Source organism: Manis pentadactyla, chromosome Y, assembly GCF_030020395.1.
Source record: "Manis pentadactyla isolate mManPen7 chromosome Y, mManPen7.hap1, whole genome shotgun sequence".
In the NCBI taxonomy this organism is placed as follows: domain Eukaryota; kingdom Metazoa; phylum Chordata; class Mammalia; order Pholidota; family Manidae; genus Manis; species Manis pentadactyla.
In genome coordinates this window covers 35,176,544-35,320,722 of record NC_080039.1, presented here as the reverse complement: position 1 = coordinate 35,320,722, position 144,179 = coordinate 35,176,544, and the positions used below count along the sequence as shown (strand labels likewise).

At 46.6% G+C, this 144,179-nt stretch overlaps 1 protein-coding gene and 1 long non-coding RNA gene across 2 annotated transcripts; both read right to left on the bottom strand.

Annotated features, from left to right (window-relative positions):
* Positions 1-20,138: 20,138 nt before the first annotated feature.
* Positions 20,139-36,598, bottom strand: LOC130682139 (uncharacterized). Its single transcript, XR_008995415.1, has 3 exons — positions 36,298-36,598; positions 29,881-30,009; positions 20,139-20,279 (listed from the first exon to the last, which is right to left on the bottom strand). It is a non-coding gene; the product is annotated as an uncharacterized LOC130682139 (long non-coding RNA).
* Positions 36,599-57,251: 20,653 nt separating this feature from the next.
* Positions 57,252-115,676, bottom strand: LOC130682068 (cAMP-dependent protein kinase catalytic subunit PRKX). Its single transcript, XM_057496198.1, has 9 exons — positions 115,402-115,676; positions 94,646-94,814; positions 84,220-84,483; positions 77,191-77,310; positions 71,838-71,933; positions 68,029-68,086; positions 65,214-65,291; positions 63,043-63,191; positions 57,252-61,186 (listed from the first exon to the last, which is right to left on the bottom strand). Exons 1-8 carry the CDS (start codon positions 115,523-115,525, stop codon positions 63,066-63,068), a joined length of 1,035 nt encoding a protein of 344 aa, XP_057352181.1. The 5' UTR covers positions 115,526-115,676; the 3' UTR covers positions 57,252-61,186; positions 63,043-63,065.
* Between the last annotated feature and the right edge of the window lie 28,503 nt (positions 115,677-144,179).

Sequence of the window (144,179 nt, the reverse complement as noted above, 5' to 3'; positions counted from 1 at the left end):
GAGCTCAAAGGCAAGCCCCATGTCAACTCATTCAAATCCTTCAGTGCCTACTGACTGCAGAGAGGAAACCTCTGCATAGGCAAAGTTTATATTGACTCTCCATTAATGGCAATTCATAAATGAATCACCATTCATCAATGATCTGTAAGCTATTGACAATTTATCTCATGTGTAGATTAAAGAGGCCATTATGCTGAGTGACTTCCTTTTACATGACAAGGGGCAGAACACCTACTGACGCCACACACCTGGTAAGAAAAGCTTACATCGTGGTGAAGTACCATGCGGTTTTGTGGTTCCAACCATTCTTGGCCATGATGTAAGTCTTGGCTGGTTGCATTCAAGAGAAAGGTGTGGTGGTCACCTGTGAATTAGGTGACACTTAGGCTGATCCAGGAATCTTAAGACCCATCCTTTGAAGAGCTGGATTATCCCCACCCAGAGAAGTGCATGGAAAACACCTGGTAAAACAGGTTGGCAAGACAGTGGGATCCAAGAATGCATAGCCATGTAGTGTCTGAGAAGGAGACCCGATCTTATCCTAAATGTGATGAGAAGTCATGTGTGTGTGTGTGTGTGTGTGTGTGTGTGTGTGTAATTGAGTGTGGAATGCTCTGGTGTACATTCTTCAACATCCTGTGGCTGGTGAGGAGAGAGCATGTTATGGGTGTGATCATGGAAGCATAAACCCATCCAGGTGGCTATTGTATGGATGAGGTAAGCGATGGGGATGGATTGGATGAGTGGCTTTACTGGGGGTGAAGGACATGAGCAGGTTCAGAATGGCTTTTGGAGGCAGAGGTATTATTTAATGAATTGGAAGTTTCTCTGAGGATAATGGAAGGAAGAAGACAAATCAGGAACGGGTCTTGGGTTTTGCCCTTAAACAGTTGACTCAGTGGTCATGTCCTTTACTCAGAAATGCAAGATCAGGAAGGAGCAGGTGTAATAAATAGGACACAACGTTTCAGACATAAATGCTGTTGAGATCTGTGTCAGATATCCAAGCACGAAGAGGAGCAGGTATCAGAAGATGTTCCATACATGTGCCTTGGCCTCAGTGAGAAATACATGAACATCCAATATATGTACATCACACTCAGAAACCAGAATGGCTTCTAAATTCTGAGTACAATGACCATGATGACATCCTTAATGACATTTCCGTGCCTGAATATAGTAACTCTACAATTCTGCTGGTGTTTCAGCAGAAATTCAAAGATGGCCCTTCCAAGAGATTTCACTGTGCAGGCATAACATTTGCGAAGTCCTCTGCAGGATATACAGCCTTCTTCACACTCTGTACAAATACTTTCTGCCTATCAAGTGTTCATGTTTGTTGGACAGGGTGTGTGTCTCTGCCTCTTGGCTTTATAAGGTGGCCGGCATCGTTCATTGGGAACCATCTTATCTGCTCTGGATAGAGATCAAAAGATCTACGAATGTCTTGGGTATTCAGCATATCAGCTAGATATTCAGATCTAGATGTTCTGGGGTCTTGTGTTCTCTCTTGTCTCCCCACTTTTTAAAAAATTTGTGGGCAGCTAAGCTATGCTTAGATGCAATTGGGGGAAGTAAAGGCATTGTAGAACATCTTTATGCTTCAGCATCTACTACAAGAAATTAACATTAATATTAATATAGTGATACTCATTAATACACATGGATTAACGAGCTAGAACCTTCTTAAACCCTGGGGCCAATTCTTCAGGGCTGAGCTGCCTCTGAACAAGGTCATGTAGGCTGATAGGATCTAGCCCATAATTCTGTCTAGCAGTCAAGGAACAGTCCAAATTTTTTTTAAAATTCAACTCCAGTCTTGATTCTTCCATGACAAATTTTGAGTGCAACATTTTGTAAATGAAATTGAATGTCAGTTGCCCAACAGGGAAGTTGAGCAAGCCGTGTTGAGTCATTCTGCGGTGTATCTCACTACAGGGTTGTTTACAAGTATACCATTCCATGCGATCTAATTAGGTGTTTGTTACTGGGAAACAGGCATACTTAGGTTCTCCAGACATGCTCTGGTTTGAAATATTAGAGTCGTGGTGAGGCTTGTTTCTCATAAATATATACAGTTCTAAGGCATATTGTGGAGACTGTGTGTCTATAGCCTGCACAAAGATTCTTGCAACTTGTGCTTTTTGTCTTCATTGATCGTGAGCCCTATTTGTTCAATCTCCTGCAAATAAGATTATTTGGTTGTTCCTTGGACTTGATGCACACAGTTATAAACCCCCAGCATTCCAAGGGAAAAGAATCTGAAGCATCGTATGCATGGCATGTGTTTTCCGGTTGCAGTGGCTGCTTTGAGAAAGAGAATGAGAACACCTCCTGCCCTATCAATCAGTGGTAGCTGTCAGTTTTGTTTTTCACGCAGCCTACAGATTGTTTAAAGGGAACCATTCATTTCCGCCGTGGCTGCAGCCCCAGACATCGTGGTCATCACACAGTCACCAGACGGGCATCTTTTTCTGATCTTCCTCTCAACAGGACATTACAAATGTTGCTTCAGGATGACTGTAGAATATTATGACAATGCACATTTTGCAGCAAAATTTGCAGTGTCCTTTCTTGGGTGCTAGTCCAATGCTTCTTGCACACACACACACACACACACACACACACACACATGTAGACATCATCATGGTTCATTTTGTGGGTCAAATGGGCTGGGCCATGGGGTGCCCAGGAATTTAGTCAAACACGATTCTGGGTGTGTCTGTGAGGGTGAGGTTGAGCATCTGAACGGGTAGACTGAGTAAAGCGGATGGCACTCCCCAAGCTGGGTGGGCCACATCCAATCAGTTGAGGGGCTCCATGGACAAAAGGACCTGCCCTCCCACGAAGAACAAGGAGATCCTCTGTCTGCGTGTCTTGGAACAGGGCCAGCTGTCTTCCCCTGGCCTCAGACTCAGACTGGAGATCACACCACGGCTCTGCTGGGTCTCCGGCCTGCCGACTACAGGTGTGGGGCTTCTTGGCCTCCATAACCACAGGAGACAATTCCCTAAAGCAAATCTCTTTACAAATACATTACAATGCTCTGCATGTCTGTGATCCCCCAATGTCCACCTGTTGAAGAGCTAACCCCCGAAGGGACGGTATTAGCAGGTGGGGTCCTTGGGAGGGGAGTATGTGATGAGGGTGGGGCCCTCGTGAATGCAATTAGTGCCCTTATAAAGAGACCCCCCCAGAGCTCCCTCCCCACCTCCTCCACGTGAGGACACGGAGAAGTCGGCCATTCATGAACCAGGGAACAGGTTCTCAGCAGACACCCAATCTCCTGGCACCTTGATCTTGGACCCCCAGCCTCCAGAACTGAGAAAAATAAATGTCTGCTGTTTATAAGCCACCCAGTCTGTGGCATTTTCACAGCCCAAACAGACTAAGATAAACACACACATATATTATTACATAAGACAAACATATATATGGGTACATCTATATAATGATGTATATTATATATAATACATACATACATATAGACTCACATGATATTATGTGTGTAATATATACATGCATTGCATGTATCTTTTGCACAATATGTAACATGTCATCTTATGTACATCTTATATGTAATATAAAATATTGACTATTACATATTCTCCAGAGAATATATATATATTTACATATTCACACATATACACATAGACTCATCTATATATGTAATATGTATACTCACATGTATCTTTTGCATAACATAACACATTATCTTATGTATATCTTCTATCTAATATTAAATATTAGGTATTCTCTAGAGAATATGTATGTATTCACATATTCACACATACACACATATGTATGCAAACATATTCAGGCTTCCCTTTGAGCTGAGATATGATTGCCCAGAAACACAGGCAGGTTGAAGCCCCCCATGGGAGGGGGTGTCTGACCCTTGGCAGTCAGGTGTCAGCCAGCACATAATTTCTCCTCCTTTCTTCTGTGTGAAGGTTCATCTTGAGACTTAGCTCCTTCTGTGCCTGGGGAGGAGGTTTCAGAGACAGAGCAATGAGCCTCGCTTGCCCGATGGTGAGGACAGTCCTCACTCTCTCTGCCCCTCCTCTCCTTCTCATTCCCATTCCCTCCCTCCCTCAGGGCTGCACCCCCTCATTTGCTTTCTGCTTTCTGGGGACCCCACCTCAGCCATGGACCCTTGAGCTCACAGACACAACAGCATCCACAGCTCTTCATTGGGCTGTGCTTCTAATGCCTGGTACTGGGTAGCAAACACCCCACGGTATTCAGTGGGGGACACAGGCACATTTGGGGGCAGGACAGGGAAAAATGGAGAGACACCCCCTTCCCTCTCAGTTTGCATAGTGACTGCAGGATGAACAGAGGGACGAGGGACGCCAAACACTAAAAGGAAGGTCACACGCTGCAAACGGAGGGTCAAGGTTGAGTGACTCCTGTTGGGGGTACTCCAAGGACACTGTAGCAGAGAGGAAGCTCTGGGTGACTGCAAAAGCAGAGGCACGTGCGAAGCTGGTGAAGACTCCAGGTGAGCATTTCTGGTGCCGAGGGCCAGCAAAGGGATGTGCTCACTGAGATACAAGCGGGACAAGAGTTACGGTATGGACACGGCTGTAGGACGTAATTGGGGTCAGGTGTCTACTCCTTGAGCCATCAGCTTTGCAAAGGACGGTCACAGCACAAAACAGCCCTGGAGAACACACTCTTCAGTCAAAGGGATGGGAGCCTATTTCGGGGTGGGAAACCCCACAGGAGTGACTGAATGCATCTAAAACTAACTTGTTTCGTGTGTGAAACATTGCAGATCTTCAAAGGAAACATGCAAAGCTACGAAGGTAGGGGAAAAACCAAATATGAAACAGAGTAAGAAAATAAGCATGGATGCACCATCCACTTCAAGAACCTAGGCCATTTCTCCGCCCCTGGAGACTCAACAGTCTAAGACTCACCCATACGCTTGCATGTAGATGTGATTGATTCATGTCACTTTTGTACACAGTTCCATTGTGTGACTATTTCACACTTGACATATGCATTCTTCTGTCAACACACCTGTGGGGTGCGTGCAGGTTTTCACCATCACAGACAATACCTCTTTGAACCTGCTTCTCCTGGGACAGGTGTGCAAGTGTTTCTGTACAGTTCAAACCAGCGAGGGCCTATGGCTGGTGTTGAGTTTCACGAGATAGTGCCACACGGATTTCCAAAGGCACTGCACCAAGTTGCAGAGTCGGCAGCAGGGAATGACTGTTCTGATTGTCCGACAGACTATAGAGAGACAGTTTAGTCCATGGTTGAGGCTGCAAACGGATACAAAACCAATTTTCCTCTCTTTTCAGCTTGACTCCATTGCCCAGGTGGTCTTAACAGCTCAGTGTGTCTGTGCGGTTGGCTTCTGGCCGAAGCGATGGGAGTGGAAGGGTGTGCACCGTGGAGACCTCCTGAGAATGAGAATGCACAGGCCTTTTCACAGTCAGCGTCAGCATCACGGAATTCAAACAGCAACAATGGAAATACCAACAGCAAACAACCCGCGGTGGAAAAGAAGGGTCCCTCGGGAGGCAGGTGTTGGGGATGACAGAGCAGCCATTTGGAAGGATCCTGGGTCTCTCACTCACCACTTGGAAAGATCCCCTGCGAGGGACTAGTTATTTAATATAAATAAACTGTGATCATGTATTCAGCCATGGAGTAAGAAAATAAGAAAATAATGGGTAATGAAATTTTCAATGACAGTCTCTGCTTTGTCACCAGTTAGCATTATCTCAAGATACCCAGACTTCTTAATGTGATGATTTCATGCCTCGCAGATGACAGCAAATGTCGGTCACAACTTTATTTTTCTTCGGGTTTTTAAATGGAAGTATAGTTTACATACAGTGTTAGGTGGGTTTCAGGCATACAACATAGGGACTTAACAATTCTGTTAGGAAATGGTCACCATAAGTGTAGTTATCTTCTTTTCCATATACAAAGATATCATGATATTATTGAGCATATTCCCTAAGCTGTCCTTTTTATTTCCATGATGGTTTTATCAGCGGGAAGAGGGGAAGTGAATCCCTTTTGCCTGTTTACCTAACACCCTACCCTCTCCCCTCTGGCAAACAACAAGTTTGTCCTCCGTGCTTATGAGTCTATTTTGCTTTGTTTTTGTTTGATGGTTCATTTTGTTTTGCTTTTTAGATTTTGCATACAAGTGACATCACTACGTATTTGTCTTTGTCTGACTTATTTCACTTGGCACAATAGGCTTTAGGTCCATTCCTGTTGTCACAAGTGACAAGATCTCGTTCTTTTTTTATGGCTGAGTCACTTGCCATTTTGTGTGTGTGTGTGTGTGTGTGTGTGTGTGTGTGTGTGTGTGTGTGTGTATCTTCTTCACCCATTCATCTACTGATGGACAGTTAGGTTGCCCCCATTATCTCAGCGATGAAAAATAATAAATACATACATTTTAAATAATTTAAATGTATTAGCTGTAGGCGGCTGGTGGCGACTGTGTTAGGTAACACAGCTCTGGGACCTTCCCACTCAACCACACAGACCACCACCCTGAACATCAAGCATCATTTGGAAGCTCACTGCAAATGGATGTTATCGAGCCGTCTCCGGGGCTTAGAGTCGGAATCATTGAGAATCCAAGGGGGCATGCTAACATTTGAGAGCGGTGCTGGACAGATGTTTCATACAGGCATCCCATTTTCCTTCTGCTTCCTGGAGCTGCCCCGAGCAGGGCACCCTGGCATCCATCTATTATCCAGTGAAGAAAACTCTACACATGCCCCTGGTGTGCAGCTCACTGAAGCTCGAGAGAGACAGTTCATCCGGTTTCTAAAGCTAGAATGAAATGTGCTCTATAATCTGTGGTGTTGTGTATCACCGTGTGGTGCATGAACTAGAGTGGGGATTGTTTAACATTGTTTTTATAGAAAGATAAAGCAATGGACGTGAAGCCAGCTCCCATATGCTACAGACGGGGCGTGCAGCGCAGCGTTGCTGTTGAGGTGAATTCCTTCCAGGCGAACCATCCCCAGGACTTTTCCCATGGTGCCACGCATCTGATGCCCTCTTATGTAAATCCCACTCACCCACATCATCCCAGTTTTAAAAGCCACACACTGCGGTAACTGCAGGGCACCTTGAGATCCTCATTACACGCTGTTTGATGACGAGAATGCTCAGGTCACTTCTGAGGCAGCAGTAAAACCATTCAGACGGTAATCAACATTGGGCTAACAACTGAAGGATAAATGCATCCGGTAGTTAATTATTCTTAGAATAATAATGAGTAACAATTCCGAAGCACCTACTTTGTGCTGGCGGCTGATGAAGAGTTTGATAACATTAACCTCTTCAGCTTTAGTGCCGAGCAACGGCTGAGTGTAGGACAGAAAAAGGACCCACCAGGGACCTGTCAGAAGGAGACGCAGGCTATTTCGTCACGTGGAGGGAGAAATTCAAGCACTGCCACTGGCCAGGAGACGGGTTTGCTGGTGGACGCTACAGGATGTATCATTATTTGGATTGAGACTAAAAAAGGGAAGCAATCATTAATGACTTCCAGATTTTGCCTTGAGCAATTCTACATAGAAGAGGAAAATATTTGGAGGATTTTTTTTTCGTTTTAGGAAGGGGGATTAGGAATTGCAAGTCAAAGTTCTCAAAGTTCTGAAGCAAAGCATATCGCGGAGCTCGTCAAAATGGTCACAAGGTGGAAAATGTGGCCACTATGCTATGGGCCTGAGTAGGCATTTGTCTCTGCTGGAGGCCAACCATCATTTTTCGGTGTGCGTTTACCATCTGTGTCAACTGCTGGAGAAATTCTTCGTGCATTTCTTGGTGGTTCCCTGGGTCTCAGAGGAGCCCATCTATTCTCAGAAGACAGGTCGCATTCCACCGTGGCCAGAGCAAGTGCGGTCAACGGGGTGGCAGCAGGAGTCCTCAGCTCTTCCCGAAGACAGCGAGCGACGTCTGGCTCCACAGATTTGCTGACAAGTTCAGATTTGGCTTGTCATTATTCAACTCCAACCCAGACGTGCTTGCGGGCTCGTATTACAGGGAGATGTCTAAGAATCGGGCCACCCGCCACGTCGATGCCGAAGGCAGCAGACGGCTGAAAGTGTGGACTATCCCATATTCATACCCCAAGACCAAGTTACCTGCCATTCTGGGCCAAACCTCCCATTCCCCTAGAATCCGGGCCATATACAAAGACTCATAAGGATTCCCTCTCCACATGCTCCCAGCCTTCCTTCTCCATCACCTGGCTGGGCTGCTGCCCATCAACATCATTGAATGGCAGCTCATTATATGCAGCCATTCACCCAGAGCCCCGTGGAGCCCCGAGAAGCGACATCTGCCAGTGGCAGGGACCCAGGGTGGGATCATGGAAGAGATGACGGGATTTTGTGAGCTGAGTGTGGAAGAATGCGTGCTGGCGAGACACTTTTTAACATTTATAGAACATTTCCAAAACACTAAATTGGGTGAGTCCCCACGCCTATATATTTCACGAAGAGGCTAGACATTGAGAAATACCTGCAGTGTGACGTGGGAGGTTGTGGGTAATGGATACACTTAAATATTTGTGCATTTGTATTTCTGCCCGGCTACCACACGGGGAGAGTAGGACCGCTTAGAAACGTAAGCAGGCCAAGGAAGCAATTATTGGTTGATGATTCTGAGGAAAAGAAAAATGCCCATAGGGGATCGCAGAATGTTTATTTAGACATTCTACTATAAGTAGGCACATGCATGACTTTATCTTTTGCCGGAAGTGTAAAACTCTGGTGAGAGCTCCCATTTCAAAAGGACCCTGTAAAAGGAACGTTAAATTCAAATGACTAATGGAAAGAGGCCAGTCTGATAATGGGGGAGACTGTGTGTGTGCTGAGGGGGGCCATGGGCGTTGAGGAACGTCTACACTTTGCTCTTCATTATGCTGTCAACCTAAGACTCCTATAAAATATACATTTTTTTTTGTTAAAGTATGGCTAAGATCATCTTCGACTCTGGTATATCTTAAAGTTCTGGATGGAGCGAGAAGGGAGCAGGCCGATGTACCAGAAGGCAGTGTCCCCAACAAGGTGAGGCTCTTTGCGTGGCATCTAGCCACACAGCAGCTCGGGATGCCCCAGACAGTTTGCACCCCGTGTGGGTAATTTCGGACTGGGAGTCAGATGGGCAATACGCCTGCAAAGAAGGCTTGAGCACGGATGCACAGCGTAATGGAAACAAACACACATCCGCAGAGACACGGGCAAGTCTAGTTAATGTGGTGCTTTGTTTTCTTGGTTCACAGGCGAGGGGAAAATTACCAGGAAGGGACTACAAGACAATCGCGCTGGATGTAAAATACAACCGGGGGTCACAGCGCCTTCACTTCTGAGTTACCCGTGTGTAGGAGGAAGGCGGCAGATTGATGAAGTGTGTGGCTGTCCCGTCAGAGTGCCAGGCAATAAAAACAAAATGCACGCGAAGGTTGCTGAGTAGTGTAGACAGCCTGCCCACCCAACACACAGCTGCGTGCTGGAGCCGCTGACGTGCCCACGACAGCCCAGAGCAACCTTCCAGGTTCCTGGAAAATGCTTTAGGCAGAGCCGACCGGCTGGGAATTTCCGTTGTCCACACGGACACGCTAGCCTGGTAAAAGGAGGTGGCTTCCCTCACCGTCCAAAGGGCACCTGCTGAATAGCTGGAGCTGTAAGGTACGCAAAGCATTCTTGAGGCAGGGGAAATGCGACTTTAAAAACTGCATTTTGGCTGCAGGATTGTTTAGTCCCTGTGAACCTCAGGACACTCTTGACAGTGTGAGACCTGACGTAAGAGCCTGGAAATGCCACTTGGAGTCTGAGGTTTAGATTTCTTCATAAAAGCTGCTTATCTTGACCTCCTGGCTAACAGACCACAGGTATTTAGAATTATTGTGCAAGAAAGGCTGGTCAGAAATTCCATGCACGTGCGGAGGGGGCTCTGCTCAGATGCAGTAAAACCAAAGACCTGTCTAGACAAGGCACCAGGTGTTAATTGAAAGAGCTCGAATCTTTCACGGACGTCATGTGCATTAGCCCCACCCTGAACCCCACGGGTGCTGGCAGTTTGTCTTTTCTGGGGCTCCTGTTATTGTGTCTCCTTTGGGTTGTGTATTAGGGTATTCCAGAGAAAAAAGAAACACTAGGAGATGGAAACATAAATAGAGATGACAGAGGAGAGAGAGAGAGACACAGAGATAAAGACACACAGAGATATCTCTATCTGTATCTCTTTTGCTATCAGGGTCTACATTTATCATCTGTCTTTCATCTGTCATCTATTTTTCTTTCATCTATAATCTGTCATCTTTTTATCTTCCTGTTTAGCAATGATTTATGATCTATCATCTATCTATCTATCTATATCTACCCATCTATCCATCCATCCATCTATCATCTTTCTCTCTTTACCTGGTTAGCTATCATTTATCTATCTATCTATCTATCATCTATCTATCTATCTATCTATCTATCTATCTATCTATCTATCTATCTATCACCTATGTATCTATCATCTATCTATCTATCAATCATCTGTCTATCTATCTATCTATCTATCATCTATCAATCTATCATCTATCTATCATCTGTCTATCTATCTATCATCTATCTATCTATCTATCTATCTTCTATCATCTATCTATCTATCTATGTATCTATCCATCCATCTATCTGATCTATTTATCTAGTTGATTTGAGCAGGAAGGAAACATTATTTACTGTTATTTCCAACCATTGTGGAAAAGAAATGGGGTGGCTGCTCCCCTAGGGAGAGCTAGGAGGATTGGGACCGTGGAAGAGGGCATCTTCTGAACACAGACCCTATTAGAAGGGGATGCAGTGGCCCAGGAAAGAGGACCAGGTTGCATGGCTCACAGACAAGAATGATAGCCCCAGGGCCCATGGGGTAAAGAGGAACACTCACACCTCATGGGACCACTGAGCAGAAGCAGTACCACTCCTGACCGGCTCTGCAGCCCCGTGATGCCGGCACCAGATGGAGGGCTCTCCTGCGGCATCCGTAGGGGAACCAGATGCCTGCCCCGTGGTGCCAGCTAGATGGTGCGCTCCTGTCCTGTCCCTGGCATGCCCACAATAGCCCAGAGCAACCTCCCAGCTCCTGTGTAATGAGGGTAGATCTACCTGGAGAATTAGAGCCAGGTGCGAGTCCCAGGTGCCAAGTATCCTGGGCCAGAGAGCAGAGACTTTAAGTGCTCCTGTGCGGGCAGGTGCGCGGAAAGGAGGTTCTAGCTTGCAGACGGCAGACTGTGGCGTTTCTCAGCTTCCATAACCCCGTGAGCCACTTCCTCCTCTGACAGCTCTCTTCCTATATCAGCCCTACTTGTTCTGTTTCCCAGGAAAAACGCAATGCAGGTCATCGAGACCAGGAGTTGAGAAACGGTGGCCCACGGGCTACCTCTTGCAAGCTGCCTGTTTTTGTACATTAGTGAAGAATAATTGACACGTTTTTTTAAATGGCTGGAAAAAGTCAAAAGAATGATATTCTGTGACACCTGAAAATGATGTGACATTCAATTACGAAGGTCCATGAATGAAGTTTTATGGAACACAACCACGCCATTTGCCTAGATAGTCATCTACATCTGCTTACTGCTTCGAGTTGCAACAGAGACCATATGTATGGCCAAAAAGCCAAAAGAATTTACTCTGTGGCCTTTTACAGAAAATGTTCTTCCAAGACATGCTTTGCATCTTTGAGTAGAACTCAGGATGAAATGAAAAACCTTAAGCAATGGATGATGCTTATTTCTTCAGAGCCGTCCTGTAGGATTCTATGGGCATTATCTCTTTATGCTCTGCAAATTAGGGTCCCCCCTTCTTGAAAACCTCCTGTAAGAGGATTTCACCACTGACAGGCCCCAGCAATGGGTGTGGCCCTAGAGTTCCCATTTTTCCTCTAGCTAGCCCCAAGCAGCTTGCAACGGCATTCCCTGGTCTGAGTCATCATCCCCTTTTGGAAAACTCAGTCCATTACTTCTCCCTCTGGAAGGAGCCACACCATAGCTTCTCCCTGCCAAGCTCACACCAATGGAGAAAACCCAAATTGCTAAATGGATGAACCACAAATACTAATTTAGCAAGAATATAAACTATGAACCCAATGTGTGTTCCCCACAAGAGCCTCCTGTTTGGTTTATAGAGCCCTGAGGGGGTGATTGAGGTAGAAGTGCCCCATCCAGGTGCCCCTCTGAGAGGTGAGCTGAAACCACGTAGGCAAACTGTCATGCTGGCACAGAATGGGATCCCCTCCCAGAATCCCCAAAGGAAACAACACCCCCCTCACTGGTGAATCCAGCGACTGGCTCCAGGTATGACGGGGGAAAACAAGAAGTATTGACTTCCTCTGGTCCTGGGAGCATTTTACAAATATTTCAATAACAAGATGCATCTTTTTTTTTAAATTGCATCTTTCCCTTCTGGAAAATGCCACCAGGGATTAAGAAAAGGAACAAGTTCAGGTAAGGGGCCATTAACACCATAGCAAGATTGGACAATTGGATTCTTCAGCCAGCGATGGTCCTGGGCTGGTTCCCAAGGCTGGGACTTAAGTGTAAACACTGAGTAATATGGTTGAACAAGTTGAGGGAATGTGGAAAAAACATGAGTTTGTGTATTCATGCATGTGCATACCCCCAACACACAGTTTTTGCATGTACTGTACATACTGCTGAAGAAGATGCATAACAAAATAATATATAAGTAAACAACTGAATGCAATCATCTTATATCTGGGATTAGCTGCAGATTAGTTTGGGGATTGTAGGAAGGGAATGGGTATGGAGATAGATGAAGCAGGATTGCCCTTGGGCTGGTAATTATTCAGCATAATGGGTACACAGGGGATCCAGTATAATACTTTCCCTACTTTTGATTGTGTTTGCAATTCCTCAGAAACATTAAAAGGTCATTTCACCATAATGGAGAGTTTAGAAGGCAGAGTATTTAAACTTTTACTTTTCCACCCACCCTCTTCCCCTGTAATCTCTTAAAATAAATATGTCCCTGTCAAAGACAGTGATGAGATTTTAAAAAACAATTTACTTATGAGCTTCCTGGCAGCCAAAGGAAAAAGTGACATGTGTTCTGTTATGTGAGTAACCATTTCCCAACAGTTCTTCCTGGGAAGGAAAGTTATTCCAGTCATAAGCTCTGAGTCATTAAAACCAAAAATGTCCTGAAGAATACCCCGTCAGTGAAGATAGGAACACAATTGGTAAAATGCTCTCTGCTGCAAATATTTTCATTTTGACACCTAGTGCTTAATAACAAAGTGCTGCTCAAAAGTAGCAATTCTGTGGAGAATTTCAACAGATGTTGTCTAAGAATTCAGTTCGTAGATGGTCCAGGGTGAGATGAAAATAGAATCTACACTATGTAGGACCAATGGTCTTCCAAGCCATCCTCCCCAGGTAGTGTAACAGTATATCTCTCAGGTGGTTGCTTGACCCAAATGAATGGCATTGAAGGTCTCTCCTCCTCTCTGACTCAAACACACAGAGACACACGAGAGAGAGAAAGACAAGTCTCTGATCTTTTGCACCCTTGGGTATCACTTAAGACCATTCTAGTCAAGGAAATATCCCAATGTCAGCCTTAGAAGTCACTGACCCACAGAAATATTTCCATCAGTCTCCCAGACGATACCTGGATTGGAGCAAGCCGATCTCTTTGTGAAGTATCAGGAGATGTTTCATGCAAAAGATAACTTGATGTAATCAGAACCACTGTATGGAATTGCTGTGCACAATCCCTCCTGGTCTTGGTGACCATCTGCCAAAAATAATTCCATGCATTTTAGAAAATGTATCGTAGCTGCTGTTAGGATGACAGCAGCATTGAAGGAGCAATGGTCTGGTTACACCCCTTGATAATAGTAAATGAATATATTATCAAGATATATGTGTTGTTTTTATTACCCTTAGTATTGGGGAGGTGGAGCATTTTTTTACTTGCCAGGGAAACTGGGCTATTTGGCAAGGTGAACTCCATAGTTGTGTCTTCATTGCTCAAGAGTGGAAACATGACTGAGATGCTTAAAAACTACATCCACAGCGGGTAAAATAGCTTAAAATACATCAGATAGTTATCGGTTACTGTACCTGTAGTGAAATAAGACAAAATTAAGCCCTGACAGTGAAACCCAGGTGAGCCTCTAGAAGGTAAAAAATATAAGAAGATTTATATAGATGCATATAGGCTTGATGACAGGCCAATTCTAGAGTAAATTCCCACTTCCTGGAAAATCTGGTGTTTGAGAAGTTCACACACGTGCAATTTGCTTTCTGTCCTCTACCAGACAGAAGTATTTCACAAGCTCAGAAAAACTGGTCAACACATAAATTCAAAGGACGCTATGGAGCAATAATAAGGTTTAATAAAATTAAATACCCAATGGACATCTATCATGGCTTTGAAGTAGTGTGAGATATCTACAGAACAATATAGGCAGCTGGGCCGATGACAGATGTAGATAAGAAGTGATGGATCTTAGATAGAGAGAGAATGGATATGGACAGATGAGAGATTTATGTATTTGGTAGATAGAGAGGAAAGATGGATAGATTTGATAGGTAAGAGAGAGAGAGGATTGATTGCTATGAAACAGAGATCATATATCCCATATGCATTTCATATTCTATGAATTTATACAAATACCTACAAGCCATACAGCTAAGCCTCTGATGGAAAGTCACCCAACAATTAGCTGTTAGCGATTTCAATTGGTACCACAGTCATTGGTATATCTCAGTGTCATCTATCAAATTTTAAGAACCTAATTCTTTTAAATTTCTCAGTGACCCAGAATTCTTAGTTAAAAAGAAGCCAGTTCCCCCTAAATAGTCACGATGCGTTTGAAGGGAACCCATAGACCCTCTGAGCGGAGGAGGGCTGGACTTCTCCATTCTGTTCCGTTCGCCTAGAGCACGTAGGTGAGCAGGCTCCCGGGCTGGCTCATGGAGGGAAACATATCTAGGCAGTAAGCAAATGAATGCTAGGTTTGGACACGGAAAGCGTCTAGAGGCCCCATGCATTTGAAAGTCATTTTGCAAAGCTGACCTCACTCATCTTTAGCAAAGGTTCTTAGGTGCCTGTTAGACTCTCAAATAGATACACCAAATGGAGGGACATCTCAGGCAATCATATTGCTGCACGCTCAACGTGCATTTGAAAACGATTTCCCTCATCACGTTCTCTCTCCTTAGGATTTCACTCCCCCTCTTCAAACCTGGAATGGATGGATCTGCAGCAAGGCTGAGCTCCGACCAGGACAGCCTGCAAAGACCCTTTGAGCTCCGACCAGGACAGCCTGCAAAGACCCTTTCTCCAAATAAGGTCGCAGTCCCAGGTTCTAGAGATGGAGACCTGATATCTTTGGGGACATTTATTGTGGCTATTAGAGAAACATGTTGTCACAATTCTGAAAGGCTGTATTTTTAAAAATTATCCCAGCCCCATTACTCCCTGGGAAAGGGTGAGAATGCAGATAGAAAGCAACCACCCGTTTAATGCCATTCCTTTGCTGGAAAGACACAAGTGTTTCAGGACTCAAACGGACTTTGGAAATCTTCCCCATGGAGTTTTATAGATGTTTGGGAGTGGCTGCAAGAGCTTAGAAGGACCAAGCGGGGCCAGAGACCAGCCAGCAGTTTCCCCACGCATGCAGTCTCTCCAAGAAGGAGTTCTGTTGTCTTCGACAGCGACCGATCATCCTCAAGTTATCCTCGGCCCTGGCAGTTCTCACCTCTCCCGTTTCCATTCTGCTGTCTTCTCCCCTGGAAGACAATACGAGCCTTCACAGCTTTCCAGGTGGGCACTTTCTGGCCAGTCTGCGTCCTCAGGTGTGGCCTGCCCCTGGGCACTCCTGCATCGCGTGAGAACAGCCCCAGGGGGCCGGTGCACACCCAGCAGCCTTCAACGAGTCAGGGGTCCGAGGTGTTCGTGTGTCACGTCTGCTGTGCAAGGAAGGAGAGAATGCTCAACCGTGGAAACATGGAGAAGGAGACGCCCTTCCTCCTAACCAGCTTCTCCCAAACTGGTGAATAAATAGCCTCACTAAAGTAGGAAACATGCATAAACAGCCGAGGATTCTGATGAAACTGCAGGGGATGAGAACTTTTTTTTTACTTTTTGCATGTGGAGCTTCAAGATTCTATCAATTTGGCATATTTTTGAAATAACTGACACATATTCAGCCTTCCGTAGGAACTCAAGATGCTTTTATCAAGCACTCTTATAGCTTGACAAAATACATATGATAGAGGATGCAGCATTTGATATACACAGTAGAGAATCTTTTTCATTAACTTTCCTGTCTTTTCCTTTATCTCCAGATAACATTCCCCATGACATGGCTAACTTTTCTTTTTTTGAAGTAATAAAGAGTTTAGCTTACATAAACTCCTTTGCTGATGAGAAAGAAATTTTCCACCATTAATGAAAAGCATATGCTGAGGTTTCTATGACATCAGTCTGATTCCTGCAGAATGATGGGGCCTTGGGAGTTCTGTGAAGTGCAAAAAAGGAAAAAAAAAGATCCCTCCAGTTTACTCAGAGTGATAATTTACACCGAGGGGAACACATGCAGGAGGGCAAAACATGATTCATGACCATGTCGAGGGACACGAAGAGATGGTTCACAAGAATGAAGACACCTTATAAAGACGGAGTATTGCTAAGAAACATGACACAGAGAGACAAGTCCATCTGCGATGCAAACCTGGCATCTCATGCTGAGAAACTGAGTGTGCAATGTGAGCGTCCAGCCCTCCCTCTAGCCAGTCTCCCCGGCTGCCCTTGCATGAGTCACGTACTAACCACAGGCATCTCCTGACCCGCTGACAGTCTCGTCCGCCCACTCTGTGCTCACGGTGAGGCCTCTCGCATTTTCTCCCCTTTCTCAGCCCCCAGGGACTGCTCAGTCCACCCCCTTGTGCTGAGGCTGCCCCGGGGTACATGCCGTGATCTCATGTGCCTCCCAAAGACCTGCTTCCAAGAGCTTATCTCCTTTGAGCTGGTCACCCATCCCTTCCCGGAGCTCTGTTCTCCCTCCCGGCCTTCATCACCCTCCCCTGGTCTCTCTTCCTCCGTCAGCGATCATTTATCACATCTTCTCCCCCACATCCCCTTATCTGTAAGCGTTAGACTCAGCCAGTTTCTGTTTATGTAAGTGACCTCACCGACTTACGTGCCCTCACGTATTTCCAAATGCAAACGAGTCCCCCGTCTCTGGCCGTGCCGTGGGGACACTCGAATCCCAGCAGTCTGACAAGTCTGTCCACTCGGAGGACCCTGAGTCCCTAAAACTCACCATATCTGCAAACACACGTGTATGTTCATCCCCTCCCTCACTCCTAAATGTACTCCTTTGACACATCGGGTCCCCACGGGCCTTCCAGCTGCTCATCCAGACGAGGAGGCACAGCAACATGTTCCAGGTCCTACACCTTCCACCGGGTCCCTATCGGACTCGTGCCCAAGTCCCAGCCAACCTCACATCCCTTTGCCATCTGCCTCTTTCTCCTGACTGGCCCACCCTGAGGTTTTCCTGGTCACATCATCCTGGTGCTGAGGACTGTGATAGATACTGATAGCAGCACCCCCTCCATTCCCCGCCATGTCCCTTTTGTCCTAGAACACCTGCATGTTGGTAGGGCACATGACTGTCCTATAGGGGGGCCCTCCCTGGCCCCCTTGGAGATAGTGGCACCTGTGACTAAGCTGTAGCCATGCCCTGTGGGAGGAATGGGCTGGCTTTCCACTGGGTTTGTCATTCTCTTGAGGGCTAGGGGGCCATGCACACAGGGAATCCACTTTGCTTATATTTTTCTCTACTGCCTGATGTCCAGTCTTGAAAACCGTTCTCTCCTATACGTGAGGATTTATTGATTTATTCTCCAGTTGCTGTCACCCCATCTTAACTAGAAGCAGAGGACGGTAACTGATTCTGGGTTTTTGCTTTTTGTTTATTTTTTTTTTTGATGGTGTCTTTCCAAATTTTAGGACAGAAGGTCCACATCCTGGGATGTATTTTGGCGCTGAATCCCTCAGACCCTGAGAAGATTGGGGTGGTTGTTTCCATCCCCAGGGAAGCCGGGGTGACATTCCTGAGTTCTACTTGTTTGACCTGCCTTGTTTCTTATCACCAGGAGCAAGTTCCAAGCTGTGCGGATTCTCTGTTCAAGGCTTATATGATATTCACACTACGCGTCATGTCTGAGGGCTACATGTGTTCTCCGTGCGATGTGCACCCTTAAAGCATTTACAACTTTTTTTTTTGTGAACTAAAAGAAATGAGACTCTCCAAAGAGATGCGATCAAGTCCCAGACCGCTAAAAACCAAACAAGAAATAGCAAGCGTTGGAGAAGATGTGACTAAAAGTAGAAATATATGACCCAGTAATTCCACTTTCGGGAATGTACCCAAGGAAAAACAAAACCACTAACTGAAAACACATATGCGCCCCTATGTTTACGGCCACATTATATACAACAGACAAAATATGGAAGCAACCTACGTGTCCATCAGATGTGGTACATAGACACAACGGACTATTACTCAGCCATTAAAAAAAAGGGAATCTTGGCATTTGTCAGATGGACATAGAGGGTTTTATGGTAAGTGTTTTGCCAGGTGGAGAAAGACAAATACTGTATGATTTCAGTAAGTGTGTAGAACCTGAAAAACAAATAAATAAAACATGCCCCAAGATAAAACTGCCTTCAGAAGCAGAATGCATCCATGTTCAAAGATTTGATAGAAGGTGCCTCACAGCCAACTCCCTGGAGGTAAAATAGTGTCTCTACAGCCCTAGGGGCTTAAAAAATCCCACCCTGAAGGCATTCTCCTGCTAAGGCTTTTGAGGCTGCTGAAAAGTCCAGTGTTCTCTGCCTGCTGTGAGGAGTTAAGGTACAAGGAGCCCTTAGCTTATCCAGGATGGATAAGGACTTCATCAGAAGGTCATGCAACTCTAGAGGTGGCTGCCCGACTGGAACAGCTGGGACCCACTTCCAGGAGAGAAAGACCTAGCAGAGAGACCTCCTGCTTTGCCTAGATGTGGCTTACAATTCTATTCAGTGTTCAGTTTGGCCATCGGAGTCCCGGCTTCATACCCTATCATCCCACAGGAAGGTCAGGAGGGTCAGGGGTGTCGGTGTTCTTCAACGAGAGATCGAGAGGGGAAAAAAAAACCTAATAGAAAACTTGCCAAATGGTCCTTGTTGCCTGCACCTCTGTAACCGGGCTGAAGTTACAGGGCAGAAGGCACTCATCACAGCCACTCAAATAGGAAAGATCGTTTTCCTGTAATTCCAAGCCAGTGGGGAGGCAGCATGTGAATGGATGTAGACACCTGTAAGGGTGTTTCCTGCCAAAAAAATCACACTCTAAGCTGGACTGCTCGTCTTCACTGTAATCCTAAGAGGTTTCCCTAATGGGCTTGTGAGTTTTTCACAGCTCATTTTCTGACCCTCCATCAAAGGTGAAGGTCGGCAATCAAATAATTAATATCATAAAGCAGATGTCATGAGAGAAATCATCTGTCGTAGGAACAGACCAGGCACTTTATGCTCTTCCCGTTGTAGAAACTGTGCTAAACAAGCAAGGAGAACCAGAGAGGACGGCAAATTTATAGTCTTGATTGTGTTGGGGAAATGCTAATTTCTTCACACTCTTGGGGGCTGCATCCTTGTAGGGGGCCTCTCTTTCACTCCCCTCCCCAGCTCACCCCAAATGCGCACACACACAGAGTTTTGACCTTGACATAGTTGACTGTCATCTGCTCCCAATTTGACCAAAGGGAACAATAAACAAACAATTACATAATTCCATTCTGGGTTAAACTATAAAAATATTTTGGTTTCTTAAAATAATTACAGTTGGACCCTAGTAGATTGACACTGAGAGCAAATAAACTGGAGATATAGACTGAGTATGAAATCGAAATCACAGTTAAATAAGATGTTGATGAAGTTGGCAATCCTCTGGTGACAGCCACATGTTTCTGAAACATGCACCAGGTAGTTTTCCTTAAGAGAATTAATAGCAGAGAAGTGTCAGGCTCAGAGAGGACAAAAGTAAAAACAACAAACCTGAAAACAACAGACAATGTGTCATAAGGATCAGGGTCAGTGTGGTGGCTCCAAGATGCTCAGGAATCTAGACTCCTTTTCTCTCTCTGCTCTTCCATCCTTGTGGTTGCCTCGTGGCTCAATATGGATGCCGAAGCTCCAGCCATCACATCTACATCCCTGGAAGCAGGAATAAGGGAGCCAGTGAGGAACCAAAGGGCCTACCTTTCAATAGAGTTCATTCTTTTTTGGCAACCTACTGAACTTAGTGATGTGGTCACACGTAGCTGCATGAACATAATTCAGGAGCTATAGTTTGCTTATTAAGAGGTGCCGGTGGGGTGTCATATCAACCCATAGAAAACTTGAGTTCCATTGAGAAGAGACTTTGGTATCAACCAGAAGTTTCTGTTCAGGATGTCATGAAATAATCCAAGTTAGGGCAGGTGAGACATGGAGGCAACGGAGATGTGTGAACCAATGCTTGCTTCTGGAAGAGCTGGAACATTCCTTTCCCCTTGCTCCCAGACAAGTGAGTTGCTCACTCAGCACTTTGGGCCTTCTGTCCTCTGCTCCTTTCTCCTTACACACTGCCTCTTAGCCCTTCAGAAGAATACCTACAGGACAAATGAGCTGCATTTCACTTTAAAGAGAACATCTAGTAGGTAAGATTGATTTCTGAGGAAATGTATCCTGTGGAATAGAAGAAGTTGGGAAAGCGTGTTTATATGGAACATGTAAGGCTAACTCTTAGCATGTGGATAAAATTCAAGATAATAAACACAGAAAGTTGTCTCACTCATAATATACATTATGAGGTCAATACAGCTTCACAAATTCAGTTTTGCAAGATAACTCTCCAGAGAGCCCCCAGCCCCTTCCGCCGTGTCAGGGCACAGCACAAAGATACCATCCATGGACCACGAAGCGGGCTCTCACCAGACACCGAATCTGCCTGCACCTTGACCTCAGACTTCTACAGAACCGTGAGAAATAAATGTGTGTTGTTTACAAGCCCCCAGCCTATGAAGCGGCATCACAGCAGCCCCAGTGGTCTCAGGGGGTTGGATAGAGCAAGACGCAGGTGCATCTTAACCAAGGTTATTAAGTGTTGGGTTCCCATGAATTCTCACCAATGGCATTTCCTAAAGGCAGAAACGTTTGTGAACTCAAGACCAAGCCCCAGGGAACTCTGATATTGGATATCAGCAAGTGACACCTAGACTTTTCTCTACTGGTTTCTGACCAAATCTCACTTTCTTCCAGGAACAGGAAAATTGCATTGAAATAGAAGAGAAGAAAGAGAGAAAACATTGAATCTCCTCGATATTTTTAAGGCATTTCACTAAGCCATTCACACTCAGGACATCCCATAACCAAGTCATCTCCTGGGATGGCCACTGTGACCATCTTCATCTTATGCATAAAGGGAACAGAAGCCCCGAATGACTGGGGCCCTCGGCCAAGTTTCCATAGGTAGAAAGTGGAGACAGTATAAAAACTGGGCCTTTGTCACAGGACAAAGGGCATGTAACACACTGGCTCCCAGTTTACAATCCGCCAAATGGTAACAAAAAGTTATTTCTGTGTATCCTCTTACTACATGCATTCGCCAGCACACTGAAATCACAAGCAGAATCTCGACTGCACAGTGGTTATCTCCTACGAGCGTGAGCCATCGGTAACAGCAATCATATCCAAGAGCCAGATTGTTGCAATTGATGCTACGGAGTTCTCAGAAAGAAAACACTAGAAAGATGGTTGCTAACAAAAAGCATCGTCTTCCCATCTCAGCATATTCTGTTTTTCACTACTGTGCTTTTTGCAGTAATTGCAATATTCTAACGCACACATGGATGGTTGGCGCTTTCTTTCTCATATTTAACAAGATGGGACGAGGCATCTTGAGCTACTCAAGTTTAATCTACGTGCATGTGAATTTTAAAGACGCACCCACTTACTTATTTTACTGGCAAAACTTAGGTGTCAAGTCCCGGTAAGGTCGACATGTCTCAGCCAACACAAGCACGTCTCAGGTGTGAGAAGACCCAGGTGTGGCCAAATGCCTTTACACTCCCCAGACTGTGTACACTGGCTCGTTACAAAGGCAGACACGCCAATTCTGTGAAAGGCTCGTAAAGTGTCATTTAAAATAAGAACATTGAGAGTGTGTTTTCAACGTAGCAAAGGCAACAGAGAGAAATAAAAAATGGTCGTCAACTACCAGGAGAACGTGATGAAGACAGAAAGTCCACTTGGACACAATCACAGAGGAAAACATATAATATTTTTATTTCAATAGCCAGAACTGGGAAATGATCTGAAATCCTGGGACTGTGGCCTAAAATTTTCCACTTCCTTCAGCCAGACTAGAAACAGCACTGGATATAAAAAAATAGTGAAGATTATTGCACCAAGAAAAATTCATCTATAGTAGCATCTGGTGAACTAAAGGCAGAATGGAAAAATCAGAACCACGTCATTCTCCTAAGTCACCTTCCCAAATGCAAAGGAAATGGGGAGGGCAGTGTCTGAGATTTCCAAGGAGAGTCCACCTCTGATTCTCATTTGAGGTGGAATGGAGTGACTCTGCCTTGAATCTCTGCCATATTGTCCCCTTACAACTCAACAGCACCAGATTGAGGCTGAGTTAAGAAGACGCGAAGCAGTGTGATTTGTGGGATACCAAGAAGGTGCCTGTATGAGTTTCCGCCGTAACAAAAGACAAGGGGACTTAAACAAGCACATTATTGTCTCCCAGTCCTGGAGGCTGGAATCTGACATCCAGGTGTGAGCAGGGCTGGTTCCCCCTGGGGGTGTGGATGCCGTCTTCTCCCTGGACCTCACAAGGTCGTCCCTCTGTGTGTGTCCAAGTTCTTATCTCCTCCTTTTATAAGGACACCAGTCCTATGGGATCGGGGCTCACCCTGGTGACCTCGTTGCACCTTTATGCCCTCTTTCAAGACCTCCCAATGAAGTCCCATCCTGGGATACTGGGCAGGGAGGGCTCCAACATATTAGGGCTTAGGGCTACGTTTTGTGCTAAAACAGTCTGTGTACATCACTAGCTTCTACTCAGCCTGTCCCTATGGCAAAGGGGATACCTACAGAATTAGCTCTCACTGGAGAACATGGCAGAGAAAGGATCATTTCATGGGTAAGCTCAGGCCATGAAGAACTTCCTTCATGATGGCTTCAACACTGGTACACTGTCCTCTAAGTCAGAGGCCGGCAAACTATAGCCCACGGGCCCAATCTGGCCCACCCGCTGTTTTTTTGTCAATAAAGTTTTATTGGCACACAGTCACGTCCATTCACTGACATAGTTTCTGTGGCAGCTTTTGTGATTCAGGGCAGAGCTGAGCTGCTGTGGAAACCGGGTAACATGCAAAGCTAAAGATGATTTACTACCTGGCCAGGTTTTAAAAAAAAAAATGTACCAATTTCTGCTGTAAGTGATGGAGGGTGGCTGGAAAGGATTTGATTCAAGAGAATGATACACTGACATTTACAGTTGTACAACTGCCCAAGTGACCCCATGGCATTGGACCAGAGGCCATTAACAGATGGCATCATATCTCAAGGGAGATGGGGATGGAAATGAAGGGTTTGGGGACATGTGTGTCCGGGAATAGTAGCACGGGGTCCTGGTGGCTGCAAATCTGCACCATGACATCGATGTAAGTCTGTCTCTGGAGAAAGAAAAGGGTGAGATATGTGTTTGCAAAGATTTGCAGGACCCATGAGGACCGTGAAGACAAACGCTGTGCATGGACGTGGAGAGAGATGCCCAGGCAGGCTACAGACCTGGTAGGTGGGACACTGTTGATCCATAATAGGCAACAGTCTCCACAGGAATCTGAGCCCAGGTACAGCCCCCAGAAAAGGAGTTTTGGGGACTGATACCCCCTTGCAGGCTGTGGGCTGGTGATGTAGCATTGACGGAAGTGAGGATGTTGGTGGTGGGGGTGGGGGTTGAATGCTGGTCTGGGATGGAAATGGATGCAGAAGGAAACTGGAGCCCAGAGAGGGAGGTAAAGCTGTGGTGTCATGGTTGGAGGCTGATTGTCATGAAATATATGATTCTGAAGATGACGCAGCCATTTAGTGACAAGGAGGATCAGGATGAGGACTCGGCCACTGCGTGGTTTTCCCAATTTTTTTTGAGGGGGGTGCTGTGTGAGTGAGATTGCAAGATAGTCCCTGCAGGGGATGATTTCAGCTTTGCCACATGTATTCCCAGCTCCGAAGTGACTTTAGCATTCATCACACCTGGAGTCGAACTCAGAGACGGCTGCAGGTCCAGCCCGTGGAATGTGAGCCCTTCGCAGCCTCGGGAAGCAGGCTCCCAGGTCTTTGGTTAAGATGTGTGTCTAGGGAGTTTGTGTGAAGGAAGCATATGATATCTTGCTGCAGTCGTGCTCTGTCATTGCAGCCGTGGAAAGGGGGGAAGCCCTGACACGTGCACAGCGTGGTGGACGGAGCTGAGCCCACGGTGCTCAGGGAGAGACGCAGACACACAGGGACACACGGGGTGGGATCCGTTCACAGGAAACGCCCAGAACAGGCAGATGCACAGACAGATGTGGATTCGTGGCTGTCAGGGCCTGGGAGGGCTGGGGTGGCCTGCTTGTGGGAATGGGGTCTCCTTTGGGGGATGGAATGTTCCAGAACTAGATAGAGGAGTTGGTTGCAAAGCACTATTTATGTACTAAATGCCCCCTGAACTGTTTGCTCTGAAATGGTTAATCCTGTGTTATGTCAGTTTTATCTCAACAAATTATTTAAAAAATAATACAGTGGGAGTGGCGAGCTGACCCCAGCTAGAGCCGAGATAAACGACTACAACCCTTGCTGTCACCATTTAAACATGATCATTTTTATGTAGAGAACACAAAATGTATAGATAGATAATAGATACAGAAACAGATATAGGTATCTGTAGATTGATGATAGGATAGGATAGAGGTAGACAAATTGATCACTAGATAGATAGCAGACAGATGTTAGATAGATAGATGGTAGACACTCATGAGTTTTTGTGAAATAAGCCTGGTATAATTTATGCTAAAAAGGGGGAGGGGGCACAGTCAAAAATCCTTCCTAGTCAAACGCAGTAACCCTAATATAAAAGGGGCACGTGTGTTTGTTGAAGCAGTTGGCACCACCATGCACACACTGGCCGAGACAATGTTTTGAAGGATCATCACGTTGCGAGCCAGACTTTTGTTCAATTGGTAGATGCCCATTTGTATTACATTTGGGTTTCCAACTCTAATCGTTCCAGAAAGCTCTCAGGTTTATACTTAAGACTTTTATACTTTTGAGACATGTTATTTCGTGTTGGAGAATCGTTGCCGTCCTTAATTTCCTAAGTCACAGGGGAGGGAGTCCTTGTTGAAGGTTTTGCATGGAACAGGGTTCTTCGGGGGAAAACAAGGAGGTGCACGTTTGCAGCGGCCACATCCAATGGCCCTGAGGATTGTAAGAGGTTCGGCCACTTGCTGCCTCAGTGGTAAGTTCCCGTAGATACTGGTGCTGACTTCCGTGGGCCACGGAAATAGCCCTGAGCATAATGGCACATGAAGTATTTTTATTTCAGAGCTGATTCATCTGTGGCCCGACGTCACGGCTTGAAGAAGAATATACGAATCCAAACCAAACTGAACTTTATGAGGAGGCCCATCAGTGTTCACCGATGAGGTTCAGTCACACACTGAATGGTTACGACTGGCCAATGGGTCCCGTTGATGTGCCCGAATGGGACACAATCATCTTATACTCATTCCTGGACATCTGTCAAAGCAACACATGTCTGGGGATTAGAACAGGAGTGCCTGATATTTTTCCAAAGGCTAGTCAAGTGTGAAATGCTGAACACCTACCACCTTCCCGCCCTCATGGGGTGAATGCCTGGATCAGGGTACAGAATCCACTTAGTGAGTTTGGATCTCAGTGTGGACCGTGTTCTTTTGGAAGGTGACGAAGGTGGGGTTTGCTGAGATGCGCTTTACTCCTTCTAAGCCACTCAGCCCTCTGGGAGGGTTTTAGCTCCTGAAACTCTAAGAAGATGTGCTCGGCCATGACAATTCTCTGTCTGGGTGAAATTTGGGAGCATTGCGGAAGTGTAAAGTCAGAGGGAGGAAGAAAGAGAGTAACTCATGCCATCTTTAATAAATAATAACACTGCCATTTTCAGACCAAATGCAAGACCATCCAAAATGTAATTTTTGACAAGGGAGTCTGTCCAAGAGGAAAATAAGGGACTGAAAAAAAAAAAGAGAGAGAGACATAGACTTTTTGTCTAGTTACTTGTTTCCTGTTTGGTTTTATTCTGGAAGTCTGTCCTGAGCAAACCTCAGAAAGTGGTTGTTTATTTCAATAAAGAAGACTTTAATTTCCTATCTCTTCAGATGTTCTCTATATCTGAACTGGGTGTTTTATACAAATATTGCATTTAGATGTTGGGAAGCATTGGTTAAATGCCATTAAATTTCCAGGTTCCCTAGGGGGCTCTTGAGTTAGTGTAAACAAGAGTTTAAGGATAATCTAACAAATGCCCAAGGAACTTCAGAGAAAAACACGGGATATGTAGACATGCAGGCAGTGGCTGATAGGACCAGCCACACACTGTTTCCTGTCACCTCTGCAAGCGTCAACCAGAATGCTGAAGGACGGGTTTACCATTCACATCCTTGTTTGCATATTTCACCCCATCCATACTTATTTTTAAACAGTATCAACCTTCCCTGTACACACGTGAGACATCCTATAAATGTTTCTATAACCCTCTGCAACTTTGTTTCTTGCCAAAACAAATTTTCTGAGATTTTTCTTAAGGATACGTTAAGTCGCACTTCATTTATTGTCACTGTGTGTCCTAGCCCAGGATGTTGAATGGACATTGATTTGTTTCTAAGATTTTACCATTGCAAACAATGAATGGGAACCGTGCATGACTCCTGCTGTGCATGGCAGTACCTTGTTTCTGAGGATCCTACTAGCTCAGAAAATCCACGTGACTGAGATTATTTTTAAAATTCAGAAAATACGAGAAACTCCTAGCACCTTACCGACATATGCACTTTGCTCAGACCTAAATATTACCCAAGTCTGTTTATTTCACAACTTAAAACGTGGGACTGCTTGGAAATGTGAGGTTTTGCTTTATGACACAGGACAACGACTAGTCTGGAAGTAGTTGTGTTAATGCTCTGAGCTTAATTCATGTATTTTTAGAGAGTCCAGAAGAATCCTGAAGATCCCTTAGGAGTCCACCAAACTTCTTGGATGACCTGCTCCTGGGATATGTATGAAATAATCTAAGGAGCCATGGACCAGCCAGCACGGGTGGCTGAGAGTTCCCCAACTGGATGGGTGACCAAGCCATGAAGGCTGAAGTGGTGGCAGATAGGGAGAATCTTGAGAAAGATCCCAAAAGAATGACGTGCAGTTAGAGGCTAAGGTCTGAGGCTGTGTACCAAAATCATCGGGAAATGTTTCATCTACACAGGGCTCTTTTACAACTGTAACATGCCCATTCACAGGAGAAAAAGGTAAAAAAGAAATAACAGAGTAGGAAAGAAAGAATAAAGGGGAAATATGTATCGACGTGATTACGCTGCACAATGCTCACCTGGCACGCTTTCTCTTGAATGCTAGGCACACCCAGTTACTACAGTCTGATTAATGAAACAATGCAGACATCAAGATATTCCGTGCAGCAATCATTAAATACTTGATAACATGCAAGAGCCGTAGAAGGTCTTTCATTTGCCCTCAAGAGACTCACAATTTAAGTTTTCTTTTTTAATCGAGACTTGTTTTAAGGGACTTGTCTAAGCAAAGTTTCACCTTTCTGTTTTGTTTTTGATGATGCCTATTTTACTATGGTTTCTTTATAAAACCTAACACTTGGACGGAGCAAGCGTTTCTGATTTTCCCATGACACTACTTTTCCTGCGGGCAAGGAACGGCAACCTTTTCTGAGGATCCAACTTTTGCTCAAAAACACCGTCCACAGATGCCAAAGGCACACGGGTTTTGATGCTTGCACCCCTTTCACAGGAATCCTCCCTTGCAGTAACTCACACACTGCTTCATTTTTTTAAAAAAAAGTTATCTCGCGTTTCTATCTGAGCAGAATATGGAACTTGATGGACAAGGAAACTCAAGTCCCTTGGATTTGTGGGTGAAGTGAAACGATCAGCTATTGCAAAAGCATGGGTGCATTGTGCCTATTCTATAAAATAATAATAAATATAAGAAAAAATTTATAAATAATTTTCCAGAGAAACTTCCTTTTAAAGCAGAGGGAGGGAAATCTACTAGAAAAATAAAAACAGCTACCAAATTCCAGAGGGAAGAGCATGGTTGTGGTTTGCACTGCCCTCTCCTGGGGACTCTGAACCGAAAGGATCCTGTGGACCTAGTACAAAAAAAATATATTTTGGGGGTGATTATATGTACATGGATTGTTTCCAGTAAAAAGAGGGCAGGAAAGTCAACCTGCATATGTTTCTAGTTAATTTATATTGTTGTTTGATCGTCCACAAAACGGCAATCCGCCATACCAGCAAATACTCTGTGTACAAGTGACCGATACGTTTGCAGTTCAAAGGACTACAAAGTATGGTTTCTTCTTTCTTGCAAAGATTAGGCAACAATAAAGTTTCTTTTTTAAATGTTCAGACTCATCGCGTCCAAATTCCTTTGGCCTACGTAGCTTTAAAGAGGTTTGCAAAATCCGCTGGGACCACGATGTGATACGATCCTGCAGCAACTACAGAAAAATGCCTGATGTTTCTACGTGATTTTACGATCATTGAAAATATCTCAGGGAGAGCAAAGGCCCCTAAAGGCAACAGATGAGAGTCAAGACTTCCCTTGCCTTATTCTGCTTGATTTATTTTATTTTTTTTTATTCCTGATTCCACAAGTCATTGTCAGAACTGAAAAGGAATGTGGCAACACTTAATTGCTGGATCCACGAAGCCAGGAAGATGTGAGCCTCCTCGGAGAGCCAGGGGCTTTCCAAAGCATTGGAAACGAGCCCCTGCAAGAAGCAGAGAAACGGGGAAAAACGCTTCTGCACATGGCCTCGTCTGGTCCCAGTGCTGGCAACGCAGAGACAAAATGCACCACGTTCTAAGTGGTCCTGTGTCCATCTGGCCTCACGCTCCTTGACCTGGATGACTGTATCCCCAGAGGACACCTGGCAGTATCTGGAGACAACTTTGGGTCTTGCAATTTGGAGAGCATCTCGGGGTGGGGTGGAGACCAGGGATGCACCTCAACACCCCACAGTGCACAGGATGCCCACCCCAGGGAGCCATCCCGCTCCAGATGTCATCCCTGAGGTGAATAACCCGGTCTTGCAATGAGAGACTCTACCTACCTATTCGTTTACCCACCCATCTATTCATTCACCCACCTACCTTCCCGTCTATCCATCTACCCACCCACCATCCATCCATCCATCAACCCAGGGGTCAGGTTCCCACAAACAAACTCTGGGGGGACATGCACATTCCTACAGCACCCCTCCCTGCCACCCCATGCAGGCAGCAGGTCACCCCAGAGACACCCCTGAGAGGCAAACCCATGCATTCAGTTACATATGTGACCCAGCACACTGAGCAGCCGAGTCTCACATAGACGCTTGTTTCAAGGGTCTGTCCAAATGTTGGCAATTCCATAGTGACACGGACCCTCTCGTTTACCGATTCTTCCTGTAAGATATCCCTTTTGCTTCTCGAAATGAGAATATTAAAACACATACCTTGGCAGGGCTTTGAAAATCAACCAGTCAAATGCCCTGTTCTTCACCGACCATGAGGACTGCAAGCTGGGAAGAATTCAATGCTGTCTTCTCAGCGTGAATGTATTTTCTCTTCTCACTAGAGCAGATCTGAAGCCCGGGGATAAATTCATGTTATTAAAGTACAACTTCACATTAAAAACAAAAGGAGCCCCATTGTTATTTTTGGTGAAACGATCTCTGTATTATCTACAAGCAGTTATTTTTGTGCTATCCAATTTTTTCCAGTCGCATTGAGAGAGAACTGATAAACATGGCTATATATGTTTAAGGTGTACAGTGTGCTGGTTTGATTGAGGTATACTAGGAAATGATTGTCCCAATGGCTTCAACTAACGTCCACCTTCTCAGAGATAACAGGAGAAAAAGAAAGGAAATAAACTTTGTCCTTGCCATGACAATTGTGAGCATTTACTCTCTCAACTGTCCTGTCCGTCACAGAGCAGTGTTAGCTACAGTCCCCGTGTGGTGCATCACATCCCTAGGATGTATTTGTTGCACGTGGACATGTGTATACTTGGCCACCATCCTCCAAGACCCCTCCCTCCACTTTCTGCCTCTGCTCAGCCTAAGGTTCATCTCTTTTTCTATGACTTTCTCTTCTTTTAAAGATTGCACCCCTCAGTGATATCATACACGGTCTGTCTACCTCTATTTGACGTATCCCACTTAGCAGGCTGTCCTGAAGGTCCATTCATGTTGTCCCAAATGGTAGGAGTCCCTCATTCTTTATGGCTGAATAATATTCCATTGTATAGACACACATCTTTAAGCATTCATCCATTGATAGACACTTAGGTTGTTCCCATCTCAGCTGCTGTACATAAAGCTGTTATGATCATGGGGGTGCAGATAACTTTTCAAGTTAGTGTTTTTCATTTCCTTTGGATATACTCCAAGAAGTGGGGTTGCTGGACCGTATGGGAGCACTCTTTTTTAATGTTTTGAGGAGCCGCCGTACTGCTTTTCCACAGTGGCCGCACCAATTTACATTCCCACCAACGGTGCACGGGGGGGCTCCCTGCTCTTCCCATTGTGATATCAATTTTAACTTGGGCTTTTAAATTTAGGTAAGCTCATCAAAGCATGGAATTTTTATTTGGAATCTTGTCCTGTTTCAAATTAAAAGACAATATTGAGTTAAAGAATTAGCTCTATATTCCTATGAAAATGTATTTTTAAACCAACTGGGCTTTCACAGAATGTGACACGGGATGTGAAAGTTCTCTGCCTTTCCAGGACCATACAGGTCACTTCTTCAGAAACTCCAGATTTATCTATAATTGGGATGGGCTCGGAAAATGCTTGTTACGTTCTTTGTCCCTCCTATGAATGTGTTTTTATGAGAAGAATGTTAATATTTTGGCTCTCACGGATTTGTTCTTCTGCAGAAAAGTTGCATCACAATTTTTTCTACAAGGGTTTGAAATAGCAGGTCAGGTTTAAAAATAATGAATGGATAGACATAAACCAAGGAAGATAATCGATGATAGATAGATGATACAGATGGGTGGATGATAGAATGTAAGAGAGACAGAGAGATGTCTTTTTGTAACATGGAAAAATATCAAAATGCATTAGCAAATGTCTAATAAAGACATTTAATTTTCAAAAACAAACTGCAGTGCCGTGGAACTGGTCCCGTAAAATCAACAGTATTCTGAGATGTTTATCTGTCTCTTCCAACTTAGGTCGCTTGCTCAGGGTTTCTCAATCTTAGCATGACTGCCTTTTGGGGCCAGACCATTCCCTCCAGGGGACTGTCCTGTGCCCTATGACATAGTGAACAGCATTCTTTGCCCCCACCCACTAGATCCCAGCAGCATTTCCTCTTCCCAGGGGTAACAACTCCAGACATGGCCAAGTGTCCCCCAGGGGGCAGAATCTCCCCCTACAGACAGACCTATACCCTCGTTTCCTGGGCTGTTGTGAATCAGCGTGTATTACTATGGGAGGGATAATCTTATGTGTCAGCTTGGTTAGGCGATGGCACCCCCCAGATGTTTGCCAGGTGTTAAGACATTATTCTAGATGTTTCTGGGAGGGTGGATTTCAGAGGAGATCAACATTCACATCTTTGGACGTTGAGTAAAGCAGAGAGATTGCTTTCCATAATGTGGGTGGGCCTCGTCCAATCAGCCGAAGGCCTGCATGGTGCAAAGACTGACCCACCCTGAGGAAGAGGGAATTCTGCAGTGGGTGACCTTGGCCTTGAACCCCCAGGTCTTTCTGAATCTCCAGCCCGCTGGCCTGCTTGTCAGTTTAGCTTCTCCAAGCCTTCACTACCATGTGTGCTAATTCCTTAAGATAAATCTTGGTAGACAGACACACAACGCAGGTACATACATACATAAAGGCACATGATAAAGAGACGTAGACAGGTGACAGGTAGGTAGATGACACATCAGGTAGACAGATGATAGATAGATAACAGATAGATAGATGAGAGATGCACATACATACAATATAGGTGACATTATAGATATGGATATAGACATAGATGCTAAATGATGTGCATATATAGGTATCTATCTGCCTAACCATATATATGTGTGTGTGTATGTGTACACATACATAAACACACACACATTCTACTTCTGTTTCCCTGGAAAATCCTGGCTAACACTTACTTACAGTTTAGAAATAATTAGATATTTTAGAACACACAACCTGTTGGTGTGAGTCACCAAGGAGAGGCTTTGTCTCATCCCGGAATCCAGCCTTCACCCCACAGTCATCTTGTCCCTCCAAGTCCCATTTTCTACAGTGTCCCACTGGCCTTTGAGTCCAAGTCCTTCCAGGGCTGACTCCTCAGCAACATTGAGGCATCGAGCGGACGTTTCTGGGGACCCTGTCTGCATGCCGAGTAACCCTGACTTGGAGTTGGGAGTGTGCTCTGAAATATTTAATTATTTCTCAACTGTTATCTGCTCCCCGGGAAGCCTGCCAGCTCAGAAGGGCCTTCTCTTTCATTTGCTTGCAAAATCTAGATTGAAGAAGAAATGAGCTGGCAGGCGTGATTCTGTGTCTGTGTTTTTTTAAATTGAGATGACTTTGGGGGCATTTAGGACATTTATAAGCTGTGTAATCACCACCAGTGTCCAGTTCCAGGACGTGTCCACCCTGTCCCCGTGCAACATGCATGCACCTGCTCCGGACACTGCCCATGTACGGATCCCACCCCGCGTGTCCCTGCGTGTCTGCATCTCTTCCCGAGCACGGCGGGTTCAAAGGCTTCTCTCCTTTTTCACTTTTTTAAAAGACTTTATTGAGAAAGAGACCCTGGTTGTGTTTTAGCAGGAAAGCCCATGAGCCTTCAAGGGAACGGGAGGGGGCCGAAGGAGCCATGTGCTCACCCATGACGCCCACACGGCTTGATGTAACATCCAGGTAGAAAAAAATACATCAGTTTGGGTTTTTCTGTTCCATCCATTCATGCATTCTTAATTTATTCACCCACTGAGTACAGTTATGAGAAATGAGGAGGTTCTGACAAGATGACGTTGCTGATAACAGAACATTCTTCTTTCCTCCCCCAAACCCATCTGTAGGTACGTCTGTTCTCACACACGCCAGGAGGTTTCAGCTAGGCACCCCCAACCACTCTGCATACTTTCCTCCGAGCTGCCACGCAGTAAATTTTATGATTCTTGAAAGCTTACGACAGGGAGGGAAGCATATCTGAGCGCAGCGCCTCCGGAACCCGACTCTGCCTTCCATCACGCCGGGAAGAGGAATGTGGCAGGCCAGGCGTGCCAAAGGGTCATCCTGAGACCCGCTTGCACACTTAGGAAGTTAGGGGAAGTGCAAATAACACATGCACGGTCTTTCCCCGGTGATTATCTGAGGGCCAAATGGTTGATGAGAACATAACAGAGGGAAGCTCAAAACCATGAGGGGTTCCTGTTAGGACTTCAAGACAGATGGCACGAGGGTGATTCCCGGTGACCTGGCGCCGCTCCTTTGCGTGCGCACAAAAGCGGTCAGAGCCAGGCAGAAATAAATGTCTCTCATCTTTCTCTCCACTTTGACACGTTGTTCTTGCTTCCAAGAACATTAGCCCACATGCAAGGACACACCGATGTCCCCAAACAGGGGCCGAACATCAGAGTGACTTCACAGTTGCATTGAAGACAAGCTCCAAGCTGCAAGGGTAACCAGTCATTGAATTCCCTGGAATTGCCATGGTTTTAGGGATTAGGGTGAGGGAGCCCGTTTTGAAGACAACTCCCAGACAGAAAGCAGCGTAAGCCGATTTCTGGATGGTGACGGGCACGATTAAATCCCAGTTGCTTTGTGCTTTATGGCTGTTGGGTTATTTGTCTCACAGCAGATAAGTGGGTGGCTGCAGCGCTAACCTCGGAGGGTGCTGGACGGATGGCAGCGGTGACGGGCTCGTTTATATTTTTCTCTCTATAAAACCTGATGATAACCCCATCACATTCCTACCCAGAAAAGGGCACTTCGCATTTCTTGATAATACACCTCCCTTCACTGCACAGGACAAGCAGAGGTGGCTTTTCCTTCTTCAGCTTAACAGAATTTCTTTTTCTAAAAAGAATTTTTTATTGTGGTCAGAGCACGTAACATGAGATCTTCCCTCTTAATAGATTTTATGTGCACAGCACAGGAGGCTCCAGTCCAGGCACCCTATTGCACATCAGATCGTTAAAACTTTCTCACCTTCCTAATTTTCCACAAGTCAAGAGGTTTGGCCATGGAAAAGGGTCACCAGACACGCCATTCTTTATCTCACATCTACCTCGGTTTTTTTTTTTTACATCTGTGAAAACTTTAAAGAAAAGCCCACGTGACAGGTGTACAAAAGCACTCAGCCAGCTGTAATCTGTATCAGACACATCGCTGCATTCTTCATAGACGTATGCAGGGAGAGAAAGCAATATTTTATTACCAATGTGTAGTCCCAAAAGAAGGGACTAAAGCGGTGACACCCAAAGAGGGCTGGTTTTGCTCCCCAGGGGACACTCAGCAATGTTGGGGGGGGCATTTTTGATCCTCAGAATGAGGGTATGGGATGCCCCTGGCATTTGGGGGGGGTGGCACCCAGGGATGGTACTCAACACCCTACAATGCACAGCACAGCCTCACAGCCAAGAGTTTATCCAAGCCCAAATGTCACCAGCACTTAGAGAAGCCCTGAATGAAAGAATATGTAGAAATAGTTGGATCATGATGTGACAGGATGTTAATGGAATTCCTGGCTCTAAAACTTGATTTACTTTCTAAAGTGGGTGTTCATGCTCAGAAGGGCAGCTCAGATTTTCCCACAAATGCATCTGGATTCTGCAGAATTAAAAGCAGGAGCGGAAATCCCAAAGGCGATAAAAACAGGATCTCAAAAAAGATACCTGCACCCCCATGTTCAATGCAGTGTTCTTCCCAATAGCTGAGTTGTGGAAACCACCTGAGTGTCTGTCCACAGACATGACTGGGTAAAGAAAACGTGGTCTAGAGATACACGTGGAAATATTACTCAGCCATGACAAAGGAGTTTAGGCTATTTGTGACAACACGGTGGATCTTGAGGGCATTATGCTAAGTGAGATAAACCAGACAGACAAATACTGTATGGTCTCACTTATATGTGAAATAGACCAGAAGCCAAACTTATAAAAAGAGAAAAAAATGATAGCTCCATGGGATATGGAGGAGGTTGGGCAGATATAGTTTAAGGGTACAAATTAGCAAGTCGTAATAAATAAGCCCCAGAAATGTAATACATATGACAGTGAATATAAACAATATTACATTGTCTACATTAAACTTGCTTGACAATAGATCTGAATTATCCCCACCGGGGAAAAAAGACATAATTTATGTGATGTAATAGTTGTTAGCTATGGCCGCAATGACAATGACATGCCAATATATGAATGTATCAAATCAACATACTCTCCAGCTTAAACTTGCACAGTAATGCATTCTGTCAATTATGATTCAGTTACGAAGCAGGGGCTGGCCCCTATTTGGGGGCGGGAGCTTTGTTGTCCACCTGGAATTTCAGGGGAGTTGAGGCAGGGCACACGGCAGAGAGCATGTCCCTTCTCAAGCAACACTGAGCAAGTTATAACAAGACATGTTGGATGGTGACAAGGCCCCTCAGAGCCAGTCCAGTCCCCATCCCATTCCAGATGGCTGGAACTGGTCACCCATGTGTGTCTCCAGGCCACAGCCCTGGTCTGCTGTTGACTCCAGCCCATGGGGTTGTCCCAGCTCAAGCTGTCCCCCACCTGAGCGTGGCTCTGCCACCTTCCTGCCCCCAGTCCCCACCCCCTCCTAAGTGGCCTTGGGTCAGTTCTCCAAAAGGCGATACACTGGAGGATCGACTCCTGGAAACGGTCTGTCCTACTGACTTACCGAAGCATGTTCGTGGGGCCCGGGAGGGCACTACCAGCTCCCCTGGCATATCTGTCCCTCGGCGCGAGTCCTTCCGTCTGCTCCAGCTTGCTTCTCTGTACCAGCTGAGAGCTCGGGCACAGAGAGACCACATGCGCCCTAGGAGGCGATTCGGAAAACAGGTCAAAGCAATCATGGAGTGTCCAAAACATGCATAACCGCCTGGTGTAATGTGACCCACCAAGGACTTAATGAGCTTCCAAAAGAGTCAGCCAAGTATTTGCTACGATCTGTGAAAGCTGTTTAAGTCTATGTATCTCTCTCTCTCTCTCTCTCTCTCTCTCTCTCTCTCTATCATCTATCTATCTATCTATCTATCTATCTATCTATCTATCTATCTATCTATCTATCTATCTATCTATCTATCTACATGTCTACCTATCATCTATCAATGTCTGTCCATCTATCCGCCTATCTACCTACCTGTCTATCATCTATCTCTGCCTGTATATCTATCAGCTATCTGTCTATTGCATATCTATTTATCATCTATCACCTACCTATCTAGATATTATCTATAACCTGTCTGTGTATCTACCTAGTATCTATTTATCTAGTCTAGTCTGTCTTATTATATTAGGTATTATGATCTACCATTCTATTTATTTATTCTTATCTATTATATATATATATGTGTGTATGTATATATATATATATATATATATATACCGATGGATAGATGATAGATCATTTGTCATATTCACAAATGTTTAACATGAAACACTTTTGGGGGGCTAAAGTGGGCAATTAGATAAATGCAGACAGAAATCACTTCCAGGAATTAGTGATGGGCACCTGATGCCCTTCTGACCCACCCTCACACCTGGGCACGGCTAGGGGCCGTGTCTGGGGAGCCTCTCTGGCCCCCTCTGCTGCCTCTCCATGCCCAGCACCACAGCGTCTTCCCTGCCCCCCACCCAGCCCCTGGGACTCCATCAGTCACCATCTGTCCTCCCTCCACACACACACACACACACACACACACACACACACACACACACACACACACACACACACGAGCGCCCCAGGCGTCTTCTGGAACCTGGTTCTCCCCACCTGGGACCCGAAGCTGGCAACCATCCAGGTAAATCACCTCCATACTGAGCTCCTTGCCCAGCGGCCACTGAGGGAATTGTAATTCAGGGCGCTGAGTTTTCACTCCTCAGATACCATAACCACTGCATAGGGAAGTTATTTCCTGCTTCAGGAAATGGCAGAAAGGAGACGGAGAATATTTTACACTTTGTTCCACCTTGCCTTTTCCAGCCCGTTCCTAAAGCTCCTGGTCACATAACATGCAATAAAAGGTAAGTCCTAGGGAGATTTTTCAGGCAGGCTCTCCCCACCATGCTTCCAAGGGCTATGGTTCTGTTTCAAAAGAAATTAAATGTGTTTCATTATAATGTTTCGTGGCACACAGAGATGTATATGCTAGGGGGCTAGGGGAATTCTCTGATATTTGCTGCTGGTAGGCACAACAATTTTGTATCTTCCATCCTGCAGGTCTCCCCCACTGACGTATGTACAAAGAATTGCACGTAAACTTACTTTTTATCGCCTTGTCTGTATTCTTCGCTGTATAATTCCCATTTTCTTACTGAAAGCAACGTGACCACCTTTTCCTGAGAAATCATGACCAGGTATAAATCATATTACCTTTTAAGTAACTCCCTATGCCAGGAAATGATTTTTTAAGCTATCGTTTGGATTATCCACATATTTTTGGATGTTGTAAGGAGATGAAATGCGATAATGTGGTGGGTGGGAAAATCAATGCACTGCGTAAAATTGAATCTTACGTACACCGAATAAACCAAAAAGGGAATTTTGTGCAGTGATAGGGAGCCAAAATCTGATATCTCTCCCAAAAGGAAAGAGGCTCAAGAGATTATTTTTTTCCAAGTTTAGAAACCATTGACATTTAATGAGTTTTCTGTTTTGATTATGATTTAAATCTCTTCCAGATTTCTACTACTCTCAGAAAAAAAAAATATGGCTTCATGCTTTTAGCGAAGAAAGATCAAAATAGTATCTTAAATACTCTCAGAAGACTTCTTATACATACACAAAATATTCGGAGTTCACATGAAATAAAGCAGAAACAGATAGACTGATTCTACCTTAGATTACACCAGCATTTAAGCATTAAGATGAATAAAAATGAGATCAATCAAAAAAATATCAATTCACCCAAATGGAAACATTTAAAAAATCTCCATTATGACTCAGACTCACTACTCCCAACAATAGTCAAAATGTTATGTGCAAACAAATAATGTCATGTTCTTTGTTTACATAATGAGGATTCCTGGACATGCACATTTCAGCCCTTTCTGGGAAAAATCCAATGAAGGGCTGATGGTTGAGTCATCCTATGGTTGAGGCAGCAAAGCCATTTTATGATAACCGAGTCAAGGGATAAACAAATTGCTCTCTAAAACAGATAAATTGATTGCACTATATATAGCGTCCCCTGTTCTAAGGGATTTCCCTTCCAGAAACCACAGGTGATCTTGACCCAGGTCCCATGGCGAACTTCTCCTCCAGGTTAGGATTAAGTATAAGCAGAGGTGTGAGAGCTTCTGGATCTCCATCAAATAAGCGGTCTGTTAGTGAAGGAGCCACACCAGTTATTGCTGCATAACAAATAACCCCAATACTTAGCAGCTAAAGTCAACCACCGCTTGATTTGGGTGATACCGCATGATTGCTCATCTCAAAGAAGCAACCTTACCTTCTTCTCATGGTGCTCTCAGGGCTCTAGGCTCATGGGCAGGACCACCCAGCAGGCATGGGTGTGAATCTAGAGACTTTTCAGTCCCATCCAGACCATCTGGTTGATGGCAGCTGTGTTGGCTGCCATCTTGGGCAACATTGAAGGAACGGCTTCCCGGCAGAGCCCAGCCCATGTGGCTGATTCACAGAATTGTGTGCAAATACAGTATTGGTGATACTAAAGCAGGAATGGAAGGGCTGATCTTTCATGCAGCAATAGGTGACTGATTCACAAACTGCTCCCCGAAGCAGGACGTCATTGCTATAACAAGAGCTTAAACCATACCGTTTGGCTTTGAAGCTGGGTGGTGAATAGCTGTTGGGAAAATAGTAATGAAATGGCAGGGAAGCTAGGAAAAAAAAAAAGATCACCTGTGATATGTTGGGAAAAAAAGAGAAAAACTATAGCCTGATATAACTTGGGAGATAAAGATGTGCCTAATCATCTTTGCTTTGGAGAAGGTGGGTCTTTTTCAAACTGGGTACCATTGCAATTTGGGACCAGAAAATTCTGTCATGGGACAGGAAGGAAGGAGCTGTCACATGCCCTGGGGGATTTTAGCAGGATTCTTGGCTTCTGTTCTGAAGTGTTGCTCCCCCAGGGCCATGAGTGTAGACCGTTTACATTGTTTTAACCTATTTCATTTCAGGACGATTTGTTACACAGCCAAAGATGACTGACACACCTGAGAATCTGTTCGTGGAGGTTCTTTTCTCCCTGCTTCCATCAGGGCCCTAGGGTTCATCCTACTCATTTTCAGTGCGTCCCATGGGATGAATATGACATTCAACCACCTTAGCTGACTTTGACAACCCTTCTAGGAGACAGATTCCCACCTTAAATGAGCAAACTGGTGCTTGGTGAGTTCAAACAACCGGCCCCCTGCCCCCAGTACAGGAAGCTGCCTAGTTTTTTAAGGCTGCCCTGAGAAATTATCATGAAGTGAGTGACTGTAAAACAGCGGTTCTCTTGCAATTCTGGATTCTGAGACCCATCTCACTGTGCTGACATCAAGGTGTGGGCAGGGCTGTGCTCCTAATGGAGATTCTTGGGGGCTGGGGAGTGGCATCGATTCCATTGCCTTTTCCAACTCCTAGAGTCTATCTTGCATTCATTGGCTTATGGACTTTCCCTCTGTCTTCAAAGCCAGCAATAGTGGGTTGAATCCTTTGCACATAGGGTCATTCTGATCTCCTCTTCTACCTCCGTCTTCCACCTTTAAGATTCCTTGGGATTACACTGCACCCACCTGGATAAGCCAAGATCACCTCCCTATGTTAAGGGTCAGCTGATTAGCAACCTTAATCCCATCTGCCACTTCATCCCCCTTGGACCTTTAACCAACTATATTCACAGGATCTGAGGGTTATGACTTAGACATGTTTTCGGGGGGTGACCATCACATCACCTCATGCTGGGTATCTGGGAATTGGCCATGGTGCAGGGAGGGCTTACATGAGGGAAATCATACTAGATCAATCGCAGCTCCCAAGTCCCCTCAGACATTGATTTATCAGCACTCCAACGGATATAATGCCGCAACAGGAGAGCAATGCAGCATCATGGGGAAAGGTTTTATCAGAAAAAGGCAATTCCTAAAGATACTCAAGAGAGGCTTGCAGCCCTGCAGGTGGAGGCTTTGCAGGATAAGTCACACTTCTGACACATTTGTAGAAGCATCTGCTCGAAGACGTAGCTGGAGAGTAGGTGGGACCCAGGGAGAGAAGAGCTATCTTAGCCTTCTCGAGAAATTTGGGGTTCATGAGCTCAAAGCGTGAGTTGTCATTACCGCACTTATTGAATAAAAACTCGTTTAAGCTCCGTTGCAGACCAAGTGTTCTGTGAAAACGAGGGAAAGAAGATCCACGGTAGTTGACCGAATCTTGTGTTTTTTTCCATTAAAATCTGGACATCACTCTTCACAGCAACTCTGTTAAAGTCACAACTGTTGATGAATACGAAGGTGGTAGGGTTTCCCATGAAGAATCAGATTTTGCTCACGACTTAAAAGAGACACACCCACACTTAACACTTTCTAGTCTAGATTTTGGTCTCCACTTGAGTAAATCTTTTTCTTGACCCTGAGATTCATTATGCTACCAGAAGGGAGGATATACCATAAAGAAGTCAAATGCAAAACCCACAGGGCTCTCGTAAGAGAAAAGAGGAGGACTATGTTGTATTTTTGTCCACATAAAGGGGATTTCTCTGCAGGAAGTCGAAGGCTCCATGTGGCAGAGGGGAACTCATCAGGGAGGAATGTAGTGGTTGCTCCACATGATAGACATTCCCAGTCTGCTTTCATGTGTTCAGAGGACACATGTATATTTAATGGGTTAGGTCATTCCCTCAACACAGCTGAACCCGTGTTTGTTGGCTATAAACAGCACCCCCCTCCCCGTATGCATCGACCATCTGAACATTCATTTCTGCAGTGGAAGCAAATTTTTAAAATAGAAATAAAAGGGGCTGCTCCATCTGGACACCACGTGTCTGGAAAATATTCTTTGATATGGCTTGTTTCACACATGGCTTCAGCTGGTATTCTCGGGGCTGTTGTGTTACTTGTGCACATGTGGGCTTCACAGTCTAGCTGGGAATAAGGGAGAATGGGGCTCAGAAGCTGGCAGGTGAGACCTGGCACACACGCTATGGGAACTGAAGAGAGTTTCCTGGAAGGAAAACTCAAGAAATCTCTAGGGAGGAACACCCATGTACAGCTGGTGCTGAAAAATGGGTTTTACTTGTATACAAAGACACAGAGAGTCAAAAGTATGAGTCAGTTCATGCTGGGAACCAAGCAAGGCAGATGCACAGAAAAGGAAAACATTTCATTCCAGGGTCCTGGAGGGCAGGTTATTAGAATAATACGTAACCTTCTTATTGAATAATAATAATAAAGGTGATAAATGCAATACATGTAGAAACGCATCCATTTTGTCACTAAAACTGAGAGGGAGGTACTTGATTCTGTTGAAAGCTGGAAGCCACTGAGGTATGTTGATCAAATCTTTCACACGACCGTGTCAACCCCCAGACATTGATCTCTAGTGCTTCTCGCACCTAATGCATTTAAAAATATTAGTTCTGCAATTGATGTTAAGACTTTGTGGTTGGGTTTTTTTCTGTGTTTGTTCTGTGTTTTGACTTCTATTGGGACCGTCTTTCATTCCTGGCACATCAGTAGAAGGAGGGATGTTGTTGAGAGCACAACAAAGTCCACACAGGAAAGTTTTAGGTAGATTTCATCATTAGGACACTGGTGTTCCAAGCATTTTAGGATGTTTGTATATAATTCTGGATAGAATCAAGGAAGAGTTTGTCCAGAGATTCTTTGAAGTCCTATGATTCTATTAAGCTATGCAAATATATTTGAGTCTATCACTGTAGGGCAAATACAAACTTCTAAATGAGGTGTCAGAGCTCAAGGTCATGAACTTTATGGGGAGTCGCTTTTCAGTCTTGCAAGGGACTTGGCCATCTGTTTGCAGCACTGCCTTCCATTCTGTGGGGGCTATGAGTCAACACACCCATGGCTAAAATTTTGGGCTATTCCTCTGGGTCAGAAGTTGCATGTTTTAAATTGTGAAGAAATAGCCGATATGTTCCCTGTGAGCTGTAATGACTCTCATATGTCAATGTCTCAAGCATCGGAGCTGAAGGGTTTCACACATCATACATCTGAACTGGGTGATAAAAATGGCAGGAGGTGCTGAAGGAAAACAATGGTGAACCAAGCCAATCTTGTTAGACCTACAAAATCCCGTTCTAATCAATTGCCCCCTTTGAAATCCCACCCCATACCTATTTGTGTAGGTTGACCACATTGCTCTCACCCCAAAGGCACTCTATAGATGAGATAAGCAAAAGCCCAATTCATATGGGCTTCTTAAATACATTGTTGATACCTGAAATATTCAATATTATGAAGTCTTCCCCAAATGCTACCTTCGTGAAAGAAGTGAGAAATATACTTGGACTGTAAACTCATTACTGTCTTTCATCTCTGAAACCAGCCTTGCTGATAATAGGTACGCCAAACCCCAGGACATACTGCCTCTGGGAACAGTCTGGTGAATTTTACTTTTCACATGGACAGGATCTAGCAATGCATGTTTCTCTCCACACCTGAGAATCCATGTTTCCAGAGCCATGGATACGTCCGAGTTTTCTGTGTGATCGGAGGTCTCTTGCAGCTTCGGATGAAAAAGCCTTGACTTTACACCCTGCAACATGCAGCTGGTGGAGAGACAGATGGTGTGACTCAAGCAATCCTTAGGAAACTAAAATCACTGCCAGCAAGGCAGAGCCAAGTCAGGGAAATATGTGAAGTCAGTGTCAGATCCTGACTCTTTCAATTACCAAATGGCTTTGGTCCTTTCCCAAGGCTGGTTTATAATCAAGTCCACATGATGCTTTTTTCTGGATAAACCACACCTAAGATCTGCAAATTGATGACCATCGCCCAGCAGTTTGCAAGGGATAGCTGCTTGCACTTAAAGGCACCAACCACATTTACACGTGTGTAGTCATTTTGGTGGAGGTGCATTCCTGCAGATTTGCTCAAGGTTAGGGGCCAGTCTTTATTTTAATGTCCCATCCCACAGAGGCCATCAAATGGGACATATAAAAATCACATTTCTATTGGGTCCATCTGGAGAAAAAAAGAAGACCCTTTCAAAAGAGTTATTTTTGGCTTTATTCTTTTTTTTGGTAAAGTTTGTTGAAGTGACTCCCCCTGGTTTTTGTTAGCGATACTAACTCATTACCCAGAAAGATCTCATAAAAAAATGTCACATTTTCTCTTGAGGACAAGTACAGAGTGGGATATTTTCTAGCTTGCCTGTTACTTATTTTTCAAGAAAATCGCTTTTTCCCAGTTGCAATGAAGAGACAAGTAATTATTGAGTCTTACCATATTTTTGGGGGGTCACAGTGCAGAATAAACATAAGGACAGAAATTCACATAGTTGGTAAGACCTATTTGGAGACATTCATAAAGAAATACCAACCAACATTTAGATAAAATGGAAACATGAGATTGGGTATATTAAGTCTACCGATTCTCAAAGGATTGCACTGGGCAGAATGCAACAAGCTAATCAAAATACCAAAGAGGTTGTCCCATCCAGAATTTGGCAGATAAAACTAAAATGAAAGGGTAATGGGGAAGTTACAAGATCAGGGTAACCACGGAGTAGGTATTCTTAGAACCGAAGGCTAGACATGAGGTATATACTTTTTGAGGGAAGTCAATACCGGCTAAGTTTTCTTTCCAACCAATTCTGTAAACAGAGGATGCAATCCTGCCTCTGCAAAGGAGGGACTCTAAAGGTGGACAAAGAAATGGCTATTCCTCAAGCAGATCTCTTGCAAAAAGCATGAGAAACATTCTGAAAACGAGATGGAATGCATAGGCATGAAAACCTAGATTGATGAAGGAGAATGTTCTCAGGACACGGCCAACCTCAGATCATGCAAAGAAGTCCTAGAAGCAGAAGACAAACACAGACGGTGCAAGATTCCAAGGGAAAGTTTAACACAAGGAAAATGGTTAAGAGTTTTTTGTAGGCATTTTGCTTTCATAGAAAGAAGAAATGCAGCGACCCCCAAGATGAGGATTCATCCAAGGAGGCAAGCCTAATCAAGAAAAAGAAATCACAGAAGACATAGTCCAAGAAAGCTTTTCTGAGTCGGTAGAAGAGCTAACAGATGACAGAAGCTCCCTGAATTTAAAGAGATTACAAATAATCTATTCATTCTGAACCTTAATTCATATGGCAGAAATAACCACAATGGGAAGACACCAAACACAACATACTTGAAATGATAAAATAGTAAGCTAAGCCGAATAGACAAGATTGTTATCAATAAAATGTGGATGGCAAATAGTGATAGTTGAGCATCTACATAGTCAAATGCCCACTGGGCCCAGCAGGGAGGTTGGTATCTAAAACAGGTGTGAATGTTAAGACCTGGAGTCACACCAAATAGGTTCTAACACAAGAGTTCATGTGCTGGAATGCTGGCTGGCTGAACCACACATTTAAAAAATTTTGGACAGTGTAGTTTATAATATAATAATAATATAGTATAAAGTATTATCCAAATGCATAATTTTAACTTCTATAATTCAAAGTGCTTTCTTGAATAAAACATTAAACACTGTGGAGACCACATATATAGTCTGCAAAGTCCTTTGGCACCCTGCACTCCTGGTTGTTACCTCTCCAACCAACCAGCCCCCTTCCCTAAATTTGGTACATGCCAGCCCCCTTCCCAATCCCACCTCTGGCCTTGCTTTCTTCCTGTAATTTCTGTATGTAGTATCTTTTCTTTCCCTCCTTGGCTTCTCCCATCTGGATGCCTACCATGTGGATTTCGTACGCCCAGGGCCCAGGTGTGAGGGTTTTTTATAGGAGTCTCATGTCCGGTGTATGTCTGTCTGCCTGTGTCGCTAACAGACACATGATGTCTTCAGCACACACAGCTTTGACAGGGAAGGGATGATGAGACACAAAATGAATGGTGAAGCCTGGGGCTCCATCCTCAGGTAAAAGAAGAAGGCAGGAAGGATGGAGTGGTGGAAGCAAAGCAGAAATTTCTAGAAGGCAAATTTTAGAGCATGCACACACACCACAACCACCAACTTCCAGCTCTGGATAACCTCAGGCATATGGGGAAGAGCACAAGGCATCCCTGTGACAATGGATCACTTATGTTCCTTCATGTCTTTCCCAAGAAAAGGTGACCTTGCATATTTGAAGACCTCAAAGCATTCAAGTCATTTCTACCCCATACCTATAGGATGAAGTCCCTGCTTGGGCTGTCGTGCCTCAACTACAATCCCGAGTATTTTGCAAGACACGCAACCTCTTTGGATACCTCCATGTTATACACTATTTTGCTTTCCCTTGCATCTGCCATCCTCAAGGGGAGCCATTGGGCCCATCTTCCAATGGGTGGCAGTGTGAAGAGTCAGTTTTGGTTGTCACAACTGGGGTCTGTCACAACTGGCAGCTAGTAGGATGTACAACTACGGATGCTGTTCAACACCCTGCCATGCACAAGACAGCCACTCCACAATAAGCAATGATCCTGTTCTGCACTTGTGCCAACAGGGAGAAGCCCTAAGCTAAATCCAATATGTTGCTTAAGTTCCAGCCTCTGCCCGGGTCTTCCTCTCTCCCTTCTTCATGTTCGGTTACCTGACTAAATTCCAGTCCCTCATGTAGTTTTGTGGTTCACGTTCTCCCGTGGACCACCGCACCGTGAGGCGAGGTAACTGCCTTTCTTATAATCGCCATCTCTCACTGTAACACCCGCCCTTGCTAATGTGTGTCCTCCCCTCTTCATCCGGATCCTGACACAGTCCCCACAGCTCACGTCCCCTGCCGCAATCTGTTGGACACATGTCCTTAACGATGCCTGTGGCTTGTAAACTATGTCCTGTGGCCTTGGGAAGATGTGTTTTCTGATTACATAAATAGTGTGCCATAAATCTCATGCTGTTTCTGAACGTCTTTCGGTCAACAAAATGTTTGTAAGACCTAATCATGTTGCTGAATAGTCCAACTATGCGACAGTATATCTATACTTCAAGTATTTCAAAACAGGGGAGAGATGCAATATTCGTATTAACTTTCTCCTGCCAAGAGAGGTTTGCGGGTAGCAGACAGTCTGGACAGGTTTTTGGCCACAGTGACCATTGTGGAAGAGCAGAAAAAGATGGAGAAGAGGTGGAATCCACCCAATCAGGTCGGGGTCCACCCTCCTGCATGCACAGCCCTCGTTTTCTCCATGTGACTCTCTGTTTCCGCCTGCCATCTGTCGTGCACACACCCGTTGCCAGCGCGTGGCTCTCCCTGTCAGGAGAACCCTGAACCATCTGGACCTCATCTCCTAAGGCCTGTCTCACGCTCTTCCTTCCTTCCTCCCTCCTCGAGGCGTCCTACGGCTCACAGTGCCACCTGCAAATAAAGTTATCAAAACACGAATACTCTGAAGCCCAGGGTCCTCTGCTCCACAAGCAGCGTCAACGTAAGGTAACCGAGAGGCAGATTTATACCATGAGGACCGGTTCACACGTCCTTTTAGTTCATTCAAACCACGGTTGAGCATCAGAGGGATGAAATCCAGATGTGTCCATGCACAACAAGGAAAAGGAGCCATGCCATCGACTGGAGTTCCCACCCATTGCACGTGGCCCTCCAGTGAGTGCATTTCTGCAAGAAGCTGACTCAAGTCGTCAGCAGCTGGAAGGAGTTTGATCTGAGTACCCCTGGTGGCAAGGGGTTGATGTACTGAATCCACAGAGGGGCGTCCTCTCAGCACTTCCAGTCTTCCCACTAGCCCATTCACATGATGCTTCCTTCTGGACATCCTGTGAGTTCTGGACATTCCCGGTTCCATCAGCTCCTCCACAGGACCCAGGCTACGTCTCATAAATACTCATCTCCTATCTATTTCTCTTAAGATCAGAAAGGTGAGCACCAGATAATGGGGAGACTCATACGGTGGCTTGTCCTTTTGCGAGAACCTCAGTAAATATTGTTGTCCTCAAAGCCCTGTGGATGCATCCATTTTCATTGGCGGCCCCCGACTCATCTGCCAAGCGCACACATTCTAGGTAACAGAGGCCAGGGCTACTGAATGCCTACTGCGTTTGCAACAGTGGGGCTGGCTGCTTGTTTCAAAGAAAAGCAACTTTATTTAAAGCTGGTATGCCTTTCCTGGGTTGTACAGGTGTTCCTCGTAGGTCACTGTCTTACCCAAAAAAAAAAAAAAAATGCTGCAGAGAATTTAAAGCCATTGAATTTATTAATTTAAAGTGTTTTCCTTTGCCCAGAGAAATAAAGTCCACCTGTGTAAATATTGGACAGCCAGGAAACTGCTGTTTACTTATCATTACAAAACCCTAAAGACAGTAGGAAGTGAATCCTCTTGTTTGTTTTTCTACACAAAATACGATTTCCATGCATGGCACAGGCAGGGTGAGCGTGAGAATCTAATGGGTGAGAATATAAAAAAACTTTTGCTAAAGCCACACAGACGGATTTCTGGTGGTTACTCGACATTACGGTGAAGTCATTCAGGATTTCCCACGAGGAGGGCCGTATACTCGCAGAGAATGAGCTCAGTGAATGGCCAGACACAAATACAAGTGCAACATGCTTTTTCTCTCCAACATGGGGAGAGCTTTACCGGCTCTGGGATCAATGCCAACCCTGACAAGGGCATTACATGGTTAGCAAAGAACTTTAGGGCATTCCGAGAGGGTTTTGCTCATGGTATCCTTCATTGGGTTATTTTAAAATACAATTTCTTTCTCCGCCAACCCGTTCTCTTTACTGAATGGGAGGTGTGTTCTCTTATTTGTTAGGAGTTGTTTTCTTTACGTCTATCCTATTTAGACTTCATCTTGATTAAAAGCACATGGAAGACAGCTGGATGATTATTCATCCATCACAAACAATGTATAACAGTGCCCAGTATGGACGGCCGCTGGCTTGGCAAGCTGAAAATACAGCATACCCCTGAGTACAATTATGCCCCAAATATGACGCAGGATATACTTAAAATGTAAATATTATTCATTATTTACCCCAAATGCAAGTGTAACCGGGCCTCCTGTATTTTTGACCTGTGCTGTCTGCCTCACCGACAGTCCATGCTGGTCACTTGTAAGTACACATACGGTTATCTCACTGTGGAATGAGACCTTCAGCCATCCAGGTCTCTGGGATGGAGTCACATATCTCTTTTCTCCCTCCTTTAATTCTTTGCTGAGAGGCACCTTTTGGCCATGCTGGCAGCCCTCTGGCTGGACGAATTGGTTTGCAATTTCTCTCCGTGGTGTCTCTAATTCCAGAGAAGCAGAAACGTGCATGCTCTTGGTTTGTTGCATCGGTGGGATGTTCCTAGTTTGCAAATTGCGATGAGTCGTCTGTTGATTCAGGATCTTGCTTGGGCAGGAACATCAACCTTGGGCAGAACTAAAAATTTAAATCTGTTGAGCCACAAACGGCTGTCCCATTTGTCCTGAGGGCTCATCCCACACTTCCGATCCCTCCCTTCTCAAGACATCCACAGCTTTCTATCTACCTGTTACTTCTTTGCAAGCTCACCTAAGGGATTCCGGACAAGAGCAGGTTCAGAGCACCGCTGTCTTCTCTCATGGAAACGTAAGCTGATGTGAGACTCAAAAAAGACCAGAATTGCAAACCTGAGTCTGTGACATCCTTGCTGTTCTGGACTTGGGAAATTCTAGATGCTAGTGAGCTGCAAAGACCTGAGCTACATGCCAGCACTTATGTGGAAAACATGCCCAGTACCAGTCCCCGACCCATCCTGGGGGATTATGTAAGAATGAAGAATTTAGAAAATTCTGCCTGCCCCCTGTGAGTAGTCACCCACCACCCACTCCTGGCAGAGGAAGTATTTGAGGAATAAAAGTGGCCTGAGGCCAGCGTGACACAACGCAGGAGAAAATGGAGTTCACATCCGTTCGTCTGAGGGTTCTTCTTGGGTCCAAACAGAAATTAAGTCCCTGGCAGTTTATTTCTGTGGAAGATCAACGAAATGCAATGGATCCTCCCCGTAGGTTCTCACCAATCATGGTGGGAATTGTATTTGGCATAAGAAGCGCAGACTTTCTCGAACTGTAAGCTGTGAGGAACAGCAGATTCTTGAATCACATGGGAGAAACGAGGTTTCTGTGGTTTCTATGGTTACAGAATATGGGGGTGGGTGCGTGTGTGTGTCCCACGTGACTTACTGAGTATACGATCGCCAGTGGGACAAATAAGAGTCCTGCCTTTATGGATCTTAAAAGCATTGGGAAAATCAACATTAAACAGACATTATAAACAGTTATAGGATTATAAACAACTGGCGATGCTGGAATTATTTATTTACATCATGTTGTCCCAACAACTGGAAAAACACAGAAGGGCATAACTTGGAAGAGTGTACATTGAGTCCTGGTCCTAAACAATGAGCAACAGACAGGCGATTCAACAAAAGAAATGCAAATGTACACAATGCATGAAACACACTAAACCTCACAAGTAAAGCAATGCAGATCGACAATATTGGGATGTCACTTCCTTAAATTAATCCTATTGCCAAAATAGCAGCTCCTGATTCAGAAATAATTACAAATCTTTCAGATGTAGCAATTCCTTTTCTAGAAACTGATCTTACACACACACATCAGATACACGCACAAATTTGCAACACATGCATGGTATTTTATATAAGCATTGTATAAAATGCAAAAACCTTAATTTGCTTATTTTAGGCAATTGGATAAATAGTTACATGGCACCTTACTGATGAATTAGGATCAAGGCCATCAGCGTAGCTGACGACACAGTAAGTCTCTGCATAGTGACAGGGGGTCATTAATAACATTTTATGAAGAACACAGCTTTCGTGTACTAAGGATCGCTTTAGGGATGGAATACTGAACAAGATCAGACCAAATCTTCTGCCTGCATGGACTTGCCAGGGGAGAGAGAGAAATAAAAATAAATACTGGAAGTGTGTAACTCATTAGAGAGTGCTTTTAGTCCCTGTCACTATGCAGAGACTTACTGTGTCTTCAGCTACACTGATGGCCTTGATCCTAATTCATCAGTAAGTTGCCGTGTAACTATTTATCCAATTGCCTAAAATAAGCAAATTAAGGTTTTTGCATTTTATACAATGCTTTATATAAAATACCATGCATGTATTAGGGGAAGTGGTGGAGTATAAGCAGGAATTAATTCCAAACAAGAAATTTTAAATACAGTGCAGGAGGGAGCCCTCGCTGAGAAGATACTTAAGCAAAGACTGATAATCCAGGGTCTTTCAACCATCCCCCTTCTGCTTACGATCCCCCACACTGCTCACTTAAATATTTTCAGCTGTGCCGAAGATCAAACCTTGGTGGTAGAAGAAATTCCAAGATGGAATCAGAGAAAGGACACAGCATCCATCAAAAAACGTCCTTTGCATGTCCACTGCAACATGAAGACTGCATTTGGAGACCTTAAATATCTCTTTTCTCCCTCTTTTAATTCTTTGCTGAGAGGCACCTTTTGGCCATGCTGGCAGCCCTCTGGCTGGATGAATTGGTTTGCAATTTCTCTCTGTGGTGTCTCTAATTCCAGAGAAGCAGAAATGTGCATGCTCTTGGTTTGTTGCATCGGTGGGATGTTCCTAGTTTGCAAATTGTGATGAGTCGTCTGTTGATTCAGGACCTTGCTTGGGCAGGAACATCAACCTTGTAAACGTTAAATGAAGCTGTTGGCTGAGGTCTTGATTCTCTCATTTTGCTTTTTGTTGTTAACTGTAAAATGATCTTCAACGTGTTCTTTAAGATGATGGTTTCCAACCAGGCATGACTGAGCCCCCAAGGGGCATTTGACTATCTGGGGACATTTTTGTTTGTCAGTATTGTGGGAAGAGATAGGCTACAGGCAGCTGGTGGGTGGGGACTGAGGGGGCTGCTTCATACCCCACAGTTCAGAGGATGCCACCATCCCCAAATGCCAGTAGTGTCAAGAATGAGAAACCCTTAGTGTGAAACATTCTATGTATCTACATCTCTTTCTTTAACCACCCATAGACCCATCCACCCAACCACCCACCCATCCATCCATCCATCCATCTACCCACCCACCCACCCATCCACCCATCCATCCATCCATCCATCCACCTATCCATCCACCCGCCCACCCATCCCTCCTTCCCTCCACCCGTCCACCCACCCACCATATATCTCTATTTATCATCTGTCTGTCTGTCTGTCTATCTACCTACCTATCTACTTATGACAGTACTTTGCTACTGAGTATAATTTGCCCCCCAGGGATATTTATCAATTTTTGGATGTCATGACTAGGGGGAGGGGTGCTCCTGGCACCTGGGTGGGGTGAGACCAGGGAAGTTGCTCAAGATGGCACAGGATACCCACTCCAGAGAATTATCTGGCTCCAAAAGTCAATAGTGCAAAGGTTGAGAAAATCTGTTTTAAGGGTAGAATTTGAATATTAAGGTTACTATGGCATTATATGCATAGGAATCAATGCATTGTTTCCTTTGAAGCATTTCCTTTTTATTACCTACCTCGGTTGTGCAATGTATGTATTTTTTCCTGTCTGTGTAACAAAGACCCACAGAGAATCCCAGAAACCAGCCATGGAGCTAGGGGCCGACCTTGAAAAGGTAAGCTATTGGTAGGGCTCAAGGGAAAGGGTAAGATGAGGAACCCCTGGGACTTCTTTATCGGAATACCATAGCATTTGTCATTAGCCCATAATAGTCGATAAAGTGGGAGTGGCCAAGTGCAAACAACAGAAAAACTGCATCTGTACTTTTATATAGCCTGGAACCACCACACAGCCTACATAACAATACTGACAGCAGCAAGAATTTATGCACGATTAAGCAGGTTTTGTTTCTGTGTTATGTTTGAAACTTAAACATAATCTTTGCAAATTAAATATTCTACTGTTAAATATTACAGTACTTAAAGCTGTTTTAAATAAATTAAACATTCAATGTTACAAATTTGGTTAACCACAGCTTTCAAAAAGAAGTGTGTGTGTTTTTGATTTTTTTAAGTGGGTTATCAGCATGTCCTTTGCCTGGGTAGAAAGAGTCCAATCTGCTATCCTTTGGGGAGCCTAGGAAGAGGATTATTCATCGTCATGACTTAAGGAACATTTTTAAAATGTGCACAATCAGATTTCAATGAATAAAGAAAATGTCAAGAAACAGACAAATAAGATCAAGGAAAGAAAATAACGGTATGGGATTGAGGCATAGGTAGATGGCCCAGGTTGCAGGGTCTTGCATACCTGACGAGGAAAAGCTGAAATCTTAAGGTCATCAAAGCTAATTTCCTGGTTGGAAATAGCAGAGGAGTTAGGCACATGGAATTCCACCAGCGGCTCTTGGTCCTTTGAGAAGAGAACACAGAGATGCATCAACCACTTCAAACGTCTCTCCGGATTTTCAACAAGATTTGGACACATCTCGTGTCAGGGCAGGTTGCCCAGGCACCAGCTGCCTAGAGTTGACTACGATATTCTACCATTAAGGAAAGGAAATCCATCCAACTGGCAACTCCACCCAGGCCGTAAAAATAAAGGTAACATGCCATGTCAGTGGACATTCTGACCCAATGGCTGTAAAAAAACAAAAACAGAAAAACAGTAAAAGCTGGACTAACTTTTTCTCAACATACAAATCTACAGAGAAGATGAACAGCGGTGGGGAAAATATTACCCACATAATGACAGACCTTTAATAACTGTAAAAATGCATGTAAAACCAGAAAGCTGGAGTGTGCCATGTTGAACAATGGGAAGGAAAAATAAATGGATTCAAGTTTTTAATTCACAGATTTTTATGGGAAAGAGAGAAACCGGTTTCTTCTAGACCCTCACTGGTGTTTAGCCCCTCCTTAAATCACCAGTACTGAGCGACCATTTAATATGGAAAAGTAGATTCACAGCAAGTAAGTTCTAAGGAAATGTTTTTCAAATACTAGGCAAGATCCGAGATGGGGTCATGCATTCAATATCGTAGGTCCCTACTAGTATTAAAAAAAACAGTCATCTGAAATAAATCAGTGCTCTATTTAAACATTAATCAAGTCATATTTGAGCAGTGTTTCCACACAACTATTAATATCATAAGGTTAGGACTGTCTTGTTCACATTTCATTTCAGATGTGTGTTTGATGTATGAGTTCTGGCTGGTTTTGCCAAATATTATTTCTCACTGTGGCCACAGTCAAGGGTTTCAGAAAAACGCCTTAGAGTATGTGTTGATAAGCCCCAATTATGTTTAATATTATATTCTGAAAAAGGCATGGATTTCCCATGAGATCAGCAGGCAGGGGCTACTCCCCTTCGGAAAAGGGGTGACACAGGGATGGCTTGGAAGAGACGGGGCCCTAGAGAAAGAAAGGCATCTAAACATCTGTCCAGGATGCAATGGATAGGTCCAGGGCATCTGAATGTACCTTTTGCAATGCCAGTCACGCCCGTAGCCTGCCAGGTATTTGTGTCCTGATTCATCAGTTCAACAGAAATAAGCAGAGTGGAGATGGGGTGCAAGACCTCCGACCTCTAGGGGCCACTTACTGTTCACAACCCACTTACCATAGTGACATTGCTTTTCCAACTGTGCCTTGTGTGAATGCCCCCCACCACCCCTTTTCCAGAGGTACTGGCTTTCAACAGCCTGCACACAAGTCCTGATCCTTCACAAAGAATTGTTTTTCAGCTAGTGGTTTTTCGCTGGTCCTTGGGGGACTGCAGAAGCTAAATTTGCAACAGGCTTGAAGCCAGGTGTTTATAACTAGGTACGAACACCTGAGTCCATTCTCTGTGATGTCCTTGGGAGGGAAGATCCTCGCCTTCTGTGTTTTGGGACAGGGGAGAGAGGGAAACGGAAAATCTCTTGTCCAATGTGTATCAAGTTTCAGTTTTATAAGATGAACACACTCTAAACCCGGGCTGACACCGTTGTGCCTGTATTTCACAAGCCCCTTCTGTGCGCTAGAAAAGTTAAGTGTAGATTTCACATTCCGTGTTTCTTACCACAAGGAAATATAAAAGTTGATCTCTCCTGTAGCTTCCCAGGTTTACAAAATGGTCTCCTGCAGGGACTTGCCTTTTACAATAGGCTTTTGAAAAGGGTGGACTGACCAGCATTTAAGTAGATCACAGTTTTCTAAAACAATGCAAAACCTTCAACCCCAAATTCTATCCATACACTCATTGGAGGTCTTCGCCGTCGGACAGTTTTGGTGAACATCCAATGCTTTCATCGGAAGGAACTTAGAGAATTTGATTCTCGTTTCTTCGGTGAACATCTTTTTATTATTATTTATGATCATGTGGGGCCCTGGGATGAGCAGAAACCACGTGAAGTTCAAATCTCAGCTCTGTGAGTTATTATGAAACCTTGTGTAAAAAACCTAAGTCTTCCTGGCTTCAATTTTGCTGCCTTCAAAGTGGGCAGATACCGTACAGTATTAGCCACCAACTTCTCTTAGATATCCACAGAATTTTTACGTATGCATTGATAATGTGTACCAGAAGCAGGATCACTGGATCCTGGGGCAGTTTTTTTTTTTTTTTAAGTTTTTGAGGAGGCTCCATACTGCTTTCCACAGTGTCTGCACCCATTTACATTCCCACCAACAGGGTACGAGGGTTCCCTTTTCTCCACATCTTCGCCCGCACTTGTTATTTCTTGTCTTTTGGATGGTGGCCATTCTGATGGGTGCTGAGGTGAGAACTCACTGTGGTTTTGATTTATATTTCAAAGAGTTATCTGTACTCCATGGTCAGCGTTATTCCCAACAGTCAAGATATGGAAACCACCTAAGTGAACATCAACGGATGGATGAAGAGGATGTGGTCTGTAAATACAATGGAATATTACTCAGCCGTGACAAAGGACATCCTACCATTTGTGCCAATATAGATGGATCTTGAGGGCCTTATAAGAAGTCAGACAGAGAAGGACAAATACTGTATGATCTCACTCATGCGCGGAATGTAAAATAACCTGAACTCATAAAAACAGAGTGAACTAGCTGCTTGCAGGGGCTGGGGATGTTTAAAGGCACAAGCTTGCAGCCGTGAGATAAATAAAATGGACATCTTACTACACAGCATAATCAATACAAACAACATTGTATTATGGCCCTCAAACCTGCTAAGACACTAGATCTTAATGATTCCAATCCAAAAAAGAAATGACAATTATGGGACACAACAGAGGCGCTTGTTCATGCTATGTTGGCAATTATACTGCAATATATAAAATGCCCATAATTGACATGTTGTACACCTTACACTTACAGTGTTGTGTGTTCATTACATTACAATAAAATACGGTACTACGGTAACCTGTGAAAGACTGTACCTCGTTGTCCCGCATGTCAGGGATGCTCCAAAGACTGACTCCTTTCACCTGACACAGCCTCAGGATAGAGCCACGGGCACACCTGTATTCTTTCTTAAATTTCTTTGGGCAAGGATATTAGATCCTTTGAATTAGAGCACAAAAATGACCTCAGCTTCCAGGGAAGGAAGAGTCCTCCACTAACAGAATGTAGCTTTAGAAATCAATGCGGGTATCCAAAAGGTTTGAGGAGAGGGAGGGAAGATTTAGCTCCTTTGTACCACATCCCCCACTGGATAACCTGTATCAATCTCTCAACAACTGCTTCCTCATTTTCCTCCCAAACAAGGACACACACACACACACCCCTTCCAAACCAGAATGTGATTTTACCCTAAGCAACAAGGACACACACACAGGTTTGCAATCAGACCCTAAGTCTGTCTGTGGAGAGGGTCCCTTCCCCGAAGAATTTCCATGATGAAAGCAGGTGGACAACCTGGATGAGCAACAAGACCTTCCGTGTGGGCTGATATTCTGGTACCTGGATGTAGAAAATGCTAAACGAGCACCACAAACTACACAGGGCCTGACTTCAGTGATGAAGATAAGATGATTTCAGCAAGCTGCCAAAGGTGACTTGGTATCAGTTGGGTATCAGGCTATGTGAGAAAGAGCAGTTGAATACTTTATTTGTTGATGATGATAACAGCCCATTTCTAACAAGTTGCCAAGTCACCCTCAGACACTACAAATTGGCAAAGCACAGTACGAAGGCCAAATCCGGCCCCCTGACACGTTTTTGTAAATAAAACTTTATTGGAACATAGTTGCGCCTGCTCATTGATACACTGTCTAGGTTGTTTTTATGTTCTGTGTCCTGCAACTCTGAAAATATTTACCACCTGGCCCTTTGCAGAAAAAGATACAGTAACACTAATGTATATTTGAAAATTGCTAATTTAAAAATTCTCGGTACAAGAAAAACAACAAACTACGTATGGCAACAATGTTAACTAGATTTGTCCTAGTGAACATTTCCCAACATATGCAAATATCAAATTGTCATCTTGTCTGCAAGTATGTTGTGTGTCAATTATACCTCTATAAAAAGTAAACAATTTAATTGAAAAAAAGGGAAAAGATTGTTGATCTCTGGACTACAGGAAATCAGAAAAACGAGAGCTTGTCCCATGACATAAGAAGCAGAGCAGAATCAGACTTCTTAAAAGATACAAAGTTTTATTAAACAAACCCGGAATCAATAGTATTATTACATAAATTAGACAGCAGTAAAATTTTCCTAAGGTATATACATGAATCACAGTGATTTTCATTGTGCAAGGGGCTGAGAGGATTAGAAACAGGCTTTTTATCCCCCCCACATGAGAAGCTGGGATGCCGGCTGGGATCCCAGTGCTGGCTGGCCAGGGTGCCCCACGCCCGCAAGGACACTGGGTCTGCATGTCCCACAAGCGGTCAGAGGGTCACCAGCCGGGCTGCCTGGGACCCAGTGCGAGAAAGAACAAAGCAATGCCCTTTCTGTAGAGCCAAAATGCCTATGTGTCGAGAGGCTTGCAATCCCACCTGCTAAAACACACCTGTAATGACTTTTGCTTAAATAACAGAGGCCTCCACTGTGGATGAGTGAGGAAAAAGCATGACACAACATCTCACAACACAGTAACTCACAGGAAACCACCACAGAGCATTTCGCTTTCATCATGGACTGTTCCTCCGGAGGCAAGCCCACAGGGATGTAAAGCAGACACGACGGGAAAACATTAGGCTCGGTGAGAACACCCCCAAAGTCACCCTCCATCAACCTAGACACACACACACACACACACACACACACACACACACACATATCAAACTATCCAAATCTATGAACACACCTACTCATGTGCTTTTCTGTTCAATTTTGGTAAGTAAACATCGACCACTCAAGGTGAACACATTGCAAGTCCTCATCACCATCAGAAACAGCAACAGGGGGCACAGGACGCAGGATGGACCCAAGGTGTGTACAACTCAAACATCACAATGTAAACCCTACGTCGGGAGGCATTGCGGGCTTCTGTGACGGTGGGATTTTTGTCACCCAAAATCCAATGATTGGAAAAAAAATCCAGATGCAAATGTACATAGACACTTACAAGCAGGGGACGGGGTGTGGATGAACAGTGGTGTGTTAAAGCATCAGGATGGCAGGAAGCAGGCACCCATATTTTTGCTAAGGACATGGTTTTGCATATTCTGTCAGCTGACCGTAGAAAGCATGATTGATTCTATTGTCTTTACGCTGAGCAGGATTCCAAACTTCTAAAAGAACTGGAAGTCATCTGTGCAAATGTGTGGCACAGAGTATCCCCAGGTGTGACTTTACCTCCTTGTTACCTTTACAGGTACATGTCAAAGCAGGACGGTTACACCGTGCTTTGGAAAAGACACGCCCCAAGTCCTTTCTTGCCATGTATGAGTACCCCAAAGAGTTTTCAAAAATAGTATCTTTGTGTAAGAAAATACTGCCAACACATAAAATTGTGTAAACCAAGATAAATCTGTAATTTGGGGGTGGTGGTCCACATTGCGTGTTTTCAATGACTTTTCCTCAAAACTTTGCACACTGATTATATCATATCAGATACAAGAAAATTTCCCAACGCCTCTGCTGAGTAAAGTATTTTTCAGTGGTATGGTGAGTGTCCCCTGGGTGCAGGACTCCCTTGGATGAAACCGGTCTTTGCATTATGATGTCATACCGTTTAACTCACAAGCCAAACACAGGCGCTGACACGCACCCGGTTCCACTTTGGGTATGACGATGGGCATGACTGCGTTTAACGCCACCTGCTACTCTGGGAATTGCTTTTAATGTGTCATTGGTTTTGCACAGCAGATGGCCAATGACGATGTTTCAAAGAATGGTGTCATCCATGCCTTCAAATCTTTGTTTCTCCTGCACCTTTGTTTGAAATCTAGGCAATGCATTTCAGACTTTTTTTCTGATGCTATTTTCATCTCCCATATTAAATCCTGAGCAGTAAGAGCTTAGCCTGAAAATATGCATACGGGTCACTATGTCTGTGTATGATTTTTCACCGTATTTGAGCGTGGTGCTTCACGGATTTTTATGTTTTTAAGCAGAGGTCTCCGGAGTCATAACCAATCATCGTTACTTGTTTTTACAGAGGGCATGGATGTGTGAGCTTTTCCTTGGGGGTCTATTCCAGTGCACACAGTCACTCTGCCTACCGAACCTTCTACCATTCAGTGAGAAAACAGTTCATACACGCACGCTCTCTTCATTTCACCTTCCAAAAAAGAAACAACCTTTGTTTGCCTTCTGATTTGTACGTGCCCTCTGGCCAAATGGGATAGGTGACTGTACTGCCTCTGACATTTCTTACTTGAAAAAAATGTATGACTTTCCCAACAGCCAGTTTACATCCCCAGATGCACCTACAGGAGAGGAAGCAGGGACCCAGGGATGCCAGGCCTTCCCAGACACCACAGGAGAGCAGCGTTGACAGAGAACTCATGCCACCTGGGAGGGTGCCCAGCCCTGCCTCTGCGTCCACCCACCTCCACCAGCATGCTCCCCAGCATACACTCTGCCCTCCATCCCACCTGCCCAGGGAGGCTGCGTGGAAGGAAACGTGAGCGTGCAGAGGGGGTCCAGTAGGTCCATGCCCGTGTCCCTTGGCGGTCACGGAAGGCCGTGGACGATGCTTCTTAAAAGCACAGACCTCCATGGGGAAGGTCATCGCTGGGCCCCCCACGACCAGATGCACAAGAGATTTGAGCAACTCTGTTGTTCCAGCTGACTCACCCCAACAGAGAATAGGCAGAGACCCCCTTTAGGTTTTTATGGCAGAGTTTACAAGCACAGGAGACAGGGACATGAGTGATGACCAGCACAGCACTCCAAGGACACCATGCCCCGTTTCTGGGGAGACGCCTACACGGGAACACGCTCCTCGTGGTCCACGTGACATCTGGCTTTCATTAAGTCAACCTCACCCCTAAGGAGGCAGGATCGTCACGATGCTTTTCACAGTATCACAATCAGGTCCAAAGAGGAAGAAAGGCTCTCATGCAATGGGAATTGTGCTCGAGCTTGCCGCATCCATGAGATGAGAGCGCGTTGGGGGGTGGGGGGGGAGACTCAAATACAACATTTACAAGGAGGACAGACACTAAGCAGAAATGCACGAGGTCAGTTTTTACGGGGTTGGATGCTTGCATCCTACAAGGCATCTGTTTCTTACTTTTCCCAGCAGAGTTATAGGAAAACCTTTGCATAGAGATCATCTGTGTAACGGAACCAAGAGGCAGGATTCCATCAGCTGTGGAAGGTGCATTGTGTTCAAGAGATGCAAATGGGCATTTTCACGAAGGTCGCCGTCACCCTAGGGAGGGGAGGGCGACACTTCTGAACGTGACACAGAAAATTTCCTGGCTGTGTTACACTTCTTGGACACCTTGAATGGTCACTGGCTATTATACTAAGATTCAAACCAACGACCTCCCTCTCTTTCCTTCCAGTTTCAAGATGTAAAGCTAGCAGATAAGACGCTCTAAAAAAGATAGCGGGTGTAGACCCCCCACAGTAGTTTCTTCACCGGTAAGTATAAAATGCACATATGATAAAAAATGCACACATTATCTTTTTCAGGTTTTGTCCTAAGAGAACAGATTCTTAGGGGAAAAAAACGTGAAAAGTAAAAATCATAGGCTCTGCAAACTATGGACATGTACATCATTGCACAATTTCTGTGCAACAGTCATATTTTCTTTTATACACACACCCACCCACCCACACACACACACACAAATTTGTGGTTGTAACTGAAAGCATTCAGTTCAAACTTATAAAGTTATGTCTATGAGAAAAACCAAGTTATCACAGTGGGAACACAATGCTAAAAGATAAAACTCTAGAACCAAACAAGTTTTCAGAACTTCCTACTGTGCTGCAGGTTTCCAGTTGCTGAAAATAACGCCAGGTCCACGGATTTCCTCGGTTTCTCATGTGGTTTATGTACATCCAGATGTATATGAATGTGGAAATGTCCCCGTTACATCAAGATGTTTCTTTGGGTTTGTGTGTCGTCAGCTCTTTGTCCAGGGCAAGTGTGAATCATTCTGGTTCTGAAATTAGACAGAAGTGATGTTAGTTTCTAAAGAACTGGGTGAATTTTGTAATAATCATGATAATGGTAATCAGAACTTTATAATCACACAAAAGCAGCATTTTTAAGGTGGGCTTCCAATGTTCTAGGATTTCCTCATTCATGGAATTATCCTGTCCCCACGCCCCATTGAGAAAGGTTTTTTCTATCGGCGTGACCTTACCTTACAGCTCAGCGCACAGTGCAGAAAGCCGCTTTCCGAGGGTCAGACAAAACCCTCTGGATGGCAGCGTTCTGTTTCTTTAAGTACATTTAACAGAATCTATGTTATTAGAAAAAGTCTCTGTTCTTTTGGTATCATCAATAAGATGCTCTTCCCTCTAGAAGACTTTCATCATTTGAAAGATGACTGGATAACAATAACCCATAAAATGTTACGGGCAAAGTAAACAAAATCAAAGCAATTCAGTGACCCAGAAAGAAAAAAAGCAAAGAGCTGCAGGAACATTTCACGATTTTAAAAAATCCTTAAAAGCAGAATTCACTGGCTTTGAAGAGGCTGGAAAAGCTGAAGACACTTCGTTTTGAGAGAACAAGTCCCCATCATTAAAAGAAAGTCATTACTATGTGAAGAAACAAGAAAATAGAAGCAGACAGGTTACTTTTCCATGGACTTGGCCCCCAATGTCCCTATTACGTTTCCTCCCTCATTTTAAGCATCCGGTTTTGTGTCCGCATTTCCACAGACACGCCAGCAGAGAGTGGAGGTTTCTGCCTGCCATGCCTCCCCTGTCCCCGCCCTCAGCAATGGCATGGTGGGCAAATGGTGCTGAGCAGACTGTCTTCCCCCTGCTCGGAATGGCCATTGTGAAAACAAGAAGGAGAGAAATGAGAGATGCGAACGTACAGACACATTGTTGGCACTATGTTGCTTCTCCTCCTTCAAGGCGAGGTTTGTCTTGCCTGGATGTTACAGGAAGGAACAACCCCTGCGGTATAACCAAGCTACTTGGAATTGGGAGAACTTAAAAGGTGTTTAGTACCAGTACTTAAAATACTAGACGTTCAAAGTCATCGTCATAGACTTTCAAGGGTTCAAATAACTAACTCAAAGTCCATTTTCTTTTCTTTTTTTTTACTATTTCTGTACTTTGGGTTATTAAAACTGAACGATGGAGGAATATCTACACTCTGACTAAAGTCTTGTGCTCAACAGCAGGTTTAGGCCACAGGGAATAGATCTACTACCCAACCATCATTTTGGGAAGGTTCTAGGGATGGTTATAAGATTCTTTAACTAATTTTTTTTCTATCGATACTTTATTTTTATTGAGGTGCATGCAATAAAATGCACACATCTTAGTGTACATTTCGATGCATTTAATGTGTGTACGCACCCACGGAACCCTCCCCCAGGTCAAGAGTGCAAACATTTTAATATTTTTCCCCTTAAAATTAGTTTTTGAATCTCGAATTAAAACTTAGCAAATTCCATGAGACAATTAACAAAAATGGACCCAAAGATGCTTTTGAAAATATTTAAGTATTGGGAGGGAGCGGGTCTGAAACTCAGGGTTTCTCATCAGAATAACTGGTGCCTCTCAAACGCTGAGGTGCATGCAAACCTCCCGGAGGGTCTTTCTCGGACGGAAGTATTTCTGCCCTAGTAGATCTGTGTGGGGAGTTAAGTGATGGAGGTGATCTTGATATTTCTGGGCAAATACTGGGGTGTTTGTTGGACTCACACCTGAAAGGACCCCGTCTTGTTCTGCGACATCATGAAGAAGCCCCCCCCCCTTGGAGAATGCAGTTTCTCCCTGACACAGGATCATTTCAAACATCACTAATTTTTAATGGCTAAAAATAAAGATATACCTTCTGGATAAAGATTCCCATCCTCAGAAATTCTTGAAGATTTCCAAATCTTTCGGTGACACCGGAGGGGCTGTGTTCCAGTCATTCTCGGGATAAGTTTCGAAGTTGGACGTATCTCCCTCGCTGCATACTTTGGGCACGATGGGGGGCTGTGGGGTCCCGCCAACACACAAAGGGCACAGTTAGCAAGGAAAACGAGCACCAGAATGTTCTGTACATCCAAATGGAATTGATTTGGAAAAAAAAGAAGAAAAACACAAGAAAACCAAAGTCGTCATTCCTTTGTTTACGAATAAAGAAAGCTTCGCCTTGAGATATTGCAAATAAGGTATCAACCACTGGGCTGACGAGGGCTTGTGCCAGTTGAGGAATTAAGGGAGGAAGGATGGATAGAACTGAGAACCTCCTGGATTGCTTGTTCAATGCAAATTCCCGGGCATGCAAAGGTCTTGGGGATTCTGATGAAGCTGGTCCACTGGCCAGACTGAAAATTCCAGAAAGATGGGAAGAGCAGCTGTCTCACATTTAGGTATCGCCAATGCCAAGCCTCCCTCCTGCATCAATATAATGAGGCCTCTAGGACTGACACAAGGTCAGACAATTGTTTCCCATAAAGAGCCAGTGAGTAAATATTTTCAGATTTGTAGGTCACACCATTTGTTGCACCTATTCAACACTGTCATTGTAACAGACAGGCATATACACACAATGTGTAAATGAATGGGCGTGGCCATGTGCCAATAAAACTTTATTTATAAAGACAAGTGAGGGGCCAGGTTTGGCCCACAGGTTGTACTTTGCTGATTCCTGGATAGATAGTGGCTCTAGCCACGTCCAACTCAAAGACTCTGTAATGCACACAGATACCAACTGTTTTTCTCTAATCCTATGAAACTATAAGACTTTGTGGCAAACCCTGGATGCACAGGGTGACCAACACCCTACAAGATTGCTCATAACCCTGATGATTTACAAGAAATCTGAGATTAGTGATGCCAAGAATCCTCAAGGCCAGGAGAAGGACCTAGATTAGTCCCTGTCCCAAAGCCCTGTGCTTCTAACAGATCACAGCAAAGCAGATTCATCTACAGAATCCTGACAGAGAACAGGAAGGCAAGTGGATGCCAAAGGGAGTATTTCCCATACTTGAAACGCATCTGCCCTTTGACCTGATGATCTCATTTCTAAAAGTTTATCTTCATTTAGATTAAATGTGTGAGATTATTCTTTGCAGCAGAAAACCAAAAACAATACCAGTGTCCATCGGCTGGGGTCTGAGTAAGTAAACCATAGGAGAGACACGTGAAGGGCTCCACGAGAAAGCTATCCAGGTATGTGGAACAGCTTCATGCTATACTAAGCAAAAAGCAAGGCTAGGATATTGCACGTATAGCTCTAGGCTTTGTGTCACAATGGGAAGAAAATAAGAATATGCAAAGCCTTAGGGGTTTTTCCTAGCCTACAAGGATACACAGAAAAATCCAAAGAAAGTAGCTGGGAAGGAACAGGGCAAGTGCGTGAGACGTGGAAACATACACCATTTAAAATTGATTCGGTTTTTGAAGAAGCAATTACCTATTCTATTTACAAAACATCAAATTAATACAATAAAATATTTAAAACTTAAAAGCAGCTCATTGATATCCGTGGAATGGGCTGAGCCCTTGAGTCTGGGCTGGAGCCCGGGTACCACCATCTTTAAACTTAAAGCCTTTCTGTTGACACTAAAGTGCAAAGTGGAGAAGGATGCCATCGAGGCCTCTCATCAAAAACATATTCAGGTCAAAGAAGTATGAGCCACAGAATACTGTCCATCTAATCTGTCCCCATCACTGTACAATATCCCTAAGTGCTAGACACACGCCTTACCTGTGTTATTCCACTGACTGCTCCCCATTAGGAAGTGGGAGAATGAGCCTCATTTGGACCCAGGTCTCAAAAAGTCTGGTCACAAAAGCTGGGGTCTTAACCCCTACCTAGATGCCTCTTTAGGGCTCAGATAACCACTGGTTAGGGAACTTGGCTTACCAATCATTTGAAGGGATTGGTTGTACTGTACAAACTAATTATGTCTCCACCATAAATTCGTGAGCCACAGAGTCGGACTCCTTAACAATCTTGTTAGGGAGAGCTGAAGGATGTCAAGAGTTGCCCATTTACGTATGTTGTACCTTCAATTTCCGTTGTGGAACCGCTTCCCAGTCCACACTTCGGAACCACCGATGTCGTTTCACGTCATCTGCTCCGTTCTTCAAAAGAAACGTGCATTGTTATCAGTGCGCACAATTTCAACAGGCTGGGAAAGAAAACATCCCAACAAATCTCGACATTATTTAGTGGAGAGACAAACGGAGGTTGGTTATGTTTTGAGCACTTATCTCTGTAGTCTGAGCTAAATAACTTTGTGTTTCATTTGCTTTTCTTCAGAGTAGACACACATCCAGTTGTTATGCTCATGTGTGCACTGCTCTGGATGACAGACTAATGTAGAATGTAAAGACAGTTAAGCATCTCAATGTAAAATATTGGACTCATGGTAATTTCTGAATATGTCACCTGTTCTCATCTTGACAAGTGGAACAGAGACAGGTATACATATGAGAGACAAATGATATATAGACGATAGATAAATATAGATGATGCAGATGATACACAGATGCATACATACATACACACACAGATAGGTAGGTAGGTAAATAGGTAGACGGATGGACAGACAGATAAGCAGGCAGGCAGATATATAGATGATTGATTAAACAGATAGATAACAGACAGATAGATAGATTCAACTAATATGAAAGAAGTACAAGAAGCAGAAAGCAGTAGAAATTTTCCACATATGAAGGGCAGCAATGTCCAACGGGATGAATGAGTTAAACACAATGGGTATGCTTTAGAAGAAAAGGGGAAACACTCCAAATAACAGGACACCAAGAAGACAAAAACATTAAGGTCTGATGGTGAAGGAGGCTGGGGAGCGCAGCATGGCTGGCGTGAGGGCTTCTCACGAAGACCAGTGACTCATAAGAGCGCAAATAGGTGGTGGACACATATCAGGAGGCTGCAGAATGCTAAGCTAAGGCCGTCAGGCTCTACGCTGTGAACAACAGACCCCTTTTCCTACACAAGGGAGCAAATTGATGGCGGTGGGGGTGCTTGCAAACAGGGAGCTGTAGCAACCTGACCAGCAGAAGCATAGTACAGAGGAGATAGATGGTCAGCCTTGGTGAGAGAACCAATGTCCATCTTTGCTACCTGCACGAGACGGCTTACTACTCAGGAACATGTTTGCATTTTCATTAGGCAGTTTCTTCAGCCTCTGCCAGCCAATCTCCATGTCAGGCAATGCTACCCACTCTTCAAGTCCTTGTTCAGATGTCTGTGTTTTTCCCAGGATGCCTGCCACAGTCACTGAGCCTCCCCTAGCAGATGCTACATGCGGGTCACCTGTGTTGTTCCTGAAGCCATGGAGCAATGACTCCTTGCTGCATGTTGGTGACATTTAAACCGTGTATCTAACCATTTTCATGCTATTTGCTGTGAAACATTATTATTGGATGAATACTCTGTTTTGTTGACTTGTTTCCTTCACCAGTAATGTCCAAGTTAGCTTTTAAGACGCTCCTTAGAGACCTGCGCATATCATGGGCTGATGTCCTCACATGCTGGGAAGGACAAATTTGACCACTGTTATGGATTAAAGGTATGTTGTGAGAAGGTATGTTGAAGTCCTAACCCCCAGTACCTGCAAATGTTAGTTTGGAAATGTAAACAAGGCGAGATCCTCCTGGATTGGGACGGTCCTAAACCCAAGGATAGGTGTCCTCATAAGAGACAGAAGAGGAGAGACACAGGCACAGGGGAGAAGCCACATGGTGGTGGAGACAGAGATGGGAGGGACGCAGCCATGTGCCCAGGGCTGCCTGGAGGTCCCAGAAGCTGGAAGAGGCAGGAGGGAGCCTCCCCTGAGGAGGCCCTGCCCTGCCTGGACCTCAGAGGTCTGGTCTCCAGAGCTAGGGGAGGATGGTTCCTGTGATTTAAGCCCCAGTTTGTAGCCTTTGTTACAGAAGCCACAGGAAATGGATATGCCACAGAACAGAAGCCCTGAGAGAAGATCTGTGAGGATCAAGCCGCACACACAGTCTACGCAGTCTGTCAATATTGCAACCGAGAGGGTCAATGCCCCGACCCGTGGTTTTATTGCTTCATGACTGTGCAGAACTAGGGCTCCTGACGAAGATGCCCATGGAGGCTCTCAGGTTCAGTGGTGCCAAAACATGCACATAAGATACCTCAGCATTTATACAACAGCCAATTCCTTAAATGTATTTACCTCCACGTGAAAATAATATGGTGTACAACTTCCAAAATAATGATTAATGCACACACAGATGTATACACCCTCGTGGTTATAGCCAACACTACCCTAACGGCCAAAAGGTGGCAACTACCCAAACGGTCATCAGCGGATGAATGGGGGAACAAGATGTGGAATATCACTAAGCCACGAAAATGAGGGCGGCCCTGACACACGCTTTCATATGGATGAACGCTGAAAACGTCACAGAGAAATCAGACATAAATGGTCCCGTATGGTACAATTCATGTCTATGAAATCCCAGAATAGAGAAATGTATAAAGAGAGAACACAGCTTAGTGGCTGATTCATAGAAGAATGGTGGTGGTGGAAGGTGACTGCTTTATGGTATGGGGCTTCGTTTTGATATGAAAAAAATGTTCTTTAAAATTGACATGTCTGCAAATACATTAAAACCCATCAAATTGTACACAGTTTAAATGGGTGACTTGTGTGGTATGTGAATTTTACCTCAAACATTCATGCCCAGAAACCCAGACTTGAAATCTGGGCAGTGATCAAACAGGAATATCCTGCCTTTGTTTAGATCTATAAATATGAAAATACAATGTCCAGTGACTGGAACTTATCATGGATACCATTTCATCGTCATGGACACAAGCACCGACCTTCATGTTTCCAAGGCGACGGGTTCTGTCAACAACAAGCAGCTTCTTGATGAGGTCTCTGTTTGGGGAAGGAGACAGAAAGTGCATGTATCTTGACACGGACCCTAGCAAACACAGCACGTCAAAGCCATAAAAATCGACGCACCATGTAGGCACGTGGAAAGCAGGTGAGCTTTCCTTCTGGTTAAACATTTTCTAGCACTTATTTCTTACCGTCACCACTTCTTCAATAATTTACACAATGCCAGGCTGCATGCACATTGGGACTGAGCTGTAGAAGGCTCTCTAGAAGCTCACACCAAGGGAGAAAAGTTGATTACATCATTGCACAGAAGATGAGCTTTTGAACATCAGCCTGAGAAAATGCATGCCTGCCCTGGGGACTGTGACACTTCCATTAAAATATACCTGTGGAGCTGCCCCTGGCAGAGGGAATATTTATCTGTTTTTAGCCAAATAAATGGTCACACTCTGCTCTGCGGGTCTACTTGATTTATGGGATCCTTGGTTTACAATATTTTCCCTCAAGTGCCCTAATTACTTCATGTCCTTTAAAGTGTGCTGGTTCCCTCAGATGTTCCTCGTAAAGAACAGGTCGTCAGAACACAGTAAGCCGGCCCACTTGGCATGGAAGTGTCAGACGGGCTTCAAGACTTCCAGAAGACAGACAGTTCTAAGAGTGACAGTTAAGGAGGTAAAAAGTATTGTGTATGTGTGCATAATATGTAGAGTTTATTACGTATAATAAGATCCAGGCATTTTAAACATATACTGAAATCCCCCAGAACAATAAAAAAACTCATTGACTGAACTTCAAAATATCCATGACTTTGCGGTTACATTTTGCTGATAAAAACTATGCTCTCGGGTGAGGAGCACAGAGCTAGATCTAGGCCATGCCCAGGGCCCTGTGACCCCCTGGGAAAGTTCACAGGAGTCAGCTGAGATTCTAGCGCTCACTGAGATAAATGCAGGGGTTCAGGGTCCCAGGGCCCCTCATGTCTACACTGTGCATGTCCCAGTCTCCCACTGGTATCAAACGCTGGCAAGGAATTAATATAAACCAGTGGGCTTCCCAACGCTACGAGTTCTGAAGCACAACGGGGGGCCTCTCGGGCTTGCTGGCATCTCTGAGTGAAAAATCAGAGAAATGGGCTCATTACCTAAAGCGAGGATTTTTGTATCCATTTAATAAGGAGGAAATCCCCTTACGTAGAGGAAAGGTGGGCACTGAAAAATTAGACCTTTCAGGACATACTGAGTTTGTCTTTCATTATGTCAGCACAACAAAAACCAAACAAGAAGGTCACCGGAAACCACACTCCTAAACCAACCCCAAATATATGTTTTTACTTCCTTTTCCCTATTATTTACAGCACTGCAGGGGATACACTTAAACGTGTAGTAGGACTACATAGAAATGAAGATTTATTTATAATACAAAATCAACCCCCTTGCCAAACAGCTCAAACCTTTGCAAAAAACAAAAGCAAAGGATGCAGACGAAAAGGGGCCACTTGATATGGCAACACCAGAGGAACTCCGGATGCCGCCTTTGGAGGCGGAGGTGTGTTTCCCTGGCAATGCCTGGATTCACCGAGGCTGAAATTCTTAATCTCACTTACTATCCTGGTGCCGGCTGGCTTCTCTCTGATCAGAAGCTTTCAAGCATGAGGAAACACTCACAGATATTAGTTCTACTAAGCTGGCAACAAGCCCCAAAGTTTTCCTTTCCTTTCCAATTAGATGCATTCCTAACACGATTCTCAGTCTCCAATCCTGAGGGACATGGGCCTAGGCAACAACTGTCCAGGGAGTGTCCTGAGGGCATGCAGACCAACTATATCCTTACAGAACTGGCAGTCGGGATCGTACGGTCACGGACAACCAAGGGCCATAATGTGGATGAGAAATGACTCGGTCGTGTCGTGCTGCTGAGCCATCTCGTTCAGGTCTAGCCCGTAATGTACTCTGTTTACTCTATTGCCACCTGCAGTCATCAACTGCATCGAGGGTCCCAGTCACTGCTCTTGCCAAGCCCCCAAACTGGGGCAAAAGAAGACCCTAAATGAGGACTTTAGATCAAGGGTTATGAGGCACCTGCCGCTGGTTCTCACTTTAAAATAAAGATCAACTCAGAGAAAAAAGGTGGAGAGGTGACTGGACCTCGATAATGCTCCTGTTTCTTTTCTTTCTAGAATATCTTTTTTTCCACAAAATGTTGGAACCCACTCTGTACATTGCTGTACATGACCTGAGCCCTTCACGTTGACTAAATAAGTGACGTAAGATTCTGCGGATGGTCCCTTCTCTGGGGAACCATCTCTTGGAAGAGTTTAAAGTCATTTCTCGCAAGAGGAATGATAAAGCCCAGTGAGTTTCTGAATAGTGAAAATTTTTAGGAGGCTATGAAAGGAGACTGGATTTTGGGAATGCAAGAGACAGTCCATGTTACTTTACGTGACAGACATGTACCAATGGTGACATCGAGGTCTCACTGTACCACAGAATGGGTACCATGTGCCTCAGTGCCCTGGGAGATGGACACACCCCACAGGTTCACCCAGACAATGCCAAGGGGTGTAAGAAGGCCCCCCCACTGGCGGACTGACCCATGGCTGCGAGTCGATCTTAATCCAGGCACATCATTGCTAAATTGTGGATAAGTAGATACCTCAATTTTAAAAGGCTTTTCTTATCCATTCAAGATAATGTCACTGAGCTGAAAAGGCTTTGGACCCTGGGAGAGAAATCCTATTGACACTCAACTGCTCCAATTCCCTCACACCTCGTGGTCTTATCCTTCACTGCACAGAGCATCCTTTCTAGGTGATTATTTTTAAATGGAGCGTCCTTTTCTTGCTCAGATCTTTTCATACCTGCACGGTGTGTCCACACAACCCAAGTTCCAGCCCACAGAAGTGAAGAGCAATAGTGCCTTCTGTTTGGAGTGAGGATTTCCTAGCAGGAGGGATGGACGCTCACCACTAACAGACACAGGTGGATGCAGCCAGAGGTCCCTGTCACTGATCCATTATCACAAAATAATTTTCCCCGAACTCAATTTCTACAGGTGACTCGAAACAGTTAGCCAAAGGAAAAAAAAAAAAAAAAGGAGAAAAGGTAAGTTCTCAACTGGCCATGATTTATTTACTCCATTCTGTGCTCAGCAGGGGTGGGGTACCCAAAAACACACCTGGGAAATACAGGGGCTAGAAATGAGGGCTCATTTGGGTGCAAGAGGGCTAAAAGGTGGCCAGAATGGTCAACGTGCAAGCAAAATCAAACACATTCTTACATTTTTTAAAACAGCATTTTGCCTCCCGTTGCCACAAATGTAAGGAAATGCTTATGCAAAGTTCATTGAAGAAATGCATGCTGACCACTCAAAATCTTAGCATGAAGAAGCCCTTTAAGCATGAGAATAATTTAAGCAGGAGAGAAAAGATCAACTCTGCTGAGCCCACAAACCCGTCAGCCACCCCCAAACTAGCTGGGAGAAGGCGACTCCTCTTGTCACATGTCCAACGACTCTTGCAGAAAATACAATACCAAATGCCTTTATTTGGCTGACTTGTGAGTATTTATTCCTGAGGGATTCAAAGAGCAATTAAAAGGTTAAGTATTGTTGAAGGAGAGAAATGAAAACCTTTTTGCCTTTTTTTGATATGGTGAAGGTCCAAGATAACTGAATCACAGCACAACTAATGGTGCAAATATACTATCCCACTCAACACACGCCTGCCCTGTGCTTTCTTAGACGCTTTGTAAACAAACACCCCCGCTGACGAGGGAAACGGTTTACTCACTTGACGTTGAAGTCCAAATGTCTGGGGAAATCTATTTTGCCTGCAAGAATTTTCTGATAAATGCCAAAGGGGTTGTCATCAAAAAATGGAGGAAACCTGGGAGAGAGAGAAATATCTCTTTTCAGTGGAGAGCGTGAGGGGAAACAGCCCTGCTTTGGAATGATGACTTTCTGCTGGGCACAGAGGGAAATTTAATTTGCGGGCGCTCCTGCCGCCACACGTTGGAGTGTCAGACCCTAGAGACGAAGCAGGAAGGGATGGTGCTAAGAGGTCAAGGGTGAAGCGCTGCCCACCAGCAGGGAAAGGGTTAGCAGGGAGGAGGCGACGACAGGCAGACCACCCGATTCAGGACCGTGCTTGAATTCCTGGTCTTTCTTATATGTCCGGCCATAGGAGGTGCACCACGGCTATTCAGTAAGTGTGTACATGCCCGGTGGAAAAGGATGGGTTACACTCTCTTCTGGTTTTTTTTTTTTTCTTGTCCTGGGTCGTCTATATTTTATAGAAGCTGAGAACTGAATCTCCAGCATAAATGCATTGAATTCACTCAGGTGATGCTTTGGGAGATGCATGCGGGCCATGTTCGCTGCTCATGGTAACCCTGAAGCAAGTAAGTGCTAGCCCAGGGATTGGCCAATTATGCCCTGCACCTTGTATTTGTAAATAAAGGTTTACTGGCACATGGCCACACCCATCCACTTATGTATTGCCTACGGCATAGTTACCAGAAATAAAGACTATAGTCCAGGTATAGAAATGAACAGATGTATCTTTTCTAATACAAGGAAATAGGGGAAAAAAATCTGAAATAAATGCAGTAAGAAATATACTTAAAACTGCAAAGACCAAGAAAAATCCAAGACCTTCTAGAAGTTTACCAATATGTACCACAAATGCACCCAGGTGCTCCTAGGCTGAAGCTACACGTTTGATATTTCCTCATATTGCCCAATGCAAATACTCTCAGCTCAAAAAAAGTAATCTCTAAATAGCTTTGCTATGATTAGACCTTCTCCTTCAGTGAAGCAAGCAATAGAGAATCTCATAAAATGGAATTTCCAAATGACATCTTTATGGATGATGGCACATTTCAAAGAGCAAAAATAATTCTCCTGTGGATTCTAAATCAATTCCTTGCATTTTTAAAGGAAAATAGGAGTATAGAGGGGTGGAATGGTGGCCTCCAAAAAGATGTGTCCATGGTATTATTACCCCAACACTCTTAGTTGGAAAGTCATTGCAGATGTAATTATGGGAAGGACCTGAAATGAGGTTGTCGTGGAGGAAGGTGGCCCTGCACCCAGGGACAGGTGTCCTCATAAGAGACGGAAGAGGAGATACACAGACACAGGAGAAGCCACATGTCCATGGAGGTAGTGACGGGAGGGACAAGCCCAGGGCCGCCTGCAGCCCCCAGATGCTGGCAGAGGCCGGAAGGAGCCTCCCCTGGAGCCTGGGGAGGGAGGCGGCCCTGCCCCGCCTGGACGTCAGACGTCTGGTCTCCAGAACATGGACAGATAAATTCCTGTGGTGGTCATTCCCCCAATTTGTGGCCATTTCTTTGGGCAGTTATAGGAAACTAATACACAGGGTGTGCACATTAATTTCCAAGTCAATTACAGAGAGGAGTATAAAACATTTAAAAAGTAAAGAACAGGAAGATGAAGTTGAAATAAAAAATGGTTAAGTCGAGGGAGGAGAGGCAGTAATGAGGAAAACAAGTTGTTCAGGAAACGTAAAAGTGCAGCTGTGTGCGATGTGGCAGAAAATAGCCCTTTTTTTCTTAAATGACATTTCCGTTTCACACTCTGGCATAAAGAGAGGCACCGTGTTGAGAGGGCAATACAGGTACTTTGACCACTGTTGCTTCGGTAGCGACGCACAGACCTCCCAGGCCAGGCTGCAGGGAAGGTGCACGTGCGGGCGGTCAGCCAGTTCTCACGCACCGTGAACGCCTCCAACGGCTGCCCTGCCCTGTGTGCCAGACACTCTAACAATGGACGGGGGACTCGTATTCCCTTCTTGGGTGGGGCCCTTTCTGAGGACACTTGGCTGCATGACTTCATCGGGGAAACGTACACGTTCAGAAATGGAACACCGAACACCGGGAGAAAATGCGTCATACGCACCTCAAAACACTGATGAGAAATATTACAGGGCTCCCAGGAAGCGGGCAGCCTAGGACAGGATCCCAGGTACAACGGCAATGGTTTGATGAGCAGAAAAAAATAGCAATAAATGAACAGCCGCAGCCCTCGTCTTCACAGCACATGAGAACTGACAGTCCCCAGGCATGTGGGACGTGCCCTAAGAAAGCACCCAGTCTGTGCTGCTAATCTAACAGAATCCTTCCTATTCTTAACAAACAGGAAGTGAGTGCCTGTCCCACTGGAAGTGGGTGACATAAGCGATGTCAAGTTATCCACAGGGAGGCTTGTCATCAAAGGGACAATCTGCCTGCCTGCGTGAAGGTGCGCTCAAGAATTTCACCTTCAAATGTCATGCCTCACTTACCATTTTGTCCATGCCCATTTTTCTATGACCATCCAAGCTTTCTACACCTCCCTGTACAATGGACCCCCCAGGGGAAACGTGGGATAACTTAGGTCTATAGCTAGTTCTGCTCATTTCAGGTTCCTTATCAGACTCAGACACCCCATTACCAAAACTGGGTCCTAGACAATTAGACACTGTGTGATCAGCCCAAGTCATGAACGGGGGCAGCCCTTGGAAGGCAGGTCCTTTGGAAACAGGTTCAAGAACACCAGAGAGTTTTTGGAAAGAAAACAGAAGGGAAAACGCTATCGCATCACTGAGTTTTGACTCGTTTCTCAAAGATCCTTACGTGGATAAAACATAACATCTGCGTCCCTCAGGAGAAGTGGGAAGAATAAAGAGTCGGGCTGGGTGTGCCCTGGGGCAGAAGGGGAGGGTAAGGGGCACCCTTTGGAGGCACGGCGGCCGTGGTTCTCATGTGGGGTCCCAGCAGCCCTGTCCGGGAGCTTTGGGAGGTCCTGCTTCTCACTATACATCTGCAGGTGGATGGATTTTCTTCTGTATCTTAACAAAAACAACACATTACACCAGGCAGGGTCCGGGAGAAGACAGGAACATTAAGCGCTCAGAGATGAAACTAGGCTTTAAAAAGATGATTAGGGAAAATGGAAAACGAGGTCAGTATTTCCACTCAATATTTTTAATTCTAGGAAGTATGGTTATTTCTTCATTAATAAGTCTATTGGTGTTCATCGTTAGTTGATTGCTCTATATGTTTGTATATATATTTTATGTATATGTGAAGTATACGTATTTTAATGAGGTGGGGTTCCAGTTGTGCTGGCCACAGAGTGACAGGAGGCAAGGGGCCTGCAGGAGGCTGGGTGGCACAGGTGGGACGGGAGCCCCACATGGCATGTGTGAGGTGCAGCTGGACCGCCAGGGACCCCAGACCCCAGGAGAGGGGCCAGACAACCGTGGGCGGTGGGCGCCCGCTGCACAGACTGGCTCAGAGCCTCCCACCATAAGGAACACTGGTCCTGTCCCCAGAGGGCCACCAGGCAGGAGTGTCAAGGTATGTGGCTGGTATGTGGACGGGCCCCGTCCACTTCTGCCCGGGGAAGGGGCCTCGGGCAGGATCAGGGGCAGTTGGAGGGGACGATGATGAGCCTCAGGAGTGGGCCAGGCAAGGGCTGAGGCTGACGGCACTGCAGGCAGAGCCAAGAGATGCCCAACAGGGGTCAGCCAGGCCTGTGCAGGATAAGTACCCAAAAAATCCTGACTCGCTCTGAGTGTCAACATGGAACACATCTGTGCGCTGACTGTGAGCATGTGGCCCCCACCTCACACAAGATGCGACGGTCAGTTTGCCAGATTTTGGTTAGGAGAGGAGTTTAATCACTCACCATCACTGTAATAATATAGCTTCATTCTGTATTAGATCCTGCTTATGTCATATTCTAGTCCACTCCCAATATTCTATTAGAATCACTGGAAATATTCTATTGCTAGTATCCTATTAGATACTACAAATATCCAATTTTGCCATGTTCTGATACATTTGAGTATCCCAATAGATGATGCCCTAATAATTCTATTATTTTACGTAACTCTAATATATTCGATCTTATCCTACTCTAATTTTACTCCAATAATTTTGTTATATTCTTTCAATATTATGTTCTAATAGGAACTTATACTCCAATATTGGATTTCCTAGTAATATTCCGTATTATTATATGCATTAATATTATATTCTATCTTAACAGCAGACAGAACACACAGGACTGTGAACTTCCCCTACTGAGGATTGTTGGACGCCAGGGTTTTTTATGGTCAGGCAATGCTGCCCTCTCATGGTCCGTGACATTACAGAAGGAAAATGCACCCCAGCTGTAGAGTGGACGCCCGTCACCGTGGCCGCCTGAGGATGTACAACCCTTGCACCTTTCTGATGGACTGACCCTGGGCGTGATTTATTTTAACCTTTCGGGTTGCTTGGAACTTCCGGGGTTTGGGGTGTATATTAAGAAATACTAAGATGATAGATATTGATGATAGATACATAGATAGGTGACAGATGATACAGGGATGATAGATGAGATAGATAGATAGAGGGATACATACATATACACAGATAGATACACGCACACAGAGATAGGTACACAGATACATATATAAACAGATATATACACACAGACACATGGGTAGATACAGATACATATACACACAGATAAATACATATACACAGATATAAATATACACATATACACGGATAGATACAGATATACATAGATAGTAGATACCCAGATACATAGATAGATAAGACAGGCAGATGACAACCAGCTGTCTAGACAGACAATAAACTGGTACCTGTCTGTGGCTACAGACATCACAAAAGACCGTCCTCTCTCGTGTCTGGATGAGGGGAAGATGGGGTCTCCCAAATCTCACCAAGACAAGGCGTACTTTTCCTTCCCCACACACTGTGTGTTCTTCAAGTCCTACATCATATTTGGCTTATTTATCTTTATGCAACACTCACATTACTCAGCTCTGCTCATGACTCCAAAGACACAGGAGATTAATACTGTATTCATCCAAGACCAGGCAGTAGACACTGGACAGAGACCTCAACGGATGTGCCCTGCAGACTATAAGGCTGTGTTGTTGATACCCTTACAAAAGCAGGCCCCATGGTCGGTCTGCGTCACCAGTGTCCACAGTGGGACCACACCCCAAGCATCATGGACAGCCCCCACCACCTGCCAGGTGCCAGGGGCTAATGAAGCAGGGGCCATGCACAGTACATGCCTTCAGGGAATGCATGCTGATTCTCCACGGAAGCCCTACTCACCCTGACAGCATCTCAAATATGAGGATGCCGAGCGCCCACCAGTCCACGGCTCTCCCGTGGCCCTTGCTCTGGATGACTTCGGGAGCCAGGTACTCGGGCGTTCCGCACAGGGTCCACGTCCTGCGGACAGAGAACACGTCCCCAAAACTCAGGTGTGCTTGGCGAACACATTCCTCTTGCAAGAATCACAACTTACGGGAATTTAGTTGACCAAAAGGATGCTCTACGCCCCAGCCCGTGGACACACTGTCCTGGACACACAGATGGGAGGTGTATCAAACACTCTTTAACCCCCAGAGAAACCGCTACCATTGCTATCTTTTGTTACAGCGTCCCATTTTCCCCCTGAAGCAAAAAAGCCACACAATCCCCCAACACTGCACCCATTAACCACCCAGATGAACCCACACACGTCCATCCGTCACTAGTTCTATCTGTCCTCTGAGTTTTGAAGTGTTTGTTTCAGATGCTTTTGTGGGTTCACGGTAATTGCGATTTCATTGGCGGTTTTCAGGAATCCTTAAGTGCAGGGACCCTGGGATTAGTCTGGGTTTTCACCGGGCTGGGGAACTTTGGAAAGAATTTTCTCTGCAAGGCTGTTGAGACTGGGGAGAAATCTAGCTTCTAGCCCCACCTAGAGGGCAGCTGGCGGGAGGCGGGAGGTTCTGAGCCACGGCACGCAGGGATGTTTCCACACGTCTCGTTTGCTGATTTTTATCCCCACCATCCTACCCCGGGCGACCTAATTCTCTTTTTCCCAACAGGCTGCGGACACTGCTACTTCCTTCTTTTGCTCAAAAGAGAATTTGCTTTAAACAGAACCACCACGTTCATTACAAACGTACAGGTTTGCAACATTCTGGATGACATTCTTAACATTTACGCTCTATGGAAAACACGAGACCCATTTTCTTCCTTTTCTCCTAGTCTGTATCTCTCAGCATGGAGGATGTTGCTGAGAAAATGCACCTGTTTGAAGGTAAAGAATGTACAAATGTGCAGTTATGAGGTCAGTCAGTCCTGGGGATGTAACGTACAGTGTGGGATTCCCTAATGCTGCATGGTATCCCTGGTGTTGGCAAAGGGTGCAGATCTTCAGTGTTCTCACCATCAAAACAAAATAAAAGGTCAAGTGTGTGAGGTGATAGGTGGGGCCACTGACTGGAATGTGGGGATTACCTGACAATGTAAATTTCATTTGCACGTATGTATACGTGCAGTATAAAAGTGTACAGAAATATAATGCCCATGACATACCTACACGGGCAGGGCAGAGAAATGTTCCAAAGTGCAATTCTGGAGGTCAAGAACATTGTCCCGACCCCCAGGCTTGTCTCTTTCAATGCTCTGCCCACCCCTGCAAACTGGTGCAGCCACTGTGGAAAACCAGAGAGAGCTTCCTCAAAAAAACTAAAAAGAGAAATGCCATACGATCCAGGAATTCTGTGTCTCGGGGGGATACGTCCAAAAGAACTGAAGGCAGGGTTTCAAAGAAATGTTTGCACACCCATGGTCACAGCAGCATGATTCACACTAACCAAAAGGCAGAATAAATATAAGTGTCCACAGATGGATGGATGGATAAAGGAAATGCGCTCCATCCTGACTGTGGAAAATTAGTCAGTCTTAAAAAGGAAGGAAATCTGGAACAACAAATGCTGGCGAGGATGTGGAGAAAGGGCAACCCTCCTACACTGAATATTATTCAGTCATAAGAAGAAAACAAATCCTACCATTTGCAACAACATGGATGGAGCTAGAGGGTATTATGCTCAGTGAAATAAGCCAGGCGGAGAAAGACAAGTACCAAATGATTTCACTCATCTGTGGAATATAAGAACAAAGCAAAAACTGAAGGAACAAAACAGCAGCAGAATCACAGAACCCAAGAATGGACTAACAGTTACCAAAGGGAAAGGGACTGGGGAGGGACAAGGGGGGAAAAGGGGCATTAGGATTAGCACACATAATCTGGTGGGGAGGGGACATGGGAAAGGCAATATATACAGAGAAGACAAGTAGTGATTCTATAGCATCTTACTACGCTGATGGTCAATGACTGTAATGGGGTATGTGGGGGGGGACTTGATAATAGGGGGAGTCTAGTAACCACAATGTTGCTCATGAAATTGTATATTAATGATGATACCAAAATTTAAAAAAAATTTAAAAAAAAGGAAGGAAATCCTTACACCTGCTACAAATGGATGCATCTGCAGGACATAATGGGGAGTGTGATATAAGCCAGTGACAGAAGGACAAACACTGTCGGATTCTTCCCACAGGAGGTCCCTAGAGTCACCACCTGCATAGAGAGAGAAAAACACACGGTGGGGTCGGGGGCTGGGCGGGGATAGGGAGTGAGTGTCTCATGAGGACACAGCTTCAGTTTTGCAAGATGGAAAGTTCTGGAGACAGATGGTGGGGGCGGCTGCAGGGACAACGTGAATGGACTCAACAGCACTGCATTTTCCACTTAATAATAGTGAAGGTGGTACATTTTAGGTCATGTCTGTTTTGCCACAGTGATTATTTTTTGTAAACGTGCAGAGACCGAAGAGGCCAGGGTGTCCCATGGAGGAGGAAGTGTCCGATGAACAAAGTCAAGGTCAGGTAACCAGGACCTCGACGGGGGCTGCAGAAAAGGAGGGTCTGCAAAGGACCTGGGAATCCGTACACCTAGAGAGGGCAGCCTCTGAGGTGCATCCAGCTGCCGTTCCACCTCCAGGCAGGATGTCACTGTGACTCTCCAATGAGCAATTCAGACCCTGAACGCACCGCTCCAGACCACGTCTGCCTGGCCTGCCAATTGCTGTGCTTCTGTTTGGAGCCCGTCTGGAGACAGGCAGAAAGAAGAGACACCTTAGGAGGGGAAACCCATGTAGATAAGACACTTTGCAAAGGACTCTTCCAGTGCAACCATCCAGGCATCAAAAGAAACTGTTCTGCAGGTTCAATGAAAATACAAGCCAGCTCCGGAGGGCTGCACGTGGATGTGCGGGTCGGGCTCTCTCACAAGCCCTTTGCACATGCTCAAGCGTGTGCTGACCTGGTTTTCTAAGCAGCCTGTCTTGTCCCGGCCTCCCCAGGTCCAGCAGTGCGATGGGGACCCTGCCAGCAGCTAGCTCCATGCAGGAACCCAGAAGAGAGACTCTGCTGTGGCTGGAAGAGGCAGTCAGGTAACCGGACAAAAAATAAGGGGCACAGATCGAGGGCAGAATGCATTTGCAGGCTCTAAGGAGCCTCAGGGACGTGACCTCCTCAAACAGGAAAAGCTCAGTGCTAAAACCCCAATGCCTCTTAGATGTACCTAAAGGCAAGCATTGCCCCAGAGAGCTTCTGACTGTCCCAAATATGCACAAGACAAACGGGCCTGGGGGAAGTTTGGAGAATGCAGACCTGGGCTGTGAATTATCCGTGCCCCAGGTCTTATCACCGCCCCCCTCCCTGTCTTCTGAGGGGTCTGTACTGGGTGAACTGTGTCCCCTCTAAAAGTCCTAAACCCCAGGGCCTGTGAATGTGATCTTTTTTGGAAATAGGGTCTTACGGATGTAATTGAGTGAAGATGAGGTCATCCGGGATTATGATGGGACTAATTTAATAACTGGTGTCCTTAGAACAAGAGGAAGACAGAGAGACAAAGAGAGATCTCAGCCATGTGAGACACGGTGAGAAGCAGCCATGGAAAAGCCAGGAAGGGCGTCGTCCCCACAGACAGACTAACGTGGCACCCGGATCCCGGACTTCCCGCCTCCACAACTATGGGAAAGAAATGTTTATAAGATCATCAGTCCTATCAGAGGAGGATGCCACTCTCACGATGTCATTTAAGCTTAACTACATCCTAAAAGCACTATCTCCAAATACAGTCCCATGGGAGGTTAGAGCTTTAATGCATGAATTTTGGAGGGACACAATTCCACCCACAGAAGTGATAATGGAGGTGACGGTGGGGATGACCTTGAATGTAAGCCAGCTGCTCACAGATGCAGCACAGGGAACAAAGGAATAAGCACCATGACATCATGAAAACCCAATCTAGACTGTGGGGCTTCCCAAGGGGCAAATGACCCAGTTTATCTGACAAATAAATGGTCTAAGGGGGAAAAAGTTTGAAGGGGAACGTGTGGATTAAATGAAGCTAAGACACAAATCAGGCAAATGCAATGTGGAAATCTTGCTTCGATCCCTATTTACGGGGAACAAAAAGACATTTTTGAGACCTCTGGGGGAAGTCTCTGAATGTTGACTGGTTGTTAGACGATAATAAGGACTTTTTCCTTTAATTTTGTGAGCAGTGATGATGGCATGGACGTCACCTCTGAAGAGCTTGTTATCTGATGGCACGGTGGGTACTTGTTTTAAAATAATTCAAGCAATAAAGATGTGAGAGGAGCAGAAGATTAACTAAGATGTCAAAGCTCTGGTATCCTAGTGAATCTGGGTGATTGGTACAGAGGATTTAATAGACACTATTCTCTCGACTTTCGTGTTTGTTTGAAAATGTCAAATAACAATTGTAAAAGATTGGATTCCACTGTATCCGTAACCAGGTGGCAGACGTGAAAATGCAAAGGGCAGCATGCCATTTAACATCCAAATTTAAGAAACTAAAAGAGAATAACTAAATTAAATGTATCACTATTTTATCATTTTAGAAAAAAAATGGTAATAATTCTAGTTCCTTTCTAACTCTGTGAGGTGGGCTATGTGCATAATATAAGGTTTGTATGTAAAGTGGTTTCATACAATAGGAAATATCACTGCGAGAAAACAAAAGTTTGGTAAAATCATAAGAGAAAAACATCCATCCCTCACGGACAACCTACAAAAAGTATGAGATTATGACACCATTAGTACCTGAGGATCATATTTATGTATTTATATAGTGGGGAGTGTATGTAATTAAAACAGGCTTAAACACACCATACCCATGCTATAGAAAAATATGAGAAACACCTTTCCCTATAATTAGAGGTTCCAAACGATTAGTCAACATGAATCTGTTTTGTGGTATCTATTCTGTGGTGACCCCCAGAGACTCTGGTGAATGTTTTCCCCTTTTTATTCAAAAATCCTGTGTGTGGTCTGAATCCTGAACCAGTATACAGGTCATACACCTCAGCAGAGCTGGTCAAGAAGAACAAATACAATCCAGAAAAACAAATAAAAAGGAGGAAAAAAAAAGACCAAAAAAAAATTTTTTTTAAGGGTTTGCAGTTTGCACCGTGCGCTAGCCACAGACTAAAGAAAGATGAAGTTTTTGGTAAAAATAATACATCAGTGGTAATGAGCCTTGTTTTCCGAGATCCACGCTATGAAGTAAATGTAATGCTGGGTGTTAGGAAGTAAACCATTGAATCTTAAATGGGCATCAAGGGTTCAGTGGAGAAGAACGCGGTTTGGCCAAATCTATAATCAAGTGAATATGTGAGAACTTCTATTTCTGGTTGCTTGCAATCGGACTTCCAAAGAACTGAACATGGTATAAAGTACAATAAAGGGTATGCCACATACCAGCATGCTGCCTTAGGGGGAGCTCTAATATTAGAAACCACTTTTTTTAATAAGGTCTCCACTCTCTGTAAAAGCGTCTCGTTTCTATGTGTTTTAGTCTTTGCAATGGACTAGATGGAATTCTATTGGGGGAAATCTGAATCTAAGTGCATCATACAGTTCCCAGGATGGCCCCTTTCTAAAAACCACCAGAGTTTTTAGGTTTTTCTAAAAATCACCAGATGAGCCACTTAGTGCACGACCGTCCGGGTACCTCGTTTCCCAGAAATGCAGGTGTCCCCATAGGTGAGGAAGACACTGAACACCTTCACCCCATGCCACTAAGGAACGGGACAACACGGGTATATTTTCCAGGTCTGTCCGTCTGCTATGGGAGCCACTACCACACATGCATCAACTGAACACTTGAAATGTACTGAGAAACTGAAATTTTAATGGTCTGTAAATTTAAATCTAAAAACCAATACTCACAACTACTGAAAAACTTGATTAAATGTTGAAATGATCATATTTGGGTTGTACAGCGGACCCTTGACCAACACAGGTTTCAATTGTGGTTCATAAAATTCCTTTATGCTTAGATTTGTTTCAATGAAAATATTATTACATGAAAATACTGTATTACATGAAAAGGCTGTCAGGCATCCTCTCTTCCTTATGATTTTCTTAACATTTTCTTTTTCTCTAGCTTCCTTTATGGTAAGAATATAGTATACAATACAGATAACATACAAAATGTGTGTTCATACACTTTATGTTATCAGTAAGGTTTCTGGTCAAAAGTAGGCTCTGAGCAGTTAAGTTTCGGGGGAATCAAAAGTGATATACATTGATTTTCGACTGTGTGGGGGTCAATGGGGGTCACTGCCCCTATGTTCATTGTTCAAGTGTCAACTATCCTGAATTAAATAGGCTATATCATGAAATGATATGCACCTTTTCTGCTTTTTAAAACATGGCTACTTGAACATTTTAAGTAACACATGAGGTTGGTATTGCATTTGAATTGGATACCCCTGTTCTAGATCAAGATTAATTTCAGGAACATTAATTACTAAAAAGGTCCAGGGTAAGAAAATGTTCATCTCTGTCCCTCTTAATGGAATATTTGATGACTGCATGTTATTATCAACAGCTGGGATGTATCTAAAGTAATACAGTCTAGTCTCCATCTCTGAGTGGCTATGTGTCTGTCTCTCTTTTTTAAATCCCTTCAGGTTTCTATTTTTGAATTTTTGTGAGCTTTATTCTGACCAGTTTGCGAACAAAATCATTTGCCCTGTAACCAAATATGCAGCTGAGACGTGGAAACCCCCATGATGTCCATTGACGGATGACTGGATAAAGATGTGGTCTGTATATGCAAGGGAATATTACTTGGCTGTGAAAAGGGGAATCGTGCTGTCTGTAAAAACATGGATGGACCTTGGTGGGGGCGTCATGCTAAGTGAGATCAGCTGGATGGGGAGGGGGGACTGTGGGTGCAGGGAAGGGAAGAAGACGGTCACTTACTTGTCTACCAGTTTCTTGGCGAACCCAAAGTCGGTGAGCTTGATGTGACCGTCCCTGTCCAGCAATATGTTTTCAGGCTTCAGGTCCCGGTACACGATCTCCCTGGAGTGCAGGTACTCGATGGCGCACACGATCTCTGCCGAGTAGAAGAGTCCGGTGCTGCCGGAGAAGCGGCCCCGGTTACGCAGGTAACTGAACAGCTCGCCGCCCGGCACGAACTCCATCAGCATGTACAGGAAGTGTTCGTCGTGCCACGTCCAGAACCTGGAGAGGCCACCGTGCAAACACAGGTGTCAGGGCACGGGCGGAGACGGGTGTCAGGGCACAGGCTCGGGCCGATTCAGGACTCGATCCAAACAGGGGCCCAGGCTCAGAGTCCGTCAGTGCCAAGGCATGGTGCACACGGATGTAACGTCACGTGCAAAGATATGCAGTAAGGTATATGTACATACATGGGTAGGTGGTGAGACTCGGGTACGAGGAAGGGATACTGTCAGGGTGCAGACGCGTGTGGATAAGGGTGTACCCGAGAAATGCACAATGGTCTCAGAATGGGCCAGAATCATCACAATGTGGAGACCATAAACTGGCTAACAGCTCTTTATGGGCTGTGCTGTGCCCGCCTAACATTCACACACCATCATCCAAAACCCCCAGGACTTCAGAACACGATTCCATTAGGAGATAAGGTCTCGAGAGGAGACTAAGGGAAAATGAGGTTATAGGGTGAGCCCTGAGCCACAGGACGGGTGTCCTTATAGGAAGAGATGAGGACACAGACACGCACAGAGGGATGACCCCGTGAGGACACAGGGAGAGGACGGCGTGCACATGGAGGGCCAGTCCTGCCTGCACCTGGACCTCGGGGCCCAGCCTCCAGACAGGGAAGATTCAATGTCTGTGTTCTAAGCTGCCCTATCAGGTTTTGTAGCACCAAGCAGTCAGACCCAGTGGGCATTCAGCGATCCCATGACATTCCATGAAGACTGGAAATTCGCAGTACATTAACGGACTGGCAGGACAAGGGGGTCATCAGTAAAGTCCAGAGAAAGGCACTTCTAAGCAATTGCACGTAGGAGACTGCCTGCATCAAGGAGACGCTCTCCACAAAGGAGCTGATTAACCCCACCAAGGAGGCGGCAGGCAGACATGGTGGAGGGAAGGGGAGCAGGCGTGGGGTCTTATCTGAATTCCAGAAGTCTCAGTAAAGGGAGAAGAGATAAATATACTGCTCTCGGGAGATAAACTGATGGAGGGGAAAATGCTTCTGCGTGAAGGAGGCGTGGGGATAAGAGAAACAAGCGGTGGAGATAAGGACTTGTTTGCGAGCGGAGGTGAGAACATGAGCCGCCGATGCAAGAAGCACGGCGGGGGCCCCCTGGAGAAGCCGTCCCCCAGGACGCTGCCGGCCGAGGTCGGGCTGTGCCTGCCGGTGCTGTGACCAGTCCCTTGCGTCCTCTTGATCAGGACCGTGTGAGCCGTGGCTTACAGCCAACCTGATCCTAACTGGCCGAGTCCATCTCAACTTCACCAAAAACAAAATCATGCCTAGGAACCGGCCACCCTTGGAGGGTGGAGCTCAGGGCCCCCTCTAGCACAGGGTCCTGGCTGCTGGGCCCGGCCACTCCTGTAACACAAAGTAAAATAAAACTCAAAGCAAGTGGGGAGATGCTCATGGAATGTGCATGCCCTTGGCAATGGGGAGGCAGTTCAGGGACGACACCCACCCTCAAACAGGGGCGGCCTAAATGCCCTCCGGTCCCCATGCCGTTATTTCGGCCGCTCGGCAGCCGGGCAACCCTGAGGAGCTCAGTCAGGGGCAGTGGCTGGCAGGCATTTCCTTTGTTCGGTTAGCGGAAGCTGGCATCCATCTCTTGCTTCCCCTTCTCAAGTCTTACAGCCCAAAGGCTCAGGATTTGTGGTATGGAGGCAAAAGGGATGCAGGAAACGGAAAGAGCGTTTGGGGTTTTTGATGCCTTTGCTTTCTGGAGGAGAAATCGTCCATAGTTACCGCGACTGACCAGATACCCCCACATTCCTGAGATCATTTAAAGCAAAGATGAGTCCTTCTATTTCTGCCCCGTGCCCTACATTCACGTTCTGCCTAACGACGCATCTGGTTAAGTGTCCCCCTAGATGCTTCAACAGAAAGGCACACGATTTCCAAGCGGGACAGTCACCAATCGGCTTTCGTGAGCCAGCCTGGAACCCAAGGAAGATTTCACTCTTTTGGAGAAGAAACACAGTCTAGGGTTCAAATTAACACCTGATGGGTGAATTTGTACAATTGTGCAATGAACCTCTATGCAAGCTGGTGACTGTCTGGATTTCTTTGGGGAAGGGTGGGTGGCAAATTTAGCTACAACTCATCAGGAAAAGGCCTGGAGTTGTGGAATTTGGGGGGGGGGGCATTGAGCCCTTGAAAAGACCTTCATTGGCGACCGTGTGATCTTCCACAGCTCACGTGCTGAAGCACACACACGCACCTCATCCCTTAGCAGGCACCCCCTCTCTGGAAAGATCCTAGAGCCACTTCTGTTGATCGAAGACCAGGATCCTAATCTGCCCGGTTTGTTTAGCAACTCTTGAGCACAATGCACGCTAAGTTTCCCAGGCAACCTGGTTTTCCCCTTGGGGCAGCAGACATAATGAACAATGGGAGCAGATGTGAGGCCAAAGGAGGTTGGCGGGAAGGCACGCAGGAGCCTTCAGGATTAGGCAACCAGGTGGAGCGCATCAGCCTAGCAATGCTGTGAGTGGAGACCAGGAGACCGAGGTCAGCGACCTGAGTGGGTCAGCTGGGTTCTAGCAGAGCAGCGATCCCAGTTTCATCCATGGGTAGGTGGCCCACGTGCAGAGAATGAGTTAGGGCTCCCCGTCTATTATTCTGGGTTCCTCACACCACCGGTGTGCACTCTGACGGGGTGTCCTACCGTCCAGCCAGCTCTGACACTGTCTACCTGGGGATGGCGTCAGACCCCACAAGGGAAGGACTCGGCCCCACAAGACTGCCCCCCCCCGTCAGGTGCCGATTCCAGGTCCAGGGTGTCACCTGTGTTTCTTACCCACTAGCGACAAATCACGGTTCCCATGACCCCCTCCCTGGGTTTGATTAATTTGCTACAGTGGCTCACTCAGAGAACTCAGAGAAACAGTTTACTGACGAGACCAACAGCTTATGACAAAAAGATGTCCATCGGGGCAGCCAGATGGAAGAGATGCCCATGGCCCGGCTGGGGGAGGGGGTGCGGGGCTTCTGTGCCCTCTCCAAGAAGCCACCTTTCTGGTCTCCACGCCTTCACCAACCCAGAAGCTCTCGAAAGCCCCTCCCAGGGGGGTTTTGTGGAGGCATCATTCTGCAGGCATTGACAGATTAAATCCTTGGTCACTGGGGATGGGCTGGACCTGCAGCCTCTCTCCCCAGCTAGAGGTAGGGGTGGGGTACAAGTTCCACCTTCTATTACAGGACGGTTCCCCTGGCAACCAGCCCCCACCCTCCGCGGCTTCCCAGAGGCCACCTCCTTCCCGTAACAAAACACACCTTTCTGGCTCCCCTCCCAGGAAATTTCAAGGGTTTTAGGAGCTCTGAGCCAGGAACTGGATCAAAACCACATATACACTTTCCTCTTATAAATCACAGTATCACCTTGACAAATGGCACAGACCCGTGACTGAGAAGCAAGAACCATACCAGTGGTTAAGGTTGGGTGGCGTTAAGATTTAGGGCACCAAGACCTCCATAATAATGAAGAAGGCATCCACAAACCGTAATGCCTACGTAGGTTCTACATTCAGTGGTCCAGTCACTTCTACAGACGCACACACCAGTCACACTGGATGAATCATGAGCACCTGGAGAAGTGACTTTCCAAATAAAGGTACTCCATATGGGAGTCGCAAATAATGCGTATGGAAAAGCAAAATTCCTGGTGCCCTGACTCCGTCTCCTTCTCCAAATCATAGATGTCAAATATCGTTTGGAAAAGAAAAATTCCTCTGACGTATACCTTTCAAGTCTCCATCCGTAAGACTTTTCATATTTGGAGAGAATCTGTGAAGAGCTCAGTATTATTAAGAACTAAAACATTCAGAGTTACTGCCTTCCTATTCCAAACACGTTCACAAACATGAAATCACCACTTGCGGCTTCTGTCCTGGAGTCCACGTGGCCATCAATCAATTAAAAACTGAGTTTATAAGATGCAAACCAGCATGAATGGTGCCCTGCCAATCTTGGTTAAGTCCTTCTTGTTAATTGCTGTTTTCCTTACTGACAAATTTTGACCAGGGGACGTATTCTGCCACACAGCACCCTGGCAGCCGGGATACAGGATACAGAGAAATGGAAAGGAAGCCCCGTTTTGACTGCTGTGAGTCGTGCGGGCAGGCTGCAGAGATGACGCAAAGCACAAGGACGGAGGCTGGACGGTTCGTCGGTCTCGGGCAGCTGGGGAGAGACATGCATGTAAGAAGTTTGGAGACGAAGAAGCAATCCACACTTGGAGCCCTGGAGGAATGTCAGGGGTCCACTTTTGACATGAGACCCTGAACCAAGAACTGTCTAATCAGGACGGAGCAGGAGCTAAGTGGACACAAGTCTGGCTCGCAGGGTGGCAGGTGTGAGTGAGAAGCATGGCTCTCTGAGTCCAGAACCCGTGGGGCACGTGGGTGAGCACAATCACTGGGGCACATGCACACAGGCCTGCCCTTACACCAACCCCCACTCGCCGCCCTCCTTGACTACGCTTTGCCTGGCCAAGCTCCTCCCCCAGGAAAAGGCAGGTCCCTTGGTCTCACCTTCAGGGTAACAGATGGATAAGCAAACGTGGTCCATCCATACGAGGGAATACTATGCAGCCAGGAAAAAAGAAGGGCCGTCTGACACCTGCTACAATGTGGGTGGACCTCAGGACAAGATGTTCAGTGACATAAGCCGGGTACAGACAGATACATCCTGTGTGATTCCAGTCCTATGAGGTCCCTAGCGGCGTCACATCCGTACAGACAGCAAGTGGATGGTGGGGCTGGGGGCTGGGCTTTGGGGGGTTTGTTAATGGGGACAGAACTTCCATTTGGGAAATGGCAAGTCGGAACATCCTGGAGATGGATGGATGGTGGGGACGGCTGCAGGACCTTGTGAATGTGCTCAATGCCCCCAAACTGCGTCTTAAAAATGGTTAGAATGGTAAATTTTACGTTAGGTACCTTTTCATCACCATGAAAAATTTTAAACTTAAAAATGTATTCAAGCGTACGTATGCATCCACGAGCCTATGAAGAGCCAAAGAAACACTGTTGTTCATGATGAGCGGGTGGGCACGTGCAGGAGGCTGGTTCCTGCCTGTCCAGGGGGCTCCAGCTCCGAGCTGCCGGAGCCCAAGGCACTTTCTATCCTAAACCTGATCATGCCTTCTGTTTGCAAAGTGTGTGGGAAGGGCTCTTACCAAAAACAGTTGAATAGACTCTAAAGCCAGCCTTATTAACTTGATGACGCCTACCTTCCCCTGTCACAATTTCTCCCCATGCAGCCATCAAGCTGGGTGTGTGCCAGTGAGAGCAAATGAAACCCACCTGGGGCCACCCGATCCTGTAAGCCCATCTCCCGTGCAATCTGAGACAGCTTCTCCTCTGTAACGACCTGGCCGAAGGGACCAGTCCTTCCCCATGGTGACCTTGGGGGGCTTGTTCCATCTCCCACCCGTGGTCTCCTCCTGTCTGTTCCTGTCCGCAAGGCTCCCTCGGGATCTCCACCTGATGGTTCCCCAGGAATGACTGCTCACCCAATCTCTGCCTCCTGGTCCTTTGCACTTAAACTATCCCACCTGCAATGTACTCTCTGTGTGGGTGCAACCTGCTACGCTGTGTCACCCAGAGAGGGTGTGACCTCCTCATCCCTGTCACCACCCAAATGCAGAGAGAACCCAGAACCTAATGTATGGGGTTCGCCATGTTCCTGTGCCCAGCCACTTGCCATCGAGCTGATCCAGAGCTGCCCTGCTGCACCCTTCCTGATCTGGAAGGATTCTCCCAAACTATCACCCCACAAATCCCGGCTCCTCCTACAAAAGTCTGCTGACGCGTCCACCTCGTCTGGGTCCCCGATGTCTTTGCCCATTTGGTGGCTGATGCCTCATCATCCATGAGGCCCACATCGAGAACAACCTCATATGGGGACCTTACATCTCCACTCTATGGAGACAACTGATAGGTCCCCCTGGTCCCCTCAAACCCCAAACATACATTGCATCAATTTCAGAGAGAACTGGGAATGGGGACTTGGGCGGGGCCACCTTCCTGCGTGACATCTGCCCCTTGCAGCCACGATGAACAGGAAAGAGCTATTTTGGGGTTTTTGCTTTGAAAATGCAAAGGAAGAGAAACTAAAGCAATTGGAACAAGGTGTTTTTCCCCCTGTACCAGGACATAGGTACGGTTTTGTCCACACACTGGCTGCATAACTGTGGAGAGCAGACCCAACCGTGGACAGGGTCCACTTTAGACTGAAGCATGATTTCCTCAAGGCGGAGATACAAGAAGGCTACGCCCTGCGGGGGACACCTCCCAGATCTTTTTTTCAAGATGCACAGAAGAAAGATGATCGAACGCGGCTGGCCCCAAAATCCCATGAGCTGGCTTCTGCTGTGGGCAGGCAGTACCGTGACACAGGGGTCGGTCTGGGTCTACAGACTAATCATCACGACGGAATGGAACCTGGGCTCGGGGCTGGGTCAGGACTCACTGCCCACTTCATCTGTCTCTGCTGCACATGTTCTCAACCAGAGCAGGTCTGTCCCCCCCAGGAGACAACTGGCAATGCCTAGAGGCATTCAGGTCGTCCCAACTGGGAGAGGCGGTGTGCATAGCGTCCATGGGTGGGCCCTGTCCAATCAGTTGGAGGTGTCAAGAGCCAAATGGAAAAGGGATTCTGCTGTGGATTTGTCTTCTGTGCACAAATGGTCTCTGAGTTTCCAGGTTGCTGAGTGCCCTGCAGATTTCAGAGGCGTGACTGCAACATCGAGTCTTACCCAAATGTCCAGTCACCTGGCCTGGCACAGAGAGTTTAGACCTCTGGCCCCTCCAGTCATGAGTCAGCTCTGTAAAACCTCTCTCATTATTACTAGGCAGTGTGCTATCTGCTCTTGCATTTCTTACGTGAGCATTAATTTTTATCAAGTTAATATATACAAAAAAATAAAAACACAGCAATTCCCTGGCTTACCTTGATTTCCTTGAATTAATGATGTCACATCAATGCAATTCTATTCCGACTACAGGTATGTGAGAATTTTGAGGCACGCGGTACACAGTAGGGATACAAGAGGCATGTGGTGGAGGGGGTGCTCATCCTAGCCCAGGTGTGGCCGGACACTTCTTTGTAGAGCAAACGGCTGTGCTGGAAGGAAGGTCTGGGGTCTGGGCTGGAGAAGACTAGAAGGAAGCACTGCGACGGACCAGAGAACAGGACAGGAGGAGCAGGGTGGCGGGCTCAGGATTGTGGACATGGGGAGCATGGGGAAATATAGTGGCCAGATGTGCACAAGCTGGAAGGTGGCCGGAGACGACTACCCTGCAGTCCCCAGATTAGCTTCTATTGGTCATCCAGGGTTACAGAAGGGTTTCCAGCCAAGAGACACATCATCTACCTATCATCTGTCTATCTACCTATGCACCTACCTACCTCTTTATCCATCCATCCATCAATCCATTATGTCTACCTATTTATCCATCCTTCTACCTATCTATACATATCTATCTACATACGTACCTACCTACCTCTTATCTATCATCTATCTATCTACATATCTGTCTATTATCTATCACCAACTTTATCTATTCATTCATCAGATCTTTTCCTATCTACCAATCCTTCACCCATCCATCCATCCACCCATCCCTCCACTCACCCATCTATCCGTCCATCCATCCATCCATGCATCCATCTATGCATCCATGCATCTGTCCATCCGTCCATCCATCCATCCATCCACTCATTCGCCCATCCATCCATCCATCCACCCATCCATCCACCCATCATCCGTCCACCCACTCCATCTGTCTCTGGCAGCGGTCCACAACTGAGGACTACTTAACCCCCTCGTAGGCTTTTTGCCAATGTCTAGAGACATGTTTTGCTGTCACCTCTGGGGAGGGGAGTTGTGGTAGCAGCATCAGGTGGGGAGACCAGGGACGCTATTACGCACCCAGAACAGCCCCCAACACAGAGGATTACATGGCCCCAGATGTCGGCAGTGCCAAGAACTGAGAACACAGGCTCTGGATCCAAACGAGCCTCAGACACTAGGAACTTCTGGAAGCGTAACGAGCAAGAAGTAGACAAGGGAGGGATCCTGGTCTTATGGCAGACCACACACACACCTTTCTCCCGGGGAAACCTTGACTTTGTCCCAATTTCCGTTAGCTGGACAGTGAGTTACTCAGCTCCTCTAAGACGATCTCTCCAGTGGCTGAGCTGGCCTTCAGAACAGCTCTAACCCCAAACAGAATGTGTTCTCTGATGTGCATTTAAACGAACACTGGCAGATTTTCAAAAATACAACCAGAAGCACTTCAAATCCTGAACTTGGAAAATGCCCCTGGTGGTCCTGCCAGAACACTGCAGGGGGAACTTCTGTTTCCTGTTGCCCGTCAGCTTGACGCTTGGCATCATGAACATGCCATGTGGTTTCCAAAAAATGCAAGCAAAACTGCTCGGTGTTTCTGCAGAGCATGGAAAGCGGCATGTCGGATGAAGCAACTCTCATGTGCAAGGGAAATTGCACGGCTGGGACTAAAGACATTCTTCATTCATGGTCTTTTCCCGCTGAGACATGTCCCTGCGCATGTGGCTGAGGACACCCTCTGGCTCTCGCCAGATGCAGCATGCCCTCCCATGCTCTGTGAAAGCAAACTCAAGAGCCTGCTTATCCTAGCTCCATTGAAACCTGGTTTTCAAACACACCTGGTCCCCCAAGGGCTGATGCACAGAAAAACAAAACTCTGCATAATAAGATCCCCCCTGCCTTTCTTGGAAAATTTACCCATAGAGCACCTTCTGGAATACACCCTGTGTTTCTGGCTCAAGACTTCCTGTATTTGGTAAATGCCCAAGACAGCTGGCCTGAATCACAGGAGAACCATTTGGCTGTATTGCACAGGAATAGAACTCTCCTTTAGAAAATATTTATGTAAAAGCCTTGCAAGCTAAGGTTCTTTCCCAGAGCCACACAGAAGAGACATAAGTAGATGCTCTTATAGAAAACACATGACTAGGAGCTTAATTCCAGAGGATCATGTACACACACTGGTTTTTCTAACCACTGTTCCCCTGCCGGACCTGATGACTGAGAGGTGCTCATGCCCCCCAATGCACAACTATTGTTGTTTGTATGACTCAAGAGCATGGCATTCTACTGATGTTCCATAATGGCACGAGATCACCGTTTAGCTCCAGAAAAGACATTTTTTAGGAGAAAAAGTCGGCCACTTCCCTTCTTGTCCTGTTAACTGTGCAATCTGGCCCTACTCTGGGTAAGATGCTGATTTGGGCTTGAAGGATACTGCTGTGGCGGCTGGAATAAAGAGGTGTACCTTCCTGAGCTGGGGTGCACGCAACATGCTTGAAGACCCGTCTCCATGTGCGGGCAGGTGCATCGGAGAAGAGAGCAGGTGTTGGTCAGGTAGGAGGGGTGCAGGATCCCAAGTCGCAAAGGAAGGATGCACTGCACAGGAGGGGTGGGCTGGGACAATGCAAATGCACCCTGCGCCTTCTACTTCAGGCGGCTTCCCATGACTGAATGACAGACAGGAGGGCGTAGGAAAAGAGACAGAATGGGAGGGAAAGACAGAGGCCTCGGCGAGCCCTGTACAGGACGCTAAGTCACTGGGGCTTTATTCTGGGCAGCTTGGAATCCACTATGGATTTGTAGGTGAGGATGCAAATCTCTGGAGAGAGATATGGAGATGGGCCCCACGGCTTTAATGAGCAGGATGCAAGAAGCAAGGCTGGGAAGGAAGACAGCTGGGACGGCAGTGCAGAGAATCCGGGCAGACACGGGGCACCAGGTGAGGCAGGGGCTGCAGGAATGAGCTTGAGGAGTGCGAGGAAGATGGTGCGGGGAAGACACGGGGATGGGGTGGAAGGTGCTCACGGTGGGGAAAGAGAGCCGTCTCTGGGCTCTCCACCTCCAGCACCTGGTGGGTGGATGACAGTCCTACCCTCCGGTGGAAGGTAGGAGATCTCCATGCAGGTAGGAGATGGTCCCACCCCCTACTAGGAAGCAGCATGAGGAAGAGCCCAGTGGTGCCCAGCACCTGCAGTCGGAAGGGCCTGCCGTGCATCTGCGTGGAGATGTCAAACAGTCCACAGGAAACCCACAGTGGGGACCAAGGGGAGGGAGTGGGGAGGAGCCCCCAGAGGAGGACTCACAGCTTGACCAGGAACGGATGGTTGACTTCCTTCAGCACCGACTTCTCGTTGTGCACGTGCTGTTCCTGCTTCAGGCGGATGACGTCCGGGATGCTCATCACCTTGAGGGCGAAGAAATGCTTGGCCGTCTTCTCCTTGACCAGCTGCACCCGCCCAAACGTCCCTGTGCCTGCAGGGGCGAGAACAGGAAGGACTCCATCAGGAAATGCAGCAAGGGAATGTATGGGGGGGTGCGTTCCCTCAGCATGTCTTTTTTCTTGACAGCTTTCCAGGTAAAGACGGGGTATAAGGTCCACAAACTTCCTCCCAAAGACACGTGCGTAATGTGCAGAAAGCAGTTCCTCTTGGTTTAAAAAATTTGCCATGGGTGTGGACAGTGTTACAGGTGTACACACCTACACAGGTAGGATATAGAGGGATCTGTTATGATGGAGAAGAAAGGACATTTAAAAACTGCAACCGTGACACACAGGAAAGGAAACCAACCCTGTTTGGTACCCAGGTAGGACATTTTCAACCAAAATGCCCTCCCCTCTGCCTCTCTCTGTAGCCCCTTCCTATTTCTAGAAGGCTCCATGTGGGGTAGGGGGAAACGGTATGGTGCACACCTTCCTGCCCTTCATGCAGGCTGGCAATCACTCAATGCCAACAGGAGGTCAAAGATCCAAACGAGTTTAATTTGTGGCCAGAGAAGAGGTAAAGTAGAGGGCAGAAAAATGGAAATCCGTATGTCTTGAGTCCTGGGGTGCCTTGCACTGAGGTGTCTTATGTATGGTGGCTCCCCAGTCACCATCCGAACAATCATACAGTGGGCGCGGTCTCCCTAGGAATGGAGAATGGCTAACTAATAGTGCTTTCTGGAAAAAAATAATAATAAAGGCTCTCTGTCCATCAATCTGATGTGCTAGAAGGAAAAAACAGAATTCAAGGATGGCTTGATAGAAAAACACACCTCCGGCACCACCAGATTGCAACTGATTTTCTTTCTCCTTTAGAGTTTGGAATTGCACACACTAACGTGAAAAATAATAAAGTTACACTCGAGCAAAACACTTATCATTGCGATTTTCTATTCATCAAAATCCCCGAGCTATAAAATTCCCCTCGCCTTGTGGGGGGAGGGCTGTGGGAGGGCACGATAAGGAATTCTGACTTTTAAATGAAGTCTCCCATCGAATGTTTTCCTGGAGCACATGTAGAAAGGGGTCTACAAAAACTAAGAAAAAAAGCAAATGGTGCGTGACAGTATGTTTTTAAAGGATATCCTCAAAAACAAGAGTATGTAATTATGAAACAAGTAAACATCTCACAGTTTAAAATGAATAGGAGGCTGTCGGCCTTGACATTCTGATGTCTTTCTTCTGTATTATCTGTCTCTACTGCCCAGAGGGAACCCATTCATTACCTAAGTGTATTTACAAGTAAAACTTTGTCTTTTTAGCATTTGTCTTTGACCCTCCACTGACAGTTCTCGATGACTATGAGAAAAACAACACAGCTGGGACTCAATAGACTTTCTTATATGCCCGTCCGTGATGTCATTTCAGCTTTCTCTGCGCCGCGTGAGCTGCAAACACACAGAAATGAAAACAGGTTTCTTGTGTGCTCAAGCAAACGCCTGCATTAGCCTGGGAGACACAGGGAGTCCCTCAATGCCACAGTGTGAGCACAGCTGCACAGGTAAACAACCTCGTTCGAGGTGGGAAAATGTGGCGTGCTATCATTTTTAAGTCGATCGGCTTACAAGGAACTAAAAGCAGACATGACATAAATGGTGTTGGAAGTTGATCATTATTGGCGGAAAAAAAGGGCAGAGCTTTAACCTGCTTGGTGTCAGGACACTTTCCAAAATGCACCTCCAGCTCTCAGTTATCTCCCTTCAGAAAGTAGGCAAGTCTGTTTTTTAGCCTTGCTGCAGCTAAGGATTGGTCATATGACCTGCCTCTGCCTGGTTAGATGCACACGGAATATTATGCAGCTATGAAAAGGGAGTCTTGCCATTTGCAATGATACAGATGGACCCTGGGGATGGTCTGCTAAGTGAGATAAGCGAGACACAGACAAATACTGTGCGATCTCACTGATACGTGAAATCTATAAAGACAAGACTCAGAGAAACAGAGAACACATCTTTGTGTGGAGATCCTTCTGCAATACATGTATCGAATCATCTTTGTACACCTGACACTGGTATAATGTTATGTCAAGAAATTTTTGTTTTTAAAGAAGTCTTTTCTTTTTTTTTTTTCAAAGCCAGACATCTCCTCCCTGATAAAAGGAGTCTTCAAGGAAAAAAAATTCCCTCTGCCCAACCTTGGAGACCCCTGTCTTTTCTACCCCAAGCTGGGACATTATGTGAGACAGAGAAAAAGGACTCACTTGGGAGGCGGCTCTTACATGGAAGGTATTCCCAGTCAAAGATTTAAGCTGAAAATCAAGTATATGGGCTCTTCAGTTCCCTCCCCACAATCCCAAAGTCTACACGCGTCTTCCCAAGCTCACCTGGCCCCAAAACACTGCGCCTGACTTAATATGAAACGATTCGGTCTTGATCGCCCTCTGTGTGAATATTTACTCATTTCACTACAGAAAGAGTCATGTGCCAATCAACATGCACACCCGATGACCGTCCCAAATTGTGAGTAATTTCAAATTCCGACGCACGGCGGGCCGTGGATTTCCCGTAGGCGGCAGAGTGACGTTTAGCAATCTCTTGAGAAGGCGGGGGTGCACCCTTGCCATAGCTGGTCTAACACGGGTTTTTCTTTTAGCAAGATATCTCTGTTTCTCCAGCTCACTTTCCAGATGAGGGAGATGGTTCCAAGTTATGGCCGTCCTGTGTGTGTGATTCAGTGTTTATAAACATGGGAGTGAGGCAGACCTGGGCTCCCTCTCTTCCCCAGCGGGGGAGTCCTGGCCTTTCAAAGCCTTTGCCATTCTCTTCCTTGCTGTGTGCACCCCCACCCACCCCAAGCACTCATGCCAGACTCCACACAGACTCATGCACGCTTTCTGTCTAGGGGGATGGAGAGGACAGAAAAGATTTCCACGCTTATGTAATCCCAAGCCGCCAGAAAAACGCCGTCGGCGTGTGCCAAGGTGCTTCTCCATGCACACACGCCTCCTTGTGTACACACACTCCACAGTCAGCAACATGCAGCACCTCTGTCCGTGTGTCTAGACAACCCCGCAGAATGAAAACATTAACAGAATCACCACGAACACAGCATAGCGTGCACTGGAAAGCCCCCTTTCTACTCAGAAGTCACGGCTGGGTTAAAAACAAAACGAAACAGAGTAAGGTGTGAGAAAGAACAGAAAACGCATTGTTCCTCCTCAAAAGAGATGGACCATCCTCGCCACCCAAGAACAACTCACAGCCTGTTTTCAGGGGAGGGAGTTTCCACGGGTTCGGGAAAGGAGCACACCATCCACCACAACACACCCTTATTTAGTCTTTGAAAGTCCACCATGCAAAACAGTCCATGAATTGGGAAAAAACTCAAATTCAAGTTTGTGTGAGGTTTTTTTTTTTTTCCCCCCCAAGTTTGCTGGAACTTAAAAGACTTCAGAAAAATCGATAGAGAATGCAACAAGGAACGTAGCATAGAATGCCGAGCAGTTGCAAAAGGGGCAAAATGAACAACTCTGGATTTTATTCTGGGATGCAGGTGGGTCATCAGAAACGGGACAGGCCACGTCCTCTTATTCCGTCCAGCAGGCACGGCCCTGAACCCCGCTGGGGCCCCTCCCTCCTGCCTGAGTTGTGCTTAAGAGGCAATGCCAAGGACCTAGCTCGGTCCCCCCAGGCTGGCTCACCCTGTGGGCTGGAAGGGAGTCACCCCACAGCCGGCCTGGCTTCTCTCCGTGTTACCTAAAGGGGGTCATTCTAATTCTCCCCCCATTGTTCAGGATTGAATTGTGTTCCCTTCCAAAGGTATGTTCAATTGCTAATGCCTGGTGCCTGTGAATATGTCTGTATTTGGAAATGAGGTCTTTAAAGATGTTAGATATACAGGAAGATGAGGTCCTGGAAGACCAAGGAGGCCCTTCATCCAACAGGACCAGAGAGAGCGGGAAATGACACGTGATAATGGGAACGTTTTCTGCACAAACGGGCCATCACTGGTCTTCTGCTCAGGTGGCACAAGTCCACGTGGCCTGTCCTCACCGGGAACAGCCCTGGCGTTAAGCTTCCTTGAGACGCCCAAGGAGGTTTCACCAAAAAAGGCAGCCACATGACACACGCCTTTTTGTCAATAGTGTCTGCGTGTCATTGTTGAATGACTACAAGTGAATGTATTTCTCAGCAGTTCGTCAACATGTACAAACGTAGTGCCCTCAACTAAAAATGTATATAGGTAATGCACTTGGATGTTATGATATGACTGTCTTGGTTCCCAATGACCTTTGCTTTATTGCTGAAACTCAGCAATCGAATGAAATACGTAGTATCTCTGTACCTTTCCCAAGACAGTCTGGCCACAGCTCAATGTTTTAGGAACACACCCCTCTTGTTAATTTACACTGGAGACTGTCAGGACATTATTCTACATACTTTCTTCTTGGGCATTAAGGAAATAACTACTCCACAACAAAGGGCATAGCCACTCTTTTGACAACAGAAAGCACAGACACAGAAGATTTGAGGGAATGCTTCAGAAGACATGCTGTTTTACAAATAATGGGGGAAAAAAACCGAAGTAGGATAATTATCACAACCACTGGACCACATCACCATCAGGACTAAAATTAGTGAAGATGTGTTAAAGGTGTGAAAGCATTTGTATGCCTATACCTAAATGACAATGTTTCCTGTGTGGTGCTGAAGACTGGGAAATTTAGCCATGACAGAAGAGAAATCAACATTGTCTTCCTTCTTTAGAAATAGCTAGGATTCCCTAAAAAAATGACTTGAGTGGATGCTTTTAGGGGTTTGCTATAAATAATATCACCTTGTCCACAGAGCCCAGGGAGGAATAGTTCACCGATCACACAAACAATTCTTAAATGCTGACCCTGTGCAGTTTGGGTCCTGGGCCCACCCTGGGAGGGAAGCAGTTCTGAACAGGATGGTTCGAGGCTGTGGGGATATTGTAGGGAGTCTCCAAAAATGCATAGATGCATTTTTCATGGATGTGTGTCTGACCCACCAATGAAAACATGAGCTTCATGCTTCTAGTCCATTCTTTATGCCGTTCAAATACACAGCCGCCCGGGGCACAAGCAGTGTCCAGGGCCCCCGCGAACACCTGTCTGCCCTCGTCCCTGGCAGGAGCGGTGCTCCGAGCGATGGGCAATGCGTCTCGAGTGTTTTCCCTGCAACGCTGCCCCCGAGCCTGCTGAAGGCTTCTAACGCCCGGCCAGTAACCCCAAGCGCCTCCACCTCCTCTCTCGAGCTTGCATGGAAAATAAAAGGCAGCTTCCAGAGATCACAGACCACACGGCCCTGGTGATCAGATTTCTTTTTGAGGAACTTACGTTACTTTCTTTGTCTGCTTCCCTAACAACAGGCGCCACGTTCTAAGAGCTAAGAACTCCGTTCATCGTCACAGGAAGGGAAGTGAGAGTGGATCTCAGTGGTTAAAAGGGCCAACACATCGTGCTGCAGGTGGTAGAGCCACGTGTCGCTGGCCACCAGCTGCCCTCTGATCTGCAGCACGTCTTGATCGCAGGATGCTGTGTGCGCCCTGCACACGGGAATTCTGGATGCCCCCACACTGGTGGGCACGTTCAAGGCGGAGACCTGGTCTTCTCTGAAATGCAGGGGAAAACACCCAGCAGCCTGAGGGGGACGGGACACTTCCCAGGAGCAGGGCTTCTCTGGGGAAGGACCGGCCGCCCCCAGGCCTCTGTGCGCTGAGAGGCAGCAACGTGAAAGGGCAGCGCCAACAAGGTAACCCACAGAAGTGAGCAGAGCCCACCCCCACCGTCCTGGTAGTGCCTTGGCTGGCCACTGGGCTCTGCAGTGGGCGCTTTGAGGGAACACACCTGTTTGTCATGCTTCCACACGGGATTCAGGGACTCCCCACCAAGGAGCTGCAGACGGGTCTGGGCTATGCTTGCAACCCAAGGCTGCCTGAACACCACATCCACCTGTCCTCGTCCCCAAGGCAGAAATTCTGCACCACCGCGACTCCAGAGAGGACGACACACCCTTTGCTCCAGGTGGCGTGCAGGGAAGGTCGACAGGCACATAACAAGAGGCAGTACCTGGCAGACGGCTCTCAGAGTCAGCTGGGCGCCCTGGGGACAATCTGGGGGCTCCCCTCCAACACACTCAGTATCAGACATGCCACATGGGCCAGGTGCCAGCAAACACTCCCCTTTACCTGGAACCCCTGGCAATCACTTCTCTCTTCCATGCAATGAAGGCAATGGATTTACCTCCTACACCATTTGCACTGGTGACATTGTCTGCAAATGTCTAAAACAACGATACAAAGAAGAGGCCATTCCTAAGCAGATTGAAAGGAAGGACCTGCCCGCCATTAAAATGTCAGTGCCCTCTCCGTCACGACATCTGCTTCTATGTCATGAATGGACACATGCAGAAGGATGGAAGGTGCTACTACAGGTACCAGCGTCACGCGAGAGGGCAGGTGGGGGACAGAAACACGGCTACATCTCGCTGTGTCATTGTCTTATTACTATTATTTTTTTACTTTTGCACTATCAGAAAGTTTTATCTGTACCATCATTAGATTCATGCAAATTCATCCGTGAAAATGACTGCTATGTAGTGATTGCACAATTAACGACCTGATCCTCATGTATGACGTTTTCATTGTGTAAGTCTGTTCTTTTCCCTCACCTATCAGCACTCAAGGGACCTACAGACAAGATTAGAAACTGCAGTCTATGAAATCATATTGGTCTACCGCACGCAGTTTTCCTTCCAAGCCAATTTTCAGCATTACGGCTGCACATGACCACATATGGTCAGATGTCTGTTTTATGGAAAACAGCATTTCAGAAGTATTTTTAAAAGAATGAGCGTTCACTCTCATTAAACTTAAAGTGGTGAATGAATCATTTGGGGCGTGAATTATGTTCCAATATGCAGAATGTTTTTTTTAAAGAACACGTGCTTTTAGATAAGCTTACCAAGTTTTGCTTTGGTTTAAGACTTGGACTGTTTACTTCAACGTGGAGCTGATAAACTGGCTCCAATTCGGCTCAGTGCAGGGCAGGAGGGCTTTGCTGGGCCAGTTCAGTCGTCTAGACAGCTTTTTGTTTTTCTTAAAACATGGAACGCCTCCAAATTTTCCTGAGTCAAGTCACATACCTGGTGAAGCTGTCGCATGAAAAATCGAACACAGGTTTTTAGAACTACAGTCGTCTTATTTTGCAGTTATTTACTAAATGATGCTCTCTCCTGATATATCGATACGGAATGCATAAGCACAAAGGAAAACAAGGAACACAGAAAGTTCCCACCCACCCCAGCCCACAGACCTAACACGCGGTGCATAAAGGAAATGCTTGGAATTCCTGCCTCAGCTCTGCTGTTCAGATAAGCGCGGTGTCTGCCGCTCTGAACGGCATTTGGGTGAGTCTTCAGCAAGAAGAACAGAGGTGGTGCCTTCAAACGCTCACAGTACCAGCTGGCTGGGGGTGAGGACGCAGCCCCGGAACTGTATCCGGGATGGGATGGGGTGATGTCAAGGTACACCCCCAAATTACCAAGAACGTGCCACCCTTCCCATCGGGGTTTCTCAAGCTCGGCACTCCTGACATTCCGGGTTAGATAAATTCTCTGGGATGGTGTGTCCTGTGCACTGTGGGGTGTTGAGAAGCATCCCTTCTGCACCCACCAGATCCCAGTAGCGTCCCCCACCCAGTGGTGATGACCAGAAATGTCTCTAGACATCGCCAAGGGTCCCTGAGGCTGGGAAGGCAGAACTGCTCTTGGCTGTAAACCACTGCCAGAGAGAGATGATGGATGGACGGATGGATGGATGGATGGATGGACAGACAGATGACAGACTGATTGACTGACAGGCATGACAGGGCAAGCTCTGTGCCGTAGGACTTTCTGTGGTGACCATCCGATATTGTAGGGACAGGGTCACAGGTGGCCACTGAGGACCTGAAATGTGGCCACTGAAACTGACCCACTACATGACTGCACTTCACTGCATGACCGTGGCTCACGGCTACCACAATGGACGGCTTTAGAGGGCCTGCCCCCTAGATCACATGCAATTCTTGTATTATATCAATGGCCAATTGAAAAATACTTACAAATCTCCATCTCTGACAACTTTGTTCTGAATACAATCCAGCTGTCTGAGAAAATACTTAGTCAATTCTTTCTGTTGTGATTGATCCTGTGTGTGTGAGCGGTTCTCCGTGACTCCGAAGAGCAATGACCCCACAAGGCTGCCCTGGCGTGCACTTGCATTGTCATGTGGGGGTGGGTGGGGGGGGGGGAGTGGAATTATCACAGCCATCGTCGCACTGATGAGCTCAGTGTGATGAATGACTCAGTTTTGGCTGCATGACTTCAGAAGACAGGCGTGTAGACGAACCTAAGCTTGAAATTTACCTTGGTGGAAGGGTCAAGAAAGATGTTTTCTTTGGAGAAAATAGGTTTTAAATGGAAATTGGAGGGTGGGGCAGACTGAAGGCTAGGAGTGGTCTGAGGGGCCGACAGGGTGTCCACGGAGAGCTGGACCCCTCCCCCCAGGAGGCACAGCCTTGAAGCCATGCCCTCCAGGGCTCCAGAGAAGGTCTAGAGTCGAGGGGTGCATCTGAGGGCCACCAGCTCCAACACCCATAACTCAGGTCCACAAGAACAAATAACACTGCCCCTTTGATTACTGAAATCTTTCTTTTTAAGTATTTAAAACATTCAACTGTTGAATGTAAAGCTCTGTTTTACCTCCACTGCAACATCCTATTCTTGTGGATGGAGACAGAATCTGCTCAAAAAGTTCTCTAAAAACAGGACTCAATGCGAGACTTCCTCTTCTCATTTCAGTGAGGTTCCCCTTTCTCTTTTAATGTTCCATCTTTAAGCTTCCCTGAACGATCTGCTTTTTTCTAGAATCACACGTGTTTGATTACATTGATGCCTCGCACACAACGGCGAGCTGAGCCACCCCAGGTTTGCGTTCTTTTCCTCTGTAAGGAGACAGGGGAGGGGGCGACTTGGAAAGAGTCCGTGTGCGGGTGAGGACGGGGGTCCCTGGAAGCAGGGGAATGGGGAGAGCTCTGCCGTGGGGTGTCTGCCTCCCATTTCCTTCCATTTCTCTACTGAGGAAACTGCTCCAACAGAACTGCCGGTTTTCTGCACACTGGGCACCTTTCAGGGGCGCATGGAGTTCTCAGAAAGGACACCCCTGCTCTGGCTTCGCTCCTCACCTCACCCAGGTTTGCAGCATGTCCGGGGTCTGTGCTGCCCAGCTGTCTCCTGCAGTCACTTCCCCCTCTTTAGTTCCATGGTCTGCCGCCTGCCTTTCATCCTGCAGGCCTGGGATGTGGTTTCCTGCCTGAGGACGACCCCTCATTGCCTTCTCGTGGGGTATCTGTGTCTATTTTATCCCTGTGTTTCTGGAAATCAACTATATTGGTAGTTTGAGAAAAACTTGGGATAGGCCGTGTGTGTGTGTGTGTGTGTGTGTGTGTGTATCTACCAGGTGCGCATCCATGTGTGTGTGTGTGTCTTCCAGGTGCGCATCCGTGTGTGTGTGTGTGTGTGTGTGTGTGTGTGTCAGGTGCACATCCGTGTGTACCCATCAGAAGTCTGCCAATATTTCCAAGGCTGAGAGGTGGGAGATAAATATATGTAATGATATATTGTTATATCATTATAGAATATAAAACATTATTGTAGAATTATTATGACTACATCATTATATTGACTACATCTTCTCAAGAAGAGTCTGTTTTGCTCACTTGAAAGCATTTTCCAGTGAAACCTCAAGTAACCTTTGGGATTTAGTCCATTAAAAAAATAAAAAGATACTGTAAAACGGGTCAGTGTGGAATGCAGCACGATTGATGTTTAGAAAACAGCAGCCGATTATTAATCACTTTTGGAAATTTTAAGTACATCCCTGAACATTTAACTGTATTAGGAAAAAGAGGCCTTCCTTGTGGATGTGGAATTCATCTCAGGTCCCAGAAAGACTCCGGGGACAGCAGCGAATGTCACTGAAAAGCTGTTTACAGTGTGATCGCTGACGGCATCTGAGAAATCCCTGGGAAGCTGCCCGGGTGGGACAGACTCCTGGAACAATGGGTTTCTGATTTCTGGTTGTATTTACTCGCATGGTAAAGATTCTTCAACGTCTAAGGCTGTGCTGGCCCCTGCAGAGCTCACCAACCACATGTGGCTATTTAAAGTGAAGCGAGGTGAAGTCAGATCCAATAATAATAAGTCAGCTGGGGTGTCCCATCCACCACAGAACATGGCCAAGTTCCTGTGGGCAGCGCTGCGCCCAGGAATCACCCAACAGAGGACCTTTGCTACAAAGAGAGTCCCCAGGAGAGACGGGTGAGCCCGGAACTGGCCACCCCAACACGCCGAATTAGTCACGCCAGCATAAGGGGTCCAAAGCGTAAGCCGTCTTATCTGCCTAACACTTGGGGCTCACACAGCCTATGTTGTTCCAAAGCGACTGAGATTTATTCCTATTTCATGTGACACAGGGGAAGGATGCAACTCTCAACTTACTCCTGCTACGGGGGAACAGTATTAAAATTGCATGGTAATATTAATTTTATCATGGGGATGCCCTTCACCTATCTAAGGAAAGCTACCCAAAACTTGGAAACATCGTCCAATGGCCGACTGCTGAGTTCTCCAACCAAGAGAATCGCCCCCATTTTAGAACCTCTGGCCTCCTATCTTTGTCCGTCTCTGTCTTGTCTTGACAATCGTAAGAGGCAAAGGTCCCTCATCAATTCTTCACACTGAGCTAACAGTTACTGCTCTCACCAGGGCCACATATCCTCAACAACTCACCCATTCTTGCAGTGTCTGGCTGAACACATATGGTGGGGTACCAACTCTGCCCCCAGGAACACCCAGGTCCATCCCGTATCAGAGACACCCGCGATTTGGACCTAACATATCGCTATATCCCTGTCTCTCCCACTCACACAGCTCAGCCAAAGCTGGTACTTAAGACTTCCCTCCAGAATCCTACATCTGCTCTTAAATCCCTACTTCCTCCTGGGCACCTTGACTACAATCTTTACCACAGTCCACTTTTTCTTGCGATTATTTCTGTTAGCAAGCTCTCAAAACCATCAACTGTGTCCTATCTTTTCACGTCCCCCCTGCCAATAACTGCAGGTGCCTGGCACACATATGGGTTAATAACCCATTTTCTGAAACAGCTCAAGAAATGCCTTTGCAAAGTGACTCCACATCTAAGTAGCAACAGGGACGTTCACATTTGTGAAGAAAATAAATGCGATTTTTAGTCGGACGTGACCACTTCAGTTGGAGGTAAGACAATGAAAAATTCGAGACTTGTTCTTCGACACGAGGTGGCGTTTCATTTTGCAGAAGACTCGCTGGACCCGGGACCCGCCGTTCCTCAGTCAAAGTGAAGGCAGACGCTAAATCAAGATCATCTTAGACCCGGTCATAGTTCAATAGTCCTCATAGATCATTCGGCCCTCCAGAAACATATCTAGGAGCACAGGAACGGTGTGATGGTGTGGGCTGTATCTGGAGACAGTACCCACATTACCAAGGAAAACAGAAATAGACAAAGCCCAGAGGAAGCGCGGACAGGTGCCATGGGTTGTCCGAGACAATCTGGTCACCCCTGAGGAAGTCCCTGGAAATTCCACCAAACAGCCACGTGAGAAGGACAGAGAAAAAGCCACGTGATGTTTTTGTATTTTTACAGAAGTGGTGGTGACCTCATGGACTCCCCACGGGTTTCAGGAGGCCATTTGGAGAAGCAATTTCATCTGAACTATGGGCTGATGAGAGCACCCCATCACTCCAGCAATGAGCTCTTCCAAGAGGAATTTCTTCCACCTCTTAAGTATTGTGCAAAGGGCACCCTTCTCCAAACACGACTTACTTTCAGCATGTTTCTGTCTTACGTTCTGCAAAGGACACGTTTTATTTGTTAGGATCTACCACGTGGTCTTGGAATTCTCATTCAGTACTTACGCTGACTTAGGTCGGTGTCATTTGGGAGTGTGATACGCACCCAAGACAAGCATTCTGAAAGTCTTCAATGAATGACACGTTCTGACATTGCAGCCAGATGTCCAGCCTTCCATCAATACCTGCTCAGAACCAGGACTTTTCTCCAGGGTCAAAGACGCCACTGGACAAACTGACTAAAATGTGCTTTCTCCCAGAAATCTTCCTGATATCCCAAAACCACCCCCCATGTTCTCGGGGAGATGCAATTCCCATTGCACACTCACTTCTCTAAAGAGCTGGGATCTGAGAGGGAGGGGATCTGAGGGTCCCACGGAGTGACCTTAAAATTGTCCCCTGTGGCCCTGAATTGGGGAAAACACAACACTAATCTTTGCACAATGCAGGCAGCCCTTGACCTGGGTAAGTGCACAGAATCCCAATTATTATCTAAGAACAATAAATGGGTCCATCTCCCAACTCTGTCCTTGACACCTGTCCACCCACAGCAAGAGAATGTGTTCTTTACCCAAGACATGTTTGTATACCCGCCCGATCACGGCGCAGCCCTGCAGTCAGGGTAAACGCGAAAGACAGGTGCCAAACGGCAGCCACGCGCCACCCACTGGGAAGCCAATAAAAACCCCCAAGGTCCTCGAGTCTTGACAAAAGCCACTCGCTCTGCCTTGATGGCCCTCTTGTTAAATCTGCCTTCAGTCAAAGCAAGAAAATCCAAAACCACTCTTTGCCCAACTGGATGACTATTTGTGTCAGCACCCTGCCTTCTACTTTCCAATCATCACAGGACGTTTTCCACAACCGATTAGGCTCCTGTCATGCTACAAATTAAACATCCTGGAAACCCCGAGAGACACAGCATAGTGCACATCTGGAGCAAAGACACCCCGAAGGAACAATTTATGAACCGCCTCTTGGGGTAGAGTGTGGGTGCACCTGTTGTCATAGCTCAGCAGGGACGCCGGGAAGCCACCTTCAGAAGGGAGACTGTTTTTCCCATGCCACGTGTCAGCCCAACTCAGGAGGACCTTCCAAAAACCGAAGATTCCTACGTTTTCAGCTACCAAGAGGTCTGTCGCCCCATCAAGCCAAAACCCGCATGGGGAGTGTGCGGACCTGTGTATGTTCTGGTAATCTTGTGTGTGCATGTACTACATGCTACTGAACATAAGAAGAAAAGCACAGCACAGCATAGATGACCTTTACCCCAAGACACGTATTTATACCCGCCCCATCAAGGAGGTTTATGCTTTCACCCCAGGTGTAAGCGCCCTCTCACGGTCCAGGAGGTAAAGGGCCCAGAACACAGCCCCACCCACCAAACCCTGCCCTGATGGCTTTGCCAGTCGCACCCCAAGTTCTGATGGGGTACACTGTAAAGCTAACGTCTACCCTGGGCTCAGTATGAGATGATCTGATCCTGCTGTTATTTTACTTTTTCTTTAAGAGAGTCCAGAACTACTGACGGCAGCTGACGTGAAAGGCATCGCATTTAGGGACACGCCTCTAGAGCAGGTGGATGCTGGCTTGTCTTCTGCACACTTTATGTCTGTGGCTTGTTCGCTGGGGGTGGGGGGGGAGCAGTTGTGGGAGTTGGTCCCTCGGAGAAGGAAGCTGGGGTTAAGCCAACTCCAGCTGGGAGAGAGTGACTCAAACCCAGGAAAAAGCCCAGCTCAGTAAAAGGACCAACGAGCCAGAAGCTAGCAAACACTCAGCTCCTAAGACGAGGCGGCTGCATGGAAGATGGTCTGAGGACATGAAGAGACGGTGTGTGCTTAGCGGTTTCCTTACACTGATGATTCGATTTCTTCCATGGCTCTGTGGGTCACTCCAAGCAGCGGCCCAGAATCTCGATTAAAATACAACTCTTTGGCAAAGCAAAGCAAACCACGCGGTAAAATATAGAAAGAGGAACATAGGTCTTATGCAAGCAGAGGAAGAGAGATGCAACGAAAATGAGAGCAGAACTCAATGACGTTGAAAACAGGGAACCAATAAAAAAAAACAGAAATGAACCAAAAAGGACCCCAGAAGCTGGTTCCTTGGAAAGATCCATACAACAGGAACACCCGAATGTGTTTTCAAACTAAGGACGTGTTCAAGGATGAACTCAAGAAAAGCCTTCAGACATAAAATCACCACCATTTCCATTCGTGTCCAGGCAGTAGGTACTATGAGCCATCACTGATTTTTTTTTTTTCAAAGAGTAATGACAGATAGAAAATACTGCTCATGAAGACGGAATGCTAGACCGTTTGCCCTGTCACCCCTCTTCTGAGGTGGGGAGAGAGCTCCAAACCGGAGTTTGGCATCTCTGTGCAAAGACTGCTTCTGGAGTCGCCTCCAGACATAAGCTGGCTTGGTGTCCCCTCCCTGGCTGGCTGTAAGCCCCCACCTGAGGGGTGGCGCCCACATACATGCACGCTTTGCACAGGGACCCCTGCTGTCTGCCCAGCCCGGGCAGATGTGAGGCACCCTCCAGCACCCCACACAGTACAAAGGACTTCTCTCTGTGGAGCCCAGGGCTCGCCCACCACATCCAGCCCTGCACGTGCACAGCCCTTCGCTGTAGGATTGTGGCTCCCGAGACAAGGAGCGAAGCTGGCCCTGGGGAGCCCGCTGGAGCGGCTGCCACAAAGTAAGAGGCTGGAAGGACCATCCGGAGGTGCCCTACAATGCCTACCTGGGGGTAGGGTTGACTCATAGAACTAGTAGCCACCTCCCACCTGGACAACCTCCACGGGGTCTCTTCCAACCACGGAGAGCAGGACCCTGAAGGGCTGGGGGAGGAAGGGACTTGCATACAGGGTGTCCCCCAACGAGGGGAGCCTCCACACCACCAACGGTGCTCTCATGCATAAGTCCCTGGACGACAGGAAAGCATGGACTGGCTATGTATCACATTTCTCCTACTTGCAACCCACATGGCAACAGGACTTCCACTTAAGGGCCCTCGTGAAGCATCCTGTCCACTCAACCCAGCACGGAATTTGAGCCCCCACTCGTGAAAGGCAGGGGAATGTGTTGCTTACAAGCATTCATCACGTTGCGTATCACTGTCCCATGAGGTAAGCTCGGGAATGAAATTCTGCAAAGCTTACCAAAAAAAAAAAAAAAAAATACCTGTTATCATATTAATCAACATGCTCGAAACACCTCTGGAACAAACCCCAGACAGGCTCTGCTGCCTTCGCCTGGCTCCTCTGGACGGACACAAGCTCTGTTTCCGGGATCCACGCGGCTCTACCCCCGCCCCGTGCAGAGCTGGTCCTGCATGGCTCACCGGCACCGGCGGCATGTCTGTGCATCCATCCCGGGGCCAGACGCAAGCTCCTAGAGGGTAAGGCTACGTGACCTCACCTTGGGGTGCCCTTGTGACATCAGAACTGGCTCTGCTTGCCCAGCAACTGCAGAGTGGCCCCACAGAGGTGACGAAGCGTCCCTCAAACAGAGCTCCAGCCAGGCAGAAAGTGCAGCAGACACAAGCTCTTCAGTTAGCTCAGGGAGCCCCTCCCCTCCCCAGACCAAGTGCATGCACACACACGTGCACACACACGCATGCATGCATGCATGCAGGTTTGTACCACATCTGTAGCTCATCAGAGCGAGCCCATCTCCTGGATACCAGTGGGACAGGTGTTTAGTAATATGGGGGCCTCTCGCGTATGGAAGTCATAGCAACTGGAGGAGGATGGGGGCCAGCCCGGAGTGCACCTACCTGCCCACCATGCTCTCAGTGTGGTGCCATCTTTAAGGCAATGCATAACAGGAAGAAAGCACGATACCATAGACAGAACACTGTCCTCCCCTCAAAGCCGTCCTTGCCTCAGCCCCCAGGACCTGAGATGTTACTTTGGCAAAGGAGAATTGAGTTTCAAATGCTAATTGCCAGTGATCACCAGCTGACCTTAAACAGGGAGAAGACCCTTCCTTATCTGGGTGAGTCCCGTGGGATCACGAGGTCCCTAGAAGCATAAGAGACACGGGCAGGAGACAGAACCTGCAGGCAGGCAGCATGATTAGATTGTGACCCAACGGGGCTGTCTGCACGGACGGATGAAGGTATCCAGGTATCAAAGGATGAGGGCAGCTGCTAGAAGCTAGAAAAGGCAAGAAAAAAAAAAAAAGAGACTCCTCCAGGGCCTCAGGAAGGAAGCAGCCCTACCCACACCTGGACTGTAACCCAGGGAAACCCACTGCCAGACTTCTCACCTGCAGAATATATGTTGATTTAAGTCACTAAGTTTGGGGTAATTTGTTATGCGGCAGCCACAGGAAGTGCATTCAGGGACAAAGACGGTGTGGATCATAATAGGAGACAACGCAGAGGGCTTCCTGGGGGACCCGCCTGCCCCCCGACTCCGGGCACCAGGCAAGAGAAGGTGGTGCCCGTGCAGAGGAGGGAACAATGCTCTCACTGCCGCAGGATGGATCTGCTGAGCGGAGTCAGCTCCAAATCCAGGCAAGTGACACCACCGGATGTCTGAAAACGATGCGCCCAAACTATGTTTGGGAAATATTAATGACGACAATGATGACATGGCCCGGAGTCGTCCACGGGGGCAAACAGAAGCATCTGCTCAAAGAGAATGAACAGCGCCTACACACACACACACACACACATACACACGCGCCACCCCATACAGAGGAACGCGCCCCTGGGAGTCACAGGTCAGCAAGCTCTGGGGCTTCAGTGGCCCTGGTGAGGGACTGCCTCCAGCACCTGCAGGGGCTCAGCCCTTCACTGAGACCCCCTCGGGGACGATGTGGGGAAACCGGAAGGATCTGGAGTCAGGTCTACACGCGCCGTGAAGCTACACCCCGCTCCGTGGGCGAGGACACGGCAGCAGGGATGGCCGGGAGGCCAGGCTTCTACTCCATGGCTCGCTCCACCCGGGAATCTGAGCGCCAGCCCAGAGCTCCGTGTGGGTCCTGACATGGGCCGAGGGGTTTGGAGAAGCCTGTCGCGGACCTAACACTTGATGCCCTACAGCTGCCTGGAAGCCAGCTCTGCCATCCTCTCTGGCGGGTACATTAGCTTCCTAGGGCTGCCACAGGGTGGGATTGAAGCAGAGGGAATCACCCTCCCCCGGCGCCGGACAGCGGACATCTGAGGTCCAGGGGGCAGCTCTGAGGTCCAGGTGGGCAGGGCCTGCTCCCTCCACAGGGTCCAGGGGAGGTTCCTTCCGGCCTCTAACAGCGTCTGGGGCTGCAGGCAGCCCTGGGCTTGTCCCTCCCGTCACTGCCTCTGACTGGGTCTCTCCTCTCCTGTCTCTTAGGAGGACACCTGTCCCTGGGTGCAGGGCCACCCTCATCCATGACATTCATCTCACACCCTGCCCTTCATCCCATCTGCAAAGAGACTGTTTCCAAACAAGGCTCCATCCTGAGGTCCTGAGAAGGCATGAATTTGGGGTGACACTACTGAGCCCAGGGCAGCGGGTTTTGTGCGTCTGATGTTTGCTCCTCTGTCACTCGGTAGATTTACGTCCTGCCCTGTCCCCATCTGACCTTTCCCATCCCACATTCTTCTCCCCTCTCTTGAGCTGGGGAACAACAGGCTGCAAATGACCTCACTGTCTTTCTTCCCACTGGCCGCTCATCCCCTTGAAGATGAAAAGTCGTGAAAGGAGCACCATTTGTACAATTAAGAGGAAAACAGGACCCACATATCCATGCAGACAGAAAGCAGATGTGTGGCGTGGGCGCTGGTGGAAGGGGGAAGGATGGGGACCGACGGCTCAGGGGGTCAGGGTCTCCTAGGCAAGAGGTGATGGTTGCACTTCCTCTCTGATGGCTGGTGTGGCCACTTGGACCCTGGGTTTCCCCATGTATGTATGACCTTGCTCTGCTCCAAAAAAAAAAAAAAATGCCAGCACCATGTGACTTCCCAGCAACGCGAGCTGAGATTTCTCCCCGACTACCTGGGTTTGTGAGGCACAGGTGGACGCAGAGCTCTGCAGGTTCCCATGCCAGTTTTCCAGAAAGTACAGAACGCGGGGACTGACATGACCTCTTCTGTCACCAGTGTATCCTGGCTGTCCCGACACCTCGGCTGCTGTTTCCCACGGGGTCCTGGGCTCACGGGACCTCCCTGACGGCCCACCCTCTCCGCAGCCATGGCGGGCTCTGCTAAATGGGGCAGGAGGGCACAGTACCCACCTGCTGCCTTCTGCCGGGGGCTGAAATGTCATCATCACAACCGTGCGGCTGCCTCAGCCATTCTGTCCCATGGCACCTCCCCCTGGGCCAGAGTCAGGGATGACAACCCCAAGAGCGGGCTGGGGAGGAAAAGAATGACACACAGACACACACACAGACACACACACACAGACACAGACACACACACAGACACACATACACACAGGGGAGGTCAGATAAAATGAATACATACAAGTGTGAGGCAAGCATTTAAAACGCCCTTCGGGGCAGAGGACAACCCCAGAGGTGTCTTTCTACGCTGACTCATTCTAGAAGGTTCCAAGCAGCGGGGATGGGGAGGTTTGGGGTTTTTGTGTTGTATCTGTTTGGCATGTGGGTTGATTGCCCGTCGTGGAGAAGAGCATGCTTAGCTAGGAAACTGCGAGCAGACGCCCGAAGACAGTACAGGAGCCCTCTGGGTGCCTGTGTTTGGTGGGCGGCAGTTAGCAAGGGGCACCTCAAAAGGAGCTGATCTTCCTGAGATGCAAGCTGGGGATGGACAGGGTGCATGCCCACCCGGATGGGTTTCCCCAGAAGGTGGGGAGCTACGCCGACCCTCACCTTACCCTCCACACCTCGTCAAAGGATCCTAAATTGCCAGAGACGGCAGCACAGAAACAGGATAGTGACGGCCCTGGAGGCTCTGAGATGATTGGTTTTTTAAAGCTTATTACTAGTCTCCTAGCCTTATCATACCCAGGTGAACCTTCAATCGATATTTAGGCAAGAGGCTCTGGAAAAAGAAGGCAGAAAATATTACCAAGGCTGGACACTTGCATATACACACACATCTGCATCACACATGCACACACCTGGATCTCACACACACACACACCTGGGTCACATACACACGTCTGGGTCCCGGCCCAGTGCTAGTCCAACATCTCAAACGCAGGTGACCCGGCTCCTCCCGCACAGCCCACGGGGGCTCCCAGGAGGTCGCTTCTCGAGAACAAGCCTCCTCTTCATTAAGAGAGGCAAAGACGCCTGGAGGAAAGAGCTCACTTCTCCCCACCCACCCGCCCTGTCCCCAGAGGCGGTGACATTCTATTTTTAAGGGCAGGCTGACTCTTGGGACATCTACGCCCAGTTGGCAGCACCCACGGGGCCCCCACCTGGCGGAAGATGCCAGACTGCGTCACGTCTGTGCCCACCCACGCGGTGCCCTGGCCTCCAGCCCGGGCACCTTGCACATCAGAGCCGTGCACAGTGCCTTGAAGAAACCCCCTTTTGCTTCTGCTGTGAGCCAAGGGACAGCGGGCCCTCCAATTTTCCAGGGTTCCCTGGTATTTCCACCCACCGTGTACGGGTGCTGGTCCGGGTATCTGTCCCACCCTGCCGTCCTGCCAAACACAGGCAGCTTTTAAGTCAACCCAGTAGAGCCTTCCTGAGGGAGAAGAGAGACAAATAAGGCTTCCTGGCGACCTCCTCCTCGCAGCCAGCCACACAAGGGGGGCAGAGAGGCCACTACAGACCGTGAGACGTGTCTGTCCACTGGCCGCCTCCCTGCCACTCTGCTGGGCCTGCTGGTGTTAAGAAGCACAGACCACGACCTTGAGCCCACTGCCCCCGGGCTCCCCCAGGCTAACTTCCTTTCCAAACGATGCACGGGGGAACCCAATAAAGTCCCTGAACAGCCCTGCCCCACGGTCACCCTTGGCCTGTCCTCCACCCCGATTATCTTCCAGACAAGCCGCACTCCTTTAGCAACAGAGTTGCCAACGGGCCACGGGGCTCTGGGTGCCCACAGTTTGACTCCAGTCCCGACAGGGGTGGGCTGTTCTGACCCAGTCCGGGCAGCCCCAGAAACCAGCGGCTTCGGGGAATCCAGGCGCCCAGGGAACTGGAAACCTACATTTCCAGCTGCCCCGTGGGGTCCAAGTTCAAAGGTAGAGAACAAAGGGAAGAAGCCGTCTCACACAAGAACGCCTAGTTTGGGATACACAACACGAACAGCACGGGGCGCCGTGCGCGGCGATGTCTAATCGGTCTGCAAGCCCGTCCCCGCCCGCCCCCCATAACGACCACCACCGACACCTGTCCTGCTGCGGCCCCAGGGAGTCTGATGCACGCCGAACAGCAGGGCAGAGGGGGAGGCCGGCCGCGGTGAGGTCCGCAGGTGCACACTGGGTGCCAGTCTGTGTCCCTGCGGAGCTGGGCCTGGGGGCACGCGAGGTCCCCCATTGTGAAGCGACGTCGGGCGGCCCAGGCACCAGGGCGCTTTGGGAAGCGACGCCTGGACTGAAGGAGGGGTGAGTACGGAGCCTTCCGGGGCGCGGGGCACGGCGCCCGCAGGTGCTGAGGCAGGGCCGGGGTTGCCCTGCGAGCCTCGGGGCGCCCGGGGGGCCGAGGGCGCAGGCGTGCCGGGCAGGGCGCAGCCCTTTGTGTGCCGCCGGCCCCAGCGCGCCGCACTCACCCACGGTGGCCAGCGTGTCGAAGTCCTGCAGGCGGTAGGCGGGCGGCTGGGGCGCGCCGTCGGGGGCCTCTGCGCGGCTCTCCGGGGGCTCGGGGCCCACCGCGGCCGGCCCGGGCGCCTCCATGGGGACGCGCTCACGTCCGGGGCGCGCGGGGCGCCGGACTTCCCGGGACGCAGCCTGGGCGGGCGGCGCGGCGGCGGCGGCATCAGAGGCGCCCGGCCATGTGCGCCCCCCGCGGCCCGGCGGCGCGCTGGGGACAATGGCGGGGCGCGGCGCTCACTGCAGGAGCAGCAGGAGCAGCTGGTGGGAGTAGCCGGCGGCCTCGGGGGGCGCGCGCGGGGGCCCGGGCGGCGGGGGCGGGGGCGCGGCCTGCGCGGGAGGCGCGGCCCGGGCGGGGGGCGCAGAGGCGGGGTCCCGGCCACGGGCGCCCGGCTCGCTGCTCATTCCTGGCGCCCGGGGTTTGCCGCCGCGGCCGCGGGCGCTGCGTGCGCGCCGGGGCGGGGGAGTCGGGCGGAAGCGGCCTGGGCGGGGCCGCGCTTTGCCCGCCCGCCCGGCCCGGACGCGGCCCGCCGGCCGTGGGGGTGCAGCCCTCGCCGCGCCCCCGCCTGCAAGCGCGCGGCCGGGGCGCCGGGACGGCTCCGCGCACAGAGGGGGCGCCCCGGCCCCGGGGTCCCCGGCGCGCGGTGCCCGGGGACGCGCGGGCGCGCCGGGCCGAGGAGGGCGTGGCTCCAGCCAAAGTAAAGTTAAAAAATACTCGTGCACCGGGAGCTGAACGCGGATAGGGCGCTTCGGAGTCGGCGCGGTGCGCACGAAGCCCCGAGTCTGGCGAATAAAACGCCACGGCGCCGCCCCGCTTCCTGGTTGCGCGCTGGGACGGCGGGGATGCCGAGTTGCAGCCGGAGGCGCTGCGCCCCACCTCCAGGGCGTTCCTCTGCGGCTCAGTCCATAGTAATTAAAAACATTGCACCATTACAAAATAAATAAAATAAGGGGAGCCGGATTTCACACGTAGAAAGCCAAATGCAGCTTGTTCGTCAGTGTTGCAAACGCTCCGGGGACACCTGGGTGTGTTTTTTTATCCCTAGTGTGTGTCTCTCACTGTAAAATGCCTACTGTGTATCTGAATGAGGCCACTGGACGTCCTGTATTTTATGTGGCCCCCTCCTGCCCCGCCGTGTCTGGTTAAAATGCATATCGGCCTTGCACTCGTGCGCAAGGCCGGGGAGCTGCGGTCCTGGCCAGCCCCCCAGGGCTGTGCATGCAGGCTTTAGGTCCGCGGACCACACTTTGAGCAGGGAGAGGGCAAAGTGCTTCCCCCTCGTTGGGAGGGATGTCAGGGATTCGTCCCTTGCAGGGAGTGTCCTGCCCCTTAGGCCCGGGGTCTGGGAGAGAGGCCAGGCCGCGTCTAAGTCAGAAGAACCGACGCCTTTTACGGAGACCAGGCAACGCCCGTCTCGCCGGGCCGGCTGGGAGGGGTTGACAGCAAAGCAGAACCCTCTCTGGGTGTGGTGTTCTGGCCCCTCGCAGCCAGCCTCGCCCTAACCCGCATCTGTACTTTGTGCATCGCCTTTTCCCCGGGCGTGAGGCCTGCTCTCCACTCGCCCGTTGCCAAATCTTGAGCTGGAATGAGAAAAATGCGCGCCGGGTTGGAACAGGGACGCTGCCCCTCGTGTGTTGCGCGGCCCAGCGGCTCGGGGCCTCTCCGAGTGGATTCGACCTTGGAAGTGCCCTGTAGCTGGTTGGTGGGGGAAGCCTGGGTTTCACACCCAATTAAGGACATACCTTTCCCTCTTAATTGTAAAACCCAGGGAGGAAAAAGGAACAGACTTTCAGGATTAAACTCTGGGTCACCGACTGACTCTGACCCTTTTCTCTCCCAAGCTGGAGCCTGACCACATACCTACCTCTTCCTGTAAATATCTTGGGCAGGTTTCACAATACTTTGCTGTTACCAAACAGCTTTCATCTGGAGGGATCATAAAAATTCCTCAGAAACCACAGCATATTACTTGAAAGAAAGAAAAATCCCTCTAAGCTAGGCATTATAGGGTCATTACGGCCCTTATGATGCGGCGTTATGATGTGGTGGGGAAACACCTCTAACTCAAAGGAATGAGGTCCTGCCTCTGCCGAGAAGGAGCTATAAACCTCAGAAAAAACGCCGATGCAAGTCCTTGAATACAAAAGACATAGGAGCTAGTCTGTGGAGGTGCTGAATGCTTCTTTTAGAACATATGTGCATGTGTTTGTACATATGTATGTATGTGTGTATATGTATCCATAGATGTGTGTATATATACACTATATATATGTGTGTGTGTGTGTGTGTGTGTGTGTGTGTGTGTGTCTACATACTGGGCTAAAATAAAAAGAAAACGTACAGTTATCTTCACAGAGTTTATAATATATGTATAACGATTATATTCTAATGTGTCATATTCTAATAAATTTTATAATATATTCTAATATATCTCATGATATATGCATTTGAATAATGTGTATATATTAGTGTGCATTAGTATGTATAGATTCTAAAAGAAACATTCAGTTGCCTGCGCAGACTACGATTTCTATGTATTACTCTATATTACATATTATATTCTAATGCAGTCCATTATGTATAATAATATATTTTATAACATATTCTGATATATAGATTCTAAATGTATTCTAATATGTATATTCTAAAAGTAGTGTTCAGCATATTTAGGATATAAAATGTATTCTAATATATCTTATAATGTTCTAATATATTTCATGACATATTTTAATGTGTATGTATTGTATGTATTTGTATATATTCTAAGAGAAGCATCATCTGCCTTCACAGGCTACAATTTATATAATTAGATGCTGTATATCACATATTATATTCTAATATAGCCCATTATGTATAGTAATATGTTTTATTACATGTTGTAAAATACAGATTCTAAATGTATTCTAATACGTATATTCTGCAAGTACTGTTCAACCCCCTTCACAGACACTACAATTTATATTTATAAACACATACTGGCATATAACTACCTATGTATATATTCTGAGTTACATGTGTTTATGTATATTGCTGCTCACTCCTGTAAACAGATACTTTGGAAGTCTATATGGTGCGTTTAGATGTTTTTGTTCATTGACCAAGCCCGAAGACGTCTTCCCAGGACTTCTGGAAAGAGGTCCTTAGACAATGTAGGAGTCACTTCCCATCCGGATTCAGCCAGAGATGGAAATTTGGTATCATTCATCGCCTGATGGCCTGCCCACTTAGGACTCGGTCTTGGAAGGCAGGCAGCAACAGGTGCTTAGTTACAGGAATAGGTTTCAGCTTTCAGCAGTGAGCTTTTACCCTAATTCAGACGCAGGCTTTTACCGGGTTCCCACTGGGCAGTGGGAATATAATAGGCCATTTCCCAGGCTGTGTGCATTTACTCCCATTTCTCTCCATGAGCCACGGTAAAGCCATCGATGGGAGCTTGCTCTTTTCCTCTCGAGTGAGTCAGGCATTTGTACCCACTCCCTGCCAGGAAGGAGGTCTCCCTCTGCGACGCGCATCTCCGTGTCCCGTGGGTCTTCTGTGACCGTCCCAGACCCCTGTGTCCCAGTGGGTGTGGCCAGGCTGATCATGATGAATCAGGAGATGATGAAATTTATTTTATAATTATAAGTATAATCGCTGTGGTCACAGGCTCTGTGGTGTGAACCGCGTGAATCATCACGGTTCACAAACAGCCTCTAGAGAAAGGTACACCAAGTCCTGTATTTCAGCCACGGGCTCTTTGGAGATATTTCATGCACCTGGGACTGCCTTTTTTGCATCAGCACCAGATTCCCTTTGAAAAAGTGCCCTGGCTCCACATATGTTTCAAGCTAAGTGAAGAAAATGACGGAGAAATGTCCTCTCTGAGGACAGACGTGACGTTCTCAGCATGGAGCTAGCATGCACCATTCCCGGGCCGAGGGGGTGGTGGTTCCAAATGGGTAGGTCAAGTAACTGCCAATTTAGGTAAATCAATGCAATGCCAGTCCTTAAAATAAAACAAAACCCTCTCTATAAATCCAAGTGTGAAAATGTGGCAGTTTAAAAACTTACAAGATGCTCTTATACACGTATGGAGCATTGACTTCTAAAAGAAATGCTTCTAAACATGCCTATTTATTCTGGAGCGCTTGCAGAGAAAACAAGTGGTAACATGGTCTGGGCTAGACTGGCAGGTAATGAGAAGATGCTGAATTTATGCCTCAGCCAAAATATGTCCAGAGTTTTTAGTTCTCAGATGCTGGAATGGTTTATGGAAAATCTAACTCATGATCCTGAAGGCATACAGGTGGACAGCACTTTGCAAAATGTAAAATGCTCTGGAAAGAACCATCCTTCATTCCAAAAGGGAAGTTGATGTGGCCAACTGGACTTCGGAGCCTGAACTTCCAAAGATCATACTTTACCCAGAGAATAATAGTGATGGTTAGAAAGTGAGATAGAAGTTTTAAGAGGAAGTTGGGGAAAAGCATTCATCGTTCTGTACATAATGTATCTATGGGATTTCCTGCAAATTCCTACAGTCTCAGCACGTAAAAGTCTGTAAGTTCCAAGTCAGCTGCATTTCAGAACCTACAAAACCGACCGTTTCACTTGGTAACTCAAAGTAAGACATTAAGAAATGTCTTTTTTTTTTCTAAGCAAGAGGAAAGTGAAATCAAGTTGTCTCTGTCTCCAGACATAACCAGTGATGTACTAGAATTAACTGCTCTCTGTTTTGAGTTCAAAGGTACCTGAGATTCTCACCTTGTCCCGAATACAATACCACAAAGACATCACAAGTAAGGAAAACTGAAATGATTTCCAGGAGCTTTACCTTGAAAGCGGGGAAGGATCACACTTAATAAGACTTGAAGGAAATAGTGGAATTAATTCTGAAGTCCCTGGATGATCAAGGAAGGTTGTTCCCAGCTTGAGACAGAACCACAGACGTGAATAGACAAATAGGTCTGACCATCTAAAAATGTAGGAAAACGGTTGTGCAGATGTAAATAAAATTAGATCCCATTCACAACAAGCATGCCTAGAGCCTAAGAAAAGTTCATGAGCCAAAAGGCTATATGGTTAAGGGCATCGGTGTATGATTAGCCCCAAAAGAAGGCTATTGGGTCATTGGTATAAGGAGAAAAATGTTTATCAAAACTGACAAAGAAATGCAACTAAATCAATGGGGCAGCTGATTTTTAAAATCTACCTAATACGGGGAAGATGAGATGCTCCACACGTGGAGAGGATTCTTACACACTGTTGGTTGTCCTGTCCGTTTGTAGAAAGCTTTATGGTGTTAGAAAGGATCGTGTGTTTTGGTCCACTAATTCTATATGTAAGAATGTATTTTTCAAAATTAAATTTTGGAGTACATCAAACACTTCGTGATCAGAGCTCCCTGTGGTTATGGGGTACCTGTGCTTTCCAGCCCCCTTCAAATTCCTCAATTGAAGCCCTAGCCCTCTCAGAGTGAGGCTGTATTTGGAGATGGGGTCTTTAAAGAGGAGGTTAAGGTAAAATGAGGTCACGAGGGTGGGCCCTGATCCCATAGGAGTAGTGTCCTTTAGGAAGAGGGGGTCAGGACACAGATGCACAGAGGGACGACCCCGTGGGGACGCAGAGAGAGGACGGCGGCATCCACACGCCCAGGAGGGAGGCTCAGGAGGCTCAGCCCTGCCCACACCTGAACCCCGGGGTCCAGCTCCCAGGATGGGGGACAATAATGTCTGTGGTTTAAGCTGCCCTGTCTGTGGTAGTGTTAGGGTAACCCTAGCAAATGAATACACTCAAGGCAATTTTTAATTAGAAATAAATAACATTAAAAAGTAGGGGGTGTATACTTGAATGCTGGCTTATTGTTGTGAGGGAATCTCCAAATTCTTCACAAATAAAGAAAATAGGAACATGAGGACTAAATTTTACGTGAGGTAGGCAGGAATCCAACTTTGGTAACACAATTTCTGATCTTCATTATACAAAAAGAACACCTTAAAAAGGTTTGAAAATGTCCAAAATGTGTCTGGATGAGAAAACACTTTATTATTTTCTTCTAGCCTGCTCCCAGTTTCCCTGTCACATGCACACAGACTTCAGGACAGCTAGTAAATGACTTCATAGGACACTCAAATGGAGAGATTTGGAAATCAGGGTGGGTCTGCGATTTCTGGGCCTTACCCACGAGAGTGATTGTGTAGTTTATCTGAATTTCCAAGACAGGAGTGAGCAAACACGGATTGCATTCTTATCTGTGGACCAGATTGTACTAGTTGGTCATCAAAATTTGCCGGCACCAGACTAATGGAGGGAATTTGAATGCTGCCGAAGGTCGTCCAGGAGACGTGACGAAATGGAGGCGTGTGGGTGTCCTGACCTTGCAGAGAACATTTGCTTCTGGAATTCCTCCTTCACAGTTAAGTCAGTGTCCCGCTCCCATGCATGTCGGAACCCCAGAAGGTGCAGTTAGTCTGTGAGAACAGATGTGCAATGTAGATAATCTAATAGTGGAAATCCTGAGACGGGACTCCAAAATTCTGAAACATGAAGTCTTGTAATGAGGTGGGAACTCTGTTTTCTCAGAAAGCCAGGATTTTAAAAACAGGCTGGTGCTGGCAAGGAAAGAGGTGGAGAAATGCATTACTGTGCACTTCAGAGCCCATGTGCCACTCGCACGAGGTGGAGAGGACCTGGTGCACCCTGTCACTGCTTTTCAGACAACCACATGTTTAAAGTGTTTAAAAAAGCAGGATTGCTTATTTACTCTCTATGCCAAAGTCAATTCTCCATGTGTCCAAAGGCAAGTCAAAAAATAAAACCACAGAGAAGTAAACGAAGATATGAACTTTAAAAATATAACAGTAACAACTACATTTATATAATTTATATTATACATAGCTTATACATAATGTATATGTAATTATTATATGTAATTTATATAATTTATAAGTGCATATAATTTATATATAATTTACATATAAAATGTGTATAATTTATATTGATATAGTTTATAAAATATATATGATTTGGGGACAGGGAGGGTTTTCTGTGAAACATAAAAATAAGGTATGTTTGTGCTTGCTAGGAAAAATTATACAGTTTTCATATAGATAAATGTGTGTATATATTTATATATATACAAAATACAATACAGTACAATTTTAGAGTATGAGTATAGATGCATATACATCTATATATAGTAGATAAACACATATGCATATATAAATGTAATTATTTATAAATATATGTGCGTATATAAGTTTATATATAAACCACATACATGTATATATATATATTTATAGATATTTTTGTGTTTATGTATGTATTTGTACATGCCTGCATAATCCTTTGGTAAGTGCATAGTTTAAAGTGCGTAAGCTAATCTGCAAGGCCAACGTTCAAGTGATAAATATGTTTGTGCCCCAGCGCCACGAGCCACGTGCGCTGACGTCTGCCGCGGGAGCCTGGGTCACCTGCGGCGTTGCCTCGCCTCCATCCTGACAGCAGGCTTGCACCTGGGATTCCCAGGCCGCTCAGGAGGGTGGTCATCAGCAACAAGTCCCGAGGCGGGTCTGTGCCAACAGCCCTAGGAACGGGGAAGGGGGCAGCTTAGCTCAAAGCTGGGGGCCTTGGCCGCCGGCACGATGGACGCCGTGGACCACATCCACGCAGCCCAGCCTGTGGGGCAGCAGGCAACCCTGTGTGCCCTCCAAGTCAGAGCCCCAGCAGGTGCAGGCTTCAGGGAGCACCGCGGCCACCCACTCACCTGCTGGCTGGGAGTTTGGGAATATGCGCCCAGCTGCGTGCGGGTGTTGGGGGAAGACAGTCCATCGTGGCGTTTACAGCAGAAATGTCTGTGTCTACTCATAGGTGCTGGTGAGCCCCTCCTGAGTGCCAGGCACCCCGACAGGGGCGTCTGGATAAAGCAGAGGTAACCAGACTGAGAGTCTCATAGGGCTCGATTCCAGGGAGGACGATGGACTCTCAGCACTGAGTCAGTTAGTGGATGGGACCAAGAAACAGCAACATGGGAAGGTGAGGGTTTGAAATCGAATAATTAGGTATATTCGCTATATATATAATTACATGTCTGTATCTATTCACGTCGTATGTGTGTGTGCATATATATGATCACACGCCTCTGCAGGCATATAGAAGTGTGTGCATATATTAGTTTTCAGGAGGGGCTGGGATTTGAATAAGGAACCTACAGGAGGGAAGGAGGTGGTGAGCAGGTGTCTGAGATGGTGATGGGGACCGTGTGGCCGGAGTGTAGCCAGCAGGAGAAGGGGATAGCCCTGCAGGCCTCCATCTCTTGCTCTGAGAAAGATCAGCAGACGGAGCCAGTAAAAAATACAGGGTGTCCAGTTAAATCTGAATTTCAGATAAACTGCGTATATATTGTTTTAGGATCCAGCATGCCCCCATGAAATATTTGGGATGTACTTAATGCTCAATGCCCAGATGAGTTTAAGTTTCAGAGAAACAATAATGTTTCAGTGTACGTATGTCCCATATGCTGTTTGGGATATACCTATACTAAATGCCCAGCTGAATCTGAATTTCAAATGAGCAGTGGGTAATTATTTTACTGTAAGTATGACCCCTGCAATCCTTGGGACATACTTCTATTAGCTACCCAGTTGAATTTGAATGTCAGGTAAGCTGTGAATATATATTTTTTTCATTTCAGTATGTCCCATGTAATATTTAGGACGTACTTAAACTAAAGAAATCATTCATGGTTCATGTGACATTCAGATTCAACTGGCAAGCCCATATTATATGTGGCAGCCTTAATTCCGAGCAAAATTTAGAACTTTGGTCAAATTCTGAGCAGAAATGGAATCTGTTTTTAAATGGAATCAATTTTGTAAAAGGATCCCTCTGCCTGCTCAGTTGAGAAAAAGCTTTAGAGGACCTAAAACAGTGGTTAGAACCACCTGGTACTTTAGAAAACCCCACACAGTCTAAGGTCCACCAGAGATCAGCTGATTCTTGTTTGGGGGAGGGGGCGCAGGCTTAGATTTTTTTTTCCTTAGGCAATTCTGTAGCAGCCTGTAGGCTGAGATCCCCGGGGGTGGGGGAGGTTGTGGGAGTTACAAGGAGAGATATAATGGTGGAGCAGTAAATTAATCAGTGGCAGGGATGTGGACCTGTTGTGTAGGATGCTGTAATGGTGCATATGTGACATCATGCTTTTAGCAAAACCCAGTGAAAGTACAAGACCAGTGTGACCCTAACATAAACTCCAAACTCTGGGTGATGGTGGGTCTCACCAGCTGTAACCTTCACAGATGTTAATAACGCCAGAAACCGGGTGTAGGGTCAGGAGGGGTATGTGGGGACCATGGGTACTTTCTGTTTAATTTTTATGCAAATGTAAAGCTGCTCTAAGGAATAAAATATATTTATTTTTTAAAAATAGATGCATGCCCTGATGAGAGGCCACTATGTAGCCATTAAAAAAATAAATAAACAAGGATCCCCTTTCTGTGTACATTTGTGGACAAATCTCAAAGTGCTACTGATAAGGAACAACTGATGTCACAGGAACAATCTGTGCCCTGTAACAGCGTATGTGATTCTGTGATTCACTGGTGATTTTCACAGGATCCTGAAAAACAGAACTTTGCTAGGAGAAGGGAGTTGGCGGGGACTAAATGGACAGGCAGACGTGTGACTTTCCATCTTGTTCTCTTCTGGTCAGTTTGAGTTTCCTAATGGGAGATGTTTTTCTGTAATGGATGGCTTATGAGATAATTGGGTTAACGGCAGGATGGCGGACATCATGTGCAACTCTGAGGCCACATGCAAGATATGCTGAGAGACATAAAACAGAGGCGGGCCCAGCAAGGAGACAAGCAGGAGAAATAGCAGTGTCATTGGAAAAGCAGTTCAAAGGGCTTCTTTCCTGACCCCTGGGGCAGTCCTTGTTTTCTTGAGGTTTTGGGGTTTTCTTATTGTTTGACCTACAGATAACATGAGGATTGACCAATGCCTGACCTAACTAACAGAACATCCCAGTGCAAAACCCTTCCAAGACCTTGTGGAGTAGAGAAACCCGATTGCGTGATTTCTGCGGTCTCTCCATTTATGAAGCAAGGGAGTTAAAAGAAAGCAGCATCAAAATTAAAGGAAAACATGCTATAGAAAACTATACATTCCATATGCAATTGAGCAAAACATCCCTCTCATGTCTTTATCGCTTCTTGGGTATCATGAGACTCACCCCAGGCGGGAGTATAAATTATGGACTGTGAAATACCTCATGCCACTCATTAGTGTTTATTTATGTTTGAGTGTGTAAGAACAGTTCTCAGTGTAAGATGCCTTGCGATACGTAAGCAGAAAAAAAACACTAAGCTACAGAAATATAAACCGTGCATTACTGTCTCTCTAAGGAACGTGCTCGGCTGGGTTTGCAGATCACAGCCTCCTCTGCTCTGGGGAATTGTGCAAGGTGTGTCATGCTTTCTTTCACGGGGGTTTGGGGGCTGGGAGGTAAAGCTCCCCTGGAGTTTTCCAATGCATCAGGGTTTTGTTAGGATACAACAAAGCTGAGCGGCTTCTCCAGGACTGTGTTCATGTTGTGCTGGGATCCTCCATCTGGGGAGGGCGAAGTTCCCACAGGGAACTGGTCTGGGAGGGAGGAAGAGAAAACAGCACCGTGAGGAGTTTAGTCTTCAGAGCATGGCGACAGCATGGCCAAGGCGTAAAGCTGTGTGCCGAGGAAGACCTGCCTTGAACGCAGCTCTAATTCAGCAGGAGTTTGCGGAGCGCTCCCTTCAAGGATGAAGTTCCCGGGTCCCCTAGTCCAACCACCCGGAACAGTGTAAATACCTCAGGGCCCAGTGTGGACAGACTTCCAGCCACATGGACACGGGGCTGGGAGACAACGGCCTGACCCACAGAGCACTTGGGAGGATCATTGTTCCCACAACTGGCTGGACCAAGACCCCGTGGAGGACAGAGACACAGTTGCATCTTTGAGGCTGTCCTTGTGTCTGAGATACTGTTCTCCTCAGAAGGGTTTAGAATATCCTTGGGAAGAAGATACAAAAGTGGAAAAAGCTACAGAAGTGCTTTGTTTTGTTCTGTGGGGCAGAGCCGTCCTCAGGAATGAGGCCATTGCTATCAGTGGCCAGGTTGCTCACAAAGCACGAGAAGTCCCTTCCCGTGCAATGCGGGACAGTCCTGCATAAAGACACGGAATGCACCTAACACATCCCATCTGATACCTCGAAAGGACAGAGAGATTCTGTCTATCTGGACAGATGTGAGTGTGTCCTGCCTGGACTTGAAATCAAATATACGTAGGCATGACAATGGGCAGGGAGTGTTTGCCGTGTAGATCCCAGCCCCATCGGGGACCACCGCCAACAGCAACACCGTGATGGGTTTGCATAATAAATGGTGGCAATAAACGCAAAACACGCATGTGGTGTCCTTCATTTGGGATTTGGCTGAATGTGTGGCTGTCATCCCAGAGGAGAAGAAAGCTGATGCAAGCTGTGCAGATAAGCTGGAGTCAGTATCAAGAGAGAAAGACCTTCACGGGAGGGGAGACATTCTGTGGTACAAAACCCCACGGAGATAAAAACATGTTTGGAGATGAATTCAGTCTGCAGGATAGAGCCGTTCGCTATGCATGTCCTGTCTGGCTTCAGCCGGGACAAGCATCTGTCCAGGCAGTTGTTCCACAAAAAGCTAAAAGAGCTTCTGATTTGTAGCTGTAGGAGAATGAGTTTCTGTCCCTGAAGCCTACCAGTGTTGGAGGCTTTGGTGAGCAGCTGCCCCAAGACATCAGCTTGTTGCCCGGGGTTACATCCCTCAGGGACCTCCATGAAACATGGCTGTCTTCCTGTTAAAAAAAAGAAGAAGAAAACCTTTCCCAGAGCACAATTACGCTGGTCCCTTAATTTCAGACTTCCCAGGATTCAGAACTGAGATAAATAAAATTCTGTTGTTTAAAAGCTACCAGTCTGTGGTATTTTGGTTACAGAGCCCAAGCAGATTAAGACAGTGATAAACCAAATACTTTTCCCCAAAAACTCGTACGGAACTGTGTGAGATCAGCATTGTCCAACCCACAAAAATCACATTTTTATAAACCGACGCTTGATGTATGGGAACCAAGATCTAAAACAAAGTGTTGTTTACAGTAACTCAAAATGAAATGTGATTATTAGGTGTACACTTAACAAAACATGTAGATGATCTGTATGTTGAAATTATAAAATGCAGGAAAAAAAAAAAAAGCAGACATGTCCACTGAGGCGCTCCTGAAAGTGAGCCTGCCAATTTCAGTGGGGAAGGGTGTCTCCTGTGCTGGGTTGAGTCTGGGAATCTGCCGTGTTAACCATTCCCACCCGTTGGCCTCCCCCAACCTGGAAATCACCGGCGATGCTTCCTTTCTTCACAAGACATGAAAATTTCAAGAATCCAGTGACATTTCTTGACTGGTGCATGAAACTTGAGTGATAAGAAGTCACTTAATAGAAAAAAATCAGTTAATGGATTCTTTTAATAAGCCTCGTATCTGTAACTATTATTTGAGAAGTACATATCCCTTAATCAAGGTTTAAAGAAAACTGCCCAGTGAAAACACATCGGAACAGTAAAAAAAAAAAAATCGCATGGAGAGACATGGTAAAGTTATTTTGCCGTGACACCGATGATGGCTATATTCTAGGGCAAAACAATGAACCCCATGGCCAATACTCGGTTCAATAAATGGAAACTCAATCAGAAAGTTGCTTAATTATCTGCAGGTGCCAATTCATGTTTCCTTCCTATCATATTAGTTTCTAAGAGCTGCTGTAACAAAGTACCGTGAAAGGGTGGCTTAAGACTAGAGAAATTTGTGCTCCCTAAGCCCGGGAGACCAGAATCTGAGGTCAAGGTGGGGCTCTGAGGTCCCAGGGGGACAGGGCTGAGCTCCCTGCACAGGCTCCAGGGGAGGCTCCTTCCTGCCTCTTGCAGCATCTGGGGGCTTCAGGCAGCCCCAGATAGGTGGCCACGTCTGTCCCATCTCTGCCACCATCTCTACGTGGCTTCTCCTCTGTGTCTCTCCTTTTCTGTCTCTTATGAGGACACCTGTCATTGGGTTTAGGGCCACCTTCACTCAGTGCAGCCTCAGATCCCTCACTTAATCCCATCTGCAAAGATGCTGTTTCCAAATGACGTCCTGTTCTAGCATCCCAGGGATCAGGACTTTTTGAGGGACACAATTCAACCCAGTACAATCCTCATGATAACAAGTATGTGGATAGCGTCTACCATTATCCTCGTCGTGTATTTTATGTTTAATAGTTGGTAGAATTTCACAAGTTTCCCCAGGTTACAAAGCTCAAAAGTTAGGGTCAGGACTCAGATTGAGCCTGGCCATCTTTTAGCACCCAGCTCTTAATCACAATGGTGACTGTTACCTCACTCACTCTATTTTTCATACTAGAATTTATTTCCTTGAAGTGTGTCCTTTCGTGGATTGAGACTGCCGTGTTCTATCTCCTTCCCTCTTTCCTTCAGTAAAGAAAGCAGGGGTGCCTATGACATGCTTCTGCCATGATGTGGCATCTCCACACCACTGTGTTCGCTCCAGGAAGAGTTAACATGTGCAGAACTTTGGCTATGTGCGAACTGAAATCCCACCTTTTCCCGGTGCCCCAGGGCCTTGCCCAGAGATGCCTTTTCCCAACACCTTGCTGAGCAAAAGCTGGTTTGTTCCTTCTGCTAGCACATATGATGGAGAACATTTGCATGACAGCCTCCAAGATCATATAACCTGTTATTAATTATAATATAGAACTATATATATTATAGTCACAAGGGACTCCAGATGTTCATCACCAGGTGAAGAAACAAATTTCTGCAGCGAATGAGACCATTTTCACCACCGGGAGTGTAACTGCTGTCATTGCGTCAGCTGGCGTGTAAGGTGGACACAGATGGCATTCCTGGGGCCATGTGAGTTCAGAAATTCCACCCCCACCGCCTTTGCCGCACGAGGCAACCAGCTTGCAGCTCCATCCGTCCTTTCAGATTATAATCCTGACATGTTGCTAGAGCCATACTGCGGCCCGTCTGCTTCTGTAGATGCTTGCGTGGGTCACTTGCACAGCATGCAATACATCTTTTGTAACTCGGAAACCCTCTAAAAATACCTGTGTACCTTTAGCTACTTGGCAGGGTGCTTTCTTCTTTGCAAAATGGGGAGGCTGAGGCAGGAAGATGTGTGATGTCCTAGGCAGGGTGGCTGGTGCAGGAAAATGTCCCAGAATCCAGCCCACCCTGGGTATAAGGTGTGCACTAGCCATGGGGTGTCGGCTTCAGAGCTCTGACCTCCCCTCGGAGGATGGCTACCCATCTTCTTGATCTGAGAGTTCTTGCCTGAACTGGGACAGCAACAAGGTGCAGGGTGCAGGCACACTGGCAAAGGGAGCCTCCCCGGGCTGGTTAATCATGGTTTCTTTAAGAGGGATGTGTTCTTGTTTTCTGAGTCTGCGTTGTTAGGAGGCTGTGTGGTTCTGTGGTTACATGCTGGGCGTTTGGGCTTCTGAGTTCCAACGTAACTCCATGGACACAGTCATTCCATCTCAATGCAAGGGAATTTTGACTGCACTTCTTCATGGAAGTGTGGGAGGAACAACGTGTCTGAAGGAGAGGACAGGTCATCTCCAGACAATGTAACCAGCCACACTGTGTTTCAGATGCCTGCATCTCAGGGGAGATGGAACTTGATTGGCGTTCTCTGACTCGGGAACGTGTCCCATCACTGGCCGCATACAAAGGGAGCAAAGAGAATCTCGATCGGATGCATTTGTCTGCGTGCACCCTACTGACCGCTCACAGCATATTTACCACCGACACCCAGCCCCACCCTTACACATCCTGTTGCAGATTTCAGACCCAAACCATCTGAATGTTTTTTGAAATCTTGGTGTGTGAGCAATGTGTGCTTCGAGGTATAGGGGTTCAGCAGACGATTTTACTCAATGCATTAAACAGTCCTCTAAAGGAAAATGCACTGTTTATTGCAGAATCCTTGCAAAACGTTTATGGATGAAACTTTCTATTTTATCTCTCATGGGCAGGAAGGCATAGCTAGAGTTGTGTTGAGTCTGTGCATATGGCATTCCACGGGATGCAGAGGCCCAGAGGATGCCCTGAGGGACCTTCCTGCAGGAGGGCCTGGAGGCTGGCTGACCAGAGCAGTGCCTGTAAGGTGGATACTCATGCTGGGCTTTGTCGTGTCCTGAGCCACACACCCTGTGCACTTCCTTGCTGTGTGTATTTGATGCATTTTGCTGAATGTTTCCTCCCTCATCTTTACTCCAAGGTTTCTTACCCTTGATGGTTTTGACATATCGAAAGGAGGAGTAGATAATTCCTTTCTGCAAAGGGGCCATTGTGTGTACGCAAGGTTTCTGTGTCCCTGGTCTCCATATAGCAGAGGCCAGGACCATCTCTCCACCTGCAGTTGTGACGTGTGACACAAAGTTGCCAAAGTTCCCCTGGACAGGAAGGGCACTGTCCCTGCTTGAGAACCATGGTCCTAGCACAGTCTATACTTTACAGTCAACATAGATCACAGACATAATTTATATAGGTGTGTGTGTGTGTGTGTGTGTGTGTGTGTGTATGTGTGTGTGTGTGTTTGGGTAGATAGAGTTACATCTACATGGGTAGATAGAACATAGACAGAAAAGATAGATAATAAATTAGATATGTGATAGGATACATAGATGATAGATAGTTACATAGATATATAGATGATAGATATAAATAGATCATAAATAGGTTAGATAGATGATAGATAGATAGATAGATAGATAGATAGATAGATAGATGATAGATAGATAGATAGATAGATAGATAGATAGATAGATAGATAGATAGATAGATAGATAGATAGATGGAAAATATACATTAAACATATGTTCATACATAGAATGAGATGCCCAAATCTGTCTTTTTGTTTCTGGCTACAATTTCCATTTAAAGAAAACACCAGTTATGTTGATCTGTCTCCATATAATCTTAAAAGGCATTGTAATCTTACAAAGTTAGCAAGAGGCCAGGCAGGAGTTCTTAGACAACAATACCCAATTAAGCAATAAAATTCAAGGATGTGGCACAGACCTCAAACCCACATGCTTTGTGACGCTCTCACAGAGACCCCATTCCAGGAGGTGAGGCTCTGCTTGTATAAAAAGATAGTATAGCAAGAAATCCCACGTAGAAATGACAGGGACAGAAACACAAATGTAATGAGCTGTTTTCATTCATGTACTTGTGTGGGCACCTGCCAGAGGGCTGGTATGATGAGGTTCAGTACCATGATAACCAAACCACACGTATGGGAATTTCACGTGTATGGGAATTTCTTGCCTCTCCAAGGTGTTCTTGGGGAAGTTGTCCCACCTCAACCCGTGATACCTCTACAGCTCTCCAGGGCTGATTGCAGGAAGTCCTTCCAAATGTCTGCAGACTGACACAGAAACCGAGAATGGCTCAGTTATCTGAGGAGGCATCTTTTCAGGGTGCAGCACCTCCCAAACGTGAAAAGTCCCCTTTCCACGCATTCCTCCATCCAAATCCATGTTGCCCCTGAAATTACTCTGTGGGGATGGACATCTTCAAATCAGGGTGAAGCAGGATTATGATCCTGCCTTCAAATATGTGGGCTGTGGTGCTGCAGTGTTAGGCTGGGCAGTTACACGTGGTTGTGTGCATCACCCTCGCTGCACCCACGGATGCATGACTGTTGTTTTTCTGGTGTGTATGTGTTGCTTTTAAATTGAACAACCAAGACCTGGGTGAGAGGAAAACTCTTGTTCATGCCGTGGAATTCAGATCTTGTGTGTATAACGAGGCTTCATCGGTCGAGTGCGTCCAGTTCCGACGGCCTGGGTGCCAAGTCGCTTTATGTCAGCAGCCATCATGCTTAAGAATGGGGTTGCTTTGCTCCAGGTGATTCAGACAGGGAACTTAGAACCACACAGCTCATTCACCTGCCCTGTGGGCCTGGCGGCCCTTCCAACACAGAGACATAAAACAAATGGAAAAATCATCCCCAAATGCTTCAAGGCGATGTTGCTCTTTATATCCATTTCGTATTTTGTTTGAATATAGTTTTTAAAAGGAAGAAAAACAAGGCTTCTAAGTGCAGCCATGGGTGATGGTCCCTATGTGGAGAGCTGTGATCAAGTACTTAGTTGTCAAACAATGTGTAATAGAATTTGGACCTCTGTGGATCCACTTTCACGAAGATGTGGGTAAGTGAGGTGAGACAGAAATGCAGAATTAGCAGCCGAAATGAATCCTCCTTTCTCAGTCTGAGATGACCTTCCAACCTGCTGTGGTTTCACTCTGAGGTCGGCATTCACCCTGTCAATTCTGAGATGGCTGAGACCTCTGTGTTCAACACACCACCTCTTAAATATTCTGGGATTCCACCAAAAGATAATGGTCATCTGTTTTTACAAAGACAAGTTACACTCCTGAGCTCTCCTCATGGTACAAAAACATATTTGCAAACCCAAATGCACTTCCTAAAATAGAGTTTGGGTATCTGAGTGGAATAAAACATTTCCAACAGATGCAAAAAAAAAACCTGAGTGTTTCATGGTGAAGAATTAAAATTGCTTTTTCGTCGGCTGTCTTTGAAAGGCATTTTATGACTCACGTGCAAGTTCTTTCGCAAGTGATGGAGGCCATTGCAGAAACATTTTATCTCTGGACAAGAAGATCTCAAGCACAGCGCTTTGCCAAGAGGACTGAACACGAAGAAACTGCAGACAGCTTGTTTCCCCACAGATTGCAGTCATCCTGCTGCCTGCGAAATCACGGGGCTCTAAGCCGGCCCCGCTGGCTTTTGGGGCTGGGACTGCAGTGGGGCGTCCTGTGAACTGAAGGGGGCTGAGCTGCAGGTCCTGCTGTTCACCCACATCCCAGAGATGAGCACCTTCCCCCCAAGAGCTGTGACGACCAAAATGTGTCCAGACATTGCCAAGTGTTCCTGGGGACAGAATGAACCCTGGCTGTGGGTAATGGCTCCAGAGAAATGGGTTGTCTCCTGCACGGTGAGCTCACCAGCTGACTGTAAATCAATATTCCCGAATTGATTAGCTTTCTTTGGGTTTGATAATTTGCTACAGAGGCTCCCAGAACTCAGGAGATTACTAGATCGTCCGGCCGTGTATCACAAAGGATATTAAAGGATACTAACCAACAGGCGGATGTAGAGGGCTGGGTCTGGATCTCAGGTGCCTCGGTCCCACAGACTTTGGGGTGTGGCACTCACCCCCTCTCCTGTCCCTGGAGGGAGGGAGCTGAGCTGAAAGTTCCACCCTCTATGACATAGCTGGTTCCCCTGGCAAGCAGCTCCCCCCACTTAGGGCTTTCCAAAGGTCACCTCATTCCCATACCAAGAGACACCTTTATGGCTCTCACCACTGAGGGAATTGCGGACTTTTAGGAGAGCCCCTTGCCAGAAATAGGGTGGGTGGGGGTCAAAGAGCAAATACAGATTCCTTATTATAAATCACAACATCACAGTAAACTTTAAGGGAGCTTCTGCAAAGTCCCTCAGCAAAAGGGAGAAACACGGGGTTCTATCGGAGGAAGGGAGTCAGGAATTGGGAAGGATAATCGTGGTCCCTTCTCATTAGTAGGGCTCAGGGCCTCCTGGTCAATGCAAATTAAAACTAATGAAGGTAAAAGTCTGGAAACACAAGCAGGAATGGTGGGACACAGTCACGGGACCCCTCATGGAAGGTACATTTATGCCCCACCTAGAAGTCTGTCCCGTGCTTGTTCTGTAGTTATTCATAGTTTTTTTTTAAAGCTTTCTTAAAAAACAGCTTTCCTGTTTAATTTTTAATTCACATATGGTACGGTTCACCATTTAAAGTGTGCAATCTCATGGTTTTTAGTAAGTCCCCAGATACATCGCACACCACAGTCAACTCTTGAATTTTCATTGACTCCCAAAGAAACTTCCTACCCTTTAGCTATGAGCTCCCAATCTCTGTAAGCCCTAAGCAAACACTAAAACTAGTTTATTTACTTTTTTTTATTGAAGTATAGTTGAGATACAATATTATATTGGTCTCAGGCCTACAACATTTTGATTCAATAGTTATCTACTTTATTAAATGGTCACCCCCACTAGGGCAGTGACCATCTGTCACAATAGAAAAATGTTACAGAATTACGGACAGTATTCTCTGGGCTCTGTCTTCTATCTTTGTAGATTTTACTATTGTCGACTTGCCTATTAATTGGAAGTCATAGGAAATACCTATGATCATATGGAGGCCAGGCTTCGCTCATGCAGTTGTTTACAAGGTTCATCCACATTGGGACGTGTGTCACAGCAGAGTTTCATTCCTTTTTATGGCTGAATACTATTCCATTGTGTGGGAAAACCAATTTTGTTTATCCATTGGTCTGTTCATCGTCACTGGGTCTGATCCCACCTTTTGGGTGTTGAGCCTAGTGCCACTGTGTACATGGGTGTGCAAGTTGGTGTGGACCTACATGGTTATCTCTGCAGGGTTTATACCTAGGAGTGGAATTACTGGAACACAGGTTTGGGTAAAACTCTAATATTTCCAGTATATCTCACTTGGCTTTAGTGCATCTGCATATCAACAGGCGTTCCTCAGGGGTGGAGAAAAATTCATCTCCCTGGGCAACCGAGGCCCTTATCTCAACCTGAGAGGTTAGGGGGAGATCTGGTTTACTTTTGCCAGAGCAGGAAAGAGACAGCCCCGGACTGCAGTTCGTAAGCAATAAACGGGCTTTAAATTTTATTTTTCCCTTTGACTGGTTTTGGTTTGAGAGGTATTTTGACCTGGGATTTCCTTTCCCTGCAGTTACAACAGGACAGAATAGGATCTTTTGTGTTCCATGACCTGCTGTGAGGGCCTGTTCCTGGCAGAATTAGGAGAATATGTCCAGGAGTGGTGGCGATGAAATGTGTGTTGTGTTGGTGGTACCTGGGGATTGCCAGCTTGGAGCCACGGCTTTCTTAGATATAGAAGTAATTCCTCAAGTCTGGGACAGGTGGTGTTCTCAGGCATATTTACAAAAAAAAAATGCCTGTTTTCTTTCATGAAACAAAGGGCACCGGGAGAGGTCAGGACCCCACACCAAGAAGAGAACAGGTCTCTATGTCAGGTCGAAGCGTTCTTACCTGCTGTCTGGCCTCCGTTTGGTTTTGGCAGGACCGCAGACAGAAGATGCTGAGGTTCTGGGTGTGGACAGGGCGGTTTTGGGCAAACGTGCCTGTGGATGCTGACCCAAAATGCACCTCGGAGATCAAGAAGCTCTCCACTTGGGCAGACTCTGCATAGGCCCTTGTTTCTATTCTGGAGCTCTACACGTCGTGTTTGACTTTCCTCGAGATTTTGGGGAAATGGAAGACGTTTCTGAACGAAAAGGCTGAGGCATTGGGAATTATCTGCCCTTCATCCCATTCTGCTCAGCATCCTTTTGACAGTGTGTGTAAAATTGCAATATCTCCAGAATCTCTCACCTGGCTTTAGTGCCTCTGCATATCAACAAGCATTTCCAGGGGGTGGAGAGAAGTAGTTCACGTCCACATCAGTGGGTAATTACTGTGCGAGTGACGGCTTACCTGGACCTGGGAGTTGGGGGATTCTTTGCTCGCTTCTGTCGCAGCAGGAGAGAGATGCCGGATGGCGGTTTATATGCAATAAACGGGTTTTAAACTTCATTTCTCCCTTTGACTGATTTTGGTTTCAGCTAGGTATTAGGCCCTGGGATTTCCACTCTCCAGTTTTACAGACAGTCATTCCAAATCGGTCAGTCTCTCAGAATTCGTAACCGAAGAGATTCGCGTGGACAGAGAAGGGTCGCAGGAGGCACTGGGTAAAGAGCCCTGTGCTGTGCAGCATCCTAGTTTGTGAGGCCCTGAGCACCTCACAGGGATTTTATGCTTTTGTGGCTGTCCTTTATGGACGGGTAGGCCAAGTGATACCCAGCTAACCCGTAGATCTCAGACCCCACGAATGGCGTGAGTCATGTTAAGACCCGTGTTTCCAACTTCGAAACAATGAACAAAAACAGGTTGTAACACGGCATCCTGCAAACACGGAGTTTTTAAAGCCGGTTTGATGTTTGATTTTCACTGAACTCTTTTGCATATATTTTACATGCAACCTGATGCCATGTCTGTTTCTCGTCTCCACAAGAACTGCTACTTAAACCCACTGGGCACAAGGAAGATGCAACATTTTCTTAGATGCCGTTAGGCGGCCCAGGTGTCTTCACTTCTGGATCATTCAACCTATGAACGTTGTTCCTGCTGGAAGCCGGGGCCCCCCTCTGTTGGGGTGCTAGGAACCTCAAACACCCCACAAAGGGCTGTGAGCTGCTCTGTGCTTCTAAAGGGTTCTGCTCCAGGCCCACACCTGGGCGCTTATTAAAAATACCTGCGCCCCAGGAGATTCAAATGCCATAGATTCAGAGGGAGCCCAGACTGCTGGGTTAACACACTCCCCCCTCAGGCGGTTCTAAGACACACAGAAGCATACAGACCACTGCATGAGGCCACCTCCCGAGTTGCTGTTTTGGTTTTAGATTTGGGGTGTGTCCACAGAAAGAGCTTCTGGAACTTCTTTGCCAATGGGTCGCAGAAATGCCCTTTATTTGAGTGTCAAGGTCTTATCCAGGTGTAGTTTATGGACTGGTGTGCTCCCCTGCAAAAAAAAAAGTAAAAGTCCATATGTAGAAGTCCTGATCCTCTGGGACCTCGGAATGCAGCCCCATTTGTGTAGGTTGCAGGTCCTGCTAGGTAAGATGAGGTCATTAGGGTAGTTTTGATGCCATGGGACTGGTGGCAGTATAAACAGAAGGGATTTGGATATGGGGTCACGCACACACGGAGAACCCAAGTGAAGCTAAGAGACGAGGTCGGTGGTCCATCCACAAGCCAAGGATGCTTGCAAACCCCCAGAAGCCTGGGGAGGGCTCGGAATGGGTTCTGTCCTGGAACCGCCAGGAGGAAGCACGTTGATTTCGGACTTCTGCTCTCCAGAACCGAGACCATACATTTCTGTGTTTAAGCCCGGCAGCCTGACACCGTTTGTGCAAAGATTGGTGCTTCTAGTGGTTTTTAGAACTGTGAGTCAGGGATCCTCCTGGGGAAACCACTTGGGAAGCTTCGAGGTACGGAAGGCAGAGAGGGTAGCTGGGGGCGTCTGCATGTACGGCATCCTGCATATGGAGGAATTTTGGGGGTGGGACAGAGAAAAACTACCTAGACAGGAGACGTGATGAAGATGAGCATGCATTTCACCAAGACGGTGGGATTCAGAGGGTGGGAAGAGGTTCCCAAAGTCAGCCCCGCCCAGCAGCACCACATTGCAGGGACATTATGGACATGCAGACGCTCAAGTCTAGAAGGGGAGAGTGAGTTTGGGGCTTGAGTATCCCCAGCCCTTCAGAATGTGTAACGCATGCTCACAGCTATGCCTGGGGGCCTGCCTCTAGCAGCAAGGAGATGGGATAGGGTGGCTTCTTCACAGACCACCCACCACCACCACCCAGCTTACTGCCTGCGTGCCTGGGACCATGGTGCTCTCTCAGGGACAGCAGCCTGAGGCTGAATCTACATGATGGGCAAAACCCCGGCCTTGTGGGGTGGGGGGACATGGGCAGGATGCTGCAAGCTCTCACCCCCTTCTCTGGGGTCAGTTACCAGGAGGGCATGGGCTCCTGTCAAGGCCAATGAGACCGAGCAGGGTGGGGGTGGGGTTCTGCCTTTTGGGAGAAAATTGGAGCTCATTACTGCGGGATGCAGACCTGGAGTGTTGTAAGTTGAGTGCAAGGGCTCTTATCTGGAGGGGAGTCTGCTTCCCAGGAGACGCTTGGCAATGTCTGCAGGCATTTTTGATCGTCCTAATTAGCCTTGGTGATCTGGCATTCGTGGGTGGAGGGCAGGATGCTAGTGTCTTAGTCTGCTTGGGTGTTCACAAATGGCCACAAATTGGGGGGCTTAAAGACAGACATTCACGCTGTCCCGGGTCTGCAGACCCAATGTCTGAGGTCCGGGGTGGGGCAGGGCTGAGCTCCCTCCATGGGCTGTAGGGGAGGCTCCTTTCTGCCTCTGCCAGCCTCTGGGGGCTCCAGGCGGCCCTGTGGGCGTGTGGCCACATCCCTCCTGTCCCTGCCTTTTTGTGTCTTTCCCCTTCTGTCTCTTACGAGGACACATGTCGTGGGATTTCAGAACACCCCAATCCAAGAGGACCTCATTTCAGATCCATCTGCGAAGAGCATGTTTCCAAATAAGGCCCCATTCACCTGCCCTGTGTGGATGTGCATTTTGGGGGCCACCATTCACCCCACAAAAGGGGCCATCTTAGAATTCTGCAGGTCACACCGTCTCTTTTCAGTGCGTTTTCTAACAAGGAAACACAGACGTTTACCTGTACCATGCCTCCCCATGAAAGAATAAAACACACGGATGTTTCTTCAAACAGCCTTGGATCAAATCACTCCTCTGAAACCTGGAAAATCCAACTATTTCCAAGCAACCATACATTACAAATACAGAAAGATCTGTTCCCTCTGTCTATCTGTTTTGTGTTGTTTTGTTTTTCCTAGTTCTACAGGCTCCTCTGAGCTGCTTTGCACAGCTTATGAGGTGCCTTTCGTTCGGAACGACTGTGTTTGAAATGCACTTACAATGCACTGGGGAGGATTCAGTTCATTTAGCATCCGTGTTTTCCTGAGATTCAGCTCTGTTCTGTGTCAGCCAGCCCTGCCAAGCAATTACAGGGTTTTAATACAGATTTAAACGGTTGCTATAATTATGCTAAGCATCTAATCCAATGTACAATAATTGTGCCATTACAAGTTTCATAGCTATGTAATCAGAAATTTTCCAGAAATAAAGGGAGCCCATTTTTTGCAAGGAAAAGGATTTTGTGCTGTTTCTCTGCATGAACCAAGTAATTGTGGTGGTGGTCCACTGCTTTGTGAGAAAAGGGGTTTTGGGGTGTTTTTTTTTTTTGGTTTGTTTTGCTTTTATAGTGGGTGTGCTTTATTAAATAAGTTTCTTAGGTGAGCGAGCATTAACATTTCCAAGGAAAGCCTTGACTTGAACTTGATGTGGCATTTCTGTTGGCGTGTGTTTGTCCCTGAGACGTGGCTCAGCTCATTACAACTGTTTCCTCTGGTCGGAAACATTAGAAATGAAGCATCTTTCACAGAAAGGTCTTGAGGCTTTAGCAGTATATGTGAAAGCGCTTTGTCCATGAATGATCAAAAGTTAGTTATTGATTATTTGTTATTGATTACTGCAATCAACAGAAACCAGGAGGTCAAAGCTGACAAGGCAAATGGCTCGTGGTGTCGTCTGGCTGGACAAGGGCTCCGTGTTGGGAAAACAGAACCTCTGGCCTCACGTGGTGGTGCCTGAAGTGACCTTATGGGGTCCTTAACTGGGTTCCACTGTCTTCTGAAAGGTACCAATTGAATAAAGACGTAACAGAAGAGAGATGTAAGACCATCAGAATCCATTCTTTTTATTTTATTTTTTGTTGTCTTAATTTTATTCCTTGTTTGTAGATGTCCTTTAGGGAAAAAGAAGTCTCCTTATCTTTTCGTTTTTAACAGCTTTTTGAGAGACTGTTCACAGAGCTGACAATTCACTCAGCAAAAGGGTACAATTCAGGGGTTTCCATAGTATCACAGTTGTGCAAGGAGCACCTCTCTCTAGTTCCAGAACATTCTCACTCCCCCAAAGGAGACTCGGTCCCTGTTATACGCTCCCCATGCCCCCTGCCCCACCCCCTGGTCTCTATGGATTGCCTGGTTTGGCTTTTTTCCCGTAAGCGCAGTCATGCCATGGACAATCTTTGTTTGCTGTGTTTTGCAGACCACAGTGCTTTCAGGGTGTATCTGTGCTGCAGTGTGAATCAACACGTTGCGGGATTTTACGGCTGAATAGCGTTCCCTTGTATGCGTGGACCACGTTGTGTGTATCCATCCATCCGCTGGTGGGCACGTGGATTATTTCCACCTTTTGGCGATTGTGCGTCGTGTGGCTACGTGTTCAGGGTGTCCAGGTGTTCATGTGGACATCTGCAAACTCTTTTAAACAAATGTTCATGAGCAGTTTCTAAGGTAGGAGTTTCCACACATACAGAGGCTCTCGGGTGGGTCAGCCTTCATTGGGAGGAAGGGACAAAGCATGACACGATTATTTGATAATGGTTCTCAAGGTCAGCTGTTTATGTCCCAGATCAGTGAATCCCGTGTGTGTGGAGTGGACCCTAGGCATTGGAAACATTTCAGTCTCCGCAGGCGACTGCCATGGGCGTGCAAGGCTGAGACCCACAGCCATTCAATGGAAATCTAAGAAGATATTGGGGTGCAGGATGGGGGAGACAGCCCAGACATTCAGGAGGATTTTGCAATGGAGCAGCAAGGTTAATCACTACTGATGACAATTTGTGCCTTGATGTGCAACGCAGAGGAAGATTTGATGGTGTCTAGCCTGTCACCTGTGTTTTACCACCTCATCCATTTACCTTGCATCTTATCCTTACAAAGGCAGGTCCTGAGCATCAGGTAAAATGTAATTAGTGAGAGAAGCACCAGTGAGATAAACATAGGGGCCACCTTGATGGGCTGGGTTCCTCTGCAGAGAGCAGAAATGCAGTTAAACGGCGGTGCAGACGTGATGGATGGGGGTTTCTGTTCCCTGGGAAAGCCCGTGGCGTGCAGCCCAAAGCCGCGGAGGGCTGGTCCGTATGTCCAGGGTCCCAAACGGCATCTGGCTTCGAGGTGGAGATGAGCAAGGAAGCATGTGAGGCCGCTCTTCCTGAGAGGCGTCTGGAACCTGCCACGGGGACGTTCTGTTTTCGTAGCACTGGGCAGAGCGGGGGCACTGTGGCATGCCTGCTGCATTTCCATATCACACTTGCTTTTTGTGTAAATAGAACAAGAGTCCATGTTGCAGAAACAGATTAATGCGTGAACAAGAAAGGTTGAATTAGTGGCGAGGAAGAGTTGACAGAGAAAAGTGAAGCAGTTGTAAGTTCACCTACTTGCATCGGTGAGAAATGATGGGGTTGGTGGCTTGTTCCAGAATATTCCATCACCCCGAAAACGACACCCTGTCCCGACCAAGGGGTCACTCTGTATTCCCCCTCCTCTAAGGCACTGCAAACACTTATCAGGCTTCGGCAGGTCTGGGAATTGCATAGAGATAGACTCACACCCTGTGGCTTTCTTCAGTGGTGAGTCCCAGGGCGGTACCAGCCAACTCCCACCAGCTGGGTCGCTTAGAAGAGGAGAAAAATGCAAAATTAAAAAAAAATGCATGAGTAGTAACAAGGGAATATTTTAAAGAAAGACTGGCCCAGTACAGAGACATGATCCTCACCCTGTGCAGTGAATCCTCACCCTCCCCCCTGCTCGGAAGGCAAACAGGACGTGGTCTCAGGCTCAGGGGCCTTCCGTCCTGCAGCAATGGCCCCAAAGATGCAGGGAACTCGAGGGGCTTGAGTCCAGCCTCCTTATGGTGCTCTCTGTCCAGACCCCTTCCTAATACCCAGTGCCCCTGCTCCTCCCCCTTCAAAGCCAGCACAGAGGGCAAACCCCTCTCTTCCACCCCCAGAAGTGGGGAGCCCTGGGGCATCCTCCCTGGATGATCCAGTCTACGTTCAGTAATACAGGCATGAGGAGAATCCCCTCTGGAGCAGTGTCCCATGCGCGCCTGCTGGGCTGTGTTGAGTCCCTCAGCCATGTGCTTGCAGCTGCTTTTAGCCCAAGACTAAAGGCATGGAGGCCCATCTCCCTGCTTCTCTGCTCCCCAAGCGACAGAAGTGTCCCTGCTCCTAGCCTGCGCGGCACGGCTGTTCTCCTAAAAGCATCAACGAAATGCCTGTTCTTCCCAAATGCACCACAGAGGAGGTGGAACATTGCAGATGTTGTCCCTCCGGATAGGGCAAGTGTGCATCTTTCATGTCCAAAGCACCCTTGTATTTACACAGACAATCTTGGTTTCCCAGGAAAACATTTGCACGTTCCGTTTTTGACTCCTTGGTACATGCAGCACCCCTTTAGGAGCTGGGGGATGCAGCCTATGAGACACGGAACTTACATGGAAAGGCGTACAACGCATCAAAATGAAGGAGCTAGAAAAACATCAGAACCCACAGAAAGAAAATAGAGGTAAGAAATGAAAAACAGCAGGGTTTGTCACATTAGGAAACAAAACCAGAGAGGACCAATATATCCAAAAGCAAAATAAATTTTTAAAAATTTTGATACAATTGATTTTAAGTCAAAATAGCGCTTTAGTGAAATTAATTTTATTTTAAAATGTACCCTTACAAATGACTTAAGTTTAGGTTAAATTTGAACTCAGAATAGAACTGACAATATGCTAAATGAAATTAAAATAGTAGAACCAACATTTTGGTAAACGTGAAAATAAAAAGAAAATAGAATGTGCCAATGGATAAGTAAGTCTAAAAAGGAGATATGACTTCAGACGCAGCCATGTTTATGGAGAAAATAAGATCATATTATAAGTAGCTGTCCTGGTATATTTAAAAACTTGGACACAATGGATATATTCATAGAATCATTTGTTTTACAAAAACTGAGTCCAGTACATATATAGGAGCTGAATCGTCCTATGAAAATTTAATGAATTGAATTAGTAGTCAAAATGCTTCCCATCAAGAAAGTGCTAGGCCTAGGAGCTGTCGTGAGGTAGTCAAAAACCTCCAGTATTATCTAAACTGCTCCAAACAACAGAAAAAGAAGCAATAGCCCCAAAGTATTTTAGAAGGCCAGCAATAATTTTATACCAAAACCCAGTAAAGAAAGCATGAGAAAGAAAATTCTAGGCTGGCCTCACTCATTGTGAGTAAAACTTGCAAATTTCAAAGGAAAGTCTTAACAAAACTACGTAACGAAGCACTAAATGTGTTTGGTTGCTAGCAGCAATGGAAAGTTCAAGTGTAACCTACAATTGTACTTTAAATATTAACAGATTGGAACAGAGCACAGAGCAGAATACAAACAAATGCTTCTTGTATTGGTTGACACAGAAAATCACTTTGCTAACACTGAGTTTCTGTTCATGATTTCACAAATCAGGAATAAATGGAAACTTCCTCAACTCACGAAGGCTTTCTGCAACAGAGTTTATTGCACCTCAGACTAACTGGTGAAATTTGGAAAGTCATCTCCTTAAAATCAGGGACAAGTTAAGGATAAACACTATCATCATTTGACTGTGACATTGTCTGGCAGGTTCCAGTCAGTACCACAGACCAGAACAAGAAAAAAATAAAGTACAAGTCTTAGAGAGAATGACAATCATATCTGCAGATGGTATTCAATATATATATGTAATCAACCCCCTTTCCCCCAAAAAGCAAATTCTAGATAAAACATAGAGTAAGGGTTTATAGAAAATGGCCACTTATAAACTCATTAAGAAAGTCAATTACATCTCAATATACCAGCACAGAAATATTTAATAATATAATACAAAAGAAGCCATTTATAATAACAATAAAAAATGAGGTCTCTGGGATTATCCTACCAAGAGAAATATAAGAATGAAATGAGGAAAATGACACAATTTCAATGTCCTATTGACAGGCATAGCCAAAGAATGTTATTCAAGAAATGGGTCATGTTCAGAGTTTGAAAAAGTTGGTATCATCAACATGCATAAAGGTGTGGTCTATCTATTTC

What these genes read in the sequence shown, in the direction of transcription:
- LOC130682068 (XM_057496198.1), bottom strand. Translation starts at nt 115,525, where the DNA reads ATGGAGGCGCCCGGGCCGGCCGCGGTGGGCCCCGAGCCCCCGGAGAGC. An exon ending in CATCCGTTCCTGGTCAAGCT is followed by an intron (nt 84,484 to 94,645) that starts GTGAGTCCTCCT and finishes TGGCCTCTCCAG; the next exon opens with GTTCTGGACGTGGCACGACG. An exon ending in GCCAAGAAACTGGTAGACAA is followed by an intron (nt 77,311 to 84,219) that starts GTAAGTGACCGT and finishes CTCTGTCCGCAG; the next exon opens with GACGTGGACCCTGTGCGGAA.